Source organism: Muntiacus reevesi, chromosome 20 (genome assembly GCF_963930625.1).
Source record: "Muntiacus reevesi chromosome 20, mMunRee1.1, whole genome shotgun sequence".
NCBI classification, from domain to species: Eukaryota; Metazoa; Chordata; class Mammalia; order Artiodactyla; family Cervidae; genus Muntiacus; species Muntiacus reevesi.
Genome location: NC_089268.1, coordinates 29,056,288 through 29,196,599, shown reverse-complemented (window position 1 = coordinate 29,196,599; position 140,312 = coordinate 29,056,288). Strand labels below are relative to the sequence as shown.

General features: G+C 48.6%; 5 protein-coding genes, 1 non-coding gene and 1 pseudogene across 15 annotated transcripts; 5 read left to right on the top strand and 2 right to left on the bottom strand.

Annotated features, from left to right (window-relative positions):
- Positions 1-45,487: 45,487 nt before the first annotated feature.
- DDR1 (discoidin domain receptor tyrosine kinase 1) lies at positions 45,488-63,020 on the top strand. 10 transcript variants are annotated; one of them, XM_065912643.1, is made up of 20 exons: positions 45,499-45,625; positions 48,024-48,125; positions 48,870-49,053; positions 51,792-51,918; positions 52,009-52,111; positions 52,332-52,560; positions 53,799-53,946; positions 54,207-54,315; positions 54,820-55,006; positions 55,217-55,463; positions 56,362-56,457; positions 56,574-56,725; positions 57,533-57,698; positions 58,468-58,578; positions 59,626-59,870; positions 60,019-60,146; positions 60,318-60,533; positions 60,966-61,200; positions 61,756-61,905; positions 62,025-63,020. In XM_065912643.1, exons 4-20 carry the CDS (start codon positions 51,834-51,836, stop codon positions 62,163-62,165), a joined length of 2,748 nt encoding a protein of 915 aa, XP_065768715.1. In that variant the 5' UTR covers positions 45,499-45,625; positions 48,024-48,125; positions 48,870-49,053; positions 51,792-51,833; the 3' UTR covers positions 62,166-63,020. The 10 variants fall into 10 exon arrangements, with proteins under 10 accessions (XP_065768718.1, XP_065768715.1, XP_065768719.1 ...); XM_065912642.1 differs by lacking the exon at positions 45,499-45,625 and adding an exon at positions 47,405-47,439; XM_065912641.1 differs by lacking the exon at positions 45,499-45,625 and adding an exon at positions 47,465-47,695.
- Positions 63,021-69,230: 6,210 nt separating this feature from the next.
- Positions 69,231-77,499, top strand: GTF2H4 (general transcription factor IIH subunit 4). The gene is made up of 14 exons (XM_065912406.1): positions 69,231-70,229; positions 70,865-71,007; positions 71,272-71,376; positions 71,716-71,847; positions 72,108-72,204; positions 72,297-72,385; positions 72,819-72,930; positions 73,076-73,144; positions 73,345-73,428; positions 73,677-73,809; positions 74,001-74,131; positions 75,045-75,092; positions 75,269-75,347; positions 77,187-77,499. Exons 2-14 carry the CDS (start codon positions 70,868-70,870, stop codon positions 77,357-77,359), a joined length of 1,392 nt encoding a protein of 463 aa, XP_065768478.1. The 5' UTR covers positions 69,231-70,229; positions 70,865-70,867; the 3' UTR covers positions 77,360-77,499.
- Positions 77,500-77,648: 149 nt separating this feature from the next.
- Positions 77,649-91,905, top strand: VARS2 (valyl-tRNA synthetase 2, mitochondrial). The gene is made up of 30 exons (XM_065912405.1): positions 77,649-77,763; positions 78,214-78,450; positions 78,585-78,666; positions 78,783-78,883; positions 79,153-79,274; positions 79,389-79,455; positions 79,545-79,642; positions 80,763-80,844; positions 81,013-81,132; positions 81,888-81,999; positions 82,696-82,784; positions 83,282-83,372; positions 83,581-83,708; positions 83,822-83,925; positions 84,110-84,191; positions 84,419-84,495; positions 84,603-84,678; positions 84,927-85,032; positions 85,218-85,288; positions 85,419-85,544; positions 85,760-85,864; positions 86,007-86,075; positions 86,191-86,269; positions 86,386-86,513; positions 86,645-86,797; positions 87,818-88,024; positions 88,715-88,826; positions 88,971-89,146; positions 89,316-89,444; positions 89,562-91,905. Exons 2-30 carry the CDS (start codon positions 78,250-78,252, stop codon positions 89,664-89,666), a joined length of 3,198 nt encoding a protein of 1,065 aa, XP_065768477.1. The 5' UTR covers positions 77,649-77,763; positions 78,214-78,249; the 3' UTR covers positions 89,667-91,905.
- A 454-nt stretch (positions 91,906-92,359) lies between these two features.
- LOC136151970 (U6 spliceosomal RNA) lies at positions 92,360-92,466 on the bottom strand. The gene has a single exon (XR_010660132.1). It is a non-coding gene; the product is annotated as a U6 spliceosomal RNA (small nuclear RNA).
- An 847-nt stretch (positions 92,467-93,313) lies between these two features.
- SFTA2 (surfactant associated 2) lies at positions 93,314-94,379 on the bottom strand. The gene is made up of 3 exons (XM_065912407.1): positions 93,991-94,379; positions 93,652-93,740; positions 93,314-93,518 (listed from the first exon to the last, which is right to left on the bottom strand). The coding sequence occupies exons 1-3, from the start codon at positions 94,049-94,051 to the stop codon at positions 93,432-93,434; spliced, it is 237 nt and encodes a 78-aa protein (XP_065768479.1). The 5' UTR covers positions 94,052-94,379; the 3' UTR covers positions 93,314-93,431.
- A 1,940-nt stretch (positions 94,380-96,319) lies between these two features.
- On the top strand, positions 96,320-137,664 carry MUC21 (mucin 21, cell surface associated). Its single transcript, XM_065912149.1, has 11 exons — positions 96,320-96,371; positions 98,249-98,326; positions 99,276-99,379; positions 100,607-100,611; positions 101,411-101,469; positions 103,185-103,313; positions 110,997-111,010; positions 114,180-114,496; positions 129,247-130,678; positions 131,040-131,217; positions 137,282-137,664. The coding sequence occupies exons 1-11, from the start codon at positions 96,320-96,322 to the stop codon at positions 137,662-137,664; spliced, it is 2,751 nt and encodes a 916-aa protein (XP_065768221.1).
- A 37-nt stretch (positions 137,665-137,701) lies between these two features.
- On the top strand, positions 137,702-138,216 carry LOC136151035 (histone deacetylase complex subunit SAP30L-like; annotated as a pseudogene).
- Positions 138,217-140,312: the final 2,096 nt, after the last annotated feature.

The window sequence follows — 140,312 nt, the reverse complement described above, 5'->3', positions numbered from 1 at the left end:
AATTTTGTTTGTACTTAAGTCAAATATTTACACAGTTCTAAATTCAGATCTACAAAGCAAGGTATATTAGAGAAACCTAGTTTCTATCCCAATCTCCTCTATTCTATTTCCTCCTTCCCCCATAGGTAGCCATTTAAAAATTTTTTTTGGCTTATCTTTCCATTGTCTATATATATATACATATATTCTTAGATATGTAGTAGCATAGTAAGTGGTTCCTCCCACTTTTCATTTTAAAAGTATTATTTTTTTGTATTCATTTATTTGGCAGCATCAGGTCTTAGTTGTGGCATGTGAGATATTTGATCTTTGCTGTGGCATGTGAGATCTCGTTACCTGACCAGGGATTTAAGGCAAAGTCTTAATTAACCACTGGAGCACCAGGGAAGTCCCCCAAAGTATTATTTTTTTAAGGTGAGCTGTTTACAGAGTTTCACTTTGCTTCTTTCTACTTCAAAATGTGTGCTGGCCACCACTCCATGGCAGTATATATATATTTTCATTCCTTTTTTATGCTCCTCAGTACTTCATACTTAATTTAACCAGCCTCTTACTGTGGGACAGTTGGGTTATTTCTAGTCTTTTGCCATTACAAACAGGGCTGCAATAAATAACTTTGTGCAAACACTTTTCTGTATATTTGTCAGTGATTTTCTGGGATAGTTTCCAAGAAGTGGTATAGATGGGCCAAAAAGGAAGTGTGTATGTAACTTTGCTACTTACTGCCAACCAAATTCCCTTCGAGAGAGGTGGTCTCATTTTGCACTCCCACCAACAGTGTACTTGCTCCCTAGAGGTTAGCCAACAAAGTGTGTTGACAAGCTTTTGGATTCTTGCCAATCTGAGAGGTAAAAAATTATGAACTTAGTACAGTTTCGATTTGTATTTTTCTTACTGGAAGCAAAGTTGAACATGTTTTTATACAATATGGAGTCCTTTACATTTCCTTCTGTAACTGTTCATGCCTCTTGCAATTTTTAAGTTGAGTTTGTGGGAGTGGAGAAAAAAATTCCTTTCTAGGTTCTTTAGCTGGTCTAATAGTTAACTTGACATAGACAGGTTAATAAGAGAAAAAGATGGACATATAAGAGCCCCATAAAAATAAGAAACACAAAGGCAGTCATGCAATTGAGGCTTATATGCCATCCTGAGCTAAGAAATGAGATGGGGCCTGGGACTTGAAGGATAGATGGTCAATTCACAGGAGGATGAGAAGAGTAGATGTTTGATAATTAGATGTTTGCCCTGCCAAGCAAGTAAGTCTTTCAGATGAAAACTATCTCTGGTTTTAGCTCTCTCTCTTGGGGCCAGGTCCCCTACCTCAATTATTTAGGCAGTTAAGGGAAAGGTAAAAACCTTTTCCTGAGTCTGCTGGGTCTTGATCACCTTCAGGTCCATATGTCAAAGTTGCCCATTTGGGGGTGGCCTATTTTTCTCCCCTTCAACTGGTTGGTTCTTTTCCCTCTATTTTTGGAAGCTCTTTATATATTAAGGATGTTAGCCATTCGTCTGTGAAATGTTTGTCATTTTACTTTGCTTATGATAATGCTTTCTCTTGTAAATTTTTTTGCTGTTACATTTTTATGTAGCCAAGCATATCAATCTTTTCCCTCAATAGCAGTTGGATTTTTAGTCCTAGTTATGAAAGTATTCTTCACTCCCAAATAATAGAGAAATTCACCCATTTCCCCCCACTGCCCTGTACTTAAATGGTTTCACTTAAAAAATTCCATTTAGAATTTATCCTCTTGTATGCTATGATAAGGAGAAGGCAATGGCACCCCACTCCAGTACTCTTGCCTAGAAAATCCCACGGATGGAGGAGCCTGGTAGGCTGCAGTCCATGGAGTCACTAAGAGTCGGACACGACTGAGCGACTTCACTTTCACTTCTCACTTTCACACATTGGAGAAGGAAATGGCAGCCCACTCCAGTGTTCTTGCCTGGAGAATCCCAGGGACGGGGGAGCCTGGTAGGCTACCGTCTGTAGGATCACACAGAGTCGGACACGACTGAAGTGACTTAGCAGCAGCAGCAGCATGCTATGATAAATGAACCTTGACTTTTTTTTATATATATAATTTCAAATTTAATCTTATTAGCTCCCTCCCCCAATCACCCTAAAGCTTGCCTTTTCCTGGACGTATTATTCTTTTTGAGATTTGCCAAAACTGGACATAGATCAAAATAAACATCTTTTCAGCTCCCTGCATTTGTTTTCATTTTGCTGTCTGTTTTTCTTTCCTGGACTCTGTGATTTCTGCCCAGTGTTTTTCCAGCAATTCAAGAGATTTATGATCTTTTGGGCTTCAGGAAGAAAGAGCAGACTAAAGACCTGTTCAGAGAGTGGTTCAAACTGGAGAGGTTGTGCAGATGCCCAGAAGGGCAGGCTCTGCTTGGAGGTGGGGTAGAAAATGACTTCCGGGGTGGGGTGGGGTGGGGTGGGGATGGAAAGGTGTGAAGCATTCAGTAACTCAGTTTTTGTTGATGATCCGTGTTCCTTGTTTCTACCGTCTTTGGTCTTTTCTTTTCCATCCCTCTGCTTCCTTACCTACTTTCAGACAGCTCCTTGCTTTCCCCCCTACTTCTTTTTGCAAACAGCTTCTTATCCCAACCATTCAGCAAGCTCGAGGGTGCCAACTGATGGCCTGCTGCCTGAATGTCTGTAGAAACATGCAATTTGCTAGCAGCGTGTTTACAAAAAATATTGAATGCATTCCCAACATTTAACAGTGGGAGACTGCACATAAAAATCGAGATTTCTGGATTTTAAAAATTCAGGCTATCTGGCATGAAGGGGCCCATATTCATTGCTGGTAACAATGGAGCTGCCCGTCTCAGGTCACCAGAGTCTACTCGGTGTCCCCTGGCCTCCCTAACACTGAGGGAAAATGTCAGCTGGCATTTACCATTTAGCTTGAGCAGCTGTTTTCCCTCTAGCAGAAAAATTTCAGTCCCTACCCACTTGTTTACTCCAGAGTGGGAAAACAAAGAAACAGCAGGAGTCTTGTTTTTCTCAGCCGGGGAATGCTTTGTCATCGTTTGCATTTCCTGCTTTGACCCTGAGGAGGCTGAGCTTGCAACCTTTGCTATAACAAAGACTCAGGTCTCCTGCTCGCTTTCTCTCACTCTCTCCTTTTTTCTTTCTCCATTGTACACCCTCCTCCTACCTTTTGTTCATATGAAGATTAGTATTTAATGCATTGCTATGACATTGAATAACTTCAGGACCACTACTGAAACTGTTCTGATCTTCGATCTTTAGAAACGGTCTTCAGAAATGGTTTTCAAAACCATTGTGTTTCTGCAATAGTTTCATTCATGTGTGAAAGAAAATGAGAGCAGTCACTTTATCAAGAATCTAGCTAGCACAACATTGTAAATCAATTACACTTCAGTTTTAGAAAACATAAGAATTCATTTGTATCATCAGCTAGTAACCTATTCATATGGGTGAAATCTGAGAAACTCACTGAGCCAGGCCAAAGAGCCTTCTTTTAGGGTTATCATCAGATGGGGGATGGCAATCAGAGGGTAGTAGCAGAAACCCGAAAAACAATGACAAATTAAGGGTTCTATTTTTCTGCATTTAAAATAACTCTTGGGATTCTCCTGGTGGTCCAGTGCTTAAGAATCTGGCTTGCAACCCAGGGGATTTGGGTTGGAGGTCTAAGAACTAAGATACCACATGCTGCGAAGCAACTAAGCCCACACACTATAACTAGAGAGCCCGTGCACCTCACTGAAAGATCCCACATGAAGCAACGAAGATCCCGCAACTAAGACTTGATGCCACTAAATAAATAAAATAAATATAATAAAAGTTTTAAATAACTCTCAAGGAGAGAACAGGTCTCCTACTTAGAACTTGGCTTCCTCTAGCTTCCTGAGCCACCATCTACAAGGCTGAGTCTGTCCTATATTTAGTACCTCATTTCTTAACTTATTTTCCTTTATGACATTTACACATCCTGACTATTTGTTTACGATCTGTCTTCCCCACCAGACTGTAAGTTCACTGGGGGTCTGGACCGATGTCAGTTTTCTTCATTCTGAATCCCCAGCCTGGAAAACAGTGAGTGTTTGTTGAGTAAATGAATAAATGCTCTCAGCATGGCTGTTGGAACTCAGAGCACCCCCTGAGTTTGTGGTTTTTGGAAGGAAGAAGCGGGAGAGTAAAGGACAAAAGGGGACCGAAGCCTAGAGTGTCAACTCCAGAAGAACTCTTCTGCAGGTCCATTTAGTGACTTAGACTAACACTCCCTTAGCCAGAAGTGTCACACTCCTGCTGAATGGCAGGTTGATAAAAAAAAATTGTTTATAGCACAGGAATATTAATAAGCGAAATAAAACTAGGGTCTCTTAGAAGGAGGAATGGGAGAATGGATCCCCTCTCTGAATGCTAGGAGCTCCAGAGACATGGGACTCTTCACCATGACCCTTGGCCCTAGACTTTCTACTTTATTTACTCTTATGAGTAACATCAGCTTCCTTGAACTTCACCACGTGGTAATTCCTTAATTTTGTACTTACTGATTATTTGTTGAGTTTCTAAGATGTAATTACACTTAATTCCAGGAGGTATGAGTAGTAAGAACCCCCTCCCCCAAATCTGTCAGTTGTTCTATTTTTAGGCACCATTGGCTCAGCTGGTAAAGAATCCGCCTGTAATTCGGGAGACCTGGGTTCCATCCCTGGGTTGGGAAGATCCCCTGGAGAAGGAAAAGGCTACCCCCTCCAGTATTCTGGCCTGGAGAGTTATAAAGACTATATAGTCCATGGGGTCACAAAGAGTCAGACCGGACTCAGCAACTTCCACTTTCACTTATTCTTTTTGAAACACTCAGTGGCTTAAGCTCTACCCTACAGATCCCTGACCGGGTATGTGTGCACAAGTGTGCACGTGTGAGTGCACGAACCTGTGTCCACACATCACAAAAAAGAGGAGGGTGTTAGCCTCTCCATTCTCCTTTCCTAGGGTGATGTTGTCCGGAACTGAAAACTCCTTACCGTGCAGAATGCAGGCTTGTGGACCCCAACCGGTACACCTGGAGGTGTGGACAGAGTTGCGGGTCCCAGCCTGTGAGCTCACAAAGATGATGAGGAGGGCTGAATTCCAGCCTGTGCTCAGCTCTCTTTGTCTCTCACCCTGGCACAGGGCTTGGGCTGCTTGCCCAGAAGGGTCCCTTTTACTGGTTTACGCAAAATGTGCCCTTCCTTGCCATGGGTGTATGCTTATCAGCTGCCTGTGCCCAGAAGAAGGGCCCTTTCCTATTTAAATTACCAGAAGAGGAGTTTTTAAAATGCACCCAAAGTCTCCCTGTGGGCTGGCTACAGCCCCTCTCCTGTACCAAGGTCAGCAGATTTTGCCCCTGCTTGTTCTGAAAGCCAGAGAGATGGGTGAGTTGTCACTGTCCACCGCTCACCCCTTCTCTCCCTTCTTCCCTCCACCGAGTCAGTGTTGGACTCCTGGATGTCGCCCCGTGTGCTGCCCTCAGCAAAACGCAGCTGAGCTCACATGGGGTGCCGCCTGTGCTGCGCTCCCCTGGAGGTCAAGGAATATCCCAGCCTAGCTCACAGCTCTTTCCAAATCGCCTTGCGGGTGTCTGACCTCAGCCTCCCTCATCTTGACTCTATTTTAGAAAGTGACACCTGCTGATGTTAGCACCAAACTGGGATGAGCTGTTTCTGGAGCCCCGTGTGCATGAGACACACCTTCCACCTTGGAGAACCTGTGAGTGTATGAAATAATCGGCTCTCAAAATGCTCAGTGAATAAGGAGAGTACAGAATATTAATAGTTACGGAGCAGGCTGTTTTATTTTTTAAAATGACAGATTAGCCTGTGTGCCAAATTACATCTCAGAGAGAATTTTTTTGTATAACAAAAATGTGAAGGGGGAGCGTCTCTGGGTGAGGAGAGTGGAGGAGAGGAGCCCTGCCCATGGTGTACCTGCCTAGATACTCATCAGAGTCCCTTCAGGCATCTCCCTGTCTCTCTAAGGGTCTGTGGAGCATGGTTTGCGTGTGTGCAGGGCAGTGGAGAGAACCCAGGCTTGGAGCCAGGAAATGGCATGAGTTCTTGCTTTTCTACTAATTCTTTGAGAGGCCTGGGGCAAATGAAACAACTCAGTCTCTCGTGTCAGCCTCATGTCACCCACGGCAACAGCAGAACAAGTCATGCAGGTGCCTGGAGCTTAAATGTGGAATTACTCCAAAAGATCTCCTCCTCACCTACTCAGAATATCCTTTTTCAGCAGCCTCCTCCATCTCTTCATTTGCCCATGGATCTTGATATACTCTGGAGCGGGCGGGGGGCGGGGATTGGACCTGATTGCCGCTTCAAACTCCATTATCCTCCTCTCCTTCTGCAATGGGGCCTCAATTTTACCTGGGTGTCAGTATGCTTAAAAACATTTCCTTACACTCCCTTGCTTCTAGGGGTAACCACATGGCTACTTGACTAATGAATCATTAGAAGTGTGCTATTAGGAATTCAATTGCTTCTCTGATTGAGTTTTTAAAAAGGTAGAGAAAAAAATTTAAAAAGTAGATTCAGGTGTGACATGCCTTTCAATTGCTTCTCTGATTGAGTTTTTAAAAAGGTAGAGAAAAAAATTAAAAAAGTAGATTGATGTGTGACATGCCTTTTGTCCTTTTCTCTTCCCTTCTGCCTGAAACGTGGAGGTGATGCCTGAGGGTGGAGCAGCCATCTTGCACCTATGAGGCAGAAGGATAGACAGAGGGACATCTAGCAGGAGAATGGATTCTCGGTGACTTTTAAAAAAAATTTATTTACTTTAATTAAAGGCTAATTACTTTACAATACTGTGGTCGTATTTGCCATACATTGACATGAATCAGCCACGAGTACTGCTGTTTTTCTTTCTGACTTACTTCACTCTGTATAATAGGCTCCAGTTTAATACACCTCATTAGAACTGACTCAAATGCGTTCTTTTTTTATAACTGAGTAATATCCCACTGTGTATATGTGCCATTACTTCCTTATCATTTGTCTGCCGATGGACATCTAGGTTGTTTCCATGTCCTGGCTATTGTAAACAGTGCTGCAATGAACATTGGGGTGCATGTGTCTCTTTCAATTCTGGTTTCCTTGGTGTGTATGCCCAGCAGTGGGATTGCTGGGTCGTATGGCAGTTCTATTTCCAGTTTTTTAAGGAATCTCCACAGTGTTCTTCATAGTGGCTGTACTAGTTTGCATTCCCACCAACAGTGTAAGAGGGTTCCCTTTTCTCCATACCCTCTCCAGCATTTCTTGTTTGTAGACTTGATGGCAGCCATTCTGACTGGTGTGACATGATACCTCACTGTGGTTTTGATTTGTATTTCTCTCATAATGAGTGATTATCCGATAATGAGTTTTCATTCCAATCCCAAAGAAAGGCAATGCCAAAGAATGCTCAAACTACCGCACAATTGCACTCATCTCTCATGCTAGCAAAGTAATGCTCAAAATTCTACAAGCCAGGCTTCAACAGTAGGTGAACTGTGAACTTCCAGATATTCAAGCTGGTTTTAGAAAAAGCAGAGGAACCAGAGATAAAATTGCCAACATCCACTGGATCATTGAAAAAGCTAGAGAATTCCAGAAAAATATATACTTCTGCTTTATTGACTATGTCAAAGCCTTTGACTGTGTGGATCACAGCAAACTGTGGAAAATTCTTAAAAAGATGGGTATACCAGACCACCTGACCTGCCTCCTGAGAAATCTGTATGCAGATCAAGAAGCAACAGCTAGAACTGGACATAGAACAACAGACTGGTTCCAAATCAGGAAAGGAGTACATCAAGGCTGTATATTGTCACCCTGCTTATTTAACTTTTATGCAGAGTACATCATGAGAAATGCTGGGCTGGATGAAGCACAAGCTGGAATAAAGATTGCCAGGAGACATATCAATAACCTCAGATATGCAGATGACACCACCCTTAGGGCAGAAAGCAAAGAACTAAAGAACCTCTTGATGAAAGTGAAAGAAAAGAGTGAAAAAGTTGGTTTGAAACTCAACATTCAGAAAGCTAAGATCATGTCATGCGGTCCCATCACTTCATGGCAAATAGGTGGGGGAACAATGGAAACAGTGACAGATTTTACTTTTTTGGGCTCCAAAATTGCTGCAGATGGTGTCTGCAGCCATGAAGTTAAAAGATGCTTGCTTCTTGGAAGAAAAGTTATGACCATCGTATTAAAAGGCACTGTCATATTTAATATGACAGCATATTAAAAGGCAGAGATATTACTTTGCCAACAAAGGTCCATATAGTCAAAGATTTGGTTTTCCCATTGTAATGTATGGATGTGAGAGTTGGGCTATAAGGAAAGCTGAGTGCTAAAGCATCGATGCTTTTGTACTGTGGTGTTGGAGAAGACTCTTGAGAGTCCCTTGGACTGCAAGGAGATCAAACCAGTCCATCCTAAAGGAAATCAATCCTGAATATTCATTGGAAGGACTGATGCTGAAGCTGAAACTCCAGTAATTTGGCCACCTGACGTGAAGAACTGACTCATTTGAAAAGACCCTGATGCTAGGAAAGACTGAAGGCAGGAGGAGAAGGGGACAACAGAGGATGAGATGCTTGGATGGCATCACTGACTCAATGGACATGAGTTTTAGTAAGCTCTGGAAGTTGATGATGGATAGAGAAGCCTGGCGTACTGCAGTCCATGGGGTCGCAAAGAGACACGATTGAGTGACTGAACTGAACTCAACTGATGATGAGTGATGTTGAATATCTTTTCATGTATTTGTTAGCCATCTGTGTGTCTTCTTTAGAGAAATGTCTGTTTAGTTCTTTGGTCCATTTTTTGATTGGGTCATTTATGTTTCTCTCCATAACTTCTTTGAGCAGCTGCATCAGCTTTGGACTGTCTGTTCCAGTCTTCTTGAATATTATATAAGAAAAATAAACTCCTGTTTGATTAAGCCAAATATAAGTTTAACCAGGATACCCTCTCCCTGGGTAGTTTTGTTTGGAGCTAGAGTAAACAGTGTCTGATATGTTCCTGCCTTTCAGTGATGCTTACCAGATGCAAAATCCATAAATCCATAAATGTATTCAAGAGATGCCCAAGTTACCAACTCCCTCAGGAGCTGCCAAGGCCCCTGGGAAACCAGACTCCGGCTCTGCTTCTCTGTAGGGGGATAGGACATAGCATTAAGAAAAAAAATTGGCTTCCTTGGGTCTTCTTTGCCACACTTTCCCTAGTTGTGGCATAAGGCCTTAGTCACCCCATGGCATATGTAATCTTTTCAAACCAGAGATTGAATCCATGTTCCCTGCATTGGCAAGTGAATTTTTAATCACTGGACCACCAGGGAAGTCCTGGACATAGCATTTTTAATTTCCAGTTTCCTCCTCTATAAACTTGGAGAAGGAAATGGCAACCCATTCTAGTACTCTTGCCTGGAAAATCCCGTGAACAGAGGAGCCTGGTAGGTTACAGTCCATGGGGTCTTGAAGAGTCTGACAGGATTGAGCGACTTCACTTTCACTTTTTACTTTCATGCATTGGAGCAGGAAGTGGCAACTCACTCCAGTGCTCTTGCCTGGAGAATCCCAGGGACGGGGGAGCCTGGTGGGCTGCCAACTGTGGGGTCGCACAGAGTCAGACACGACTGAAGCGACTTAGCAGCAGCAGCAGCCTCTATAAACTGAGGAATTGGTAACTGCTTAACCAGCATAGTGTGTTAAAAGCCCCAACCTTATTAGCAATTATAACCACTATTAGTATTTCTCCCTCCTCTGCAGTTTTTTCAGGGTTTTTCCAAAGGGAGTTGGGAACATTTGCTGCCAAGTTCACCTTGGGAGGTCCCTAGGCCCAGATCATTCTTGCCTTCATGAAGTTTCATGTCCTTCATTTAAGATTGAGAACTAGGGACTTCCCTGGTGGTCCAGGGGTTAAGAATCCACCTTGCAATTCAGGGGACATGGGTTTGACCCCTGACTGGGGAACTTAGATCCCATATGCGTAGGAGCAACTAAGTCCCTGTGCTGCAACTACTGAGCCCACATGCTCTGGAGCTCACTTGCTGCAACTAAGACCCAACACAGCCAAATAGATTTAAAAAAAAAAAGATCAAGAACTAGAGTATTCTCACTGAGTTACACATGAAATAGGTGGACCTGGGGCGGTACTACAGACAATGTTCTACCAAACCAGGAGAGATGGGGCGATACAACAGTGATCTCTTGCTTAGTGAGCGCTGTCCTCCTTGGGGAGCCCCATGGAGGTGGAGCCACTTAAACCCATGACGGTGAGAAAGGGAAGTTCCAAAGAGGTTGGGGCTGAGTGGGGATCTGTGAAGGGTAATGGCCAGTGGTTTTGCCTCTCCTGTTCACCTCTTTTAATAACAATATTTTCATAATTGTCCTCCCATGACCTTGCCTCTCTCTATCTCCCAGGGTAGGTCTATAGTCTCCGTTTTTGGTCTTAGGTATGAGACAACTTGCTTCCCTGGTGGCTCAGTGGTAAAGAATCCGCTTGCCAATGCAGGAGACGCAGGTTCGATCCCTGAGTCAGGAAGATCCCCTGGAGAAGGAAATGGCAGCCCACTCCAGTATTCTTGCTGGGAAAATCCCATGGACAGAGGAGTCTAGTTGGCTACAGTACATGAGGTCACAAAAGAGTCAGATACAACTTAGCGACTAAACTACAACATGAGACAAGTTGAGACAACTTCCTTGCTATTGTTTATCTTGCAATTCTCTGAAGGTATTCTTCTAATAGACTTTTGCCATCTGTCACTGTTTTCTACCTATTCCCAGATGTCCTCATTTTTTCTTGCTTATTTCTGTTATGTGCTCACTCACAAAATCTGATCTGTACTTCAAGGTCTGTCTTGGATGCCTTTATGAGGCCACTTGGATAGAGATGATTCCCTTCTCCGGAACCCCATCGCCCTTAGTTTCCATGGCTTCTGAGATCATCACCAAACTGGCAAGTGCTTGCATTAGACTTATTGCCTGCACCACCCTTCAGATTCCTTAAGGCAGGAATTGTCTTGTACAGAGGCCTGCCCTTGGCACAGTGTACTTGGTTGAGAAGTTTCAGTGAATTCAACCGGAAGTTCCAATTTGGGAAGAAAGGACAGACAGACAGACAGCAAGCATGATACATTTAAAGAAAGAATAGATCATTTCCCACTTTTTCTTGAGAAAGGCCTCCTATGTATGCCTCTGCCACACAAGTGTGTACATGCTCAGTGGCTCAGTCGTGTCCAAATCTTTGCCACCCCATGGACTATAGTCTGCCAGGCTCCTTAGTCCATGTGATTCTCCAGGCAAGAATACTGGAGGGGGTTACCATTTCCTACTCCAGGGGATCTTCCTGACCCAGGGATGGAACCCATGTCTTTTGCACCTCTTGCATTGGCAAGCGGATTCCTTACCACTGTTCCACCAAGGAAACCCCTGCCACTCAGATATAGGACAGGAAATAAAAGGCTTGGCTAGAAACCACCTGCTCGCAGAACTCTCTTCTTCAGGAGAAACACAAGGTATAAAAGAAATCACTACCACCTCTCATTTCCTGTAATAAGGAAATTCTGAATAACTCTTTTCTGGGGACCTGCTGAGTCAGAGGTTCACACCTGATTAGGTAAGTCCTGGGTGTGGTCAGGGAAGAAGTGATGAATTTTTTTTTAGTTTCTGCACCCAGCATCAGCTATTTATATATCAGTGATGCAAGTTTCCATATGTAGAATTCTTGATATTGTTCAAAGTAGTTTCATACACATGCCCAAACAGGACTGACCAAGGTTAGCTGTCTAGAAAAGGAATGTGATGGAGCAGGTTCAAAGGATCCTCCAGTCCTTGCACTGGGAAAAGGAGCTTTCTCCAGGGTGGGAACACAGTGGGAAAGGAGAAGCAGGACTTCCTTGTTCTGACAGTGTTAGCACCGAGATGGGACCAGTGGGAGAGAGACAACAGGCTGGAGAGTAGATTTCAGAGTCACCGGCAAGTAAATGGGAATTAAAGAGCTGACAGTGGGCCAGGTCACCCTGGGAGCGTGAGAGGAGGAGGGTGGACTGAGGATGTAGTCCTAGCACTCAGAGGGTGAGAGGAGGACAAGACCCCTGAGGAGGCCAGGAAGGGACGGCAGAGATGCTAGGAAGAAGTGAGGGAGGGGTTATGGAAGCGAAGGGAGTCGAGACAGAGGAGGGAGGGAAAGAGAGAGAGAGAGAATCAGCCTTAGTGGATGCAGCACAGACTTCCTGCTGTAAGAATCAAAATGTGTCCATTGGATTTGGAGTGGGGCAAAGGATGAGATGAGTGGAACAAAAGTGGAGACAGAAGGTGAATTTTCCAGGTGCCAAGAGGACTAAGAAATAAGGACAGCATAGGAGAGACATAGAGGTCACTAACTGTCTGCTCCTACAGTCTCCTCCTTCCTCCAGCAGTCCCACCAGGTATAAAGGCCTGGCTGTTTCAGCTTATTTTGGTTTGCTCCGATGGGGAATACCTGCTCCAAGCACTCCACAGAGCTATCTGAGGAAGCATTGCGGGACCGAAGCTGGGTTTCTCTCCTGCCTCTGCCCTGTTCTGCTTTCACTTGTATTGGTCCTTAAAAGACATCTTATATCCCAAACTCCACCTTGGCTTCTGTATCCGGAGAGCCCAACTGCCCACAGAGAGTGATGGAAACAAGGGAAGGTAAAAGAAGAGAGCAAAAGCAAAAATGAAGGTTTCTTTTTCCCACTTTCTGTTCACTTAAGAGTAGGAAGGATCCAAGGGAGAAGAACTGCCTGAAGACACTGGCGAGAGACAGGAGAGTTGACCGAGCAAGGTCCTGGGGAGAAGAGGGAGGGTGGACTTTAAAGCTAAAGAGAGTGATTGGCCTGGAATAAGAGGGACATGTTGCCCAGTCCCTGAGACTGAGGCTGAGGACATGTTGATGGGTTGATGTTGAGCTTTTGGGAGTCGGTCACGGAACACACGGCCAATGACTTTAGTTTCAGCACTGGGTGATGACTCTGTACTGGAGAGATGAAAGGAGGAATCCTTGAGGTTAAAGTGGATGAGATACCTTCCCCCACAGTGAGAGAGGCTCTGGGGGAGGCAAATTTTAGCACAATTGTAAACAGGAAAAACCATGGGCAAAACTCATTAAACAAGAGAATGGGATCTGGGACAGAGAGGAAGGATCCACTTCATTCCATCAGAATCTGTTTGGCCTGTCCAGATGGATTTTGGGTACTGATTCTGAAGTCCAATGAGTTTTCTATGTCTTAAAACTCTGCTCCATCCACATAGTTGCTAAACGCACACTTGTGTGTTTCTATAACACACAAGACATGATACAAATATTGAACAGGGCAGGATTGTGGTGAGAACCTTCCAGCACCTTAGGGAGTGCTGTGTGTGCTCAGGCATATCTGACTCTTTGCGACCCCATGGACTGTAGCCCTCCAGGTCCCTTTATCCAAGGAAATTTCCAGGCAAGAATACTGGAGTGGGTTGCCATTTCCTTCTCCAGGGGATCTTTCCGACACAGGGATTGAACCGGCATCTCTTTTGTCTCCTGCATTGGCAGGAAGGTTCTTTACCTTGGGTTATTATCACTTAAACAGCTCCAATGTCTCCTAACTGTACAATCGCCTATTCCAGGAGGATGTGATTTGAGATGTCATGAGATACCTTAATCAAATGTAGACTCTGGTCAATTATACTGCCTCATTCTATTGGTCTATAATCCTGACAAGAGAACATGGCCTGAGGAGAATCTAGCATCACCTGTCCTTGCTGAGCCCCCGTGAGACACTAGCAGCCACATTTGCTTCTCCCAAATGCTCACAAAACACCTTTTTGTATCTCATTTGAGGATTTTTCCTCAAAGGACTCAAAGGTCATTTTCAAGGTCACTGATGAGTAGTTTTTAACATTCACCTTCTTTTCCACCTTAGGAAATCAGAGTTATATTCTCTGTAACCTTTCTCTGCCTGTCTGTGATTCCTCAAAGACTGCTGGCAGTGAGTTGGTGACACTCTGAGTTAATTCCTTTTTTTTTTCTTGAGAGCTCTGGAGTGGAATCCATCCAGACTAGCAAGCTTGAACACATTTAGAACAGCTATATTTTCTCTTATGTTCTTTCTTAGGTGTTTGTTTCTGAATCCTGCTTACCACGTTTTTCTACCCTCTTCTCTTCTAACGCCATGCTTCTAACTGAGAAGCTGGATGCAGTAAAAAGATTCTGCTCTTCCTCTATCATCTGGAAACAGGATACATTTGGCCAGCAAAGGGACTAACTTCTAGCATGTCCTTTTTCCTTTTGTTGGAACCAGCTTCCCCTCCTACCAAGAGCAAAATTCCTTATCATTTTCTGCAGTGATCTGGACACCATCAAGTTCAACACCCTGCCATTTAACAGAGTGAATCATAATTCTAATGGGAAAATGGGAGGAAAGTAAAAGACAAAAGGGAATTACTATAAAACGATGCATGCATACTTTTCCCCCAGCAACTGCAAAGGCGGCGCCCCAGCTCACCAACCGTGTAATTTCGTGTTTCTAATTTATTTGGCCACCAGAGGGCAAACTGAGTGCATTTTTTTTAAAGGAAGGGGGAAGGCTGCCACCCTAAACAACCCCAACAAAACACTATTAGATAATCATTGCTGAAAATGCCCACAAGAAAGTACATTCCAAGTGTCTGTTCTAAGTTGATATTTTGATATGGTTGCCTCTCCATGAAGACATCTTAACCTTAAAATTCCTAAGATGGGCCTCCTGAATTTTCTTCCCCTCCTATGTTTGTGTGTGTGTGTGTGCGCGCGTGCACGCGTGTTCATGTGTGTGTGCGTGCATGTGCATGCATGTGTGTGCATGTGTGTGTGTGTGCGTGCGCGTGTGTGTGTAGAAAGCCCCCTGAGAGCAAGAATGGGTTGCCTATACCGCATCTGACATGTACTTCCCTTTGCTATAAACACCTCGTTATTGAGCCATTGAATCTCCAAGTGGGTGAAGAGATCAATGAGGAATTAGTGTTAATCTTAACATTATTGGACTGAAACATGAATCCCACCTGTGAAGAGAAGTGCTGAGTCCTATGGGAGTCTGAGGATGAGTGAAGTTGATCCCTGACTGTTAGGCTGTCCCTTCTGGTTGCATCTGGGTATGACTTGGTGCTTGTGGGGTTTGGAGTCCGAGGTAAGGGGTGCCCAAGTCCACTGTGGGTCTTTGAGGCTGAGGAGTTGGGAGGAGGAGGGGGCATGAGAGCAGTTATGACAAGAAGGAACTGAAAAAGTGAAAATATGCAGGGTTTGTTTTGTGTTTCTGTACACTTTTGACCCTGGGGAATTTTAAAGGACTTTTTCTAATATTTATCTTAGATGGATGGAGTCATTCATTTGGTAAATATCCCAGGCACTATGTAGGGGTTGGGAATAAACAGTAAATGCTGCAGAGTTCCAGGCTTCAGGGAGCTTTCCTTTTTTTTTCAGTTTGGCTGTGCTGAGCAACATGTGGAACCTTAGTTTCCCAACCAGGGATTGAACCCTGGGCCCCAGCAGTGAAAGCACCTAGTCCTAACCACTGGACTGCCAGGGAGTTTCCCTTCAAGGAGCTTCCTAAGTTTGTTTTTAGCCCCATAAGGACAACATGGAAATCCTAGGAGAGGTGCTTTGACACCCAGGAAACATCCAGGGTCCAGATGTGTGGATGGAGACACAGCTCCCAGCAAAAGCAGGTTTTCTTGAAAACTGCTGATTGTGAAGAATAAGTCAAAATGACGAACCTTCAGGAAAATACCCTAAATCATTTCTTATATAGAGGAATACATTGAGTGTTTGCTGAAGAAAGGAAGAGAAAGCAGCATGGCAAAAATGTAAATTGATCCCTGGTGATAGCTAAGATCTTGATGATTTGATAAAATGGCACATAAGGCAGAGCAAACACACCCTTGTGTTAAAGCCAGAATTTTCATCCACAGTGAAAGATGTTACCAAAGACAGTTGGAGGAAATCAAGTCTGTTACCGAGTATAAACAAGGTCCTACTGTACAGCACAGGGAGCTATAGTCAATATCCTGTGATAAACCATAATGGAAAAGAATATAAAAAAGAAAGTCTTAATAAACAAGGTCATACTGTATAGCATAAGGAACTCTATTCAATATCCTGTGATAAACCATAATGGAAACGAATATAAAAAAACGTCTATATGTGTATAACTGAGTCACTTTGGTGTACAGCAGATTGACATAACATTGTAAATCAATTATACTTCAATTTAAAAAAAAAAAAAGATCGTTACTGAGTCCAGGCTTCTTCTGTTCACTGCTCAACAAGCTAATAAATTGCACTTTGCTGTGGGACCATCACCACCATCCTCTCCAGAACGCTTCTCATCTTGTATGACAAGCTCTGTCCCCATGAAACAACTTCTCGTTCCCCACTTCCTCTAGCCCCTGGCAACCACCATCTTACTTTCTGTCTCTACAAATTTGACCGTTTCTTATAAGTGGAATCTTACAGTGTTTATCTTTTTGTGGCTGGTTTATTTCACTGAAAGTAACACCTCAAGGTTCATCCATGTTGTAGCATGTGTTAGAATTCCCATCTCTTTCTTCCTTTATTATTTTTAATTATTTATTTTGGCTGTGGTGGGTCTCCTCGCTACACCCAGGGGCTTTGTCTAGTTGTGTCGAGTGGGGCCTACTCTCTAGTTGCAATGAATAGGCTTCTCATTGTGGTAGCTTCTTTTGTTGCCGATCATGGGCTCTAGAGCACAGGTTTAGGAGTTGTTTTTTTTAAGTAGAGTAATATTCCATCATATGTGTAACTTATGTTTTGTTTACTCATTTATTCACTGATGGACACTTGGATTGCTTTCACTTTTCACCTTTTGGCTGTTGTGAATACTGCTGCTATGAACGTGGGTATATAAATATCTCTTTGAAATTCTGCTTTTGGTTATTTTGGGTATGTCCCCAGAAGTGGAATTGCTGGATCACATGGTAATTCTGTTTTTAATTTCTTAAGGAACCACTACTCTGTTTTCCACAGTGGCTCCATGATTTTACATTTCTACCAACAGTGCATAGGCGTTTTAACTGCTTCATATCCTCACAAACACTTGTTATTTTCTATTTTGATAGTAGCCATCCTAATGGTGAGGTGGCATAAAACCTTTTTAAACACAGGTTTTCTGATAACTTTAATCTCCCAAACTCCTAACTTTGCATAAAGTCCTAAATTCCCTAATCACAATGTTTTTATCCAAGAATATTTTTAGGAAACGATACCCCCCGCGCTTAGAGAAAGGATATTCTATGTCATTTTAAGAGTCTTTACCAAATATAAAGGTAAAATTTTGAATTCTATTTTAATTTTCTTTCATTATGAATGAAGTTGAACTTTTCACTGTAATTGTTAATTAGTTATGATTTCACTGCTGTGAATTGAGTCTGAATTTCTTACATGGTACAATATAAAGAAGAAATAACTACTTAATGTTTTCTGTGTGCCAGCTACTGTTCTAAGAATTTCACATGTAGTAGCGCAGTTAATCCCGACCCACCACGAGGCCGGTGCAACCATTAACCTCATTTTTATGGAGGAAACATAAGAATGGAGGGGTCAGGGAACTTGTCCAAGGCCCTGCCCAGGAAGCCTGGATTCAGAGTCTGTGCCCTTAGCTACAGAATGGCCAATATTTTCCTAACCTGCTTGATTTTTTTTCTATTAACTATAAAATTAAAAAATAATTATCAGCTTATGCCTTTCTTTTGTTACCACTTTTTTTTTTTGGCCATGCCCTTGGCAGTGAAAGCAGAGTCCTAACCACTGGACCGCCAGGGAATTCCTAGTACATTTCTTTTTCTTTCAGCCAGTCTAGAACATTCTGTCCTTTTCAGATAATAGAAAAAATTTTATATTAGATGTTTATATATGTATTAATATATATTTTCTTTCCTTTCTTTTTCATTTTTATGCAGACTACTATGCAAACCATTTTTATTTTTATTTATTTTTTGCAAACCATTTTTAAAGTCTTTAATTTGTTACAATATTGTTTCTGTTTTAAGTTTTGGTTCTTTTTTTGGCCTTGAAGCATGTGAGATCTCAGCTCCCCATCCAAGGTTCAAACTCCTACCCCCTGCATTGGAAGGTAAAGTCTTAACCGCTGGACTGCCGAGGAAGCCCCTGTATGTATTTTCCAAAAAATCTTCTCTCTGAAACCATTTATTGAATTATACTTTTTGTTCCGTCGTTTCGTGATGGTTCCTTTCTGCTGGTCTTATCTCCTAATCGCTGTTTGTTTACTAAACGGTATATGTTCAGTCATCTCTTTGAGGATCCTGAAGTCTCTTTCTGGTCATTCTGGTTTTTTTCACTTCATCAGGCGTGATTCTGCCTCTGGAGTATTGATGCTGCTGGTTGCTTTTCTTAGTTTTAGTTTCTGTGTATTGTGGAATTTTAGTTTCCAGGTCACTTCCAGGTCTTCCATCTTTCTTCTCCGGGTCCTCACTCCTTCTTGTCCAATGACTGAGCAGTTGCCCTCCCCAGGGCCCTGACTGGTGTGAAGTCTTCTATGGCAGCCAGGGCTCCTGCCCTGGCCTGACCTGCCGATGAATCAGGTCCAGCCCCACAGCTGAAGGAGGCTAGGTTACAGCCATGTGTAGCACTGGATGCTCTGTAGGCCACAGTCCCAGGCAAAGTCAGTAGTAACTTATTTCAATCTATTTTTTTTTTTTTTGAGATAATGGGAAGAGACCAATCACAGCTCCTGAATTTTTGATATGAATTGACTACTCTGGTCCCCCAGCTCAAGTGGGGAATTCAATTCTTTGTCATCAATCAACAGGACTTGAATTACCAGCTGCCCTTGACTGTATCCAGACTCCAAAAAGCTACAGCATCAGTCTTGTTCATCTTTTGCGCTTTTATATTCAATTTCAGGGAATACCCATGGGGATCGTCTCCCCTTGTTAAAAATGGATTTTTTATTTTGTCTTACAGTTTATCCCCCATTGCTTTGTACTGGAAGCTTTGGGTTCTCTTTTCGATTTCACTCGTGTGTCTATGTCTTTACGTACAATCATTCATTTTTGCTTTCTCTCTTATTTTTTCATTGTAGCTCTCTGCTATGAGTTAAGGAGCCTGTCTCACAAGTTCCTCCAATCATGTCCTGGTCACTTTCTCCAGTCTGGATCAGGTAGGAAGCTTTACAGCAGTGATCTAACATGAGAGAGGAGGAAATGGTGCTGTCTAACCATTCAATGTGAGGACACATCAGTGGAGCCCTGGGGTTGCTGCTCTGAAACAGCAGGAAGGTTTCTCCTTGGGAATTCCATGCCAACAAGTCTCCAGGGGGTCTCCAGCCAGGCTAGATCCAGCACCAGGAGTATAGCAGAGCGAACGTTGGTGGCTTGATAGGATTCCTAGATGGACAACCAGAAGTTGAGAATCTGAGGGATTCCTGCAGAAAATAATGGTATATACAGCAGCCGGAATGTACCTGAGGATGTATCTACCTGCACCATGTTCTTAGGACCCCACGAGTGAATTGTCCAACATTCCACTCTAGAGGAGGGCACATCCGTGGCCCCGGGTCCCTCCCCCTCTCCTGCTGCACCAGAATATTTCTCATGCCACAGGCAAGGTGATCTAAACACAGAGCTGCATACAAGAGTGGTGCCTCTTTTGCAGCATAAACAGAACCAGATCTTTGGCTTGAGGGCCCTCATGGCTAAGAATTCAGGGGCAGGGAGCAGCAGCCTCTGCCCCACCCCGAGGCCCTGGCTCCCTTTCTGCTACTCGGCCTGCGATCAGGCCCAGTGGGGCTGACAGAGGTGCGGACACGGGGCAGGCTCTCCCAGTACCAGATACACAGGGCTCTCTGCCTGGCCAGACTGTCTCTTGAGATGCCTGTGCAAGTCTGCCCCAGAAACACGTTCTTCCTGGAACTGGGTGTCATCTCAGGACAGAGAATATCAGGAGTCATAACTTGGCCTTGCGGCAAGTGAAGCTGCTAATCCGGCCGGAGACTGCAGGTTGTTGGGCTTGAGCTTTGGGCCTGAGCCGGGATTTGCAGCGGGGAACCTCTGGGAGTGCCACCAGGGGGAGCCCTTTCCACATCATAGATGTGCCGGTGTGCGCACACCTGAGTTTCTACATGATGACCGTACTGAAATCGTGCCTCCATTTTTCTAATTTATGTATAGTCAAGCTTGTCTCCTGCCATGGTTCAGGTTCTAACTTACTTCGATGTAGTTATGTAATGTTGAAATCACACATCACAGTGTGGGCTCGGAGAGAAATTAGAGAGGTTGCATGTGTCTTCGCTCCCCAAATGCCCCCCCATCCACCTCACCTGGCAACCAAGGTCTTGAGATCGTCCTGAAGCTATAGTGGCCCCAGCAGCAGGTGGAGAGGGGCATCGATGTAGGGAGGGGGCCTAGGTTTGCTGCACGGCCCTCCAGCAGGCATCTTTGCTAGGATGGAGAGCCCTGCCTGCTGGCAAATCCCTCTTGCTCTTTTTAGATGCTCTGGAGGCTGCAGACGGGGCCACGAGTGGTTCAAGGAGGCTCAGGGGAGAATCTGCCTGGCTGAGAAGAGAGTGTGGCTGCATCTGAGGAGGGCAGTGGCTGACCCAGCTTCCGGTGTGCAGGAGGGCCGCTGGGGAAGGCGCTGAAAAGAGGGGCTGAGCAGGGCCAGATGGAGCCAAGGGGATCATTCCAACATGAACGTCACAACTGGATTCGGGCTCCGTGTAAAGCACCTCATGTTCCCTGGCTGGGTCACAACACAGGGTGGTGTTGTTAGAGGGCATTGGTAAGTCTGAAGGAATTTCAGGGTCTTGGGGGCCTTATTATCCTCTGGTGCAGGCTGAGAAAAGGTCAGGCTCTTCTAGAAAAAGAACATTGTCCAACATAGTCCTGCCCACATTGTAGGTAAGAGATGGTAGGAAGGAGGGAGGGATCGAAGTGGAGAGAGGAGGCAGAAGGTAGGGCCTGCTGATCCTCTCTGGCTCCTGTGTTTCAAACACTAGTCCCCCTGAGGGAAATGAATGGACTCAGGACAGAAGCCCGGCACTTAGAGACTAAGAACCACCCCCCGACTCCTGAAGGGAAGGGATTCCCTTGGAGTGAGAGTGAGAGGACTCGATTAGGCTGTGGACATTGTGGGTCCTAAAGGATGGGGGTCTTTGGGTTGAGCCCTGGGAAAAGGGCAGAGATGGCAGAAAGGTCTGTGACAGTAGAGGAGACCTCCGTCTGGCTTCTTGGAGCCTGCAGTCGCTGAGGAGGAAGCAGCATGTGGAGCTGCCTCACAGCAGAGCCCTTGGCCCCAGCTAGAGGCAGGAGAGCGGCTCCCCACACAAAAGCGCCGTGTCCCCCAGGGAGCATGGGAAGGAAAGTTGTAGCAGATTCGTGTGGTGGATACTTCTCAGTGAAGACAACATATCATCCTATAGCCCCATGTGACATAGAGTGACTCTGCAGACAAAAAGTCCAACGGAAGAAGCCACATCTGAAAGGGCACATAGTGTATGATTCCATTTATAAAAAGCTCAAGTCCAGACAAAATTGTAGAGGCCAGAAGAATGGCTACCCTCAGGGGAGGGGAGTGACTAAAAGGAGTAATTAGGGAGGCCCCTGGCATTTGGGGAATGTTCTACTCCTTAGTCTAGGTACTGGTTGCACAGATGTGCTTGCTCGGTGTGTGAAAGTTCACTGGGATTTGTATGCCTTTTTATACAGATGTTATATTTGTGTAAAACTTTTTTTTTTAATTTAAGTGCAAAAAAATGAGCCTCCAGAACAGAGTGAGGGGGTGGGAACGCTTTTCTATTATTTCAGTGCCCACTGTGCTCCAAGTCCTCCTCATAGGATCTTTGCTCCCGTCTCATTAAGAGGAGGGGAGGCAGGGCAGAATTTAAATTGTGAAGGACTTTTACTCTTTCATTTTTGATATCTTCTGTGAATCAATATATATATATATATATATATATATTTGACCAACTGTTTAATGGCATCCTGAATTGATCTCATGCATTTTTCAGCTCCTGTGAAAACTAAAATGGATAAAATGGGGTTTGTGTTATTGTAAGCCTGCAATTTGCTTCCTCCTTCATAAAATACTAGCTGGACCTCCCGTATATGAGCATCAGCATCTGTAAATCCAGCAGCAGTGACCGGTGGGCCACTCACATCAAGAAGGCAGACACTGTTGATCAAGCTGGAGGTCTCCTTGATATCGTCTCCTGGTCTCCTGGTATCGTCTCCAACATCCCCAGTTTCATTGCTGCAGGCAAGTCTCAACTCACCTAGATTCACTTGGAGGAAGGGGACTAATTCTATCTACTGTTGGCGATTAAAATGGCCATAAATGCTTTTAGCCACTTCTCCCATTGAGAAATGGGGTCTTCTTGAATCTGAGTGGGCGCAACAGAAGTTGATGGAGGTAATACTGAGCTACTTCCCAGACCTAGGCAACCTCCAGTTCCAGTCTCTTGGAACACTCTCTGGGAGCCCAAGCCACCATGCAGGAAGTCCAGATTCCCTGAGGCAGCATGCTGGAGCAGCCATGCTCAGCACTGTGGTCACACCCAAAGAGCCCAGTTGTCCTCCCAGGGAGACAGAAATGTGAGGGAAGCTGTCTTGAACACTTTGGACTGGCCCATCTGCCAACTGAGGGTGATCCCAGTCCACATTGATAGTAGAATTGCTGAAATGACAGGTAAAATCATGAGCGAAGCTGTTTTTAGTCATTAGGTTTGCAGCAGTTAGTCAACAATAGGTAACTGAAACATCTGAATTGCTATCTGGACCAGAGCCTCCACGTCCTTGGTTCTGTAAGAATCCATCTCCTTGACTCACTTTGCCAATGTGGTTACTACAGAACTTGCCAACTCTTCAGTCCGTTAGAATTCTTTTTGTTGCCAGGTTTTTGGCAGACTAATTTTTGTGGAATTATTTTTTGTTCTGTTCTTATTGTGCTATGTATGTTTCCCCCACTAAGAAAGTTATGAAGCTTTTGCTCTCAATTCTGAGCTTCTGTTTTGGGTATAGAGAGAGTGGGTGGGTGTTGGCATTTGGATTATGTGCAAACACCTAGGCTGAGAGACAAAGAAGTGGGCTGTGGGTATGTGCTGAGTAGCAGAGGCTGAGAATCTCTGGGTTTGGAAGAGTGTGCCCTCCCCGAAATGAGTAGAGGAGTCCTAGATCCCTAATTGTGTCCAGAGAATACCCAGACTGGATGATAGCTGGGGAATGCTCAGAAAGGACAGAAATGATTTCTCCCAGGAGGAAGCACATAGGCCAGGGTGCCCAGCGGAAACCCTGAAGTCAGTGATATGGACATCTGTAAGGGGCAATGCTGGGCCTGACGCAGGGGCTCCAGGGTTGACAGCAACCTTTGAAATCAGAGAGAATAACAGAAACAATGGCTACTGCTGTGGACTGAATGTTTGTGTCTTCCCCAGAGTCATGTGTTGAAGCCCTATCCCCAGTGTGATGGTATTGTAATGGGTGGGAGGTAATCAGGTCTAGATGAGGTCATGAGGGTGGATCCGGTATAAGAGGAAGAGACCAGAGCACGCCTCCCTTCAACACCGTGTCATGTGAGGACACAGTGAGAAGGTGGCCATCTGCAAAGCAGGAAGAAAACTCTTACCAGACGCTGAAGCTACCAGCACCTGGACTCCCCAGCCTCTAGAACTGTGAGAAAGAGACGTGTGTTGTTTAAGCCACCCTGTCTGTGGTATTTTGTTGCAGCAGCCTGAGCTGCCAGCTACCCTAGTTAGCAAGTCCAGGGACTTGCTCTCAGCTCTTCTGGCACTGCTTAAACCCCTGAGGTTTTATAGTCTCCTGAAGGGAGGAGGGAGCCCCACTAATGACTAGGGTTGAATTTCCTTCCAGTCTGGCAGTTTAGGACACAGAGCAGATTCCATTTAATTGAGAAAAAAAATGAGGAATGTGATATTTCATGCACACTTTGTAACCAAAAATGATAAATGTAACATGCTTCTCAAGCCATCCGGAACATTTCATGGCTTTTTCTTTATTGCACTGAGGGCTCCTCTGGTCATTGAATTCTTGGTATTTTCCTTGGCAGGATTTTCGTGAAACGTCTCCAAGGTTTGGATTTATTTAATTATTTAGATAAAAAGGGCATGGAAACAGAGGAGGGGCTTGCGCAGAAAAGTAAAACCCAAATATTTCTGATGCATGCCTTTTGTTTTTCACTTACTGAACATCTGGTCTCCGTATTCTTTGATTTTAACAAATCATGTATGGATTTTTAAAATTTCCAATCTTAAAGAGATTACATTTATGTAGTTTAAAATGAAAAACATATCAAAAGGTCCATGAGAAATATCACTCTCACTTAGGTCCCTCTCTCTGTTTTCCCTCACTTTGCCCTGTAAGTAACCATTTTTAATATAATAATGACTTTTTTTTATCCTTCCAAAGTTTCTTTGTGCAAACATACTTTTTTTTCTTTCTTTTTTAAATACCCTTTTGGCTGTGCTGGGGCTTTGTTGCTGCACAGGCTTTTCTCTAGTTGCAGCGAGCAGGCGCTACCCTAGCTGTGGTGTGTGGGCTCCTCATAGTGGTGGCTTCTCTTGCTGTGGAGCACGGACTCTACAATGTGTGTGGCCTTTAATACTTGTGGCCTATGGGCTCAGTCGTTGTGGCTCACGAGCTCTAGAGCACAGGCTCAATAGTTGTGGAGCACAGGCTCTGAAGCATGTGGGATCCTCCGGGGCCAGGGATCAAACCTGTGTCTCCTACACTGGTAGAAAGATTTTTTTACCACTGAGCCACCAAGGAAGCCCTGTTATCATCTTTCTTACACAAAAAGACATACTATATATATCCTGCTCCTTCTTTTTTAAAAATTGAACTACTTCCTCTGGGTATCTTTCCATGTCAGAGCACATAAAACTCTTCCTCTGGTTTTTGGACACTATTCCATTGCTGTTCCCAACCTTGGCTCAAGTGGTAAAGAATCTGCCTGCAATGCAGGAGACCCAGGTTTGATCCCTGGGTTGGGAAGATCCCCTGGAGAAGGGAGTGGCAACCCACTCCAGTACTCTTGCCTGGAGAATCCCATGAACAGAGTAGCCTGGCAGGCTACAGTAGTCCATGAGGTCGAAAAGAGTCGGATACGACTGAAATGACTTAGCACACGCATAGGCTGTCTAGTAATATAGTTGGCCCTCCATATCTTCAGTTTCTGCATCCACAGATTCAACCAACTGTGGATCACATGATATGTTTACCCCCAGAGGTTGGTTGAATTTGTGGATGTGGAACTGGCAAATACAGAGAGTTGGCTACGGGAATTAAGCATCATCAGATTTTGGTAAGGGGTACTAGAACCAACACCCTGCAGCTACTGTGGTACAAGTCCATTATAAAATAGAGATGAGAGATGCTGACATATTTTGAGAAGTCTATCATAAAAACTTCACTGTTTAGCAAAAGTATTATGAAAAGAAATAAACCAAGTGCAAGTGTCTTATCACAGAAGCATAGGATTCAAGCTTCCAGTTATTGTAGGAATTGAAATTGAGTGTAATAAAGGTTCAGTCATTGTAAGGGAACTAGTATTCCAAAAGATGAGGGAAGCTGAGGACTATGTCAAGATACAAACATGAGAGAGTGTCACAATTTACTTATTCTTTGCCTTCTCTTAGGGATGGAACAAGATTAAAGATTAACCCAGGAAGCATATAGTACAGTTGGCTTCCTCCCTTATACAATTCCACGTCTTCATTTTCCATGTTAACATTCATATGGAATTGATTTTGAGTATAGAGAGAAAATCCTAATCGTTAATGTATTTCATATGGTCAGAAACAAAATACCATTTATGTTATGTAATATAATAAAACTGTCTTTTCCCACTAGTTTGAAATGTATATTTTACCATATACCTGTTGACCTAAAACTGCCAATTACTTCCCTAGCAAAGGTAAGTTTACTCTGGATCAGCAAAAAGTTGCAATTCAGAGCCTGTAACCACAGCAAGCCGAATGTAAGTCCTTGCGCAGGAAGGAGAGGAAAACTCTTTTTAAAAGGGGAAAAGGAAGTTGGGAGGGCTCTAGTAAATAGAGAGTCCACTGGAGAAATTGAGAATTCAGAGTATAGTGGCTTGACATTGGCTGAGTTGTGACAGCCTCTCATTGGCTGATCTCTTGCCAGGAAGAAGAGGAAGTCTTTCTTCTTCCTGTTGGGCTTTGCTATTGTCATGGGGTGTGAGAGCTCCCCCTTCTGGCCTATTGACTATTTTAATTGAGGTTTCCATTGATCAGTTTTTATATATCAAATTATATTTTTAAACATTTTAATTAATTAATTGGCTGCACTGGGTCTCCATTGCTGCACAGATTTACTCTAGTTGCCGTGAGTGGGGCCTACTCTCTAGTTGCAGTGTGTGGGCTTTTCACTGTGATGACTTCTCTTGCTGGGAAGCACGGGCTCTTGGGTGTGTAGATTCAGTAGTTGTATCTTGCAGGCTCTAGAGCACAGGCTCAGTAATTGTGGCACATGGACTTAGTTGCCCTGCAGCATATAGGGTCTTCCCAGACCAGGGATTGAACCCGTGTCCACTGCATTGCAGGGTGGATTCTTAACCACTGGGCAACCAGGGAAGTCTCAATATACCAAATTTTTACATACAAGTTAGAGCTCTTTGTGGGCTTTAGTCAGCTTCATTGGTTAAGTGGTTTTAGTACTTGATTTTTACTATCAGGTCTTTCCAGTGTATTTTAACATCTAGTAGGTCTGACACCCTTTCATTCCTTTTTTTTTTCCCCAAAAAATCTCTTGAAAATTTATTACATTAAAAGTCCTCTTATTATTGTAGTTATCTTATATTCAAAGATAACTTGGGGGAAATTGATGTATTTACAATTTTGAGGATTCACATTCAAGAACTTGGGGTATTCATATTAATGTTTATGGTCCTTCAAAAATGTTTAATCTTCTTTCCAGGGATGTGAATGGATTTGTTTCTCTTGAGTATGTTTCTTATGTATTTTATTTATCAATATTGTGAATAAGAATTTTCTGAATTATATTTTCCAACAGGTTGTTGCTGATAAATAGAAAATATATTGCTTGTATATATTATTTTGCAATTGTCCACATATCTGCATTTAGTTTTACAGTTGATACTCTTTGGTTTTCTAGGAATATAATCAAGGCTGCAAGTAAGAATACTTTGATTTTTTCATCCTTTCCTGTATATCCAATATACATTCAAGCTCTTTAATTTTATATTATCTTATTGTTTTGAATATGTTTGTCTAGGAAATGTAAATAATAGCTAATGATAGTGTCTATAGTGGGAAAATTAACTAATCATAGGAATGTTTCAGTATATATTATCTGGGTTGTTGATTCTTTAGCATGAAAAAAAAATGTATTTTTATTGCTAGGTTCTAAGAATTCTTTTTTTGTATACTTATAGTATTAATTGTTCAGTTTTATTAGTTATCAATAATCTAGATGATCCTGTGGTTTATCTCCTTTGGCTTACAGATATGATAAATTTGTATATATTCTAAAATATTAAGCTATCTTTGCATTTTTGGTTAAAATATCTCATACTAAAATTTCATCTTCTGGATCAAGACTCTGGAAACCTTAAAATTTCTTCCATAAATTCTATATATCCAGTCAGCTCCCAGAAAACCTCCTATGACTAACCTCTCAGAAAGAAGCTATTTTTCCCCTTTGTTCCTTGTCCAATATCAAAGGAAATTTCCAAATTTCAAGTAGTTCAGGCTACTAATACAAATCAATTCTGATAAAATCATCATACGATAAACAACTGTGGCTTGTTAAGTGATTACTCTGTGCTAGGCACTGGGTTAAGATAAATATTATTTTATCTAAGCCTTAAAATTGCCCTTAATTTCTCATAAAAAGTATACTGTAGTTGAGACAGGAAGGAAGAGGGCAGGGCACAACCTTTAAAAGAATGACATAGCCACTGAGGCGATGACAAAATTAGTAGGTTAGAACCTACTAGGACCAAGATGGCGGCAAGATTCACCTTCCAGTAGACCTTGAGCTTCATTACACGCTCATCGTAAAACATGGTTCTTCCCTACCCAGCCCCCACCCCACGTCCTCAGTCTGCCTTTTGTCAATCTTTAGCCAAAGAATAAGTTTAATCAGAGAAGTAAGAAAGCAAAGCAAAGTAGTCAAACAGGACAAACCCATAATAGTTTAGTCATTAAGCAGTCAAGGACCTTTAGTTTAGCCTCAAGGACAGGCATCTGCCTGTCGCCTTCCCCTCCCCCTCCCCCCTCCCCCCATCGCTGGCATCTGAAATAAAGCAAACTTCCCACCAACCTTGCCCTTCTAGTGTTGTCTTTAGAGAGGGGAGCAGCCTGGCTGAAGCCTATTTTCGGTAACACAATGACACCCACAGTTGCCATGACAACTTGGGCTTGAGACTTCCTGCCTCTTCCTTTAAAATAATTGAAATAATCCTTTCACTTATTAGCCAATGAAATTATCCAGCCCATAAAACTAACCACCCCATATTTAGAGGCCACGTGTACCTTCTGAGACAGACCACCCTCTATGGACTGTGCATCTCTACTTTCACTTTTCTACGGCTCTGATCTTGAAGTCTTTTCTGCTCAAAGCCAAGGACCCTCACTTGGTGGCCCATCCCAGGAACTTGCCGGAGACCTGGGACATGACCATCCTCTTGTGCCCCATTTTCCTGCAACCCCTTTGTAAAAAATATTACTAAATCTACTTACCTATCGTTTTGCCTCTCACTGGATTCCTTCTGTGCTGAGACATAAAGAACCTGAGCTTCATTAAGTCCTGAGATGAGCTGTGTTAAAAAAAAAAAAACCAACTCTGCTTTTGATGATAATTTTTAAACCTACGCAAAAATAGTAAGAGCACAGTGAGTCTTGTATCCTACCCAAAGCTTCAACAACTGTCAAAATTTGGCCATACTCACTTAATCTACCCATACTACTTCCCCCCTGCCCCAACCCAAACCCGGGATCTTTTAAAACAAATCCCAAACATCTATAAATTCTTTAACATTATGGTCAACTTGTATTGCGTCCCTAGAAGCTGACAGCATAATGCCAAACCAAAATTCATTATAAGAGAGTCTGTAAAGGTTTGTAACAATGCAATCCAAATTCATAGCGCAATGAACGTCAGTAATTGCACAGTCCACAGAACTGGAGGGACTGTGTACTCTGAGGAACCCTACATGAATTTGGTTTCCCTTAACTGAGTTTTTGATAAGAATTGGAGGGAAGGAGTGATGGTCAAGGTTATATATTCCAGCAAAAACCTAACAATGCACCACAACTACCGAGCCCTCCTGCCACAGCTACTGAAGCCCGCCTGCTCTAGAGCCCGTGCTCTGCAACAAGAGAAGCCATCACAATGAGAAGCAGGATTTTCTCAGTCGCTGGGAGTTGTTCATGGCATTGTTATACTTTGCCAGGAAAAGGCAAGCCTGACCACAGCAGTAATTAGACGTGGGTACAATGCTCCCCTAGTGGGCCTGGTGCTCCACTAGCGGTGGCGGACTTTAAAGTCACTGCCTGGATGTCACTCTGAGGCATTGGGTCCCCGGCTTTACTGAGCACTACACCCCTGGCTCAAGCTCCTGGCCATCCTTGCAAATGTTCCTCTTTGCATTTTCTCTTCTTTGAAGTCACTAATCATAGGAGTGGGTCTTGCCCACTGTTCCTGATTTGAGGGGGTGAGTCAGAACTGCCATCTTTTCATGGGTGGGTCCCTTTCTTTTTTTCTTTTTGGCTATGCAACTTGTAGAATATCAGTTCTCTTGCCAGGGATTGAGCTTGGGCAAATGGCAGTAAAAGCCCAGAATCCTAGTCACCAGGCCACCAGGGAACTTTCCAAGGGTCCCTTTTTCCCCTCTCTCTGTCAAGAGGTCTCTAACACTTACACATGATATTCTCCTTTCCATTCTAACATTTTTTGTGTGTGAAATTTACTGGCATGCTTCTGGAGCTGTCCACAATTCTAAACCTTGTGTATGTGCCACCCCAAGCATCCTGCCCCTGAGCCCATGGATGCTGTTGGTGTAGCACCCATAAGCTTTGTACCAGTCCCCTTCTGTTTCTCCTATGACTCTACTATTCCTCCACTGTCTTAGAGAAAAGTTCTAGCTAGCATATTAAATGCTTTATTCTCTAGACCTGGCATAGTACAACCAGAAATCATCTTTGGTCCAAAGGCTTTGGATTTTTGGTGACTCGTGATAGCCATTTACATTGCTACAACTATACACTAGGTAAGAAAAATCATGGGGCATAAAGGTGGAGACCATCAGCTACACAACAAACTCCTCTCTTCTTGGGGTACACAGACTACATTTCCCAGCCACCCTTCCAAACAGGTTTGGTACACTACCAAGGTATCTCCAATGGAGACCAAATTATCTCCAATGGAATGTGAGCAGAAGTGTAAATACCAACCTCCAGGCCTGCTCTGTTAAAAAATCTCCCACATTCCTCCTCCTTTCTCTTCCCCCTTATGGCTGACTGGGAGCTTGACACCCAAGGTGACCTTGGAAGCAGTAGGTTGAAATTGGCAGAGCCACTATCAGTCCAAGTGCCTGATAGACCACGAGGAGGGCAGCTGCTCTTGGAATACAAACCTTCTCAAGACTGTTATATAAGAAAAAACTTGTATTATATTAACTTTAAAACTTTAAGTGCTTTTTTTTTTTTTTTTTTTTACTATCACAGCCTAATCTACTGTAACTAATATAAGGGAGGATGACAAAGCAATTTTATTTTCATCTTTCTTTGTCCCTTTAAACCCATTTGGTGGGACTTATTCTACTTCTGCTCCTTGATGGACATTTGAAACAGGTTCCAGGCTTCCCTGGTGGTCTAGTGGTTAAGAATCTGCCTGTCAATACAGGGGACACCGGTTTGATCCCTGGTTTGGGAAGATCCCACAGGCTGTGGAGTAACTAAGCCCATGCGCCATGACTACTGAAGCCTGAGTGCCTAGAGCCTGTGCTTTGCAACAAGAGAAGCCACCACAGTGAGAAGCCTGCGCCTTTTAATGAGAGAGTAGCCCCTACTCGCTGCACCTAGAGAAAGCCTGTGGATAGCAACAAACACCCAGCACAGACAAAAAAAAAGAAAAATCTTAAAAAAGAAACAAACAGATTCCATATATGTAATCAAAGGTCACTTGGTTTAATTTCCTCCAAAATTCAGTAATTAAATGGTCTGGTTTCATGTAATAGTAAAAACTTCAAACTTTAAATTCAAGGTTTCTTCCTCTCTTTGTGCTACAAACAGACCAGCTGCTGTCACCAGGAACTGAAGTGTGTGGTGATCTCTCGTTTCCTGTTTCTTGCTTTGTGGCAGAAACTGCCACAATGTGCATTCACTTCTTCCTTACTACTAACACTCCCAAAGTTTTGGTGTACTTGTAGCCACCCTGAATAAAGACTACATATCCCAGCATCCCTTGAAGCTAGGTATGACCATGTGACTAACTTCTGGGCAAAAGGGTCTAAGTGAGTGAATCCTCCCTCCTGAGTAAAGTGAGTGAGCCTCCCTCCAGGGAAGAATCCCTGGAGGAGGGCATGACAACCCACTCCAGTATTCTTGCCTGGGGAATCCCCATGGACAGAGGAGCCTGGCGGGCTACAGTGCATGGGGTCGCAGAGTCAGACACGACTGAGTGATTAAGCACATAAGCACATAAAGTGCATGAGGAACTTTTTGGTATTGCTTTGGACTGCGGTGGGGGTGGTGCTCCCCTTCCCCTTTCCCTCTTCCCACTGGCTGGGACAAGGACCAAGCAGATGTGGTGATGGGTCATTTCAGCCTTTCAGGTGAGAACAGCATTCTAGCGAATGGCAGAACAGCCAGATAGAAGGATCCACCGTCCCCAACCTGGTGGAATTGCAGCCCGAGTCCTTATGTCAGAAACATTCCATGAAAAATACTTCAACTTTTGTCTTTTTTTAACAGAAGCTTTTGCCCCCAGCAGCTGCACTTTTATACTAACTATTCAGTTCATCCTGTATGCATGCTTCTGTCTTCTCTGCAGTATCTTGCTAGCTTACCTTGGACCCCAACAGGGTTGAGTGGTGAGAGGGAGAGGCTGAAAGGGACCAGGAGAGGACTTATTTGACTAGAACTCCCGTGAGATGGCCTAAGTTTTTAGGCAGAGCTGATCCTTCCTTTCATTAGGCATTTCTGTGGATTCTTTTGGAGACAACGGCTTCCCTTTGCTAGAATTTCTCACTCCCTGATTGTTTGATGTGGGCAAGTGCCCTGCTCAGGCTAGTAAATTATATTTCTTTCTCCAGTCTCTAGGAGTTGGGCAGGACTCCATCAGGCTCACCAAATCCCTCCGAGTAACGCTTTAGGACAGGATCTAACATCATACTGCATCAGGTTTCACATCTGGTCCACAGGAAACGTCATAAATTCAGTGCTGGAATCTGGGAAGGCTGGCAGCCTCTCAGCCCAGCAACCTCTCTTGTTCCACCATCAGGGCAGCTAGCCAGTCTGTGTTTTATGATTTTCAGATTGAGTCAGCCACCAGTTCACCCTGTTCTCCACACTGCAGGGAAGACACAGTAAACTCTCTGAAGGATACTATGAAGCCCCTTTCCCTGGGCTTGAAGGGAAGGAAAGGCCTGTCTCAGATTTCCTCAAGAGACTGAAGGGCTGCCCTCTTTCCTCTACTTATGGTCCCAGCTTTATGGAGACAATCCCGGCTTGGCAGTGTAAAGGGGGTCTGGCCCCTTCCTCAAGATTCCCTTCTTATTGAGGAAGAGATTCAAATTTTTTTGTTTGTTTTGAAGCTCATTTGTCTTGAATAAGAGCTCATTTGTCTTGTTTGTTTGCTTTCCAAACACCAACCCCACCCACTTACCTCTTATCTTCCAGGACATCATGGAGAAATGAGCATGTCCAGAAGCTCTAGTGAAACTGCATTCTATTCTCCTTCTGTTTGAACTTCCAGCCCACCTTACCCAAGGCCACCTGCAGCAGGACTCCGCCTGGGCCTCTGTCACTGCCACTATCCCCGGCAGAACAAGGGACTCTTACCCCAGTGGTAGTCACTAGTCTGTGGCACAAGCAGTAGTTCAAGGTTGAGTTAAAACATGAAGCCTGGGTGTCTCTGGGTCTCACTAGCCTGTGGATGGGGTGTGTGTTCAGTCACTTAGTCGTTCATGTTCGACTCTTTGTGACCCCATGAACTGTAGCCCACCAGGCTCCTCCGTCCATGGGATTGTCCAGGCAAGAATAATGGAGTAGGCTACCATTTCCTCATCCAGAGGATCTTCCTGACCCAGGGACCAAACCTATATCTCCTGCATTGGCAGATGGATTCTTTACCACTGGGCCACCTGGGATATGCAAATAGGGTCATCTTAAGATAATAAGCCAAGTTTTAGCTTCTCTTTTCAACTCTTGCCAAGTCCCCTTCTCTAAGTATTTCTGGGGGTCTGAGTGAGGTCTCATATGTCTCACAAATCTAGTCATCCAGTATATGGTAACTGTCTCCATCTCCCGCTGAGCATCACTCACTGAACTGGAGCCATTAAGATGCCAAATCTGCAGGAGGTGGGGGTGTCTATGCCTAGAGGGGAGATGCTTTTCCTCTCTTTTGTGATCCACTTCATTAGTGCAATGTCTCTGCAATGTCTGTAGGCTCCGGGATCTTGCAGAGCTTCTAGGACTACAGCTTCCAGGTTGCCATTCAGCCTTCTTTCTGCCTGGGATGCAGGCAGGACTGGACCAGGGATGCTTACAAACATCCACTGACTCTCTTAGTCACCAGAAATTTCCTGAATTCCTCGTGCGAGCTAGTCACATGGTGAATAAGATAAATGTGGTCATTGAAACCAAGGAGCTTTCAGCCTGATGCAAAACTGAAAACCAAACACCCCCCACCCCCCCACCCCTCAAAAGAAAGCACTTAAAATGTAACGTTCAAGACTTTGTTATTATTGGGTCAAGTTCATTGTACTTGGCTGTTGCTTCTGCTTGGGTGAGTTCTGTGCATGAAGCCTGTCAACCCTCAGGCAAATAGACGCTGACAGCGCTAACCTAAGGCAGCAGCACCCCTCCTCACCCCTGGGACCCAGCGCTGGAGGTTAACCATTACTGTGCTGTAAGTGTCTGAAACTCTCCACTCCCTGCAGTAAAACTGCTTAAGAGACTGGCCAGGCCACTGTGATAACTTCAAAAATACAAAAGGAGGCCAGAGATTTTCTAGTCCTGGGGTAAAAGGGGTCAGGCCAGCACAGACCAGGCACGGGGAGGTGTAAGACCTTGAGAGAAGGTAAATGAAGGGGAATTTGTACAGAGAGAGGGGTCAGGTTGAAGAAGGAGGTATGGGAGAAACTGAGGGCAGTCTTGGAGGCCTATTTTCTGCTGGTCGAAGGAACCAGAGAAGGGAGAGAGAAAACCTGGAAATGAACTTATAAACTAAAATTCCAGAATACATGAAAACTAACACTGAGGAAGGCAGCAGCAACATCAACACTCCAGAGACAGATTCATGCCAGATGAAAAGAATAGAAATAACCAGAAAGAGACTTCAGGATCCTCAAAGAAATGATTGAACATATAATGTTCATTAGGAAAAAAAAAGACACACAGCAATTAGGAAATAAAGACTAGCAGAAAAGTACCATCACAAAACAGTGGAAGAAAAAAATATAATTCAGTAACTATTTGGGGAGAAATGATTATTTGGGAAAATACATACATATGTGAAACATCTAATATACCAAAAATCCAAATATTTTCTATTATCTGAAAAGGAGAGGATGTTCTAAGCTACCTAAAAGAATTAAATGGTCCAGCTTAAAAAAAAAAAAAAAGGAGTATAGTGATAAATTTAACCACAATTTTGTTTTCATTTTTATAGTTGATGGAAAAAAATTAAAAGCAAAAAAATAACTTAAGAAAATACTGGCCATCACTTCTCAGCCTTTTGGCTAAGATCAAGTGTAGAAAATACTGGCCATATTATAAGTAAGGACATAGTCTCCGATTCCAGACTTTCTGGGTAGGACCTTGGGCAAGTTCATTGACTTCTCCACGCTTCTGTTTCTGCCATAAAGTAATAATTGCACCAACCTCATGGTGGGTCAGATTAACTGACCCAGTAACTACTCAGTTACTACCTGTGAAGCTCTTAGAACAGTAGCTATCACACAGCATCCAATAGCTATTTCTATTTTATTTTGTACCATGTAAGAAATTCAGACACAAACAATCTGCAACAGAGAAACCATAACTAACAATTTAGTGGAAAGTTCAACTTCACTAATAATTAAAGAAAATTAAAATAGAATTCAAATTTTACCTTTCTAGTTGATAAGGACTTTAAGATGACAATATAGTATTCCTTCTCTAACCATGGGGGTTCTGTTCCTAAAAGTCTCCTTGAATGAAAACATTGTGATTAAAGAATTTAGGATTTTATGCAAAGTTGGGAGAGGCGAGATCAAAATCTTTAGTAAACCTATGTTCTGAAAAGGTTTTATGCCACTTCACCATTGGCATGGCTACTATTAAAACAGAAATAACAAGTGTTAACGAGCAGATGAAGCAATCAGAACCTTTGTGCACTGTTGGTGGGAATGTAAAATCGTGGAGCCACTGTGGAAAACAGAGTTGTGCTTCCTTAAGAAATTAATACAGAATTACCAGATGATCCCGCAATTCCACTTCTGGGGACATACCCAAAATAACTGAAAGCAGAGCCTCAGAGAGAGATTTACACACCTATATTCATGGCACAATAGCCAAAAGATGAAAGCAACCTGAGTCCATCAGCGAATGAATAAATAATCAGAATGTGGTCTGTACAGAAAGTAGAATATTATTCAACCTTAAAAGGAAAGGAAATAATTCTAATACACATGCTACAACATGGATGAACCTTGAGGATATTATATTCAGTGAAATAGTGAAGTCGCTCAGTCATGTCCGATTCTTTGCAGTGAAATAAGCTGTCTCTAAAAGACGAATACTTAAGATTCCACTTATAAGAAGTAGTCAGATTTGTAGAGACAGAAAGTAGGATGGTGGGTACTAGGGGAAGTGGGGAATGAGGGGTTGTTTCATGAGTATAGAACCTGTCATGAAAGATGAAAAGAGTTCTGGAGAAGGGTGTGGTGACGGTCTACAGCAATGTGAACAAACCTAACACTACTGAACTGTACATTTAAAAATGGTAAAGGTGGTAAATTTCATGTTATGTGTATTTTACCACAGTTAAAATTTTTTAAGATTTTGTTTTTTTATGTTTAAAAATCATTCTTTTTACTAAAATAAGCTCATAAAAGATTACAAATTTTACCAGAGTAACTGCTGACCAAACAACGATTGTCCATTAACCCTCTCTTATTGGAGGGCGGCCTCCAAAGTCCTCCCTCTCCTGCAGTTTCAATGAGATGTTTGCAAATTAATTCGTTTACTACCACTAATGGCCCTACAAAGAAGGATTTTGTTTGCATACAGTTCTTCATCCAAACACTCAGCACCTTTCTAATCATCAGTAGGAACATGTAATGTATTGCAATCATGTATTGCAGTTATGAAACAGAGTGTGGGCCAAGCAGAATGCAGTATCAAGGTCACAGCAGTAGAAGCTTGTGCACTGCCCTGGGATGGTCCGCGGTCCCAGCCCTGGGATTCCGATTTGCTGGAGGGGTGTGGAAAGAGGGCCCGGCTGGCTCTAAAGGGCACCTGCAGAAGGGGTGGGATCAGGAAAGGAGACCCGGCTACCACTGGGACCCCTCCCTCAACCTGCAGTTCAGCCATCGATGACAGTTTCCATTTCCTGGGTTTTAATGTCCTCCTTTTGTTATAAAGTGGAAAAGTTGGACTGAAGTCGGGTCCGCATTCCATGACGAGACAACATGATATGTGAGGAAATAACATGGGCCTTAGCTGTTCTCTGTAGTCCTCTTCCTCAGTCTCCCCCACATAGGTCCTTCCTGCCTGGAAGTCTGTCTCCCATCTGTCCCCACCTGCCTTTGGCGGCTGTCTTTACTCAAGCGTTTAACACCGTTCACTGAGACAGTTTCAATAGCCTCTCAACTATTTTTCCAGACACCAGTCTTGATTTTCTCCAACCCACCCTGGCACGCCTCTAGCATCTTTCACTGTGGATGAAATTTCCGGCTTTATTGCAAGGGTGTGTTTGCTCTGCCTTATACACCATTTTATCAGATCATCAAGGTATTAGCTATCACTAGGGAGCAATTTACATTTTTGCCACGTGGTTCCCATTGTGTTACTGTCTCCTTTCTTCAGCAAACACTCAATGATTTCCTTTGTATAAGAAATAATCCAGTGGGAGTTTCCTGGTGGTTAGGATTCTGCACTTTTACTGCTGTGGCTGGGTTCAATCCCTGGTTGGGGAATTGAGATCCTGCAAGCCGTGCGTCAAGGCAAAAATGAAATGAAAGAAAGAAGAAATGAATTAGGATGTTATCCTGCAGGTTTCCTATTTTGACTTACTACTCACAATCAGCAGAGTTTTAAAGGAATTCTGCTTTGGCTGGAGCTGTGTCTCCATTCACACATTTGGACATTGGGTGGTCCCTGGGGCCTCAGTGAAACCTCTCCTGGGATTTCACTCTTGTCCTTGAGGGGCTAAAAAACAAACTTAGAAAGCCCCTTGAAGGCTGGAGCTTTGTCTCATTTACTGTTTATTCCCAACCCCTACACAGTGTTTGGGATATTTATTGAATGACTGCCTCCATCCATCTAAGATAAACATTAGAAAAAGTCCTTGAAGATTCCCCAGGGTCAAAAGTGTACAGAAGCACAAAACAAGCACTGCATGTTTTTACTTCTTCAGTTCCCTATTGTCATAACCACTCTCATGCCCCCTCCTCCTCCCACCTCCTCAGCCTCAAAGACCCACAGCAGGCTTTCGGGCACCCCTTACCTCCGACTCCAAACTTCACAAGCACCAGGTCACACCCAGATGCAACCAGAAGGGACAGCTTAACACACAGGGATCAACTGTACTCATCCTCAAGACGCCTGCAGGACTCTCAGGACTTCTCTTCACAGGTTGGGATTCATGTTTTAGTCCAATAATGTTAAGATTAGCACTAATTCCTCATTGATCTCTTCACCCACTCAGAGATTTAATGACTCACTAGTGAGGAGTTCATAGCAAAAGGAAGTAAATGTCAGATGTAGGTATAATCAACCCATTTCCAATTCTTACTCCTGGAGCTTTCTATACACAAACAGGGAAGAAAAATCCAGGACTAAATAGGATTAGGAGGCCCATTTTAGGAATTTTAAGATGAAGAAAGGATTTGGAAAAAAAGAAAGGGATTTGTCTGTATCTTGATGGTGAGAAAACCATATCAAAATATCATCTGTCACTTAGAACAGAGATAGCCCCAAGGCCTGGGCAGCGGGTGCAAACCCCAGAGACTTGGTACTCTTTGGATCTGGTCTTGAAAACCTTCAGAACCATCCTTCCTCGGGGTTTTCTGTGAAGGTGAAGAGTCTCCTCAGCTCCCAAATGACACCTAAAGGAAATGTGTTCTTGCTCCACCTGCCCAGGTGAGGAAAGGACTCAGCAAGCACACAGCAAGACCCAGCCCCTGGCCTGCCTCTCACGCTCTCCTGGGCCTTCCCCACTGCTCAGCCCCCTCCCGCTCTGCATCCCAGAGACACCCAGCTGAGGTTCCTGCTCCATTTGAAGGTCATCCAGGGTCGAATACCAGCCCAGGAATTTAGCTTCCTGTCCAGGAAAACCAGCTACATAAATTGTTTTTTTTTTTTTTTAACAATTAGAATTTCAGATTTTCATTTTCATTTGTTTACTTTCTAATTGTTCTGTTGCTTGGAATACAGAAACGTCCAGTCCCTCCCTCTGTGAAGTGTTTATGGATGTGAAAACACACACTATGGAAACATTAGGAGAAGGTACTGCTTAATGGGATCCTGTGATTCTTTTATCAAGTGTGAGATTCTTTCACATTTTGAACGTTTTCACTGTGTTGGCAAGTAGAATGTTCGGGAACTGATGTTATAATGTCAGTTCAACAAATTAAAAGGCTGATTCCATGATGGGGAAGACAGATCTCTGCAGAAAAGTTTCTTCCTCCATCTCCAATCCCTACTCCTCAGACTGGGGTTTTCAGGAAGCACAAGCATCATTCCAGGTGGGAGGCTTGCTGAGGCTGGAGGAAGCCTCCAGAAGGTGACTAATACACTGCATCTGGCCACCAGTTGTGGGCAGTGGCAAATGGACAGGCGAAGTTTGAATGCTATTTTCCAGAGTTATGTGAACGTCAAGCCTCAGCTGATGGTCACGTGGTTGTGTGGTGGAGGCAGACTATTTATCTGATGAACGGAGGGAGTCAGCTAGCCCAGAGGATGACATAAGCCGCTTTGTCTATACCACTATTTGCCCTTCATTCAGGACACAGTTCATTATGCAGCCCTTGCCAGTGGGTTCTCTGGAATCTAGGTGATAGGGGCATGAGATGCCCCTTGAACACTGCTTCCCCCTACCCATGAATATGTCATAGATGGGAATGTAGTTTATGGCATGATGCTTACAATTAGGCAGTTAGGAGTCTCAGGGTATCACATTTAGCACCCTCAATGGGACACAGTGGTCTGTTTCAGGAGCATAGTGGCACAATTTAGCACTTGTGTGAGCCTCCTTTGGTTAAAACATTACAGGCTCCCTCCCACCCCAACCTCTGATTGATTCCACACACACAGGGTGGTTCTGGGTCCTAGTCAGGCACTAAGGGTTCGCTGTTTGTACTCAGCTTAGCCCCTCCCATGGCTGAAGAGTTGTGAAGTTCACGGTGGAAGGTCTCCAACAGGAGCAGTTTTTGCTGCCCTTGTGATCCAGAGGGCATGATGAGCTATCCATCCATCTGCCAGTTCCTGTTTCCTGGTATGTGTATAATTTAGAATTAGAAGCACATAAAAAAAATAGCCTTAGAGGCAACTCTGCCTCTAATTCCACTTTGCCTTTATCTTATTCTTTATGCATGCATGCTAAGTTGCTTCAGTCATATCTGATTCTTTCTGACTCTATGGATTGTAGCCCGCCCAGCTTTTCTGTCCATAGGATTCCCCAGGCAAGAATACTGGAGTGGGCTGCCATTTCCTTCTCCTGACCCAGGGATCAAAACATCATCTCTTACATCAGCAGGCAAGTTCTTTACCAATTGTACCACCTGGGAAGCCCCTTTATTCTTTATAACATTATGCAGTGGGGGCTTCCCAGCTGGCGCTAGTGGTAAAATACCTGTGTGCCAATGCAGGAGACATAAGAGACACGAGTGCAATCCCTGGGTCAGAAAGATCCCCTGGAGGAGGGCATGGCAAACCACTCCAGTATTCTTGCCTGGAGAATCCCATGGACAGAGGAACTTGGTGGTCTACAGCTCTTAGGGTCACAAAGAGTCAGACACCACTGAAGCAACTTATCATTATGCAAATCTGATCATGTCCAGACTCAACTCTTAAAAACGCTTTCCAGAAACTACTGGATAATATCCATATCTCTAGGTGTGGTGGGCAAGTCCTTTCAAGAAAGCCTGTTCAATCTCATGAACACGTTTTGCAGAGGACAGTTTTGGCACTCACAAAATGGCCTCCCTAATTTCTTGCTGGCAAACCTTTTAGAAATTTTATTTATTTACTGGTTCAGTATTATCCTTTCATATATTCAGAGAAGGTGGTCTCTTCACAGCCAAAAGAGCTACATTACTATGATGGCTGTAAACCAGCCACGTCATTCCTCTTGCCACAATGGATTTAGGTGCAGGGTTCTGGACCCAGTGTGACATGGTGGGTATTCAGTGAGGAGTTGGCTGGGGTACTTCCAGGAAAGATTTTATGCCTCTGGACATTATTTTTTTTTAAATTTTAATTGTTAAATTTTTTTGGCTGTGTTAGGTCTTTGTTGCTGCAAGCAAGCTTTCTCTAGCTGCAGCAAGCAGGAGCTACGCTTCATTGAAGTGCATGGGTTCCCACTGCAGTGGCTTCTCTTGTGGAGCACAGGCTCTAAGGAAGCGAGCTCAGTAGTTGCAACTCGAGGACTTGGTTGTTCCTCAGCATGTGGGATCTTCCCAGACCAGGGATTGAACCTGTGTCCCCTGCATTGGCATGTGGATTCTTAACCATTGGACCATCAGGGAAGCCCTCTGGACACTGTTGAGGATGCAGTATCTACATTTGAGGTGGGCAACCAAAGTCTACGATGCTGAGTCCTGACACACTGCGGATGGGAAAGCAGACAGCGGGGAAAAAAGCTGGTCTTGATGATACTATAAAGCCACTACATTAATTAACTGAGAGCTCTTTTCTCTGGGGAACTTTTTAACTCAGAACCCTTGTTTCTTTTGGTTTTTTGTTTACCCAGCATCATCTTTCATGATTTACCTTTCCTTCTACTTAAAGAAAGTGGAGGTCTGTGGTGGTCTCTCTCACACCTTCATGTTCTCCCCTCAATTCTCAGAAGTCCAGAGGTCCCAGGCTCTAACTTCCATGCTCTGGATCTTCAGGGGAGGGGAGAGTTTGGACTTTAACAGAGATTCCAAAGCTATAGCTTTCCTTTGGAGACTCCTGAAGGGCCAGGTCAAGTTTAGCCCTGCTCTGAGGGACCTTTTGGGAAGAAATATAATTCTCATGAACTTAAGTTTTTTTTGTTTTTTTACAATTATGTGCAAATGCAGCTAACTATGAACTCTTCATGCTTCAGGACTTAAATAGTCATAAACCCAAAACAAAGCTGCAATAAATACAAACACAAGTAGAAAGATAAATTAAAATAAAAGTAATTTGATGTGATGGGGGCTTCCCTGGTAGCTCAGATGGTAAAGAATCCGCCTGCAATGCAAGAGACCCTGGTTCAATTCCTGGGTCGGGAAGATCCCCTGGAGAAGGGATAGGCTACCCACTCCAGTATTCTTGGGCTTCTCTGGTGACTCAGATGGTAAAGAATCCGCCTGCAATGTGGGAGACCTGGGTTCAATCCCTGGATTGGGAAGATCTCCTGGAGAAGGGAACCGCTACCCACTCCAGTATCTTGCCTGGAGAACTCCATGGACAGAGGAGCCTGGTGGACTACAGTCTATGGGGTCACAAAGAGTCAGACGCAACTGAGCGACAAAGCACAGCATAGCAATTTGATGTGATGAACAGTGTTTTTCTGAAATGAAGTTGCTGTTGGCAACATGAACACGTACAGGTACTGCCTAACTGGTTCTTTTGCGGCTGACACGATATTCCACTGTGTGCCCAGCATGACTCAGTTCTCCCCCGACTTGTGTCTATTCAAATAACTAAGACATTTTTGTCAGTACATGCCCCCTGGACTTCATTTGGTACAAACGCAACCCAGACAATTAAAGAAGTGCTAACTGGACCATCAGCAGGTAAACACACAACAGGAATGCAGGTACTAGCACGCAGGGGCCTAAATCAGTTACATATCCAGAACATGCTTAAAACACTTTCCCCAAAATTACCAATGAGACGAAAACATGGGATTTAATAATCTTCACAGACAATCCATGGGACCTCAGTTTGAAAAACACTCTCCTACAGCTGACCTTGACTTCCAGTATGACCTTGCGCAAATCTAGCCATTGTTCAATCTCTGCATGCTGCTTGTGCACAAACGAGAAGAATTTGGGCCCCAAGAACAGAAACATTCTTGGCAGATGAAGAAAGTTATAGAGGAGTTAAGGACAATGTCCCAGGGTCTTCAAGGGCGATAAAGGAAGGGGTGAGGGTTTATGACAGATCTCTAGAGTTGAACCAATAATGATAGCTGAGACACTCCAATCCAACTTTGACTTTGCAATCAAAAGGACTTGGGTTTGAACTCAAGATCTGCCAGTTGCAATGTATGTGTCTGTGGGCAAGTTCCTGACTTCCCTGATCCTGTTTCAGCCCCTGTAAAAGTGGAAGTATCTCAAAATGCCACATCACAGAGCTGCGGTGAGGGCCAAGAGAGACGATTCGGGCAGGTGCCGAGGGCAGAGCCTGGCACCTACCTGGCAAGGCTCAGGAATCAGCTCTAATCAGGAAGAGGCCAGGGGTTGCTGAGAACACCACAGGCTTTGGCAAAGGATGATAGCAAAGAGTAAGTGAAGATTCTAAGATTCTGTCTATAACAATACTTCTGCTATGTGACTGTCAAGATATTTCGCCCTAATGAGCCCCGCAGCTACCCAGAGCTTCCGCCCAGCCTTTGTCTTTTCTCCTGCTTGGCTGTCTCTCCAGAGCTCTGCCCCACCCGGTTCGGCGCCCGGGCTTGAAACTCCTTCCCTCCAGGCTTTCACCAGTATTCTAGTGTTGGTCACCTGTGCGGCGAGCGCCCTCCCGTGGTCTTCCTGTTCATTGCCGGGACCGTGGGGTCCACAGAAGACTGAAGGAAGGTGGGGTTTCCAAGGCCGGGCAGAACTCCAGCGGCTCCGGCCTTTGCCTCGCTGGGCCACTGCGGGAACCATTCTGCACCTCCCTCCTGGCCCCCGCCCCGCCGGCTCTTGGAAGAGAGAGGCGGAGGAATCTAGAAATCCTGGGTGAGAAGCAGCCACTCGCCACAGATCTAAGGCAAGTGACAACCTCTCCGGGCCTGGTTGCCTTTTTATGAAGCACTCTGCCCCATGCACCTCAAAGACCCCAAGGAGACAAGCAAGTGATCGGTGAAGACGCCGGGATGTGCTTTAATGTAGGATCTCACCATTTGCGCATGGCATTCCTGGCTGGGGGCTAGCACGCGCTTTTCTGTAGGAGCTCACCATTTGCGCATGGCATTCCGGCCGGGGGCCTGGTGGGGGTGCGGATCCCAAATGGAGGTGGACAGGAGAAAGGTGTTAACTCCTTCCTCCTCCTCCACAGTCTGTCACTTTGCCCTGTGTATCCGACATGTTGCTGACAGAAACCACATACCTCACATCTAATCATGCCATGCCGTGTTCCAGCTCAAAAGCCCAACGCCCTGCCTCCTCACCTTCAGAGTAAACCAAACTGCTACTGAGGTTACCCACCTCACTCTGCCTCTCTGGATTTACATGGGCAGATTCTGTCTTCCAGTCACAGCTGCATTTTCACATAACCCACTTTGAGGTCTCTCTGCTATTGTTCCCTCAGTCTCTTTGGCTGGGGATGGCTTGGACTGGTTTCTGCAGATCTTTGTCTGATTTAAAAACCACTTCAAGCTCCAGCTCATCCATGACGTTGTCCTTGATCTTGCCTCCTCCAGAACTCAGGAGGACCTGGCCTGGCCCTCTCCTGGGTTCCCACAGCCCCTTCCAGCTCTGACTATAGCACGGCTCAGGGTGTCTTCTGTGATTCTGTACATATATAAGCACACATACTTATACATATATAAATACATATTTTACACATGCATATACTTGCCTGGCTCCCCCTCTAGACTGTAAATGCCCAGAGGTTGCGGAGTGGGTTGTATTCCTCAATATATCCTTTGCAGCTCTGTTAGAACCCTGCCCCACACAAACCTTTCATAACTGTGGGATGAATTGGGAGGTGGAACTCAGGGACCCAAGTGACCCATGAGAAAAGCCACAGATGGAGATCCTGTTAGTGGGGTTTCGATAGTTGTCTCCATCACTGGGGCCTGTATGCCATCCCACATTATCATCCCAGCAGACCCTGGGAGCGGGAACTTACTGCCCTCCTTCTGATGAGGAGACTGGGAGGCTGTAGGACTCAGCCAGAGGAGCTAGATGCTTGCTTCTCAGCTGCAAAGCCTGGCTCTCTCTCCTTGCCTTTTGGTACTTTGCTTCATCTCAAGCGAGACCTCGTCACTGCTCCCTCCTGGCTCAACTCCCTCCAGGCATAATCAGGCTCCTTCGGCTTTGGGAAGCATATTTTACAAATCAAGAATTGGAGTACATGTTGTCTGATGTTGATGTTTGTACTTCAGAGATGACCGGTCAGAATATGTCTGAAAGTCAGATTGTTCTTGAAAACTGAGTGTGACTCTAGGGCCTGAGTGCTTCTTATGCTTTGGTGTAACCGGTCAGGGGCACTCACCTTATAATACTTTGGGGGTAGCCAACTAGGATGCTGGTATTCTGTTCTCTCCAGAAGGGAAGAGAGAGTTCCTGAGGGAAGGAAATGAATTGCTAGGGACCCAGGAGGCGGCCTTGGAGGGAGCACTGTTAATCTCTTCTCCCACCTCCTGTCTGTCTGTCCCTCTTGCCTGGATTCTCCGCCTCAGCAGGACCTAATGCCTGTTGCCTAAGCTCTCAGCCTCAGGCTGCCGCCGCTTTCTCCCTCGCTGCCTCGCGGCCTCCCTTCACCTCCCTTTGTCTGGGGTCTTTGTCTGTGGTCCCTGCGGTCCACAGTCCTCGGCCTCCCCTCCCTTTCTCCCCGGCCTGGCTGCTCCCTCCCTCTCTGCGGGGGCCGGGAGGCTCGGCGAGGGGAGCGGGCTGGGTTGCCATGGTCACATCGAAGCCGGCCGCAGCTGGCCCGGGCAGCTGCTCCTGGGGCTCCGGATGGGCGGACAAAGCCAGGCGGCCTTGGCAGCCCCAGAGCCGGAACCCCAAAGCTCTGAGACAGGGGGGCACTGCGACCCAGGAGAACCCTGAGCTGGAGGTGAGAGGGAGGAAGCCAGAGCCCAACTGGGAGGGCAGGAGTGGGGACAGGCGCTGGGCCCTCCCCTCTCAGGGAGGGACCAGGAGGTCCAGGCTGGAGGTGTGGTGGGAGGAGGGGAGTATGGTGGAGCCCGCGGGGTGGGGAGGAGGGAAAAGATGGGGAAGAGAGTTGGGGCCAAGGTGTGGCAGATGGGCTAGGGCTAGGCTGTTTCTAAGGGGAGTTCTGGGACCCTCCTGCCCTGATACCCAGAGGCAGATTCGCTTCAACCTTTGGAATTGGGGCCCCTGTGCCCCTAGCCTGTCCCTTAGTTTTCCCTTCCCATTTCAGCCCCTACTCTTCTCTTCTCCCAGGTCCCTTCCTTTCAATCCCTATGCTTCCACCTTCTTCTTCTCCCATCTCTGGGTTCCAACTGCCTCTTTTCCCCTTGATGTATCTGCTCCCCTTTTGAGGCCCCTCTCTCCTCTGTCCTCCTCTTTGAGCATCCCTCCCACCCTTTCCTGCCTCCACTCCAGTTCTCTCGCTTGCCCAGCCCTTCTCCCCAAACTCCGGTCTTCCCATCTTCTGCTGTGCGCCCTCTGTCTTCATCCTCCCTTTCCTCTCTCTGATCCCCAGTTCCCCTCTAAGGCAGTCTAGTTTATACCCTGCTGAGTTCTCTCGCCGGGCCTCATCTCTCTCCATCCCCCAGGCTCCCCACAGCTGAGCTGTCTCATCTTTGTCCCTGTGCTACATCATCTCTTCCTCCTCCTCTCAGACCTCAGTTTCCCAAGTGGACTTGCTGGCATCAAGGCCTGTCTCACACCCGGGCCTTCTCCACCCCCTCACCCTGCCCCCCCACCCCCCAGAGGATTCTCACTCTCCCCAGCTGCTGACCCAGCCTGCTTGTCCCAAAGGCAGCTGCCTCTCCCAGGAAGGGGACAGCGACCTGTGTAGGGCCCATCCTCTCTCTCACTGGTCCTGCTGGACTTCCCTGTAGTGGCCCGGCGGTCTGCGGGCCAGATCGAGCTGCTCTCTCCTACGTGCCTCTCCTCACATTTTCCCCAGCTGTTCCTCCTTTTTCCTGGGCAGCAGGAGGCCATTGGCTTGGAGGGGAGGGAAGCTGGGAATGGGAGGACATGGAGGGAGGAGGGGTAGAGGGTCCTCTGGGGGCTCAGGAGGACATGGGGGCCTACTGGAGTTGGGAGTGATTCGGGAGATGTGGGCGGGCTCTGGGGACCACCGACGGGTGTGTGGATACACTGGGTCTGTGGGTACACTGGGTCTTGGGTACTACTCTGGTGGCCTGGATGGCTGGGACTTCCCTCTCTGGCCCCTGACAGTCTCAGCTCAGAGCCTCGCATTCCAGCCGGCTCCAGCCCCCTCTCTGCTGTCACTTGACTCCACTGGGCCCCAGTCCCGCATCCCTCCCACTCCTCTAGCTCTGGGCTGGGATGAGGTGGGCATCACCGACTAGGAATGTCTCCTGGGGGACAAGAGGGAGCAAGGGTTTCAGGAGTCTATGGTTTCTTTGACTCTCTGCAGTGGACTCCTCGGGCTGGCACCGCCATGCCACCTGGCCAGGGTCAGCGTGCGCCTGGGGTGTGGAATGTCCCACTGGGGTGTGAGGGGCTGTGGCTCCTTCCCTGAGGGATCTGGCGGCAGCTCAGCCCGGCTGCCCGCCCGGGGCTTCCCGGGAGCCACAGCCCCGGGAAGGAGGGGCTGAGAGTCCACCCAGGTGAGGTTACTCGGGAAACCTTGGCCCCACCCCCGGCGGGCCCCACCCCCGGCCCGGCCTCTCCGGGCCCAGATTCCCCTGCGGCCGACTCTGGAGGGGGAAGGTGCGCTGGGGCGCCCTGGGGCTTTGGTGGGAGGGGACGGAAAGGCAATTCTCCGGGTGGCCACGGGGCTGTCCGTTCGTGAGTCCCTGAGCAGTTGGGGTTCCCGAAGGTTTGTGGGTTGCCCCGGGGTTGCAGTACGTGCCCATATGTGCCTTCGCCTCTCCCGAGGGCCCGTCTCTTCCTGGTAGTGCCCTTGCATTCTTATTCGGGACGTCGTGTTTCTTTCTTGGGACTGTTGTCTGGGTCTGCACGTAGGGTGAGTTTCTATCTACCTGCTGTGAGGTGCAATGGGGCAGAGATCTGCAGCGGCGTGAGGCCCTACCCTACCCTGCAGGTGATTGGCAGGTGTGGGTGTGGAGAGAGGTGGTGGGGCCCTCCGGTAGCCCCTGAGCGGGTGGAACGCCTCCCCGCACAGCTCTTCTGTCCTGCCCACCTCACCCAGCAGCTCTCCGCTCTTTCTCTCACACTGGATCTGTTTACGCAGTCTCTTGGCACCCAACTTGTCTGTACCCCTCCTTTTTGACTGTGTGATTTTCTCTTTGCCTCTCTGTCCTCCTCCTCACCCCCGCCGCTCACCTGTCCAGGCCTGTCCTTGCCAGCCATCAGACCCTCCGACCCCACCAGGGTCAGAGCTGCCTGGGCCTGAGGGGGCCCTGCCCTGAGGAGGACGCCGAGGCTTTGAGCAGGTAGCCAGGGGAACCAGGGCCTCGGAGTCTGGACGCTAGGGTCCTTGAGAGAGACTCGGAAAGGCCTTGCCGGCTTATGGGGAGGAAGTGGAGGGTGGAAGTCGAGGAAGGGGCTGGGAGAGGGGGCGCTGGCCCCCAGGCTGGGCTGGGGTGTAGAGGACCGGAGACTCAGAGCGGTCAGAGAGAAGCCGAGGCTGGTGATGTGAAAAGAGTAGGTCTGGGAGGCCAGGTTGGACAGGTGAGCCCCGCTCCCTTCCCCCATTCAAACTCCGGCGCAGCGCCGGGCCTGTGGGAACGCGCTCCTTCCCTGTGCCCTGGGGCTGCTCCCCTTCACCTCCCTCTCTAGGAACCGAGCCCAGAAAAGGGGGGTGGGGTGGGAAGGGGGGCCATCCCGTCGTGGGGGCAGGGAGTGTGGGAGGCCCTGAGCGGTCCACAGCTGGCCCTCGCTGCGGCGATCCTCCTTTGTGGGGCTCCGGGGGGTGGGCCGTGGGCGGGTGGAGGGGGGTGGGCGCGCCGAGTCGGTTACCTGGGGGAGGCCGCGGCGCGCGGGGGAATGCGGGTGGGCGTGGCGGGGCGGAGGGGAGCGCGGGGCCCGGAGGGCGGCGCCGGGCGTGGGAGCGCCGGGCGGGGGAAGGGAGGGCCGCGGCCCGGGCGCGCGGAGAGCCGGCGGAGCGGGGGAGCGGGGAGGGGGAGGCGGCGCCTGGGCTCGAGCCGCCCCAGCCCTGGCTCCTCTCCCCGGAACAGGCCCCCGACAGCTGCTCGCGGGAGCCGCCTCCCGACACCCGAGCCCCGCCGGCGCCTCGCGCTCCCGGCTCTTGGCTCCCTCTGCCTCCCCCTCCCCGCGCCCCGCCGCCGCCGCCGCCGCCGCCGCCGAGGAGGCCCCGCTTCGGGGTCGGACGCCCGGGTCTGCGGCGAAGAGCGATGAGAGGTAGGGAGAGCGGCGGGAGGACCCCGGCGGGGTGGAGGGGCGAGGGCGGCGGCCCGGGGCTCCGGGGGCGCGCGGTGGCCCAAGGATGAGGGCCTGGCCGGGAGGCAGGTCGTTCCCGGGCTGGACTTGGTTGTCCAGCGTTGCTAAGTCAGTCCCTGCCCGCCTCCCCAGCCCTCTGGCTTACTGACTGAAAATGCGGGCGGGGGGCCCCCGACCTCCGAGAAAGTGTGTTCCAGCCTTGAGGGAGGACCCCCTAACCCAGTCTGGAAGGAACTGCACCCCAGGAAAACAGGTGTTCAAATGTGTCCCCCCGCCCCAATCATCTCCCAGCTTCCTGGAGAAGGGGGCCTGTCCTCCCACTGGCCCAGTCTCAGCGGGCATCTACTCACTGTTAAGCCTGTTCACCCCGCCAGCTCCCAGTTGGGCAGCCTGGCCTCAGCCCAGCAGAGAGAGGGCCTGACACCCTAACCTGAGCCACCGGCGCTCATTCACGCTGGATGGTCAGTTGGTTCTGCCAGGAGATACTGTCATTGCCCAGTGAGCACCATCCTCAGTGTCCCTCCCTACTCCCTCCTCTCCAGCCTTCCCCTACAGGTCCCCTGCTGGGTGGACAGTCCTTTCCAGCACCTCCACCCCCTGGCAGACTCATTGTTGCTGATGGCACATAGGTATGCCCAGAATTGAGTGGTACGGTGGAGACAGGTGAAGGCTGAGTCTATGGCAAAGCAGAGAAATGGCTTTTTTCTTATTGGGTGTCACTCCAGCCACCCAAGTTTCCTTCGGTTCCCCACTCTCTTGACTTCCTTCTGACCTGGTCACCTTGAGTATTAGGGGGTGGGCTCCAGTTCTCTTGGGATCCTGTGCCCGAGGACCTGAGTATGTGTGTCTGTCACACTGTCCTCTGATCATAGGAACGTGTCTATCATGTCAGGTTCACAGGTGTCGGAGGATGGCTATTCACTAAGTGGACTTGAAAGAATGCAGAGGTGTGGATGGAGCTGATGTGTGCACAAGTGTCTGTGTTTGCCCCGGGGTTGGGGGGTGTCTATGTGTGTAATGGATTTATGAGACTGTCTCTGAAAGTCTGTGAGACAGTTTTGTGTATGTGTGTGCGCACACCCTACATCTAACCCCAGTGTTTACATCTGGCTCTGTAAGTTTGAGTGACCACGTGTGTAGTGTGTGTGTGTGTACAGAGCTCTGTGGGTGTTGTCTGGAGCAGGGGTTGGGGGTTGGGAGAAGAGGGTGATGGGCTTGCAACAGAGTGTAATTGGTTGTGATGGGGATAGGAAAGGTCTTCTGGGCCTGTCCTTGGTGCTTCTGACCCAGTGGAGAGAAGTGGGGTGACAGGGTGTCAGAGAACAGATTGCCCCAGACGTCTCTCTGAGCATTTCTCTGCTTGGCTCTGTGCCCTGTGCTTCGAAGCCTGCTCTGTTTACCTCTTGCTTTGTGTTTCTCGCCCTGTCTCCCCCTGCCTTCTTTCCTCTGCCTGTCTTTGTATCTCTGCCCCAGGCTCCTCTTGCTTGCTCCGTCTGGCTCCGATGACTCATCTGGGGTAGGCATGAAGGTTACTCAGGGGAACAAGGGCCCCGCTGTTCCCTGGGGAGGTGGGGGGGTGGGGTGGAGAGCAGCACCCAGGAACGCCAGGCTGCCTGCCTGGGGCTCTGGCAGTCTGCTCCGGGTGTCGGCTCCCCGACCCCCAATGGACCAGGTGTGATGCTTCTGGCTCCTGCTGTCCTTTGATAGCCGGGTCCCCCCACAACTCAGTAGCCCCTCAGCTGCTGCTGCAGCGGAGCTGTGGGGTCTCAGCTGCCTCTTACATTCCTGCCCTAGAGCATTGTGGGAGCAGCTGGAGGAGGACAAAGGGATGGGGGAGTGTCCCCCCACTCCTCCTACCTCCTAGGGTGACCTGGCTTCCCTGTCTTTAGAACCGCCCTCATCTCCAAGGCAACTCAGCTTTTCCCTCTGCCCTGGGCTCTTCTTCTGAGGCAGCCCTCTTCAGAAACTGGGAACTGGGGGAATAGGATGTCAAGATCTTAGGAAGGGAAGGCAGAGCAGGCAGAGGGGATAGGAGGCTTGGGACCTGATGGCAGTGAGGGTAAAGGTCGGAGGTGTGGCGCTAGGGGTCCCAAAGAATCCCACGGCCCGGAGAACTGAGTGCTGACCTCTGCTGGGAAGAAGACAGGTCAAGATAGTTTGGTCTGGCTCTGGGCCTGGGACTGAGGCTGGGGAGGGTAGGTACCTGGGTTCATAAGGAGTTGTAGTTGAAATGGTTTTCAGGGGTGGAGTGGGGCAAGCTGCCTGGGGCCCAGTGGGGAAGAGCCAGGGTTCTTGAGCTGTAACAGGCACAGGTCACCTGGGGATTGTGTTAAAATGCAGATTCTGATTGTGTGGGTCTGAGATTCTGCGTTTCGCCCAAGCGCCCAGGTGTTGCTGAAGCTGCTGGGTCAGGGACAGGCAGGGCTGTGGAGGGCACTGAGATTGGAAGGTGCTGGGGTCCCTCACTTGTTTGAGAATTCTGGTCTCCTAAGTGGGGAGGGAAACCAGGGTTTAGCTCTGTGTCTGGCACATGGGGAGCATTCTAAAAATACCGCTGATGCTGTTAAACGCGACTGTTGTGGTCATTTTACTGCTGTTATCCCCAGAGCAGTCCATTCTGTCTCTCTCATGTTGCTGGCCCTGGGCCAGTCTCCCTGATTGCCCTTACACTAACCTCCCCCCCATTATGTCCCTTGCAGAGATGCTTCCCCCACCCCCATAGGCCCAAGGGATCTGGAGCAATGGGACCAGGGGCCCTTTCATTTCTACTGCTGCTGCTCTTGGTGGCAACTGGAGATGCTGACATGAAGGGACATTTTGACCCTGGTGAGGAGACTGGCTGTTGGGTCCCTGATAGATGGGGCTTGGGAGACTGAGTCAGTGGCCTTGACCCTCCATACGCCTGTGTTCACCCAGCCAAGTGCCGCTATGCTCTGGGCATGCAGGACCGGACCATCCCAGATGGTGACATCTCTGCCTCCAGCTCCTGGTCAGACTCCACTGCTGCTCGCCATAGCAGGTAGCTGGCACACCTGGGGCTGTCCCGGAGGGAAACCCCTGGGGCTGCTGCTTGCGCTTCCAGCCCTCTGACCAAGTTAAGAGGCTTCTGAGAGGGCCAATGCCAATGGGAACCACCCTCCCCGCCAGTTTCAAGTGTCGGGGTGGGGATTAAATACTGGAGACAGAACAGAGGCAGACCTCGGGCCAGGTATCCCTTGTGATCTCCTGCCCCTGCTCAGGCTTGAAAGCAGCGATGGAGATGGCGCCTGGTGTCCGGCAGGGCCGGTGTTCCCCAAGGAGGAGGAGTACCTCCAGGTGGACCTGCGGCGGCTGCACCTGGTGGCCCTGGTGGGCACCCAGGGACGGCACGCGGGGGGCCTGGGCAAGGAGTTCTCTCCCAGCTACCGACTGCGTTACTCCCGGGACGGCCACCGCTGGATGGACTGGAGGGACCGCTGGGGCCAGGAGGTGAGGCTGGCGGGGATAGCCCCGGAAGGCTGGGTCCCCTCTGCCCCCGCTGTGGGCTGTACACTGATGAGTCTGCAGTGTGTGCCCTATCTAGCCCAGACATCTCCCCTGAGCTCCATCAAGTGTTGCAAACCTGACCACTTCCCACCTAGATGTGTAATAGGCTTCTCAAACTTAACCATAAACTTCTCAGGCTGAACTTGATCCCCATTCCCACCCCAAACCTGCTCCACCCCCAGCATTCTCCAACTCAGGAAATGGTACCACTGTAAGCTAAGATGCTATCCCCCATTCCTCTTTTCTTCCCACCTCCTACTTTAAAGCATCAGCAAGGCAAGTCTGTTCTGCCTCCATGATATTTCCTAAAATCTGCTCACTTCTTAGCACCTCCATCTCTACTGCCCCAGGCCAGGCCCCACCATCTCCTGCTTAGACGAATGCAGTAGTCTCCAAACGGCTCTCCTTGCTTCTTTCTCTCCTGAAGTCAATTTCACCTGGAGGCTATATCCAGGGTCCATGAGAAGATGCCTCATGCCTGGCTCTTGTCCGCACCCCTTAGTCCTCTCCCTGTTCATGTAGGCCATGCTGGTTTTCTTGCTGTTCCTGAAACACCCTAGGGCTCACCCCACAGTCTCAGGACACCTTCACTTGCCGGTCTTTGTGCCTGGAAAGCTCTCCCTCCCCGGCTGTGCCCAGGCTCTCCTCCCTCCATTCAGTTCTCCCCCAAGATATCAGCTCCTCAGAGCCTTTTTGGACTCCCCACCTCCTGCTGCCTCTTGCTTGTACAACTCTCCTCCTGGACTCTCAGTCCTAAAGGGGAGGGATGGATGCTCACCCCCTGGAGGCTATGCCTGGCTGGTGCAGAGTGGGTGCTGAGCCAGTGGCTGCTGAGTGAACAGAGGGATTGGGGTGAAGGAAGAGGGAAGCCGGAGCAGGGGTGCAGAGCTGCGAGGGACTGGGTAGAATCCGGGCACAACAGGATGAGCGGAGCCAGGCAAGGAGAGCTGACACTGGAGGTCAGGACAGACCTTCAGGCTGGGAGGGTGTCAGAGGGCTCTGCTGCAGCCCCTTGTCTTGCTAAAGGCCCGGCTGTACTCCATGGCCCCGGGTGCTCAGTGCCATCCTTTGTGGGTCTCTCTGTGGGCACTGTGGACTGGGCCAGGAAGCTGCTGGTGGCTGAGAAGTTAGATCTGATCTGGAACCTTCTTCTCCCATGCATCCCGTGTCCTGGCCCACAGGTGATCTTAGGTAATGAAGATCCTGGGGGAGTGGTGCTGAAGGACCTTGGGCCCCCCATGGTGGCCCGACTGGTTCGCTTCTATCCCCGGGCGGACCGGGTCATGAGCGTGTGTCTGCGGGTGGAACTCTATGGCTGCCTCTGGAAGGGTGAGTGTTTAGACCCCCGAGGATTCATTCCTGTCCTGGGGAGGGGGGAGCAGGGAGGGGGGAAAGGGGTGTCCAGGATCCTCTCTCCTGTTGGGAAGCTGTCCCTATGGGTGAGGAGGGGACAGGCAAGCATTGCCTCCGCCATGCCAATGGCCTATGGCAACACTTGAGAGAGGGGCCTGAAACCCACCCTCTGAGAGGGGTGGGGGAGGGAGGCTGGAAGCTCTATGCCCCTAACGCCCCTCCTACCCCCACCCCAGATGGACTCCTGTCTTACACGGCCCCTGTGGGGCAGACGATGTACTTATCTGAGGCCGTGCACCTCAATGACTCCACCTACGATGGATATACCACGCACGCTGTTGGCGGGTGAAAGAAGCGGGCCCCGCAGGACACGGAGCCTGGGGTGGGAGGGTGGACGGGGTGGGTGGGGGAGGGGGTTGGTTAGCTGTCTGGGCAGGGAGAGAGCGGAACTGCAGAGAGGGATGGCTTGGGTGGGGCCTCCAGGGACAGGACCAGGATTGAGGGGTAGCAGGGTGCCCACTAGCTCATGTGATACTTGGTGTGAATTAGGAAAAGGCCTGCCTCTGGAAGACACTTAGTTCCATTGTAAGTTGTCACAGTAAATGCACATTGTGGGTTGAGCGGTGTCCCTTAGAGGCGGTGCCTCTGTGTAGCATGTGACTGCAAGGTGCTTCATCCCATTCCCCTCCTTGGGGGTGGAGAAGAGAGAGCTGTGTGAGGTTGGGACAGGGGTGGGGGGGTTGCTGGGCCAGGCTGGCCAGACCACTGGGAGGCAGGGTTGTAGAGCACCCAGACAGGTGACACTTTCTTCTCTTCCAACCTCTTCTTCCTCGGCCCCCTGCTTGCCAGGCTGCAGTACGGAGGGCTGGGCCAACTGGCAGATGGTGTGGTGGGGCTGGATGACTTTAGGAAGAGCCAGGAGCTACGGGTTTGGCCGGGCTATGACTATGTGGGCTGGAGCAACCACAGCTTCCCCAGTGGCTACGTGGAGATGGAGTTTGAGTTTGACCGGCTGAGGGCCTTCCAGGCCATGCAGGTGGGTGCGGCCAGCTCCCAACACAGGCTCTGAGATCAGGCTGGGTTCCCCGGGGTGCCTGCTTGGGCTCTCCTGGCCTGAGGGCCTTCCAGGCCATGCAGGTGGGTGCGGCCAGCTCCCAGGAAGGGCTCTGAGACCAGGCTGGGTGCCCAGGGTGCTTGCTCGGGCTCTCCTGGCCTTGACCTTGTGTCCCTCCTCCCTTTCCCCCAGGTCCACTGTAACAACATGCACACGCTGGGAGCCCGCCTGCCCGGTGGGGTGGAGTGTCGCTTCAAGAGGGGCCCGGCCATGGCCTGGGAAGGGGAGCCCGTGCGCCATGCTCTGGGGGGCAGCCTGGGGGACCCCAGAGCCCGGACTGTGTCAGTGCCCCTGGGCGGCCGCATGGGCCGCTTCCTGCAATGCCGCTTCCTCTTTGCGGGGCCCTGGCTACTCTTCAGCGAAATCTCCTTCGTCTCCGGTAAGCCCCTGCTCTCTGCCCAGTTCCAGGCCACTGGGATTGCTAACCCATAGTGACCCCAAATAGCAACTCTTGGCACTGACAAGCCTTTCCAAGGAGGGCTGTGCTTAGTCACCCAGTCGGGTCTGACTCCTTGCAATCCCTTGGACTGTAGCCCACCAGGCTCCTCTGTCCATGGGATTCTCCAGGCAAGAACACTGGAGTGGGCTGCCATTTCCTTCTCTAGGGGATCGTCCCAACCCAGGGATTGAACCCAGCAGGGGGTCCTAACTAATTTGAACCCCTCTTCCCCATTTCTCCCTGCCTATCTCGGTCTTTCCTTTATGAGCTCCTCACTCTTGACTGATGGTGAGCAGTATGACAGTGTGGTTGTTAAAATATTGAAATATTCTGTGCTGGTTGAGAAGCAGCCTCTTCTCTGAGCCTCCTGAGCCCCACCCTGGGCTCCCCCTGAGTCCAGCTTCTCCCCACAATCCAGCAACTACAAGGTTAACACCGACCACAGCCACAACCCTCCAGGATCCTATTCTACCACCCGTCCCAGTGGGTTGCTGCATACACTGAGTGTCAGCCCTGCTGCCTGTTGTTTAGTTGTCCAGTCGTGTCTGACTCTTTTGAGACCTCGTGAACTGTAGCCCACCACGCTCCTCTGTCCATGGGATTTCCCAGGCAAGAATACTGGAGTGGGTTGCCATTCCCTTCTCCAGTGGATCTTCCTGACCCAGGGATCAAACCCTGGTCTCCTGCATTGCAGGCGGATTCTTTACTGCTGAGCCACCAGGGAAGCCCTGCTCCTGCTTCTAACCAAGTAACAGATGATTCCTGGGCTCTCATGCATGTGTGCCTCCCTTTGGTTGCCCCCTTATCTGACTCCCTCTTTTTTCTCCCTTCTCCCCAGATGTTGTGAATGACTCCTCCCTGGCTTTGGGGGGCACCTTCCCACCAGCCCCCTGGTGGCCACCCGGCCCTCCTCCCACCAACTTCAGCAGCTTGGGTGAGCTCAGGCCCCTCAAAGCTGTGTGGGTCCTATGCCACCAGTCCTCCCTGGGGCCCCCACAGCATGGGTGGGGGTTCTCCCATGGTCCTGACCCTTGTGCTCCCCCCTGCCAGAGCTGGAGCCCAGGGGCCAGCAGCCTGTGGCCAAGGCCGAGGGGAGCCCGACCGCCATCCTCATCGGCTGCCTGGTGGCCATCATCCTGCTACTGCTGCTCATCATTGCCCTCATGTTATGGCGGCTACACTGGCGCCGGCTCCTCAGCAAGGTGGGCGATGGGGGGACGGGTGGGATTCGGGGGCGGAGAGCGGGGCTTCGGTGTTAGTTCAGGTTCAGCAGGGACCAGAGAGCGCAGTCAGATGAGAATAATTAGAGGGAGGGTTAGTAAGGAGCCCACATTGAGAGACGTGGACAGGGGTATGCAAATCAGAAGTAGTGCAATTCCTCGGGCCTGCTCACTGCAGCGCTGTCCCCATCCCTGGGCCTGTGGGTGAGAGGAAGAGGCAGTGACCGGAACCCAGGAGGAATCTAGGAGGAGTGAGGAGAGGGTGCCTGAGACCGCCAACGGATGTGGGTTCCAGGAGGCGGCTCACCTGGGTCCATCCCTCGGGGCGAGGTTGGGAGGCTAAACACCCTGACCTCACTTCCTGCCTGTTCTCCAGACTCCTGCTGGGTGCCCTCTCTGGCCAACCCAGACCCAGCCCGTTGATGTGGCCCACACATCAACCTCTTGGGGCAGAAGCCCAGTGGGAAAAAGTGGCAAGTGGAGCTAAAGGGGCAACTGGAAGAAGTGGGGCACCGCCCCCCCCCCCCCAACCCACTGCCCACGTCTTCTGGGCGAGAGTCCAGTGGTGGTGATAATGCGTTAAAGTTGATAGTTATGAACTTGTAGGATTTGGGTTGGAATCCCATTGTGGGACTTAAATGCACTGGAGCCTGTTTGTTTACCAGTGAGACGGAGTAATAGTAGACACAACTACAGGCCTGTAGTGAGGACTGAAGGAGGGAACACGGGTAGAGCATTTAAACAGCTGAGCAGTAGTTGCACTCAACATTTCCTGTTCCCCACGACAAGGCCGAGCGTAGGGTATTAGAAGAGGAGCTGACGGTTCATCTCTCTGTCCCTGGGGATACCATCCTCATCAACAACCGCCCAGGCCCCCGAGAGCCACCCCCTTATCAGGAGCCACGGCCTCGTGGGAATCCACCCCACTCTGCTCCCAGTGTCCCCAACAGCTCCGGTAAGACCTGCCTTTTTCCAGTCCCACCTCCATCCTCTGCCTGTCTTCCTAGTGTATCCTTTCCTCTCTCCTTTACCGTTCCTTTCTTTTCCTTTACCAAACTGTCTTTCCCAGTTTCAACTCATTTTCTTATTTTTGTGTCCCTGGTCCCAGCCCTCTATGTTACTTATGTCCCTACCATATAATTTCCCTCAGGAATTTCCCACAGTTCCAGTGCTCTCATCCTGTTACTGTGTCCCACACATATCCCACTCTCTTCTCTGTTGTGTCCTCTCATTGTGTCTTTCTGGCTCCTCTCCTCTCCTAGACTCACCATGTTCTTTCTATCCATCTATCTGTATTTATATATCCATTCTATCATTTTTCCATTTGTTTGTCCATCCATCCATATATACTCATGCATCCATTTGGCCATCTATCATCCATTCGTTAACCATTCATCATCTATTTGTCCTTTCATCATCTATCCATGCACTCACTCTCCATCTATCCACATATATTCATCCATCCATCTACCCAGCCATTCATCATCTATTCATCCATCCATCACGTATCCATCCAGTTATCCAGCACTCTCCAGATCCTTGTTTACACCGTCTCTGTCTCTCAGTATATTCATTCTCATCAGCCCTAGTCTTGCCCTGTTCTGTGTCTCCCTGTCTGTCTAGTCTTGAGTCTCATCCCTTCCCCTTGTCTCCCCCCGCCCGCCCTCTGTCTAGCCTTGAGTCTCACCCCTTCCCCGTGTTTCCCCCCCTCCTTCTCCCGACAGCGCTGCTGCTCTCCAATCCGGCCTACCGTCTCCTTCTGGCCACTTACGCCCGCCCCCCTCGAGGCCCGGGCCCCCCCACACCCGCCTGGGCCAAACCCACCAACACCCAGGGTAAGCCCCTCCACCCCTAGGCTCTGCCAGGCTCCCGGTACCTCTACTGGGGCAGGGAAAGTCCTCAGACCTTGCTCTCCCTCCTCTCCCCACTGTGGCCTCTTCCGCTCTCCTGAGCTCCCAAGGAGGAAGCTTTTATGCCCATAGCGCTCTTCTGCTGCTGCTTGCTCCTTTTTAAGGCCACCCTCTTGAGCTGAGGAGTAGAAAGCTCCCTGGTTCTCAGCTCGGTTCCCCTCCTCCTGTCGCGCCCATCTCTTGAGCTCCCAGAGCCAGAGAGGAGGATGCTGGGTGGCTCCAGGCTCTCTGTAACCCCTCCTTCACTCTCCCCTCTCTCTAGAGCCGCAAGGAGGCCCTCTCCCCCATGTGTCCTCTCTCTGCTCATGCCCCCGCCCTTCCTGTCTGCTCCCCCTCTCCCCTGTGTTGCCTTCTTGTCGCCCCTTCCCCAGGGCTAAGCGGGGACAGCTCTGCTTCCTCTCCTGTCTGTAGACCCCATGTTGTGTGGGCTGTGAGGCGCTGTTCTCTCCCTCCATGTGCCCCTGTCTCTCCTTGTCTCTGAGCTTGGTGTGCTGGGTCTGGGGGGGTTTGGGTAACCATGGCAGAGAGGATGAAAGGATGAAAGCAGGGGGTATCCCAGCAATGTGAATGGCAGTGGCTGGCGGTGAGTGGGACAAGGGTTTGGAAATTGGAGAGTCACCAGATGGCTGGGACCAACCTTCTAGTGGTGGGTAGAGGAATTCCACTTTCAGCCAAGACTTTTTCATGGTCTTGGACTGTGCTAGGATCCCTAGGGAACAAGAGTTTATGACCTTCTTTGCTTATCCGTTTCCACTGCCTTGAAAGCTCTGTAGCAGCTCTTATCCCGTGCTGACACCTCTTCTGTTTTGAGGCTGCTGGGTGGAAAACCAGGAGGCGGAGGGTAGACCCCATCTCTTGCCCACCTGGGAGGCAGGGGGTGGGGCCTCTGGGCGGCAGGGGGATGTGGAGAACCTTGGCTCTCAGGGGCTGTTCTTGATGCCTCTTCCTGTCTTCTTTCCCTCACCCCTCCAGCCTGCAGTGGGGACTATATGGAGCCTGAGAAGCCAGGTGCCCCGCTTCTGCCCCCACCTCCCCAGAACAGCGTCCCCCATTATGCCGAGGCTGACATTGTCACCCTGCAGGGTGTCACCGGGGGCAACACCTACGCTGTGCCTGCGCTGCCCCCAGGGGCGGCTGGGGATGGGCCCCCCAGAGTGGATTTCCCTCGGTCGAGGCTCCGCTTCAAGGAGAAGCTTGGCGAGGGTCAGTTTGGGGAGGTAAGTAGAATTCCTTTCCAGCCATCTGTAGTGTCTGCCTCTCTGGAGCTCCATGCATACCCAGGCCTCCCCCTGGGCCAGGAGCATGTCCTCTGTGACTGTATTGTCCCAGTTGACACTGTCACCTTGGTGAACCTTCTTCCTCCAGGTGCACCTGTGTGAGGTAGAAAGCCCTCAAGATCTAGTCAGTCTTGATTTCCCTCTCAATGTGCGCAAGGGACACCCTTTGTTGGTAGCGGTCAAGATCCTACGGCCAGATGCCACCAAGAACGCCAGGTGAGGACCAGGGATGGTGTCTGGAAGGTGAAGAGTGAGAAGTGATCGAGAGAGAAACCTGGTGGTGACCAACAGTGGGGAGAGTGGCTGGGGACTCGTGAGCAAGGGTGCTAGTTTAAAAGCTGCAGGGCAGCCCCTCGGTGTCCTGCCACCTTCTCCCTGCTTCTCCAGGAATGACTTCCTCAAGGAGGTGAAGATCATGTCGAGGCTGAAGGACCCAAACATCATCCGGCTGCTGGGCGTATGTGTGCAGGACGACCCGCTCTGCATGATAACCGATTACATGGAGAACGGCGACCTCAACCAGTTCCTCAGTGCCCACCAGCTAGAGGACAAGGCGACGGAAGGGGCCGGGGATGGGGAGGCGGCCCAGGGGCCCACCATCAGGTACACACACAGGGGGCCTCATCTGCTCCCCTCGCCCCAGCTTAGAGGGGAAGGGGAAGCACGGGGTGGGCAGGCAGGTAGAGGGTCCAGGAGGGGGCCTGGGATGAGACACACGTGGCCGTGTTCATCTAGAGCTCGAGGGGCAGGAAGGCCGGAGATGACGACAGTGAGGGGGTGCAGGTCAGGAACTTCCCTGTGCTCTCTCTCCCCCACTGCCCCCGAGTGCAGACCGGGGAGCATAACAAACACGGTACCTCTTTGGGGTCGGGTGAGCGTAAAGAAAGGTTGAGTGGGCCTCCACCTTCCATCTCTGCACCAGGAGGCAGGAGAACCCAGGCCTGGGAAGTGGGCTCTCCATCTCCCAGCAATCTGTGAGGCGGGCACGAGTCTAGGGCTGCCCCATGACCCTCTGTTGTCGGCTCCTGTACCCAGCTACCCGATGCTGCTGCACGTGGCGGCCCAGATCGCCTCGGGCATGCGCTATCTGGCCACACTCAACTTTGTGCATCGGGACTTGGCCACGAGGAACTGCCTGGTTGGGGAAAATTTCACCATCAAAATCGCCGACTTTGGCATGAGCCGGAACCTCTACGCTGGGGACTATTACCGCGTGCAGGGCCGGGCGGTGCTGCCCATCCGGTGGATGGCCTGGGAGTGCATCCTCATGGTGAGAGGCTCCTGGAGAGGCGGGCAGGGAGGGGAGGCTGGGGCAGCACTGACTGCCACTCGGAGCTCTGGGATCTCGTTCAGTCACCTGCCTTCCCTGGACTGTAGTCTTCCTCATCCCTAAAGTGAAAGTTTGGGCTAATGCTCTATAAGGTCTCAAGGGACTGGAGAACGCAGAGAGTTATGGTGTGATTGGAAACAGTCCAGGAGCCAAAATCAAGTGTGAGAGATGGAGTCAGGGTATCAGAGAGAAAGGAAGATAAAGAAGCTAGAGACAGATTGGGAATCAGGACCAGAAAATGGAAAGAAAGATGGATAGAAACAGGAAGAAGTGAGGTGAGGACTAGAGCAGGAGAAGGAAGGCAGAGCCAGAGGAGAGGAGTGGGCTTAATGGGAAAGAGGGCCAGGTAAGGAGGGTGGAGTGTCGGGGAGGGGAGGGAGTCAGGTGAGTGTGGGGGGTGGTGATGCTGAGTGGACATGGGGTCCCAGTGGGGAGAGGAGGAGGGTCTCTGTTGTCTGATGGCTTTCTCTCCTCTGTTGCCTTACCATGCACCAGGGGAAGTTCACGACCGCCAGTGACGTGTGGGCCTTTGGGGTCACCTTATGGGAGGTGCTGATGCTCTGCAGGGCCCAGCCCTTTGGACAGCTCACCGATGAGCAAGTCATCGAGAACGCGGGGGAGTTCTTCCGGGACCAGGGCCGGCAGGTGAGAGCACAGGGGAGGGAAGATGGGCCCAGGGGCGGGGGGAGCGGGAGGACCAGAGCCTGTCTTCTTAGGGACTAAAGACTATTTGCCTGCCTTTCATCCATGCCGCCACAATGCAGGTGTACCTGTCCCGGCCCCCGGCCTGCCCGCTGAGCCTGTATGAGCTGATGCTCCGGTGCTGGAGCCGGGAGCCTGAGCAGCGACCACCCTTTTCCCAGCTGCATCGGTTCCTGGCAGAAGATGCAGTCAACACAGTGTGACTCATGACACCCAGCCGCCCCCCTCAGGGAGGATTCAGGGGAGGCCAGTGGCACTAAACAAGAGGAGCTTATGGCACACCCACTCCATTCCCCCTCCCAACCTCCCTTCACCTCTGAGAGGCAGTGTGGCCGAAGGTGGGCTGGGCCTGCCAGGGAGCTGATGCCCTCCCTTCCCCGGACACGCTCTCATGCCTCCTTCCTGCTCCTCTCCTAGAAGCCCCTGCCACCCACCCAGCTGGCCCTGTGGATGGGATCCTCTCTGACCTCCTTGAGCCATCCCTTGGGGGAGGCTGGGAGAAGATATAGGGCAGACACTGGACCTGGCCCACTGGCACACCTGGGCCCCACTGGACAACACTGGTACCTGGAGAGAAGACTGCTGCCCCCAGCCTCTCTCTCCCCGTCACACACTGGACCCCACTGGCTGAGAATTTGGGGAGTGAGGAGGACAAGAAAGGGAGAAGGGGGTTCCTTTGTATCTCCTCCCGGAATTGCCCTCAGCTTTGGCCTTTCCCTCCTCCATCCTCTGAAACACTGGACTTGGGGGTGATCCCTACCCCCACCCTTCCGCCTCCCCACCTCCCACCTGCCGTGTTGTAGCTAGAACTTCTCCAAGCCTGTATGTTTCTGTGGAATAAGTATTGGGATTAGGGGGGAAACAGAGAGCAACGGCCTGTGGCCCTGGGGTTGGACATCTCTATCGTAGCTGCCACATTGGTTTTTCTATAATCACTTGGGGTTTGTACATTTTTGGGGGGGAGAGACACAGATTTTTACACTAATATATGGATCTAGCTCAATGCTATTTTAATCCCCTGCACTAGGCAGGTAATAATAAAGGTTGAGTTTTCCACAGCTGCGAGTGGGCTTCTTGGGGTTTCGTCGAAATCTGCCTCCCGCTCCCCATCAACCCATTTCCTTTCTTCCTTCCCCCCTTTTTTCCTTCTTCTCCCCATTCCATTTCCTAATGTGTTTTGCCCAGCAGAGTGTTCTGTTTCTACATAAGCCAGACCCTTGCCTGTGGGACCTAAGGCAAGGTCCCACATGAATATGGAACTCTGCAGGAGGCCTAGAGGGAGGCCTGACCCATGGACCCCTTTGTCTGACCCATGGGCCCCTTTGGCAGTCTGGAGAGGTCTACTGATTCTTCCTCAGAATTATGTTTTAAAACCTGTTTAAAAAACATTACATATATATGTACTCACATACATGTAATATATATACACATATACAATTATGACTACATGTATATAAAACAGGAAAGCAATAGAAAGTTGACCAAAATGTTAATAAAAGATATAGTAATGTGTGCTGCTTTAAAAAATACTTAATAAGAAGACCTAGCAGCAGGTGTAATAATTACTGACATTTTCAAAAAAGTAATGAGCATAAATGATATTCTGAGATTTTTATAGCTGTAGTGGGATATGAAAACAGCCATGGTGTCTATCAGTGACAAGTCATAGGTACTGCTAATATACTGGGGCTTTTGCTCAGTCATACTTGGAGGAAATGCTACGTTTCAGTTAGAGGATAATAAAAATAGAGGTGTAATTTTTTTCTTGCCAAAATTCTAGGAAACCCTCCCACGTCTTGGATCCCTGGGTCTGGAAGCCACAGGTGGAGAAGCCCTGGATTAGACTGATCAAGTGTGCAAATAACCCAACAGGTGTGAATTGTTCGAGAGCCAAACCAAGAGCATAAATGATCTCAGAGGCCTGGAAGGATGAGCCACAGCCACCAGGAAAATGTTTAACAAAGAGTTCAAATTTGGTTGGAATGAAAACAAAAAAATTCACTGCAAATATTGGAAAAGGCAGACCCATCTTGATGGCAGTTCATGTGAAATAAAGACCCTGGGTCTCAGTTGATGACATTCACAAAAGAGCCAACTGGATAAATGAGAGTGACAATAAAGATAATTTAATCTTAGGTTGTATTAATAGGCCCTTGGGGTTCCAGGTCACAGATCTGAGACCTGCTGGAAACTACACAGGTCAGATCACTATGACCCACAATATAAGATAAGCACTGACAGGACAAAGAACTCCCAAGCCTCTGACCGTATAACTCAAGCTCTAGACCTATGCAATCACCTTGGGTTCATTTGAATTTAAGTCTCAGCAGGTTCAAACCTGCTGCTCGTCTGTGGTTCTCTGACAGCTGCACAAGACAGAAACCTGGGGATCATCCTTACACCTCTTTTCCCCTACTCTCATCTCCCAAGTCCAGTCTACCAAGAAGCTCTGTTGCCTTGGCTCCCCAGTTCCCCTTAAATTCATCATTTCTGTCCCCATCCCCATTGGGGCACATGCTACCTCCATCTTGCCAGGACCACTGCAGTAATCTCCCAGGATCTGTTTCTGTTCCTCTCTGGTTTGTTTATAGTCCTATAGCCAGTGTGATCTTTAGGCATGCAAATCTAAACCTATTCCTTTATTCCAAACCCTCTAATGGCTTTCCATGGACCTTAAAATAGAACAAAATCTTCTTGGGCAAGTTTGCTCCCCTACCCCTACCTTGTATACTACTGGCTGCCTTTCAATCCCTCCCATGGACACAGTCCTTCCTGCCACATGGCATTTGCAGCTTGCTGTTCCTCCACCTGGAACATAGTTCCCTACTGTTTTTGCCTTGTTAACTCCTGTTTGTCCTTCAGCAACCTTCCCTGACTTGCCCAACCAGGTCAAATTCCCTCCTGATGCTCTCAGAGCACATGGCTCTTCTTTGTAGCACTTACTACAGGTATGAATTTACATGTTTTTAGTTATTGTTTAGAAAATAATGACAATGCTACTTACTGAGCACCTCTATGTGCCAGGCTGTTCCTCAGTCGCTCAGTCGTGTCCAGCTCTTTACCACCCCATGGATTGAAGCATACCAGGCTTCGCTGTCCTTCACTATCTCCCGGAGTTTGCTCAAACTCATGTCCGTTGAGTAGAGATACCCCCCCCAACCATCTCATCCTCTGTCGTCCCCTTCTCCTGCCTTCAGTCTTTCCCAGAGTCAGGGTCTTTTCCAGTAAGTCGGCTCTTCCCATCAGGCGGCCAAAGTATTGGAGCTTCAGCTTCAGCATCAGTCCTTCCAATGACTATTCAGCCTTGATTTCCTTTAGGATTGACTGGATTGATACCCTTGCAATCCAAGGGATTCTCAAGAGTCTTCTCCAACACCACAGTTCAAAAGCATCAATTCTTGGACACTCAGCCTTCTTATGGTCCAACTCTCACATCCATACATGACTACTGGAAAAACCATAGTTTTGACTAGATGGAACTTTGTTGGCAAAGTAATGTCTCTGTTTTTTAATATGCTGTCTAGGTTGGACATAGCTTTTCTTCCAAGGAACTAGTGTCTTTTTAACTTCATGGCTACAGTCACCATCTGCAGTGATTTTGGAGCCCAAGAAAATAAAGTCTGTCACTGTTTCCATTGTTTCCCCATCTATTTGCCATGAAATAATGGGACCAGATGCCATGATCTTCATTTTTTGTGTGTTGAGTTTTAAGCCAGCTTTTTTACTCTCCTCTTTCACCTTTATCAAGAGGCTCTTTAGTTCTTTGCTTTCCGCCATAAGGGTGGTATCATCTGCCTATCTGAGGTTATTGGTATTTCTCCCAGCAATCTTGATTCCAGCTTGTGCTTCCTCCAGCCCAGCATTTCTCATGATGTACTCTGCATAAAAGTTAAATAAGCAGGGTGACAATATACAGCCTTGATGTACTCCTTTCCCAGTCCATTGTTGGGAACCAGTCCATTGTTCCATGGCCAGCTCTAACTGTTGCTTCTTAAACTGCATACAGGTTTCTCAGGAGGCAATTCAGGTGGTCTGGTATTCCCATGTCTTTAAGAATTTTCCACAGTTTGTTGTGATCCACACAAAAGTATTAGCATAGTCAATAAAGCAGAAGTATATGTTTTTCTGGTGTTTTATATCTTAGTTGATTCAACATAGGAAGTAGTTATTGCCATTTTGCAGAGGAAAAAAAACCTCTGTTAGGTTAGCAACATGCCCAGGGCAGCACAGCTGGGAAATGGAAAAACTGATGGCAAACAGCCTGTCAGCTCATGACTCTTTTCCTTCTTTCCAGGACACCTGAGGGGGAGAAGACATGAGGTCTCCATTATCCATCATAGGATGTTTTCATACACAGGGTGGATAGCCCTAGTCAGGGAGCTCTTTCCATAATCTCAGCTCCTAGGAGCCCAGGCTGATTTTCTTCCTGAAGGCCAGTTCTAGGAACTCAGCCTGTGCTCAGCCAGACATCAGACCCCTTGCATCACTTAAAGCAGGGCTCTCCAAGAGAACTCTGTGATCATGGTCTACAACACGCAACATCTAATAGGTAGTTGCTAGCTACATGCCAGAGAAGGCAATGGCAACCCACTCCAGTACTCTTGCCTGGAAAATCCCGTGGATGGAGGAGCCTGGTAGGCTGCAGTCCACGGGGTCACTAAGAGTCAGACACGACTGAGAGACTTCACTTTCACTTTTCACTTTCATGCATTGGAAAAGGAAATGGCAACCCACTTCAGCGTTCTTGCCTTGAGAATCCCAGGGATGGGGGAGTCTGGTGGGCTGCCGTCTATGGGGTTGCACAGAGTCAGACACGACTGAAGCGACTTAGCAGCAGCAGCAGCAGTAGCTACATACAGCTATTATTTGAAACACAGCTAATGTGACTGAGAAACTGAATTAAAAATTTTATTTTAGTTAATTTAAATAGCCACAGGTGACTAGCAGCTCCTGTTATGGACAGTGCAGACTTAGTTTTCCCTACATTGTAGGGAACTGTGATCCAGTCCACCCAGCTCCCCTTGCTTGCTCTGATCAAAATGAAGCATGTGGCCTATTTCAGTTTTACACAAACATAAATGCTTACTTAAAAGATGGCACTGGACTAGGTGTGCCACTTTGTAATTTCCTTTTCTCCCTATCATGATAAGTGGTCCACAGTTCAGACCAGGAGGCAGTGACCTCCTCTGCAAGTGTTGCCTGGTATTCTGTATTTCAATGACCCACATTTTATCTGACCAGCTCCCGTGATAAACATTTGGGCTGTCTCCAATGTTTTCAGGCTACAACAACAAATACAGTTTAGTAAATATCTTTGCATGTATATATCTCTACCCATGTGGGAGAATTTCAGTATGGTACCTGCCTAATGGGGAGTTGCTAGGTCAAAGGGTAATCATTAAAACCACTGGTACATACCACCAAATTACCCTTAGAAGGGCATGCCTATGTCAACTTTCCACGGAAGTATTATGAATATAGTCAAGTGCTCATGTATACTGAAGCCAACAGTGAGGTTGTCATTATTACTATCATTGCTAACTGGACATTATTTATTTAATTTACTTTTCCTTAATTAAGAGTGAATTCCCTGGTGGCTCAGACAGTAAAGAGTCTGCCTGCAATGAAGGAGACCTGAGTTCAATCCCTGGGTCGGGAAGATCCCCTGGAGAAGGAAATGGCAACCTACTCCAGTATTCTTGCCTGGAGAATTCCATGGACCATATAGTCCATGGGGTTGCAAAGAACCACTTTTGAGAGTTTCTTCATTTGGTTACAAGGCACTTGTGTTTATTCCGTTTACTGCCTGTCATTTCTTAGTATTTCTATTATATTGTTTCTTTTTCTTACTGCTTTTGAGCGATAAGTGCTCCTTGTATTTTGGCTATTTAATCAACCACTTCTTCCCAGATTATCAGTTCAATTCAGTTCAGTCGCTCAGTCTGTCCCACTCTGCAACCCCATGAACTGCAGCATGCCAGGCCTCCCTGTCCATCACCAACTCCCAGAGTTTACCCAAACTCATGTCCATTGAATCAGTGATGCCATCCAACCATCTCATCCTCTGTCATCCCCTTCTCCTCCTGCCCTCAATCTTTCCCAGCATCAGGGTCTTTTCAAATGAGTCAGTTCTTTGCATCAGGTGGCCAAAGTATTGGAGTTTCAGCCTCAACATCAGTCCATCCAATGAACACCCAGGACTGATCTCCTTTAGGATGGACTGGTTAGATCTCCTTGCAGTCCAAAGGGCTCTCAAGAGTCTTCTCCAACACCACAGTTCAATAGCATCAATTCTTCAGTGCTTAGCTTTCTTTATAGTCCAACTCTCACATCCATACATGACTACTGGAAAAACCATAGCCTTGACTAGACGGACCTTTGTTGGCAAAGTAATGTCTCTGCTTTTTTTTTTTTTATGTCTCTGCTTTTTAATATGCTGTCTAGGTTGGTCATAAATTTCCTTCCAAGGAGCAAACGTCTTTTAATTACATGGCTGCAGTCACCATCTGCAGTGATCATGGAGCCCCCCCCAAAAAAGATTATAATTTGTCCTTTAACCTTACTTAACATCTTTTATAAAGAAGCTTTGCCAGTTTTGTGTCACTCTTTGAGGATTTCAAACATTGCTAAGGAAATGGAACAACAAAACATGCATGAACTGGCTACAAAGTGTAACAAAGGCTTAGTCTTACCATTTTGATTCCTTGTCACTGGCAAATATACTTCAGATACCAGTTCCAGCACTTTTTAGCTGTCTGATTGCAATCACAGATTTGTTAATCTCAATGAGTTTCCATTCTCTAGTCTGCAAAGTGGGAATAACAAAACTTGGACGTGAAAGTGAAAGTCACTCAATGGTGTCTGACTCTTTGCGACCCCATGAACTATACAGTCCATGGAATTCTCCAGGCCACAATACTGAACTTGATAGCCGTTCCCTTCTCCAGGGGAACTTCCCAATAAAACTTGCCTTACAGGAATTTGGGGGAACGTGTAGCTCTAGCTTTTACTGAAGGAGTTCCCTCACCCTGTAATAGTTTAATAAATCAAATCAGGCCAAATAATTTTTCTTTTTAAAAATTGCATTTATTTTTAGGATCTTCTAATTAAACAGAAAGTGCTCAAACTCCAATACTTTGGCCACCTGATGCAAAGAACTGACTCACTGGAAAAGACTCTGATGCTGGGAAAGATTTAAGGGGAGAGGAGAAGGGGACGACAGAGGATAAGATGGCTGGATGGCATTATCGACTCAATGGACATGAGTTTGAGTAAGCTCCAGGAGTTGGTAACGGACAGGGAAGCCTGGCTGCAGTCCATGGGATCGCAAAGAGTCGATACGACTGAGCGACAGAACTGAACTGGGTAGGTGGGTGGAATCATGCAGACCATGACAACATTTGTGGAGGACTTGGGCTTCCCTGGTGGCTCAGGCGGTAAAGAGTTTACTTGCAGTGCGGGAGACCCAGGTTCGATCCTTGGGTCGGAAAGATCCCCTGGAGAAGGAAACAGCAACCCACTCCAGTATTCTTGACTGGAAAAATCCCATGGATGGTGGAGCCTGGCAGGCCCCAGTCCATGGGGTTGCAAAGAGTCAGACACGACTGAGCGACTTCACTTTAGGTACCGAGAAAGGCGCAATGCATTGAATTAAGTCCTAATTCGAGAAAATGTTCTGCAAAGTGCATTATTCCAATTTTAAGGGAAGGAACTGGGCTCAAGGAACGCAGTTTCCTGCGTCTCCGCAAGTAAGCGCCTCACCACCAAGCAGTTTCTGCACCTCCGCCAGGAAGCCCTCGGGGTATTTCTACTCCCAGAGTCCCCACTCCAGTTCAGTCAGTTAGACTCGCCGTTAGCCGAGTGGGTGTAAACGGAGGTGGAACGAAGCAGCCAGACCTCTGGAGCTCCCGCTCTCTTAAGTACAAGCCAGCCTCTCTCCCCTAGGCTTCCTCGCGGTGCCTTTTGGGAGTTGTAGTCAGACGTAGCTCGGCTTGCTCCCGGATGAGGAAGGACAAAACTCCAGTTCCCAGCATGCCCTGCCGTGGGCGAGTGCAGCGCCGATTCTTATCCTCCCCACTTCTCCACTCCTTCCCTTCTCTTACGAATCCCCCACTCTGGACTCCAGTCGGTGAAATTCTTCGTCTCTCTCCCATTTTTTCCCTGTCAATTTCCGCCATCCTTTTTCCTCTTCCCGGGAGCCACTGGCTCCGTTTAAGCGACGGCTTGTGACTCGGAGTGCACGAGGAGGGGATCGACACAGAGTTACGGTAAGGGTGCGAGGAGAGAAGGGGTGGCTGAGATACGAGGGAGAGAGTTGAGTGAGAGGGAGGACTCTGGGAGGAAAGTAGGGGACAAGTTGGGAGATCGTGCGGTGTAGATTAGGGTGAATGAAGTGAGTTGGTCTTCGGGGAGGGAAGAGGAAGGAAGTGGAATTGGATTTGGGAGACATGGAGGGGAAAAATAGTTACTGCCGTGCTCAGCAGGAGGTGGGGCCAAGAAGTAGATGGCAAGAACAAACAAATTTGGAACTTATAGGCTGATCAGACCAAGAGAGGCAGAACAGAAAGAGGGTTGGGCTCAAACAAGTATCTGTCACTGCTTAGGTAAAGATGAGACAAGTCATTGAAATATCAAATGTTTTTGCAAATATAGGACAATTGACAATTCTGTCATCTAGAAATTGAGAGAAGACTGGCGTTTAGGCCAGAAGTGAGGTGACAGGGCAGGAAAAGAGGGGAGATTGGTCAGGATTGGGAGAAGAAACAAGAGGAGGTGAGTGACATGAAAAAGGAAACCATAGATGAGTTTTCGTGGGGGCCAGTGGATCGAGAATCAGAATTAGAAGGGTGAGGGGTGACACTGGCATGGCTTGTGGGGGTACACTAACACTTGCATCTCTCAGGTGATGGAGAGCACCCCTTCCAGGGGTGGACTGAATCGAGTACACCTACAATGCAGGAATTTGCAGGAATTCCTAGGAGGCCTGAGCCCTGGAGTATTAGATCGATTGTATGGGCACCCTGCCACCTGCCTGGCTGTCTTCAGGTGAGGACCCCCTTCATGGTAGGGTCCATGGTGGGGAAATGTAATGGGGCCTGCAGACTGAAATAAGTTATTGTGGGTAGAAGCTTAGCCCTGGTGGGCTTGGAGAGTAAAGGGTATCAGGCCAAACCAGATGGAGGATGTGGGGGCAGCAAGACAGGTAAACGGGTGGAGGGTGAATGTGAGATGTTTGAGAGGCCATGGAGGGCAGGGATGCAGTTCTAAGACAGTTTCTGATGTTAACATTGTCCCTCTCCCCGCTTACAGGGAGCTCCCATCTTTGGCTAAGAACTGGGTGATGCGGATGCTGTTTCTGGAGCAGCCTTTGCCACAAGCTGCTGTAGCCCTGTGGGTGAAGAAGGAATTCAGCAAGTGAGTCTCTCCTGCATTTTTAGCCAGAAACAAATTACTCAACAGCCAGGCTTCCCAAACTGCTGTTCTTGGAACACTTCTAGGAAATATTAATGAGGACACCAACAACTTGTAATTAGACACATTTGGGAAATTCTTATTATTGTATTTTGCCTCTCGGAGAGTTGTGATGTCTGTAACAAGGCTCTGGTAGATGTTAAAGAAATTTGCCTTAAAACACTGATCTCTGTGAAACAGTGTTCCGAGGACCACCAGTTTAGAAAAGGCAGAAACTGATGCCTTTGTGAGTCTCCTTTCTGTTCTCAAGTCATCTCCCTTACCTCTCTGCTTCTGTTCCAGAGCTCAGGAGGAAAGCACGGGGTTGCTGAGCGGCCTCCGTATCTGGCACACCCAGCTGCTCCCTGGTGGTCTCCAGGGCCTCATCCTCAACCCCATCTTCCGCCAAAACCTCCGCATTGCCCTTCTGGGTGGGTATGTCACTTCGTCTTTTCCTAAATTAGGTAGGGGACATAGTGATTGAATTGCTGGCCAGGGAGCTCCTGAGGGGCCTCTCTGCAACCTTGCGAGCTCTACTTTGGGAAGCTCCTTTATGAGTAAGTTGGACCAGATGGAGCTACATGGTGTAGGAAATGTCTCCCACTCACGGTCCCTGGGGATGAGGGTGGAATAAGGGCAGAAGCATGGGTGGGGAACACAGGTAGGGTTCCTTACTGTTGGCCATCCTGGCATAGGGGCAAGGCCTGGTCTGATGACACAAGTCAGCTGGGACCAGACAAGCATGCCCGGGACGTCCCCTCACTTGACAAGTACGCCGAGGAGCGATGGGAGGTGAGGACTTGGGACCCTGTGGGTGTCTCTGCTTGTGTTCCTGCTTCCCACAGCCTTTAAGGCATCCGAATCTGTTCTCTTCCATTCTTTAGGTGGTCCTTCACTTCATGGTGGGATCCCCTAGCGCAGCCGTCAGCCAGGACTTGGCTCAGCTCCTCAGCCAGGCTGGGCTCATGAAGAGGTGAGGAAGCTGGAGGTACAATGGCTCTGTTTTGCCACATTCTTGAGTCCCTGCTAAATTGAGTCCACCTTGGGTCAGGATAGGAGGGGGTTGACTGAAAAAGGAGGGCTGAGGGACTTCCCCGGTGGTCCAGTGGCTAAGACTTCATGCTCCCAATGCAGGGGGCCTGGGTTCGATCCCTGGTCGGGAACTAGATCCCACATGCTACAACCAAGAGTTTGCATGTCACAACTAAAGATACTGCTTGCCTCAACAAAGATGGAAGATCCACATGCTACAACTAGGACCTGGCATGGCCAAATAAATAAATATTTTCAAAAGGAGAGTAGAGCAGAGTATGGCAAGAGATAAACCAAAAAAACAAACGTGGGCACACAGGTGGGACGGTGGCCTTTCTCTGCACACCTCTGCCATGAGCCCTCTCTGTCTCCAGTGCTGAACCTGGAGAGCCGCCCTGCATTACCTCTGCTGGCTTCCAGTTCCTGTTGCTGGACACCCCAGCCCAGCTGTGGTACTTTATGTTGCAGTATCTGCAGACAGCCCAGGTGAGCAGATCAGGGGTGCCTGCCAGCACACTCTACTCTTCCCCAGACCCACCAAGGGACAGCCGCCCGCAGACTCTGTTCTCTGATTTTCTGTCATTTCCTCCCTCTCACCCCTCCCCCTTTGTCTCTGCCCATTCCTCCCTAGAGTCGGGGCATGGACCTAGTGGAGATTCTCTCCTTCCTTTTCCAGCTCAGCTTCTCCACTCTAGGCAAGGTAAGCAGAGGGCTTGAGTGGGCGAGATGGGAAGAGAGTAAAGAGGTGGGAAGGGGAAATGAGGTAATGGGGCAATATAGTGGAGGATAAGAATAAGCAAAGAACAAGCAGAGATGGGAAAAGAGGGAGTGAGTGTATGGGATTGGGAAAGGGAGAATGGGATGTGTTTTGGACCCCAGCTGGCCACTCCTTTTCCCCAGGATTACTCTGTGGAAGGTATGAGTGATTCTCTGTTGAACTTCCTGCAACATCTGCGTGAGTTTGGGCTTGTTTTCCAGAGAAAGGTATGAGCACCCAGACACATGGCCTCTACCAAAGAGGTGGGGTGGGATGGTGCCTTGGCCTTTAAAGAAGAGTGGGGTCTCAGGAGGCAGTCACAGGAAGCAGTTGCCAGGACTGAATACTTCTCTCCCTTGGAGAGAAGTTGGGAGCTGAGGTCCTGGGCACTGGGAGGAATCTGCTGTTTCAGGAGGAAGATGTAGGGCAGTGATGCCTGAGAGAGGGCCTGTGGCCTTTCCCTTCTCCTTTTCAGAGGAAATCTCGGCGTTACTACCCCACACGCCTGGCCATCAATCTCTCGTCAGGTGTTTCTGGGGCTGGGGGCACCGCACATCAGCCAGGCTTCATTGTTGTGGAAACCAATTACCGACTGTATGCCTACACGGGTGAGGCTGGACAGAGGGCCCCTGGGAGAGCAGGCTGGTGGGGAGGGGAGGAAGAAGGGGAAAGCAGCAGGAGGGACTGCCAATTTCTGGTCACATACACTTGTGACTTGGTGGTTTACAGAGCTCTCTGAGGCTCGGGGGAGCCTAGATGTGGGAAGCCTCCTAATCCTCTCCTCCTATCTTCTGGTCAGAGTCGGAGCTGCAGATCGCCCTCATTGCCCTTTTCTCTGAGATGCTCTATCGCTTCCCCAACATGGTGGTGGCACAGGTGACCCGGGAGAGTGTGCAGCAGGCCATTGCCAGTGGCATCACAGCCCAGCAGGTATCCCTTGCTTTGGGAAGGTGTGGGTGGAAAGAAAGGCTGTACTTGGGTTGTGGGGTCAGGGGTGGTCACCTTCTGGAAATCTAGCATGGGGTCTGTTACAGAAGGTGGTGGTGAGTTGTCTGTGTGTGAGTGTCAGGTCATGAGAAGTCAAGGCTCTCAGTGTGGGGAGAGGTAGACCCTCCTGCAGAAAAGACACATGTAAGGAGGAGCTATAACTCTGGATTTGTGTCTCAGCACCACCACTTCCTAGCTGCACAGATGGCCTAGTTGTTTCTCTTCTTTGAGCCTCAGTTTCCTCATCTGGAAAACAGAAATAATGACAGTTCTCACTTCAGCTATCAGCGCTTCTCCGATAGCTCAGTTGGTAAAGAATTTGCCTACAATGCAGGAGACCACGGTGTGATTCCTGGGTCGGGAAGAGCCACTGGAGAAGGGAAAGGCTACCCACTCCATTATTCTGGTTTAGAGAATTCCATGGACTGCACAGTCCATGGGGTCACAAAGACTTGGACATGACTGAGCGACCTTCACTTCATAGGGTTGTTGAAAGAAGTCAATGAAATAGAGGTAAAGCATTTAGTTCAGAGCCTGCCATGCAGTTAGTGCTCAAAAATAATAGTTGCTGTTACTTTAAAGAAAAAAAAAACAACTATGGAAAGGGCAAATATGCCAAAGAAGGAGCAGCAGACATCACCAATGGGAGCAACACCTGAGGACAATAGCTAATCTGGGATGTGTTGAATTGATAGGCATATGCCTATGAATTTTTAAACAATCAGTTGATGTTCAGTGACATTAGGAGACAGGTAGCTTTCCTGCTTTCTTATTTGAGAATTCTGTGCAATGAGAATTGCACTCACTTGAGAATTTATTTACTGTCATTGATCCCAATTCTTGTCTGTTTTCCTAGATCATCCATTTCCTAAGGACAAGGGCCCACCCAGTGATGCTTAAACAGGTACAAACAGGAGGCTAGAGGGACAAACAGCTGCAGGAGGCTGAGAGCCCTTGGTACCTGGTGATGAAGTGATGGAAAAGAGAAATGGACATCCAAATCTGGGGAATGAGTGGAGGGCTGGGGCTGCCTAGAGCAGTGCTTCTGAATCTTACAAGGGCCATCCCTTGCCCCTGCAGACACCGGTGCTGCCTCCCACCATCACAGACCAGATTCGGCTCTGGGAGCTGGAAAGGGACAGGCTCCGGTTCACCGAAGGTGAGTGGCTTCTGGTGGGTTTTTTTGGTCATTGGCCAGAAGAAGGACAATTCAGTCTTGGTGAGCTGAAGCTGTTTATACATTTTATTTTTTGTTTTCTGCATGGGCAAGTAAACCCATGCATGTTTTATTTCGGGGTGAGTTGATGGCAGTAAATAAATTCTCAAATGAGTGTGATTTGGATTCAGCTAGAAGAGGGAAATTGGAAGGGATTCAGTTCAGTTTAGTTGCTCAGTCGTGTCTGACTCTTTTTGTCACGCCATGAACTGCAGCACACCAGGCTTCCCTGTCCATCACCAACTCCTGGAGCTTACTCAAACTTATGCCATCGAGTTGGTGATGCCATCCACTCATCTCATCCTCTGTCATCCCCTTCTCCTCCTGCCTTCAGTCTTTCCCAGCATCAGGGTCTTTTCCAATGAGTCAGTTCTTCCCATCAGGTGGCCAAAGTATTGAAGTTTCAGCTTCAACATCAGTCCTTCCATTGAATATTCAGGACTGATTTCCTTTAAGATTGACTGGTTTGTTCTCCTTGCTGTCCAAGGGACTCTCAAGAGTCTTCTCCAACACCACAGTTCAAAAGCATCAATTCTTCGGCACTCAGCCTTCTTTATAGTCCAACTCTCACATCCATACATGACTACTGGAAAAACCATAGCCTTGACTAGATGGACCTTTGTTGGCAAAGTAATGTCTTTGCTTTTTAATATGCTGTCTAGGTTGGTCATAGCTTTTCTTGCAAGGAGCAAGCATCTTTTAATTTCATGGCTACAGTCACCATCTGCAGTGATTTTAGAGCCCCCAAAAATAAAGTCTGGCACTGTTTCCATTGTTTCCCCATCTATTTGCCATGAAGTGATGGGACCAGATGCCATGATTTTAATTTTCTGAATGTTGAGTTTCCAACCAACTTTTTCACTCTCTTCTTTCACTTTCATCAAGAGGCTCTTTAGTTCTTCGATTCTGCCATAAGGGTGGTGTCATCTGTGTATCTAAGGTTATTATTTATCCCAGCAATCTTGATTCCAGCTTGTGCTTCATCCAGCCCAGCATTTCTCATGATGTACTCTGATATGTTAAATAAGCTGGGTGACTATATACAGCCTTCACATACTCCTTTCCCGATCTGGAACCAGTCTGTTGTTCCATGTCCAGTTCTAACTGTTGCTTCTTGACCTGCATACAGATATCTCAAGAGGCAGGTCAGGTGGTCTGGTATTCCCATCTCTTTCAGAATTTTCCACGGTTTGTTGTGATTCACACAGTCAAAGGCTTTGGCATAGTCAGTTAAGCAGAAGTAGATGTTTTTCTGGAACTCTCTTACTTTTGCGATGATCCAACAGATGTTGGCAATTTGATCTCTGATTCCTCTGCCTTTTCTAAATCCAGCTTGAACATCTGGAAGTTCACAGTTCAGGTATTGTTGAAGCTTGGCTTGGAAGACTTTGAGCATTACTTTGCTAGCATGAAAGATGAGTGCTATTGTGCTGTAGTTTGAACATTCTTTGGCATTGGAATGAAAACTGACCTTTTCCAGTCCTGTGGCCACTGCTGAGTTTTCCAGATTTGCTGGCATATTGAGTGCAGCGCTTTCACAGCACCATCTTTTAGGATTTGAGGGATAATTCATAGGGATAATTTCTTTGGTTTTGGTAAGCAATGGGTTTTCTTTTGTATTATACTGCCTCCCTGAATATGGCTGGGTCATACTAGTGTTAGGATTTAAATGTGGGTGGCAAGCCGAGACCGCTGGTTCCCCGAGGCTACCTTCAAGGGGCTCCCGCCTCCCATTCTCACCTTCTCTCTTTCTCCCCGCTGCTCCTGACCTGCGGACCCCAGGCGTCCTGTATAACCAGTTCCTGTCACAAGTGGACTTTGAGCTGCTGCTGGCCCACGCGCGGGAGCTGGGCGTCCTGGTGTTCGAGAACTCGGCCAAGCGGCTCATGGTGGTGACCCCGGCCGGGCACAGCGACGTCAAGCGCTTCTGGAAGCGGCAGAAGCACAACTCCTGAAGAGTGCGGGACTGGACCTGGGCGGGGCGCACCCGGGAAGGCGGGCTGCGTGGAGGCTGGCGCGGCCTCAGAACTCAGGTGTTTTTTTTTTTAATTCACACGTCGGGACTCTTCTAGTTTAATAAAATTGTGAAAGTGAACCACACGACCCCCGCCACCTCCATGGGAAGCCTCCTCTCCTCGCCCGGAGCGCTCATCTCCGCGTCGACAGCCATTGGCCCGCTAGAGGGAGGAGGCGTGGCCGAGGCCAGCTAGTGCGCATGCGCCCGGGCGGGGCTCCACCTCCCAGCGCCGCGCGGCTCACGGGTCACGTTCAGGCCTGGTTCGCTGGTTCCCCAGCACCTGCCGCCGCCCCCTTACGCTCCCCGGCGCGGGGCGCCCTGGGATAGCGGCGGGCTCACCGGGTGAGCGCCCAGCGGGCCGGCGATCGGGGAGTGGGAAGTGCTGGAGGGTTAGGACCCACGCGGTGGGTCGGGCGGGAAGGCGGATCAGCGCGCGGGCTGGGGGCAGTGCAGATGGCCTTTGACAAGTAGTGGTCCAGGTGGGACTTCTTGCTGGCTCTGATGTCCATCATCTGCCAGAATTCCTGAGTCCTTTCCCCTCCTCTGTGTCCACGGTCGCCCCCCACGTCGCAGCTGAATGGGTTGAGGGCCTGAGACTTACCCTGTCCCAGAAGAGCGCTGATGTTACAAGACCCTGTCTACTCTAGTCCTCACAGAGGGAGGGTTGTGAGGGTTGGGCTAGATACTTTATCGACCAGTGCTGGAGGGAGTCGGGGAGGGGCGGGGGGAAGAGGGTGTGACTTTGGGAGGTGTGACCCTTCCTCACCACCATACCCTCCCAATGTGCTGTAGCTGGAACAGACTTTGGCCCCTTGCCTAGCACTCCAGATGCCTCATTTGCCTCTGACCTCTTTTCGACCACCGCTTTGGGGTTTGAGGCCCTCACGGGGCCTCCGCAGGTCCCGTCCCCTTTCCACCCAGTCAGAGCCAGATGGATCAGCCATCTCCCGGAGGAACCGTGAAGCCAAACAGAAGCGCCTGCGAGAGAAGCAGGCATCGCTGGAGGCTGGGAGAGCCCCCGAGACCAAGGTTAGGAGTTCCGACAGCTGGTCCTTGGTTCTCTGAGACATCTTGGGAGAGCGCTGGAAGAGAGACTGGCTGGATTCCAGATGCCTGGGGTATCCTGAAATTGCAGCCCACCTTCTGGTTCCTCCTCTCTGCAGTCACCTGCAGAATCCAGTAAGGCCTGGACCCCTAAGGAGAGAGTGTTGTATGAAATCCCCACGGAACATGGAGAAAAGAAAGGTAACTAGGAAACTTGAAGGCCTTTTCCCTCACATTTTGGTTGCCCATTCGGTCTGCTGAAATGCAACCTGGGAACAGAAGTCAAGAGTTAGTGGGGCTCTCCTCTGCCTCCGTAGATGTCTCCTGGCCCCTGCCTCCTGCATACAGCCCCCAGTACGTTGAGGCTGCCTGGTACCCTTGGTGGGTGCGAGAGGGCTTCTTCAAACCAGAATATCAGGTTAGTACCTGGCAGGGAGGAGTGCTAAATGGTCCCCAGGACAGAATGGCCTGTAAGATTGGCGGGCATGAGTCTGGAGCTCACAGTCAACCACATTGCAGAGCCTGCCAAAAAACAGGGAGAGCTTGTCTTCTCCCGCTGGTGTCTCAGGTGTTTCTCTAGGGCGGGACTTTTTCCTATAGTTCTTTCTGCTTTGGAGACACCAGAGGGTGCTATTCCCCAGGGAACATCCAGTCCTCTCTTGCCCTTTGACTTTTCTTTCCTTCTAGGCCAGGCTGCCGCAGGCCACAGGGGAGACCTTTTCCATGTGTATCCCACCCCCTAATGTCACAGGCTCCCTGCACATTGGGCATGCACTGACCGTGGCCATACAGGATGCTCTCGTGCGCTGGTGAGAGGGGAGTGGGGCTGCTTGAGTTCTTGGAGGAGAAAGAGAAATTGGGAAGGGATGAGGCTAAATGAACATGTAAGGCCATGGATTCCCATGAGGGTTTTTCTTTTGCAGGCACCGGATGCGTGGGGATCGGGTGCTGTGGGTCCCTGGCTCAGATCATGCAGGGATTGCGACCCAAGTATGTCTTTTGCCACTTGTCCCTTTTCTTGAGTGAGAGATTTCTTCCCCCAAAGTGACCTGATTCTCTGCCCCCTCATCTTACTGTAGGCTGTGGTGGAGAAACAGCTGTGGAAGGAGCGAGGAGTGAGGAGACATGAGCTGAGCAGGGAAGACTTCCTTAGGGAGGTGTGGAAGTGGAAGGAGGAGTGAGTATGGAGGGCAAGGCAGGAGGGGCTGAGACAGCAGGTTTGGATCCTGGCTTCCCAGCTTCTCTCTCCTGACATGTAGCCAGGGCTTTTCCCATTCAGCTCTAACTTCCCGTGGGAGTGTAAGCTCTGAAGTCCCTTAGCATTTGATGGGGTCTCCAAGCTTCTTGTGTGTGCATGTGTTGTATATTGTATATGTTAAAATACACACACACACACACACACACACACACGTGTAAGCTCTGAAGTCCCTTAGCATTTGATGGGGTCTCCAAGCTTCTTGTGTGTGCATGTGTTGTATATTGTATATGTTAAAATACACACACACACACACACACACACACACACACACTCCCCAGGTGACTCAGTGGTAAAGAATCTGCCTGCTAATGCAGGAGCCACAGGAGACACGGGTTCAGTCCCTGGTTAGGGAATATCCCCTGGAGTAGGAAATGGCAACCGACTCCAGTATTCTTGCCTGGAAATTTGCATGGGCAGAGGAGCCCTGTAGGTTGCAGTCCATGGGGTGTCAAAGAGTTGGACATGATTGAGTAACTAAGCATGCATGTGCTCCCCCATATATTTATATGCCATTTCCTTATGGAGAAGGAAATGGCAGCCCACTCCAGTATTCTTGCCTGGAGAATCCCAGCGACGGCAGAGCCTGGTGGGCTGCCGTCTATGGGGTTGTACAGAGTCGGACACGACTGAAGTGACTTAGCAGCAGCAGCATATATATATATATATATATATATGTTTTTTCTTCCATTTACCCCATTTTCCTTTGCTTAGATTTCATCATCTCTCCTCACCTGTTCCCACTTTGCATCCTCTTGAAATTACCTTTTTTCTTCCAGGTCTGTTATCACATGCTGTCTTCTCTGTAATGCTTCTTTGTGTTTCCCACAAATCGGCTGCCCCTTCCCCTTTTACTAGAAATGTTATGTTTCTTTCAATATCATGGAAAGCCCCATACTGGGTCTGGGTGTCTCCTTTAGCTTCTTGAGGCTAGATCAGTGTTGAACTCACTCCAGCATCCAGCACTGCTGGGGCTTCACTGGGCCCGGGACATAGTTGATGTCTGGGACATGTTTGCTGACCCAAATCTCTCTGGGCACAGGAAAGGTGACGAGATCTGTGAGCAGCTCAGAGCGCTGGGGGCCTCCCTGGACTGGGACCGAGAGTGCTTTACTATGGATACTGTGAGTGTTCCATGCTGTGGTCCCTGTAGGTGTCAGGGAGGTGTTCAGAGTTCTGTGTGGGGAGGTGGGTTGCCGTGTATGTTAGGGTGGCCAGGGGGATGCCAGGGTCCCTGGCGGAGGGGTGGGCTGAGAAGAGGCTGTTGGATGTGGACACTCAGGTCATTCTAGGGCTCCTCAGTGGCCGTGACAGAAGCTTTCGTGCGGCTCTACAAGGCTGGGTTGTTGTACCGGAGCCGGCAGCTGGTCAACTGGTCGTGTGCCTTACGCTCCGCCATCTCGGATATTGAGGTGAGGCAGAGAAGGAGAGGCGGGTTTGCGAGAGCTCTGAGCCCGGGGGAGAGCTTGGACTCTGGAGCCAGACTGCCTGGATTCACATCTGAATCTGGCCGCCTCCCAGCGATGTGACTCCAGACAGGCTGTTAGCCTCTGTCAGCCTCAGTTTCCTCAGTCTGTAAAATTCAGGGGTGATGGAAATGCCTGCATCACGGGGGTGTTGTGAAAATTCAGCGAGAACTCCTAGGAGGTTGGCATAATACCTGTGTGTGGTTTAAGTACTCAGTGAATATTTTCTTATTTATTTTTTGCTGTGCTGGGTCTTCATTGCTGTGTGTGGGCTTTCTCTAGTTGTGTCGAGTGGGGACTACTCTCTAGTTTCGGTGCACAGGCTTCTCTTGTTGCAGAGCACAGATTCGAGAGTGAGGGCTTCGTAGTTGTGGTGCATGGGCTTAGCTGCCCTGCAACGTGTGGAATCTTCCCACACCAGGGATCAAACACATGTCCCCTGCACTGGCAGGCGGGTTCTTAACCCTTAACCCAGGGAAGGATGGTCCCTTCCCTGGACCACTGGGGAAGTCCAGTAAATATGTTCTTTAACTGTGACTGCACAAGGATTAGGTGAGGGGAAGGAAGTGGCTCCCAGGTCCTCTGAATGGCTTTTTGATGGATGGCAGGGAGGCCGGGGCTGTGGATGAGTGGAGGTGGGAAACCAGTTATGAGCCTTGCAGAGAGGCTGCTCTCTGACCCTGCCTTTTCCACGCCCCCAGGTGGAGAGCCGGCCCCTCCCTGGCCGCACGGAGCTTCAGTTGCCTGGCTGCCCCACCCCCGTGTCTTTCGGCCTCCTCTTTTCCGTGGCCTTCCCCGTGGATGGAGAGCCTGGTGAGGGTAGTCCTTGGAAGGGCCACCCACTTAACCTCTGCTTCCCCTGTTTTCTTGAGCCCACCTTGGGCTGATGAAGGCAACCCACCTTGTGGGTTGGAGGGGTGACTTGGTTGGAGGGGCATAGGGAACCTTGGAGGTATTGCGTCCTGATGGTACTCACCCTGGGTATCCTGGGCCATGTAAGAAAAGTGCATGCAGTCACTGCCCTGAGGGAGCTTAGTGTAATTCCACAACAGGCTGCTACCCCCAAAAGAGACAAAGGATCAGTTCTGAAGTATGGTTTGAACAGTAGGTATTCCCAGGAGTTTGGAGAAGGGAAGATGGATGAGCTGGAATAGTCAGAAGTTTCTTATAGGAGGGACTGGTGCTGCCTCCAAGAAGGCACAGCATTTATGATCGGGGCACCAAGCAAAGATTCCAGTTGTATTTATTAACATTCTACTCTTATCTCCCAAGCAGACTGTTCAGGAATTCTATAGCACCAGACATCCCCTTAGGCCTCTGGTCATTAGCTTAGCAGAAACCCCAGGGTCCTATAGACATTGGTCCCAGTTTTCTCTAGTTACTCCTGGGGGCCTTCTCTACCTTGACCATCCTTGCCTCCCACCTTTTCCAGTTCTCCTGACTTTAGCTGTGTCAAGAGTACAAGGTGAGGGCAAGGACCACCTTAAAGTGCTTGAATTTTGTCTTCAGACGCAGAGGTTGTGGTGGGAACCACGAGGCCAGAGACGCTGCCTGGAGACGTGGCTGTGGCGGTCCATCCTGATGACTCCCGGTACACGGTAATAAGTGCTCCCTGCGGCCTGGCCTTCCACCCCTATACTTTCTCTTCCCTTCCTTTTAGGACAGCTCCTCCTCTCTGCTCCCTCTTCCTTTTCCTGAAATTTCCCTCATCTCGGCTCTCCAGTGGCTCTGAGTCAGCTCCCTTCTCTTTCTGATGTTCCGCTTCAGCTCAGGGGCTGGCAGACAGTGGCCCGTGGGCCAGATCTCCTGTTCCTGTGTGAGCCACCCTCATTCTCTATGTATCGTCTGCAGCTCCATCATGTGCTGTCTAACTCTGCCATGGCGGTGGAGTGGAGTTTTAGAGGCTGCATTTACCTCCTGTCCTGTAAAGGTTAAAATTCTTACACTCTGGCCTCTTAAGAAAATGTTTACTGAGCCCTGCTCTAGGTCTTTACCTTCTGGTTTTCACCCTCGTATTCCCAGGGTTCTCATGCCCGGTCTAGACCCTTCCACCTGACACTTGTATCTGTCCTTGATCCCTGTCCCTTCCCTTCAGCATCTACATGGGCGACAACTCTGTCATCCCTTGACGGGGCAGCTTCTCCCCCTTATCACAGACTGCACTGTTCAGCCACACCTGGGCACAGGTAAGTGGGGGCAGGGGAGAGACAGGAAGTCAGGGCTTCTGGGGGTGAGGGGAGGGGAGAGAACCAGGAAGAGGCAGAAAGTAGGGGAAGGGTAGTCTCAGTGGATCGTGGGGGATGAGAGGGAGGGATGGGGTAGTGTGGGCGATGGTGACACATCTGGAAAAGCACTGGTCAGGGTCCAGTGCTAATGGCAGTCCTGCACCCCTAGGGGCGGTGAAGGTGACTCCAGCGCACAGCCCTGCCGATGCTGAGCTGGGGGCCCGACACGGCTTGAGCCCCAGGAGTGTCATTGCAGAGGATGGGACCATGACCACCCTTTGTGAGGACTGGCTGCAGGTGATACCCAGTGATAACCCATCCTTTGGGGGCACCCTCTGCCCCATCTCCCCTCCCCCACACTCTTATTTTTCTAGCAGCCTTTAAGCTTTACTACTGCTACTTTTCTGCAGGGTCTTCACCGATTTGTGGCCCGGGAAAAGATTCTGTCCGCACTGAGGGAGCGGGGTCTGTTCCGGGGCCTCCAGAACCACCCCATGGTGCTGCCCATTTGCAGGTAAGCCCGTTTTCACTCCTTTCCTTTGACCGCCCCCGGAAGGGGATGGGCGAAGCTTAAGAGTGACTGCAAGGTGGAATGTGCACCCCTCATGCTGGAATACGAGCTCTGTGTCTGTGCTGTTGGCTGCCGTATCCTCGGCACTGAGGGCCTGCCACAGAGTCGGGTCCTGTGTCCCTTTCAGCCGTTCCGGGGACGTGGTAGAATACCTACTGAAGAGCCAGTGGTTTGTCCGCTGCCGGGAAATGGGGGAGCGAGCCGCCAAGGTGAGGCTGCAGTGTGGGGAGGCCGGGGCCTGGGCAGGAATGAAGAAACAGGGAGGCAGGGTACCCAGAAAGGGCTGGCTTGCATCTTCACTCAAGTCCAGACTCTTCTCAGGAGGCTTGGGAGGTTCTTTCTGAGTTTCAGAACCAACTCAGAGACCACTGGTCCCATTCATGGGGATCGGGTGTGCAGGTAGGGAACCACCCTCTAAAGGTCCTTCCTCCTCCAGGCGGTGGAGTCCGGGGCCCTGGAGCTCAGTCCCTCCTTCCACCAGAAGAACTGGCAGCACTGGTTTTCCCACATTGGGTAAGCAGGGGAGCTCTCAGAAGAGGCGGACGGGGGGCCCACTGGTCAAGCTAAGAAATCACTCATAGGAAAAAGGAAGAAAAAAATCACTCGCATCCTCTCGGCAGGGACTGGTGTGTCTCCCGGCAGCTGTGGTGGGGCCATCGGATTCCAGCCTACCTGGTTGTAGAGGAGCACGCAAAGGTCGGTAGGAGAAAGCGGAAGGGAGGGCTGGATTTGGCCAGAAGAGCCTCAGCGCAGGAGTCAGAGGGCCTCCAGCGCTGGTCCCAGCTCCCTGCCCCTGCTGTGCTTCTGATCTATGAACCTGTGTTGTGTGAGCTGAGCTTCTGAGCTGGCGTTTCTTCATCTCACCACCAGAGGGCGCCAGGCTTTCTCAGCCCAGCGGAGGCCATGAACACCCCACACATGTCCCCTACTCCTTACTTCCGCAGGGTGATACAGAGGACTGCTGGGTGGTCGGGCGGACAGAGGCCGAGGCCCGAGAAGTAGCTGCAGAATTAACAGGGAGACCAGGGGTGGAGCTGACCCTGGAGAGGGGTGGGTACTCCACCAGAGGTGGGCAGGGGAGGGAGCAGGTACTGAGGTGGACAAGGTGGGGTCGGGGAAGCTGGGAATGGGGCAGAGCCCTGGTCTCTGTGAGTGAGGGTCGGGCTGGAGAGGTTGGCAGCAGTGGGCTGAGGTCCTGACACTGAGGTTCCAATTATTCCCATTCTGTCTCTCAGACCCTGATGTCCTGGACACGTGGTTCTCCTCGGCTCTTTTCCCCTTTTCTGCCCTGGGCTGGCCCCGAGAGGTGAGGTGGGTTGAGAGGAAGAGAGTGAAGGTGGGAATGGGGAAATGACCCCCAGGGCCCCTCAGAGGGTCTTATGAAGAGCTGGAGGCCCCAGACTTGAGCCTCTCACTGTTTATCTCTTTCCTCCTAGACCCCAGACCTGGCTCATTTCTACCCCCTGTCACTTTTGGAAACGGGCAGTGACCTCCTGCTGTTCTGGGTGGGCCGCATGGTCATGCTGGGGACCCAACTCACAGGGCAGCTCCCTTTCAGCAAGGTAACGACCCTTTGGTGCCCTGCCCTTTTCTGAGACTCCCTAGTCTCCTCCAAGCCTTGTCTTCCATTCTAACCCCTCGTATGGGGTTTTGTGGGTTCCCAGTTCCTTGATCCTGATTCACTTTCCAACCTAACCCCTAATCCCTGAAGGACAGCCAGGGGCCCTCCAGAAGAAAGTTCTGCAGGCCCCACTTCTGACCCCCTCCGTGCCCCCAGGTCCTGCTTCACGCTATGGTCCGGGACAGGCAGGGCCGGAAGATGAGCAAGTCCCTGGGGAATGTGCTGGACCCACGGGACATCATCAGTGGGGTGGAGCTGCAGGTCAGGATGGCGTTTTCCAGATAAAGGAAGGGGAGCTGAAGGGAGGGGCTGGTGGAGGGCTGGAGCTGGGAGGGCCAGTGGGAGGGGCCCTGGTAGGGGAAGGGGCTTCCACTGAAGCCAGTGAATTACTCACCCACCCCAGGTACTGCAGGAAAAGCTGAGGGATGGAAACTTGGACCCTGCAGAGCTGGCGATTGCGGCCGCGGCACAGGTGAGTCTGACCTGTTCCAGGCTGTAACTCGCGGCCACCAGTTCCCTCTGCAACCTGCCTTCTGGCCCTGCAGCCTCACAGGCAGCTGCCACCCCTCTTCTCTCTCTTGTTGCAGAGAAAGGACTTCCCTCATGGGATCCCCGAGTGTGGGACAGACGCTCTGAGATTCACCCTGTGCTCCCACGGGGCCCTGGGTAAGCCTGGGCGAGGGCAGCGGGCCCCAGCCTCTGTGTGGTGGGGTGGGGCCAAGGGCTCCCCTGTAGCCGCCACCGGGGAACGGTGCACACTCCTTTCCTCCGCTCCCTTCCAGGGGGCGACTTGCACCTGTCCGTCTCTGAGGTCCTGAGCTTCCGACACTTCTGCAATAAGATCTGGAATGCCCTGCGCTTTATCCTGAATGCTCTTGGGGAGGAATTCATACCCCAACCTGCGGAGGAGGTAAGAGATAAAGAGGAGATGCTTGGGAACTGGGTAGTCCGACATCTGAGTCTTGGAGGAGGCGTCTGGAAGGAAAGGAGGCAGAGGGGTGGGAATTGAGCCGTCCCACCCTGAAGCCCCTTCTGCTGCAGCTGTCCCCTGCCTCCTGCATGGACGCCTGGATCCTCAGCTGCCTGGCCCGCACGGCCCAGGACTGTGAGCGGGGCTTCCTCACCCGCGAGCTCTCCCTCGTCACCCACGCCCTGCACCACTTCTGGCTGCACAACCTCTGTGATGTCTACTTGGTGAGTGAGACGGGGGCAGTCCCCCTGCAGCCCTGCTTCCTGTCCCCTGGCAGAGAGCTCTGAACTGGATTTTTAACTCCTCCTTCAGGATAGGAAGAGAGGTGAGATTGAGAAATCCCAGTTCCCCTCTTCCCTGGGACTGGCCTGGGCACTGTTCCCTGCCTGTCAGCTGAGGAGTGGGGAGGAGGAGGGGACATTTCTAGAAGACTGAGTCTGACAACACAGGGTTGGGAGGCTTGTTGTTCACTTGCTAAGTTGTATCCATCTCTGTGATCCCACGGACTGCAGCAGTCAGGCTACCCTGTCCTTCACTATCTCCCAGAGTGTGCTCAAGTTCATGTCCTTTGAGTTGGTGATGCTATCTAACCGTCTCATCCTTTGCCACCCCCTTTGACTGACTTTCACTTGACTTCTCCTTTTGTCTTCGATCTTTCCCAGCATAAGGGTCTTTTCTAGTGAGTCAGCTCTTCACATTGTAGATGGAGATTGTTTTCAGTTCCTGTAATTGCTGCGTTTGGACCCTAGACAGGCTGGGAGCAGACAGGGAGCAAGAGTACCGGCCTTTAGACCCAGGGGTTCTCTCAAAAGGAGGGCTTGTTTACCATGGAGTGTCAGGTCCCACCCCTAGAGCGGCTCAGTCAGGCAGGTCGGGGGGTAGGTGGCAAAAGTGTTCATTTCTTGTCCCATGTGATCCTGACACTGTTGGCTGAGGACCCCTTCCTAGATTTCTGTTTCTCAACTTAAAAAAAAAAAATTCTGTCTCTGTGGTTAAAAAAAACACAAAATTCAATGCTTTTCATCCGAACTACAAACATCCCTGACAGTTATATTCCTCACCCACCTGAATCTCTGCCCTAGATTTCCCCTTGTCACATGCTCCCTACTGTGTCTGGGGACAGCTCATGGTCTCAGAGATGCTGGGTGCTCCCGTTTACCCACAGCATCCCCACTGGCAGGCGGCGAGTGTGTGGAGGAGGGAGGTGGCCGTGGCTGCCCCCTGACCATTGGCTTCCTCCCTAGGAGGCCGTGAAGCCGGTACTGTTGCACTCTCCCCGCCCCCCGGAGCCGCCTCAGGTCCTGTTCTTCTGCGCTGACGTCGGTCTCCGCCTCCTTGCCCCGTTGATGCCCTTCCTGGCTGAAGAGCTCTGGCAGAGGCTGCCCCCCAGGCCTGGTGGTCCCCCTGCCCCCAGCATCTGTGTTGCCCCCTACCCGAGTGCCCGCAGCTTGGTGAGTCACGCCCATGGAGTCTTGGGGTGGGATTACTGGTCAAGACTCGGGGGCAAGTCTTCTAGAAGGGCTTGCTGCTGTGGGGTCATTGACAGTGCTGGTCTGTACTTTGCCGTGGAGTCTTGAGGAAGATGGATTTTTCCTGCAGGGCTGGAATAACTCTAGGGTGTCGGGGGCAGTGTTAGCAAGTGGTTAAGAGCAGAATGCTGTCACCAGGCTGACACAAGCTGTGTGACCATGTGTCAATTTCCTCCATCTTTAAACTGAGGACAGTAATAGTACGTGTCACGGTTGTGATGAGGATTAGATCTTAATAATAGGATATCCCAAAAATCTTAGTGTAGTTTTAAACTCACCCAAAAATCATTTTCAAATTTAACCAAGTTTCTTTTTTGCTTTCTTGGTTTTGTGAGCTTTGAATAATACCTTTTAAATTACTATGTATTTTTGGTTGTTTGTCATTGTCCATGGATCTAAACATTGTCTATGGATCATCTAAGATCTTCTTAGATGATGCCCTAGTTTTCGCCACGTTCCGTTCCTTGAGGTGGTGAATTGTGTGTGTGGTGGAGAGAGCAGGTCATTGCTCTAAGCAGATGGGGGTGGGCGGGCGGATGGAGGTCAGAGCCGGGAGAGTTGAGACTGAGTCTCGGGGGGGCCCGCTTACCCACCCTGGTTCCACACCTCCAGGAGCACTGGCACCAGCCTGAGCTGGAGCGGCGCTTCTCCCGGGTTCAGGAGTCCGTGCAGGCGCTCAGGGCTCTGCGTGCCACCTACCAGCTCACCAAGGCCCGGCCCCGAGGTGAGGCGGGCCCCAGGCTCCTGAGTCCCTGCAGACAGGAGGGTCTGATGGGGAAGAGGGGGAGCTTGGAGGGCAGGGCCCCTAGTTAGGAGGTGTGGGAGGAGGACCTGGGCCCTCCACCTGACAACTCCCGTTCCTCCCCAGTGCTGCTGCAGAGCTCAGAGCCGGGCGAGCAGGGCCTCTTTGAGGCCTTCCTGGAGCCGCTGGGCACCCTGGGCCATTGTGGGGCGGTGGGCCTTCTACCCCCTGGTGCAGCAGCCCCCTCGGGCTGGGTCCAGGCCCCCCTCAGTGACACCAGTCAGGTGTATATGGAGCTGCAGGTGAGCAAAGGAGACTGGAGGGGGCAGGGAAGGGCTGAAAGGCTGTCGGGAGGTGGGCAAGGGGTGGGTTCTCTAAAAGTGAGGAGGGGTCTTGGAATGGTGGTGGGTGAGTGGGAGGGGGTGTTGGGTGGATGGTAGAGGGCTGAGCCTTCTTCCTGTTCTTGCACAGGGCCTGGTGGACCCCCAGACCCACCTACCTCGGCTGGCTGCCCGAAGACACAAGTTGCAGAAGCAGCTTGATGGCCTCCTAGCCCGGCCCCCGTCAGAGGGAGAGGCGGAGACTCAGAGGCAGCAGAGGGTGAGGCTGGGGGAGGCCACTCAGGACGCTGGACTCCCTGAGGGAATGAGGGCTAGGGGCACGCAGGGTGGGGTGACTCCCCGACCTCCATTTTTACCCACTTCTCTCCTCTCTCAGCTTTCTTCCCTCCAGTTAGAATTGTCAAAACTGGACAAGGCGGCCTCTCACCTCCGGCAGCTGATGGATACGTCTCCAAGCCCTGGGGACTCACCATCCCCGTGACTTTCCTCCCTCCCAGACCCACCTTTGAGGCCTCTGAGGACAGAACAGGCAGCATCGGGGTGTTATGTGGTCCAGCCCCTTCGTTTTGTCAGTGAGGAAACAGGACTGGCTTGGTCAGATGACTGGGTGACCTTGAGACACTCATGTTTTTGCCCTAGCCTCTCTCCTCCGAAGTCCTACCTGGAAGTTTGGGAAGGAGGACACTCAGATAAACTTAAAGTCCCAAACATGTCTGCTGTGGTTCTTTTATCCTTTCCCTTAGCCGTGATTTTCCTGCCTCTTGGTTGTTCCTGACACTCTGGTCTGGGAGAAGGGGGGCAGCCTCCTAGTGCTCTGGGCCATGGTGGGAGTGTGGGTGCTGGGCAGGGCCTCTCTCACTGGACGGGAGAGATGCTCTCGAGTAGGGCCTGAGTACAGTGACCCAGGTTCCACTTGCTTCTTGCACTTACTGACAGTGGCCCAACTTCTGTAGGCTCTTTCTCCTTGGCTTTTCACCAAAACGGAGCTTCCCTGCTTCTTGGCCTTATCTCCAGAGGTGCTGAGGGGATGGGGGACTTCCCACAGGCCTGGGGAGCTGCAGGCTGTGCTAGGGATTGAGTTCCTCCCACTTCTGTGTATCTTGAGATACATAGATACACAGTGCTAGGGACACGCTGCCCAGCCTCAGACAGGGGTACACAGAAACACACAGACACCCTCCTAGCCACCTTACACACCTTGTCCCATTGGTGGAATTCAGGGGCCTGCCACCCAAGTGACATTCTGTCCAGCAACTCTGAGAACCTACTGTGTGTGCTGGGCCTGGCTGGATCCTCTGTGGTGCCATTTAATCCTCCTGAGCACCTCATGAGGCGGGTGTTTGCTCCATTTTAGAGTTGAAGAGACTTGCTCAAGGAATAAAAGGAATTAGTCCACAGTATCAGCTGGAATTACTGGAGTTCAGCCCAGTAAGTTAGGTGCCAGTTATCTGCCTTCTGTAACCAAGCTTCAGAGATAGTGGTGGCTAATCTATAAAAATATTGAATCACTATGTTGTACATCTGAAACTAATATTATGAATCAGCTATACTTCAATTAAAAAATAAAAAATAAGGGTTATTTTTAAAAAGCAACAAAGATAATGGCTTAGATGAGATAGGTGTTTCTTTTGCTGAGCGGAAGCAGTGCAGGACTCTGCAATGGAGAAGTCCGTATCCCTTTTGATCTTACTTTCCTGCCATCTTAATACACTCTTCCCAACTCTGGGTCTAAGGAATGCTCCCACCAGTATACCACATTCCACCAGAGGGGAAGGAAAAGGAGGGAGTGAGCACCTTCCTTTTTCTTGAGCACCTATTACAGGCTGGGCTCTATTCTGAACCCTTGGATTTATCAATGAGAGAAACAAAAATCTTTGCTCTTTTGTACTTTGATTTAGGCTTCCCTTGTGGCTCAGATGGTAAAGAATCTGCCTGCAATGCAGGAGACCCAGGTTCGATCCCAAGCCAGGAAGATTCCCTGGAGAAGAGAATAGCAACCTACTCCAGTATTCTTGCCTAGAGAATTCCATGCACAGAGGAGCCCTGGTGGGCTACAGCCCATGGGTCGCAAAGAGTCTGACATGACTGAGTGACTACACTTACACTTGTTTTTTACTTTGATTCTAGCAGAGACAGTCAGAAAAATACACATGTAAAATAAATAAAAATTAAGCAACAAAAACAGTGCACTGTCTGCTCCTCCATCCTTTTGGAGATCCAGACATTTAATCCCTCAACTTGTTTGGGGTCTATTCACCTGACCCATCTGCCCACTGGTGCAGCCTAGAGGTCAGTCATGAAATACTGGGGTCCTACAGAGCCCCCAGCTACCTCTCCTCCTCCAGTGGTAATAGTCCCAGGACAGTTGTCAAGGAAATGAAAGAAATTTTGTTTTGTTACGCTTTCTTATCTTCAGGGATACTCCATTTGGAACTGTTACCTTTCCCTTGCTCCAAAGGAGCCAGTCTCTAGTTTCATGTGGTGGTGGTGCTGTGCGGGGTTGGAGCAGGTTGGTAGGACAGGTACTGTGGAGAGCAGGAAGCAATCATACCAATAGCCCTTCATGGTCAAGTCTGGATTGCATGCTTGCATTTAGAGTCAGCCAGTAAGAAGTCAAGAGCATCTTGAGTGTGGAGTAAGATGAGTACCTGCCTTAAGAACAGCAGGAGGTGGGACTTCCCTGGTGGTCCAGTGGTTGGGACTCTGTGTTTCCACTGCAAGGGGCCCAGGTTCCACCCCTGATCTGGGAACTGGGCTCCTGCATGCCATGCAGCCAAAACAAAACAAAACAAAACAAAAAAATGGAAAAGGAAAAGCAGGAGAAGGAAGAGCTCTAGGGGACTAAGACTTTTATACCGGGGCCAGGTTTCCACCCTAATAAAAGCTCCTACCATCCAGACCCACTTATCTGACAGGCACCATGGCAAGTGTCCTTGGCAGCCTATCCATGGAATCCTCAGGACAATTCAAGGAAGCAGGTACTACCATTATCCTCATTTTGCTGGTAAAGCAATGGAGACTGGGACTTTGCTGGTGGTCCAGTCTTAACAGACTTTGAGATGCTTCTTTTTTTTTTTTTTTTTTTGAGCTTTTTTTTAATGGCTCTTAAAATCTTTTTTTAATTGAAGGATAATTAGAGAATTTTGTTGTTTTCTGTCAAACCTCAACATGAATAAAAATAAGGAACGCTTCACGAATTTGCGTGTCATCCTTGCACAGGGGCTGTGCTAATGTTCTCTGTATTGTTCCAATTTTAGTATATGTGCTGCCAAAGCAAGCACCAGACTTCAAGCTTCTGATCTGGGGGCCTGGCTTTGATCCCTGACCAGGGAACTAGATCCCACATGCCTCACCTAATACCCAGAGCAGGAAAAAAAAAAAAAAAAAAAAAGGAAGTTCTAGGGGAATAAGGAACTCATCTAGGACATAAGCGTGGGCCTGTGGGATTACATGTTCCCATAGGCACCCATGCTGTCTCCCCTCCTATTCTGCCAGGCTGGCCATCCTCTCACAAGCTGAACCCCTCGTCTCTCACGTCAAAAGTCCCCCAACCCCACCTGCTACCCTGACTGGGCGTGTTCTGCCCACATCCCTGCCTGAGGTTCCTGAGCTCCCAGCCCCAAAGCGTAAGCAAAGGGAGAGGAAATTAAAATCTTGCTTAAGCCAAGGCATTTGCCTGGTGTCAGACATCTCTATTGCTAATGGACCTCAAGTAAGTGACTTACCTTCTTTTAAGCCTCGATTTCCTCATCGGTAAAATGGGATAATGAGATCTGTTATGCTATATGGGAACCTGCTGCAGGTGTTGACATGGGAAAGCCTCTTGCCTGGAACAAAGCAGGAATTCAGTAAAGGTTCCTTTCCTTTATTCCCAGGAGCTCTGAGGAACTCAACTTGAAGTGCACGTGCACGTGCGCGTGTGCGTGTGTGTGTGTGTGTGTGTGTGTGTGTGTGTGTGTGTCCCCAAGTAGGCCTTTGGCATGGTGTTAGGAGAATGCCAAAGTTTCCCGGTGCATCCACCGGGGAAACCCTCTGCTTAACAAGGGAGAGTCAGAGACTTGAGTATCCAGTTCCCTTTTCCTGCCAGCCCCGCCGCTCATGAACCCACAAAGTCAGGTCAAAGAATTCAGCATATTTACTGCCACTTAACAGGGTGAGGGCCTGCTGGAAGACAGGGTCGGGGCATGGCGCCTGCTCCCCGGGGACCGGATGCCCCAGCCTAGAAGGGCACAAGCTTCGACTGCTCTCAGACTCTGCAGGTGACGAGCTGTGAGGACCCTGCTTGATGCAGGGTGACGTTGGTCCCCACGGGGAGGTGGAGGAGGAGGCAGAACTGAGGGAGACAGAGGGCCAGAGGGCGAGGAGTAAGATGGCTCTCACACCTGCAGGCGGCCAGCCACCCAAACCGACTCAGAAACGCACTCCAAGTTCACACATCCCCCCCTGTTTCCCTCCCAAAGGACTACCTTCTGGAGAAAGTCCAGGAAGCTGGAATTGTAGGAGGAATTTGCCAGAAGGGAGTTCTTCAACTTCAGTTGCAAAGTCATTCCCGGTCCTAGGGATCCAGATGCACAGCTGAGGACCCAGCTGCCAGGAACAGGCTCCCTCAGGGGTGTGGGCGCCCCTCCTGCCCCACCCCAACCCGAGGTCTTTTGGCCCTTCCGGACGATGCCCTTCCAGACCCTCTTGCTGCAGTTCAGCCCTGATCCCTCAGGACCTCAGGACTAGGGTACCTCCATCTCTCTCTCACCCCTTCTCGGCCTCTTCTTGTCTTGGGGACCAGATGTGTAGTGCTCCAGACTCACCTGCCCCCTGTGAGCTGCCGACGAGGGTCAGGAGGAGGACGAGGGGCAGCCCAGCCCCCATCGCGGCTCTATCCCCTCGCTTCTCAGATGGTGGAAGAGATGTCTGAAGGCCCGCTGGCCTCTCCTCACCGGGCCTGCCTTCCTGCTCCCTACTCAGTCCCAGCAATGGTGCGTGGGGCGATGGGAGCGGGGCTGGGAACTGGATTTTCCAGTTCTCTCAATAAGGCTCTGAGGACCCAGGAGAGGGCCATTCACTGGGCTGTTGGGGAAAGGGAGGGCGGTCCCCTTTCCTCAATCCCGTGTCCCACTTCTCCCCCACGTCTCAAAGTTTGAGAGGGAGTGGGTGCCCCAGGGAGGGAAGTTGGGGAGGCGTCCCTTCGTGCTGGTGTCTGGGCCTCACCCACGCCTGGGCTTCTCATTGCTCTTTAGGGATTAATTATTAACTGTGATTAATTTCTATCGGCCATGCCACCCAAGGGCTCAGGAATGTGGGCCCGAAAGGGAGGGGCAGATTACACGGAGTTCTCCCCAAACCCAAGTAGCCTGCTCCCTCAGCCGCAGTGACTCTCTGGGTGAGGGGGAACTTTCACCTTTGAATATTTTTGTTTTAGTCTAACATATCCTAGCTACTTGGGCGGAGACACAGTTTCATCAAATATCCCCACCACGTCCTGCCTCAAGTGCTCACGCAAAGGAAATCCCTTCATCCTCCCAGCCAAAGCCCTTTCCCACGTCACTCAGAATGGCAAACACAAGGACAGGATGTAGAGGGAATTTGTGACCTGTCTAGTTTACCTTCTTTCTTTCTTCTTTATTTATTTTATTTGACTGCACCAAGTCTTAGTTGCAGCATATGGGATCTAGTTCCCTGACTAGGGATCAAACTCCAGGCCCCCTGCATTGGGGGTGTGGTCTTAGCCTCTGGACCACGAGGGAAGTCCCTACCCTCTTTCTTTAAAAAAATAGGAAACTAAGGCTCAGAGAGGAAAAATGACTTATTAAGGTCACACAGTAAGTCAGTAGCAGTAGACACAGACCAGGCTGTCATTAGCCAGACACAGGGATAAGCTCAACAGGCTGACAAACTAGTCGTGTAAACCCTCTAGAATACACACGGGCACATGCCCTTTTATCATCTTAGTTGCCTCCCTGTATCTTCTCTCCCTTCCCCCCAAAACCAGTGGGCCCCTGAGCAGAGGGATGGAGACAGAGAGGGTACAGGGCAGAGTCAGGGAGAAAAGCCAAAAGCAGGACCAGTAAGATGGAGAGATGGAGGGAGACACTGTCTATACCATAAATGTAAATAACAGGCAACCCAGGGGCTCTCAGACGTGCACTGGACAGCAGGGAGTCCAGATTGGGAGGAATTCATGGACAAAAGGATCATCAGACATAGGAGGCAGGAGCGGCAGGGAGGAACGGGGAACACAGAGAGGTGCTTCGGGGTATCTGAGTCCTCCTAAGAGGAGAGTGGGAGCGTGCCTCTGCCTTTCCCAGTGGGCGCTCCTCTTTCCATGTCATCATAGCTGACGCTGCTGTGTGTTGGGCACCTTAGAAACATTATTTCCTTTAATCCTTATTATGGCCCTCTGAAGTAGATCCTGCCTTACCCCAGTTTTAGGGGCGAAGACTTTGATAGGTCACATGACTCGCCTGAGAGTGCACAGCTTGGAAGTGGTGGATTCCAGCGCATTGGATTCAGAGCTGGGTTCTGAACTTGCTCATCCCACTGCCCCTGAACAGATGGTTGTCTTGCCTGGTGCCCCTCTCCTCTCCTCACCCCTTCTCTGCCAAAGGAATGGAAAGTTCTATGGGCTGCAGCCACTGTGAAGGAGGGATGGTTCAGGTGTTCACCCTCCTGCCCTGCCCTGGACTCTCCGAAGAGTCAGATGAGGTCCCCAGCAGCATCAGTCATTCTCCACCCACTGCCTCCCCTAGGGACCCATATACCTCACCCCACCCCCCGCCATGGTCATATTTCTAGGAGCACGAGGACCTTGGGATAGGAGACCTGGGTCTCTCCCCTTCAAAGGTCTGGACTGGGGACTGACTCTGACGTGGGGGTTAGATCCCAAACCGGAAAGAGCCTGAGAGCCTGGAAGGAGAATCCTCAGGCTCTTACTCACTCTCCCCCTCACCCAGTGCTTCCTGGGATCAAGTTGGGACAGGTTAATCCCCTGGGGACAGTCGGGTGGCCTCTCCCTGGGAATGAAGATCCTGGTGTTGATGGAGGCGCTGGCACACCTGGCTCTCCTGAGTCTTCTAATAGGGCCTTAAAGCCTTTAAAGAGCCAGGGAGATGGTCCTGGAAGCGCATCTCAGCGGGCACCATGGCTGCCGCACTGGTGCTGCTCCTGGGCCTGAAGGTCTTCACTGGCTACGGTGAGCACGGGGGGTGTAGGGGGCAAGATGTGGACTCAGGATCCAGGGAGAGGGCCAGCTCTTCTAACTACATCTTCTCATCTTTCTTCTGCCAACAGCTCTGCTGATCCCATCGGGGACAGCTAACTCTGGAGGTCTCCCCACCGTATCTACTGGTCTCCCCACCATCGATGCAGGTCTCCCCACCGTCTCTGGGGATGTCTCTGCTGGTCTCCCCACTGTCTCTGCTGGTCTCCCTACTGTCTCTGCTGGTCTCCCCACTGTCTCTGGGGATGTCTCTGCTGGTCTCCCTACCATCTCTCCTGGTATCCCTACTGTCTCTGCTGGTCTCCCCACTGTCTCTGCAGGTCTCCCCACTGTCTCTGCTGGTCTCCCCACTGTCTCTGGGGATATCTCTGCTGGTCTCCCCACTGTCTCTGGGGATGTCTCTGCTGGTCTCCCCACTGTCTCTGCTGGTATCCCTACTGTCTCTGCTGGTCTCCCCACTGTCTCTGCTGGTCTCCCCACTGTCTCTGCTGGTCTCCCTACTGTCTCTGCTGGTCTCCCCACTGTCTCTGCTGGTCTCCCCACTGTCTCTGCTGGTGTCTCCACTGTCTCTGCTGGCCTCCCCACTGTCTCTGATGGTCTCCCTACTGTCTCTGCTGGTCTCCCCACTGTCTCTGCTGGTCTCCCCACTGTCTCTGGGGATGTCTCTGCTGGTCTCCCTACTGTCTCTGCTGGTCTCCCCACTGTCTCTGCTGGTCTCCCCACTGTCTCTGCTGGTCTCCCCACTGTCTCTGCTGGTCTCCCCACTGTCTCTGGGGATGTCTCTGCTGGTCTCCCTACTGTCTCTGCTGGTCTCCCCACTGTCTCTGCTGGTCTCCCTACTGTCTCTGCTGGTCTCCCCAGTGTCTCTGCTGGTCTCCCCACTGTCTCTGGGGATATCTCTGCTGGTCTTCCCACTGTCTCTGTGAGTTTCTCTACAGTTTCTTCAACACCTGGGGCTTTGCCCAGTAATCCTCAGACTTTAACTCCGACCATTTCTGGGAGCCCATCAGGAGCAGCATCAGCGTTGCCAGGTGACACTTCTGTTGCTCAGTCCGTCTCTGAAGAGCTCTTTGGCTTTGCCTGCAGCTCTGGGTGGGGGCTTCCTGTGCTCAGCCAAGAATAAATCGTTAGCTCCCAGAGCCTCACTGAAGCAGTCCTGGCTTTGGTGGCTATACAAAGGACCCCCTTCTGCTTTTCAACTTATCAACTTTTTCTCTTGTAGTTAGTGTTTTTATATCCTGCCCAAGACATTTTTTTTGCCTACTTCAAGGTCATGAAAATATTCTCCGATGCATTCTTCCAGAAACTTTAATTTCAAATTTAGAATCTTTGAATCTAAGAATCTTACCTTTCAAATTTAAGCCTATGACATATCTCAGATTAATTTCTGTGTATGGAGTGAGGTAGGGGTCAAGATCCCTTTTTTCCTCTTACAGATAACCAGTTGCCCTGGAACCATTCATTTCAAAGACTCTTCCTCTCTCCCCACCATTGAAATGTGTGAGTCCCTTTATTGAAAGTAAAGCGACCAAGTCTATTTCTGGGCTCTCTTCTGTCTGTTCTTACTCCAGGGCCACAGTCCTTAAAGTCTGCAGCTTTGCAGCCAGTCTTAAGGTCTGGTAGTATAAGCCTTCCACTTCTGTTTTTAAGACTGTCTTACCTTTTCTCAGTCCTTTTATTTTCATTTACCAAACACTTGCCAGGATTTCAACTGAGAGGGCACTGGATGGAATTTCTGCTTCTGTTCTTGCTCAGATCTCCACCTGTTTTCCCCTCTGCGCTTCTAGGATCTGTCTCCCCAACAACAACCCTGGGAACTGCTTTACCCGTGCCTGGGGCTTCCACACCAGGTGTGGCTGTCTCAAGCGGTTCCGCAGCCACCGCAGCTGGAGCAGCCACCGCCTCCTTTGGGCTCAGCGTCCCAACCAGTAAGGCGCTCTTGTTTGCACTGGGTCACTAAGCGGCAGGCACCCCAGCTCCTGGAGAGGAGTGTGAAAGTGTGAAAGTGTTCATCATTCAGTCGTGTCCAACTCTTTGCAACCCCATGGACTGTAGCCCACTAGGCTTGTCTATCCATGGAATTCTCCAGGCAAGAATACTGGAGTGGGTTGCCATTGTAGGGACAGGCTTAAGGCCTGCTTTCTACTGTGTTTTGAGTACACCTAAGAACATCTCCAGTTCTTCAAAGGGTTTCAGTGCCCCTCAAGCCTCTGGTCAGACCAGAAGCTGGATGGCTGTTACCTGATCGCTTCCTCAAAAGGTTTTCGACTTTATTCCTCGTGGCCCAACTTGCCTTTGCCGGGCAACAAGTATCCCCTCCCGAGATCCTGTCCTCCTCCTCCGTCTCCCTCCTCCCTCCTATGCAATCCAAGTCTCCCCACCAGGCAGTCTGAGGGCAGGAAATGAGCGAAGGGAAAACAAGAGAACTGGTTCTGGCTCCCCTTAAAGATCAGAGTCAGGGTGGGGTGGTGAGGAAGGCGGAGGGGGCAGCCTCTGAATAAGCTGAGAGACCTTTCGGGGGACTGTCAGAGTGCAGAGGCATTGCAGACGAGAGAGGTATAACAACAGCCTGGAATATGGAGGAAGGTTCAGAAGGACGGAGAGGTATGGATGTCAGTGAGGATTTTAGAGACTGACAGACACGTCCACAGGTGTTAGGAAAGAAGTGAGTGAGGTTTGGTGTGATACCCTTTGAAACTCCCTCCACTGAAATTCTGTTCCCAAGATGACAAGACAGAACTCCCCCAAGCAACGTGGTCTCAGAGTCACGTAGACATCAGAGTCACAGAAGGAAAGATGCAAAGTTACAGAGGGCAGTGGGGAGTCGGGGGACTGAGGTCCCACCTGCCTTGATCACTGTCCCGCTCTGGTCCCCAGGCCCGAAGCCACAGGAGAAGGGCTCTGTCCCCGACTGGGCCATCGTGTTGATCACTCTTTCTTTGGTGGCAGCAATTGTCAGCCTACTGTATGGTATCAAAAAGGTGAGTGAAGTTGTGGTTCAAATGTGTGAGTCCCTGAGGCCAGTGGGGCTGGGCCCTGGTGCCCCAGAAGGACAGGGGCTTCAGGGGAAAATGACAGCTTACCACACTTAGGGAGGGATGAGGGGAAAAAGGACCACAGTCTGGGTGGCTGAGAGGAGACATTGATTGGGCAGGGATGGGGGGGTTGGGCCACTGAAAGAGAGGCAGTGGAACGCTGCAGGCTAACTAGCCCAAGGAGGCACTACATTCAGCTCTAGGCAGTGAAGAGTCAACTTCATGGAATTACGTTATAACTTGGGTTTTGAATCCTGGCTCTGTCATTACAGCTGTGTGACCTTGTGCAAGTTTCTCAGCCTCTCTGTGTTCTGTATTAGTCAATAAGTAATAACTGACACAAATAGCACTTATTCTGTGCCAGGTATTGCACATATTTTAGCTCACAGCAGCCCTGTGATATAAGCAATATAAGTGTCTCTTATTCTACTGATGAGGTAATTGAATCCTGGATAAAATGAGAATGATATTGATAGAATTCCATCTCAAGGGGCTGTTGGGGGGTAAACTGAGCTTACACATGTAAACTGCTTGGGTGCTTGGCACATAGTAAGTGCTCAGCAAATTAGTCTTGTTCATTATCCTTACTGTTTTTGCAGAAAGAGGAGCTCTGAGAACCTGAGTTGTTGAGGGAGGCCGCAGTCCATGGGGAGAGCTGATAGCTGGGCAGCTTAGTTAACCCTTCCTATCCATCCTTCATCTCACAGGCCTGCGAGTTCCGGAAGGAGATGAATATGGGGTGTGGTTGTGGCTCTGTGACCCCTTATGGCTGCCATCACGAGGCCACTAGCCAGCGCTACTCCAGCAAGTGAAGGGGCGCGGCCGGGATCGCCTATGCCCCTCTCCCGATGGCCTTCCTCCTTCCTTCCCTGAGCAGACTCACTCAAGTCACTCAAGACTCTGATGCAGTTTTCTCATCTGTTGAAGAAAGGACCAGGGCACCATGGTCTCCAGGGGTCTTCCAACCTACATGGAATCCCTATTTGGGTGGTTGGAACCTCCTCTCCTCACCCTTTCTTCCTATTCCCATCCTCTTCCCCAACTATCAGAGAACTTAGCTGAGGACATTTTGCTTGGGACCCCTGGGGAACAGGATGGGGGTCCCCCTTTCTATAAGGAGCCCCCTTGGACTGGCTTCTGACCCTCTTGAGACCTTCAATTCTCTCACCTCAGTACAGGTGAGGAACCCTGTTCTGTGACGCCCCTTGCCTAGACCGCTCCAGGTGGGTGGTGGACACGACTCTTGCTAAATAAAACAGTAGCGCTCCCCTGGTCTCCCAGCCATTGTGTATTTGTCCAAGTGCACGGGCTTCGCCTTTGGATAGGTACCGGCCAGGTCTGCTCTCTGCCTCTTATCAGATGTGTGACCTTGGGCATTTAAATCACTTCCCTGAATCGAGCTTGTTCGTTCTCAAGCTGTAAAATGAGGCTGACATTGCTAACCTCATACATAGGTTACAACAAGGTAAGGTGCTCAGCATGTTTTTCTGTACCTAGAACAGCTCAGACATCAGTAGCTGGTAGGGTTGTTTTGTGACCCTCTCAACCCAGGTGGTGCAGTGGTATAGAATCTCCTGCCAATGTAGGAGATGCAAGTGACACAGGTTTGATCCCTGGGCCAGGAATATCCCCTGGAGGAGGAAATGGCAACCTACTCCAGTATTCTTGCCTGGAGAATCCCATGGACAGAGGAGCCTGGTGGGTTGCAGTCCATGGGGTTGCAAAGGAGTCGGACATGACAGCCCTCATGTACACACAACCCATTATAGCTCAGACACAACAACTTCTTTTGACATCAAGAGCCAGCACATACCTCTAGGTTCCTCCACCTCTGGTGCGTGCATCCTCTGGGGGACGTTGTGGCTAAAAGAGAATGGGGAATGTTTATTTACACAGCGAAGGCAGAGAGTCTCAACCTGAGCACTACTGATGTGAGCTGGAGAGTTCTTAGCCGTGGGGCTGTCTTGTGCCTTGCAGGATGGCCAGCAGCCCCTCTGGCCTCTACCCACTGGATGCCAAGAGCAACCCCCTCCAAGGTGGGACAAGGTTGTCTCTAGACATTGCCACATGTCCCCAGGGGGCAAAGTTGCCCCTCCTTGTTGAGAACCACTCTCCTGGAAACCTGGGTCCCTGAAGGAACTCATGGAGGTGGGGCCAGATTAGTGGAAAGGGGGATTTTCAGTCCCTCCCAGATCCAGATGGAGAGGCAGAGGAGGTCTACCTCTGCCTCAGTCTCCCCACCCTGCAGGACGCATTGCCTGGGAGGCAGGCTGCCCAGTTCTGAGCAGTCAGGCTTTGGTCTGACTCCATGGAGCCTAATTACTCTCCCACTAATTGCGTTAATGAGCAGGTGGCCTCTCCTCTTCCCTTCCATTCCAGCCCTGCCTAGGTCCTAGGGACCAATCATACCAATACTGAGATGGATTCACAAGTTCAGCCCTCTAGTCCTCTCATGAGCCCCGTGGCCCCAGGGCCCTGGCACCCTGCCCTCCGGGTCCGGCCCTCTCCACTCCCTCTGCCTGCTCCACTTGCCCCCAGAGGTAGGAGCTAGCCCTGGCTTCCACTCCATTCAGCCGAGTCAACACGACTGATCGCGTCCCATGTGCCAGGCCCTGGCCCTGGTGCTGGGGCTGCAGCAGCGATCATGGCAAAGACCTTGCCGGCAGGCTGCTGACTCCCCAGTAGAGGAGACCCACCGTGAAGAAATTAAGTGAGCAATAGGGGCGGTGACCCAAGAAGAGCCCCGGATCCACAGCTTCCTCTCTCCTTAGAATCCCAGGGAGCCTGCCCTCCCCCTATGCCAGCCCCAGGCACTGTCTCCTTGGAGTGCAGTGTATGAATTTTGACAAGTTCTGAGCTAACGTTTGCTTCAGGCAGGGAATCAGGACATAGGGGAGAGGGAGACTCCAGAGAGCTCCTACACATGAGCGGTCTGCATTTCTGTTTAGGGGTGAAAGAGGGCTTGTGGGCAGAGACAGCAGCGGGCCTGCCATTGGCTGTGCTGAGGTGGGAGAGGAGGGGGCTGGGGAGTGTCTGCTGAGCATCTGTCTGCTGAGCATCTCTGCCAAAGACCCTGGCTTCAGTGCCTCTGGGTGGCCTGGACCGGCCGCCACCCCTGCTGAGGGATACGTCAGTCCCTGTGGTTCCGTGTCTGCCTTGTCTCCGTCCCCACTGTCCCCACTTCTTGATGTGTCATCTCTGGACACCTGGAAGCACCTGTCTTTGCAGGAGCCAGCCACTGGAGGGCTTTCCCCCATCTCTGCTCTTTCACCTCATACTCATGGGCAGCTCCACCCAGGGCAAAAAGAGTGACCATGTGTGAGTAAGGGGTGTGGAGAGCTGGCCTGACGTAGGAGAAGGGAGAAGGGGAGGGTGCAGCTGAAGAAGAATCAGAATTTGAATCTCTCCCCAACCCCAGGCATCCAACTGTCCCCCTCCTCATCCCGCCCCAGCCACATCTGTCTTTCTAGAAGCCACCGTCTGCTCCCCACCAGCCCAGAACCCTGGACGCCACCCACCCAACCCCTTCCACCTCTGCTGGGGCTGGAGCAGGAGTCGGTCCCTCCCAGTTGCCTTTCCCTGCCCCCAGATCCCACCCCTTGGGTAGACACCCATGCTCCCTGCTCCATGACGAAGCCGCTGTGGTCTCCCGTTATCAGGGCACCCCTGCGAGGCGGGGCAGTTCCATTTGTTTAAGATTTCGATCTGAGGAGCCCCAGCCCCCGTGACGTCAAAGCTGGGCCCATATAAGCCGAGGGGACCCCAACCCACGGCCTCAAGCAGCCATCCAGCTCCAACATGGCCCAGCCAGCCTGCTGCATCCGTTTCGTCTTTGGCCTCCAGTGCTTCTTCCTCTTCCTTCTCACCTCTTGGGAGGCAGGTAAGATGCCTTCAGAGGCGAGGGGTCACCATCACACAGGGACATAGAAAACAGAGTGGAGTTGTTTCTTAGCATGCATATGGTTAACCAATCATAGAAATGAACAGCAAGTGAACATGTGGTGGGAAGAGGGGTGGGTTCCGAGCTGCTGTATACGGTTGTCTAGGCTGTACACTGCTCAAATTTGCCAGCTGAGGGGCATGTTGGAGATGAAACACAGCCAATGCTCTGCTTAGCTCTGCTAAAACATGGCCTGCAAGGCTGCAGACACCAAAGGGGGGTTTCTTCCCGTCTGGATGAAGACACTGGCTGCTGGCAATCCTGGGCGGGCAGCAGTGGGGATCTGACACTCCCTGAGCATCTGCTTTGTGCAAGGAATTGACGGGTGTTCAAAGTACTTCATCTCGTTTCATGTCCTCAAATCCCCTGTGGTGATTAATGATATCCATTTTATAGTGAGGAAAGTGAGACTCAGAGAGGTAAAATTCTTGTCTAATATCACAGAGGCAAGCAGGGATACTGCCATGCCACCCCCACCACTGTCCTCAGGGTGGGACAGCATTTCTTTCCCTGTTCTGCACCAATCTGCGTCCCAGCCCTGGCTCTGGCCCAGGTACTTGGTCTGGGCTTCTGTAAAATGGAAGGATGCACCTGGCCAACTGGTTACTACACACCAAGCGTCATTTTAGGCATTCATCTACGTTTATTTACTTAATCCTCATGACAACTCGATAAGCTGTGTGTGGTTTTATCCCCATTTTACAGTTGGGAAACATCCCAAGGCTTTGGGAAGAAAGTGAATATAGAAAAGTTTGACGATGGCCGGTGTGGGAAAAGAATCTAAAAAAAAAATAGAAGAGTGGAGATATATCTGGTTCACTTTGCTGTACGCCTGAAACTAATACATTGTAAATCAACTATATTTCAATAAAAATTAAAAAGAAAAGTTTGACAAGCCAAATAGACCTCACCAGGTAAAGTGAAACTGCAAAATTAGTTCACTTAATTAAGAGAGTTCTGCGATCAAAACTGGGGAGCAGAGATGCCCAAACATAGGGACGGTTTGGAGGGGTCTGGGCAATTCAGAGGAGGGTCTTTACAATGTAGACAGCTGGCAGAAATAGGTTCAGAGGGACTCTCTAGGTACTGCATAGAGTCATTCACGGTAATAGCCTTGATGATCCCAAAGCAGGGCCCAGAAAGGCCTGAGTATGGACACTCTGGGGCAGGGGAGGCAGCAGCTTTTCCTTCCAATAGGTGTTTGACTGAAGGTGACGTTTCTCCTTCCCTAAGCTCAGGGTCACATTGAGGCTGGAGGGGCCGGGGGCAGGTGATGGGGCTGATGGTGGACAGTAGGTGCAGGAGCCGAGGAATCTCTCAGTGTCTCCACCAGGTCTCAGCAGCGCTGTGATTGGAGGCCCTCCCCCCCCACCTCAGAGGCACCAGAGCCGCCCTGAGCCACCACCCCAGTCTCACCCACCTTCTCTTCTCCTTCCCGTTAGGCTGACCTGCTGCTCTCCTTCCCTCTGTCATGCTTCTGCCCAGGGAGAGGATCCTGTAGAGGCAGGATGGAATGAGTCTCGAATCAGCTCTGCACACATTCACTTATTTTATTTTTCTCACTTTCACTTTTGAGGGAGATTTACTCTAGGGCAGTGGCCCCGAACCTCTTTGGCACCAGGGACTGGTTTCATGGAAGAAAATCTTCCCACAGATCAGATGGTGAGGGGGCATGGTTTCGGGATGATTCAAGCACACTACATTTATTATGCACTTCATTTCTATTATCATTACATCAGCTCCACCTCAGGTCATCAGGCTTTAGATCCCAGAGGTTGGGGACCCCTGCTCTACGGCATAGGACATGCGCAGGGCACCCTTGAAATGTGAATTCTGGAGCAGGACACGGGGCTCTATGGGTGTGGTCTGGGAGACGGCCATGCTAGAGCTTGACTGGCTGGGACCGAGGGGATAGTGGGGAAGGAAGGTCACCTGGGTGCTCGGATCCTGCAGAGTGGAACAAGGGGGTGATGGGTGGGGAGGGCTTGAAGCTGGGGTGAGGTTGGGAGGGAGTCAGGGTGAAAGTGGAGTGTGAGTCAGGGCCAGGACATGACTGTGTCCAGCAGAAAGTGAAGCCAGGGTGGGGAGGGAAGAGTATCAAGAGGAGTGGATGAAGACCTTTAGCCCACAACGCCCTGTCATTTACCCACAAGACCAATCAATACTCAGACGCAGATAACCAGATCCTAGAACCCCAGAGTCTGCATCATGCCACCACAGAACCACAGGTGCAGAATCTAGATTAAATCATCACTGCAGAAAGCACAGATAGGGCTGAGGTCCTAGGGAGAATCTAAAAAAGACATTTTCCTACAGTAAATGTCATTTAATTTAATTTCTATGACAAAAATAATATATTCTCATCCTAGAAACTGGAAAATGGGAAAAAAATAGAAATAGAAAATCTCTTCTAATAAACCCCAGTTGCTCAGTCAAATATTTGAGTGTGTTTCTCTTTCATCTTTTTACTATGTCTGTGTTTTAGGTCACATGTTGCGCTTAAATTATATAGACACTTTAACAAGCAAGCAAATGGAATAAGCCATTTTTGAGGGGTGGGACATCAAGAAACATCAGAAATACTCTTTTGGGTGAGGCTGTTATGACAGAGACCCCATGGCACAAGTTACTTAGTAGGATGTCCATATTCTTTTCAAACTAGTGAAAGAAGCAGATATAACAGACCTTTGGAACTGTACACACAGTTTTGATATTGTAAGATTTGTTTTCATTCTTTTATCCAGGCTGAGTATCTACCTCCAGTGTCTTGTGCTAAAGCCAGGTTTTCATCTTTGTCTATACCTCAGTGACCAAAATAGTTCTCTTCAGATCATTTTTATAGTCAGTGAAATGAATATCTCATGGTGAAAACTTCCTAGGAAAAGCAAGTTGCTACCAGTGGTAGACCTACTGTGCAGAAGAAACGGTTATCTCAACCCGGAGGTTTAAGTCACTGATTTGCCTCAAGACTCAGGACCATGGGTTACCTCGAGCTTCAGCTCCAGGTTTTAAAATCAATGGTTCCTCAGCTATGTGATGTAAATCTGGAATTCTAAAATCTAGTTATCTAGGTCTAGTTATTGACTATGTGGCTACTGTGGATAAATAAGCGATATCCCAAAACTGGTGAGTGAGAGGTCTTCTTTCAACATCTTTTCATCTCAGGGCTCCATTACTTAACACAGCAGAAGTTAACCCTTAGTCTCCTAACTTTTGGAGGTCACAATTACGTGTTTTTGTTTTTTTTCTTTACTCAATATGCATAATGAAAAGCTATTGGCATGGCTTCTGAAAAGTTTTCATCAGTCTTAAAAAATTCCCTCATTTATCTATTCAACAAATATTTATGAAGTGCTTCCTATGGCCCAGACATTGTTCTAGGCTAGAGACATAGTGATGAATAAAACACATAAAAGTCCCTGCCACGGGGGGAAGTAAACTGCACTTACTATACATTAGAAGGTGATGAGTGCTATGTTGATAAAACGGGAAGCAGCTCAGGAATGTGGAGGGCTGCCATTTTGAAGGTGTGGTCAAGGTAGGCACAGAGGTGTAGAAACCAGGGCAGGTAGGAGAGACACCTGGGGCTGCAGAAGGCTGGAGGGCAAGGCCACAGGCTCAGGCTTCCCTTACTACCAAGAGAAAAGCAGGAAAGTCTGAGATTGCTTCAAAGACTACAATTTCAAAGACTACTACTTTAAAGAGTCTTCTACACTTCAGAATCTTCAGTGCTCCATACTTCCTATAGTCTTCACACTAAACTGGTAGGTTGACATTGTTATTTACTGTTCAGGACATGAGCCTTCAGAGCATTTAAGTGGCCTGAGTGAAGATGCAAAGCTGGGAGGGATAGTGCCTGGACTCCATCCTGTCCTCTGACTCCTTAAGGCCAGTGGAATTGGCTGTTCTGAACTGCCTGTCTGCCTATTTCTTCACTCCATGGATATTTAGTCATGCCTTATCACACTTAAAAGCATCTGCGGTGTAGTGAAAAGCCTGTCTTTGCCAATTACTCACCCTCTTTGAACTCCCTTTTCTCACCTGTAAAATAATAAGATCATATACTTGCCTCACAAGTTCATGGTGAAGATTAAATGAACAAGTAGGTGAACAGCATCCTTCAGGGGTCCCACCAATGTCAGTGTTCTTTCTTCCCCAAGAGACTGGGCTGACTTATGGGCTATATCACTGACTCAATGGACATGAGTTTGAGTAAACTGCAGGAGTTGGTGATGGACAGGGAGGCATGGCATGCAGCAGTCCATGGGATTGCAAAGAGTTGGACATGACTGAGCAACTGAACTGAACTGAACTGAGTGTGGTCTTCACCAGTAAAAGCCTTGGTCTGGGAGCCCAGAATATGTGTTCCAGTTCTGGCTCAACCTCTTATCTGCTGAGTGTCCTTGGGGAGATTGCTTAACCTCTCTTAACCTTGTTTCCCCATCTATAAAAAGGAGAGGATAATAAATTCTCAATCTCAAAAAGTTGCTGTGAAAAGTAAATGGGTTAATACATGTCCTCCTTCATAAGACCTGCCTGTCTCTCAGTAAGTGTTCCAGAAAGGCTGGCCATTGCCGTGGCCAAGTCACCATTGTGTGCAAGTTATCACTTCTCCAAGAAACTCGAGTTTCTTTGCTGTAAAACAGGGACATCGACAGTTTCTGAGATGCCTGTGGGGAGCTGGGAGATCAATTACCTTAGAAGACAACCCGGAAAGAATGGCTATGAGGCAACTGGCAGAGTGCCTGGCCCCAAGAAGGGCCCCGATAAATGATAGCCATGGATTTCCCTTGTGCTTCAGTGGTAAAGAACCCTCCTGCCAATGTAGGAAACACAGGAGACATGGGTTCGATACCTGGGTCAGGACGATCCCCTGGAAGAGGGCATGGTAACCTACTCCAGCATTCTTGCCTGGAGAATCCCAAGGACAGAGGAACCTGGCCAGCTACAGTCCATGGGGTCGCAAAGAATTGGACACAATTGAGTGACTGAGTACATACATATACACACATGATCAGTATTGCTTCCAAGAAAGTCGGAGAATGACTCCAGCCAGTGAAGAGAGGGCCTGATGGTTCAGCCCTCCTCTCTCCCCCCAACCTTGAATCCCATCAAGGGACTTGGGCTTCCCTCCCACTCTTGACCCTTTCTTGTCCACCTGTCTTTCTTTCAAGGACTGAGCTCCTCAACCGTCAGCCCTCCTAAGCAGTCAGCAGGTGGGTGGGTGGATTGTGGTTTCCTGTGATTGGGAGTGCGTCCAGGTTCTGGTCGCCACCTTGAGCTAACAGAGCCTGGAAATCTCAGTTATGTAATGACGCTATCTCTCCTCTTCAGTGCTCTCCTGGCCCTTACTCTCCTGGTTAGATATCAGAGACATCTCCTCTGTCTCCATTGGTTGTTCTTCCATGGAGTTAAGGCCCATATCTCTTCACTGATGGGGTTAACACCCTGTCCTTAAACGTACTCGGTCCCTGCCAATCCAGCTGCCTCATTCACACCTCCTAGGACTCCCAAGTAAACCTCTTTTTCTTTCAAAAGGGCCACCTTTATCTGTCTCAGAGGGCTTCAGGTGTGTGAGAACGGGGAGCCAGTGGGGAACCATAAGGGTTGAGTCCTCTCTTCTGCTTCCTGGGATCCAGATCCACCTTCATCACCATAATGAAAGTTTCCCAGCCCCCTCTTCTACCCACCCTCTGTCCCTCTCTTTATATTCTCGTGAGTCACCGGTGTCTACTTACTGTGGGAGGTTTTGCTAGAAGTCTTTCTTAGTCTCACACACAGTTACATCTGGAATAGAGCTGGACTACTATGGGAAAATGGAGATTAGGACACTTATTCCCTTTCCGCTCAGCTCTGCCGTGGAAAGACAACTCTATTCCATAAGTATATAAACTCTAGCGCAACACTGGCGAAGCAAAATACCAGTCAATAATTCCTCTCAAAATCTTACAATGTGATAAACTGGACAGGGGTAGAGGTTGTAAGCTCAGTCACCCAGTTGTGTCCAACTCTACTCAACTCCTGGACTGTAGCCCACCAGGCTTCTCTGTCCATGGAATTTTCCAGGCAAGAATACTGGAGTGGGTTGCCATTTCCCCCTCCAGGGGATCTTCCCGACCCAGGGATTGAACCCGTGTCTCTTGCATTTCCTGCATTGGCAGCTGGGTTCTTTACCACTGTGCCACCTGGGAAGCCCGGGTAGAAGTTGACAGTCACACAAACAACTGGCATGTCACATTGAAGGTAGCAGGAAAGAGGAACTAACAAAGAATTTTTTGAGCACTGAGATGAAGTTGGAGCTTGTTTGCTGAGAAAGATTAGGAAAAAGGCCATAAAGCTAGGAAGATCGAAATTGAGGAGTGAGGAGCAGAGGTGGAGAGGAGAGAGGCGGCATTCCTGCTGAAAGCACAGCCACACACAGAGGTCCAGAGACTGGAGGTGAGAATGGGAATTAGATAGCAGGGTATTCCAAAGAGGCTGGCTGGGGAGACACATCTGGGATAATAAAGGGAGCCCTACAGATGACATAAGAAGGGAAGCAGGGAAGAGCATGGAGGAAGTTTCTTATTTGCCTCTCTCCCTTCACAGGTGCTGCCACACTTCAAGAACCCCGGAAAACTGGCGAACCCTCCACATCTGATCATTTGTTCTCTCTGACTTCAGCCCCTGTTTCCATTACGCCCTCTAACCACATGGCCCTTCATTCAGAACACAGCTCTCCAGACCCCCTGAAATCTACAGAAACCCGTAAGCCAAAGCACCGATGCACTACCACGCACCGCTGCAAGCTGGCACACCACGCTGTAAACAACTCCCAAAGCTCCACAACTCAAGTTGCTCCCCCTGCTTCTGAACAGAACTCCAGCAAACAAGGAATCGAGAATAAATATGCTTCTGAATCTAATGCCACCGCTAAAACAGACAAAGGGTCAGATAGCGAAAGACTTACAACTGCAGTACCCAACAAAAACAATGTCACTTGTCTTAAGAGCACAACAAGCAGATCAACAGTGACAAGCAAACCAGCCAAAGTTGTCACATCAAGTACCACCTCAAACAAGACTACTGAAAAGGCAACACAGAAACCAGGAAAAGGGTTTGACGGCAAGCAGTCAACCACAGGGGGCCATGAGAGGACCACAGGAACCCCAGAAAAGTCCACGGAACATGAAGGAAAGACCACAGGGGACAATGAGAGGGCCACTGGAGCCTCAGAAAAGTCCACAGAACACGAAGGAAAGACCACATCAAACCATGAGAGCACCACTGAAACCTTTGGAGGCCCCACAGGACACGGAGAAAAGATCACATCGGGCCATGAGAACACAGCAGCCACAAAGAACCTAAGACCTCCAGTGAAGGTCACAGGAGACGCATCTGTCAGCACTACATCTCCTTGTACCAGTAACACTGAGGCTTCTCGGCGTGTACCCACTGGTTCTGTTACACCCACCAGGTCGATTGTGTCAGAAGTCCCCAACAACAAGAGTCATCCACAGCAGAACAAAGATGAGTTACAAGGAGGTGTCCATGAGGGAGAAACAGAAGGGAGTGATTCCTTCCCCGCATGGGCCATAGTGGTCGTGATCCTGTTGAGCGTGATTCTCCTTCTGGTGTTCATAGGCCTGATTGTCCTGGTAAGAGAGAGTAATGCCCAGGGGGTGAATCCATGGAACAGGGAGCTGAGATGATGTTATGGATCAGAACTGGAGGGAATGATATTCAAGGAAAAGTGGCATGGTGTGGGAAAAGATAATAGAGGGAGTGTGGTGGTGGAAACAATGGAGAAAAAAAAATAGATGCATGGGACATGAAAAATGGAATTAGGAAGCAAGCAGTGACTGAGAAAAAAAAGCTGTGAAGCAGGGAAAATGTAGGGGCTGGAGACAGAGTCTGGGGGTGAGAATAGGCGACATTCGGATAAAGAAAATAGGACAGAAGAGAAAACTGGAAATGAAGTCTGGAATTCTATACTGAATCTGGGACTGGAATAAGGATTAGGGTTTGAATGGAATCTTGGGAAAGGAGCAAGTCAAAGGTCCAAAGTCAGGGAGAACAGAATTGAGGACCTGAGTTATGGGTGTTGATAAAAGCAAATGGCATGGCAGATGGTACTCACTTCTCTTTTCTCCTCCCAATCACAGGCCTGCTACTTGGCTCGAACACGCCGTGCACTGATCCAGAACACTGAGAATAATGACTCGGAGAATGTTGGGGGCTCCAATTCCTACCCAGTTTACCTGATGGAGCAACAGACTCTTGGCCCATCCCAGACCCCTGGCCTACGATGATCATTCAGAAGTTGCTCACCCCCAGCTTTTCCATGACCTATCCCTTTCCTGGATGAGACCCATATAGCAGGGACCCACAACTGTGAGTCCCACAAGTGAGACCCACAGTTCCTATTTCCTGGACTCCAAGAAGGGCAAAGAACTGAGAGTTAACATGCTAACACTTCAACTGCTGTGCTTATTTAAACCAGTCAAGGCGCAAGGTGATAAGCAAAAAGGATGTGAGGTTGGGGTATAGAAAAGAAAGAATGAACAATACAAGCGAGTGTTCTCTGAAGAAGATGATGATCTGAAAATGAAAAGGTGTTTGATGGATGTATGGGGTGGAGATCAATATAGGACTCTGGGTCCTGGGAGGGGCAGCACAGTTGGGGAGCCTTAGAAAGCAATGCTCCAGACCTGACCGAGTCAGGATTATAGGCAGGGGGAGTCAAAAGACAGAGCCTCTGGGTTTCAGGACCAACCTATGTTATTTCCACCTCTCACTCAGAGTTTGTGTGTGGACAGATTTGTCTCTCAGTTCCCAGGGCCCTTGATTTTTTTTTAATAAAAAAAAAAAAAAGATCTGAGAAGAAAAGAGAATTTCCTTCTCCACCCTCTACATTCTCAGAAAAATTCCAGGAAAGATCACCCCACAGAATGATACCTCCCACCCAGAAGGCTCGTCCCTCTTCCTTCTGAATCCCTTAGTTTTTCTAAATTCTACGGTGGGCATCCTGTTGTTGGTTTGTGGGTGGGCACCCAGGGAGGGATTTTTGTTTGGCCTGCAGTCTCTTCCATAGATCTCCACCCCAGGCCTTCCTTGACAGTGTTCCCCACTCATCATTTATTTTCCTGTCTCTTCCCCTAAAGCCCCAAAGTCTTGGCTTTTTCCTGTAGGAGTCACCCATCTTCTCTACTGCCCCTATCCTCTCTCCTCACACCTTCACCCCAGATTCTGATTTTTCTCCTTACAGACATTTCATCTGTGTTTTTCTCTCCAATTTATTAAAGCTCTTTCATCTATTACTGATTGGGCAGAAGGAGAGTCAGCTGATGACAGATAGCTTCTTTCTATCCATTGGTCTTTCTATAATAAAGTGTAAAATAGTTATAAAGTAAAGCATAATAATTACTGGACTATCAGTTGGTAGAAAATCCTGACATGTTCCTGGCTTTAGTTGTGACCTTGCAGAGAACCTTGAGCAGGAGTGGCTAGAAGTCAGGGATTCTCTGGAGTGTGAGGAAGAGAAGGCTAAATTTCCATTGCTCCTAAAATGGCTCATTCCTGGATTTCGAGAAGAGCCAGTTTGAATTCATGCTTGGCTCATTTGCATGGTGACAAAATGAGGAGAAAATGGGTTAGTAAACAAGTATTTCTAAGTACCTATTATACATTCTGTTGAGGATTTCAAAGAAGTATAAGACACTGCTCTCATCTGAGACACCAAAACAGGAAAGTAGGAATTAAGTAATTCAATAAGAGTTATCACAAGGCAGTACTACACAAAATAAAATAAGACTCCAATGAATTAAGCCCAAATTTATGCACATCTGCCACGTCCGGTACTCATTAAGACAGCAGCCCCGCTTTAAAACCATTCTGTGTCCAGACGTAGGTCCCAACAGAACACCTGCCCATCATTCATGCAGCCTTGAGTCTCACCCTTGCTAGAAGAAGATAAGGGAAGAGTGAAAGAGAAAGGCAAGAGAAAGGCTCTCTAGTTTGCCAAAGGCCTTCCAACCTTGACTCCGTCCAGAATCAAGCAGCAGGGTCGTGGGCAGCTTTTTGGCAACCCCCTTTGTGGGAGGCTGGAAGGCCATCACGGACACCAGTTCTGGTCTGGATTCTCCTGTCACTGGATCATCTGCCCAGGACCCACCTCTGGGCTGGGAGGGCCCTCAGGCCTGAGGAGCTCTCTGCATCTCCTGCTGCAGATGCCTAATGTGGGTTCTGAAAAGCAGGCAAGCCAGGTGCAGAGGGAACCCCAACATACGTGCCTAGAGAGAGCTTGGAGGCAGAGAGGGATGCCTGGTTCCCAGAGAAGGCTGGGGTGCTGTAGGAAAAAAGGAGGAGGCAGCCAGGTTTCCAGCCTCTTGGCTGATGGTGACTGATCACGTGACAGCTGCCAGGACAGGTCACCCGCCCTGGGAGGAAAGCAGATACCTCTAACTCCAGACTCTTAAACCCTGAATTTTCCCAGCCCTGACCCTAATCAAAGAACTCAAACAAAATAAAGCAAAACAGCCAACCCGACCAATGCCTCCCCCTCAAGGCACCAAAATGGAGCACTCGGGGTCAAAGGGCGCCCATTTGGGGGAGTGGAGGAGGTTCTTCATCTCCCCAAAGCAAACAGGGACTCTGGGCCCCAGGGCGTGGCCTTGAATGTTTCCCTTCCCACTTGTCACTCCCAGGATAATGATCACTTGGAAATCTAAGGACAAATCCTTTAACAAGCTCTGGAGCTGGGCTCGGGTTAGGAAAAATTACTTATGGAGTGAGTGGCAAGCCAAGGAATCGGCTCCCGCCTCACAGGCTTATCGCTGCCCGCCCCCCGCCCGGCTCCTGGGGCCCCAGTCCCGGGGGAGAGGAGACCATTGCCCTGGCCGGGGGCGCCCAAGACCCCAAGGGCTGGAGGGGGCTCCGGGTGCGAGAGCAGAGCGGGAGCCTGAGCTGCCGGGGCGCCGGGTGCCCCAGGCGGTGACCGGCCCACAGTCCCTGGAGGCCCCACTTGACCTGCGCCTGCGGAACCGGAAGCCGGCTCACCTTCTGGCGGAGGGCAGCGCCAGAGGGCGACAGTCCCCGGCTGCAGACTCACCACCCTGGCTTCCCCCAGCTGAACGCCCAGTCTGGTGGGCTCCGGCCGATGCCCTCCAACCGCCCCCGGAAGCCCCTCTGACGAGGGAGAAGGCGGGCAGGGGGCTGTTTCAGGCGAGTCCCCTCTCCTGGCCTCAGCCACAGTCTCTTAGAGCCTCACAACCTCCACGTAACATCTGTGCCCACGACACGCTCTACTTGGTTTTTGGCTGTGTGGGAATGCTGTGGGATTTAGTTCCCTGACCAGGCATCGAATCGCAGCCTCTTGTGCTGAAAGGGCTCGAGTCTTAACCACTGGACCACCGGGAAAGTTCTGGCACCCTCTGTTGTCATCTCTGAATCCACCCAGGCCTCCTCCAAAGTCTCTGAGACTACCGGGCCTCAGCAACAACGTCCGTGTCCACCATAGCCTCCACTATCAGGACCACAACATCTGAGGGCACCATGGCCTCCGTCCTCAACCCTGAGACGAGGACAGCTGCTTACACAGCCTCTAACACCACAGCAGTCTCCACTAAAACCTCTCTGCCCTCCACAGCTACCACAGTGCCCATTGAGACCACCACAGCCTCCATGGTGGCATCTGTGCCCATCACGGTCTCCACCAATGAACCCACCACAGGCCTTGAGACCACCCACCATTGCTTCTACCATAGCCTCAGGAACCCCTGTGGAGTCTGTGCCCACCCAGGCCTCTGAAACTACTGTGGCCATCTCAAAATACTGAGTATTGGTATTGGTCCAGGGGATGCGAAGGATACTTCACAAGTCAAATCTTGCTTGTTATTTGTCTTTCCAAATAAAGTGCTGGAACACAGTCACACCTATTTGTTTACATCTAAAACAGTTACTTTGCATAATTGTGACAGAGACTGTGACCAAATAGCCTAAAAATCTACCATCTAGCTCTTTACAGGAAGAGTCTGCTAACCTTGTTCTAGTCCAAGACCAAAACTAGTTTTTTTCATACTCTGGCACTTGCTGTAAAAAAAAACCCATCTCTGCACTTGCCATCAGCACTCATAATGGAACTGATTCTACCCACTTTGTCCGACTCCTTCTCCTATTCCAGTGACTGAGACTATTCTATCAGCGTACCACTTCTCATCTAAAAACAACATTGGTGCGGACACCACCATCTCTAATGCCTCTTCTGTATCAGGTCCTCCCTCCTTGTCTGAGTCCCCCCTCCTCCCGCCCCGGTCCCTGGGGTCACCATCTTCTTCATGTGGGTCAGGTTCTTCCACATCTATTTGAGCACACTCAGCTCGACTTTGTTGATCACCATGACTGTATACAATTATATCACCCCTGCTCCAAGTCACGACCATTGCCTCATCCCTGGGTAAATCTTATTCTGTCATCTCTTCCTCCAGCACTATCCTTATACCCAGTGACTAGATCACAAGAGTATCAGACCCTGTTCCTTTTATCCTAGCACACCCTCTTCTCTGTGGGTGGCCACTTCCGTAATTGAATAGATCTCCCACTTCTCCATCAGCCATGGTCACATTTCCTCAATCTTCTGCCTCCACCATCCTCAGTACCATCCATGCACGTATTCTACCTCCTCTTCTGTAAGACATTCGTCTCTATTCTGGGGACTGTGGCCTCGGGAGAATCACTTTCTACTATCTCTCTTCCCACCACAACACCTCCCCTCAAATCAGCACCACAGTTATGTTAGAGTCAACCCCTCTGCTCTAAGTACACCTGCTTCTCCATTAATTTTCTCCACTACAAGTGCATCATGTAATCTATTTCCCAGGCATTAGGATCCCTGCAACAAAACCCAGATACCCCCATCTCTGTCACCCCAGCTCCTGGAGAGAACTCCACATCTCCTGCTACCAGCAATACCATCCCTGGGATAGCCCTGATGCCCCATATACCTCTGGGCTGGGCACATCCATTATTGGAGCATCGTCCACCATCACAGTGGCAGGGACTAGGACCACCAGGACAGGATGTCCCCATGAGCCAACCACCAGTCCTGGAACCAGCACCATCTCCCTTGAAACAAGCCCTGTCAGCACGGGCACAAACACAGTTAGTGTGATCCACATGCCAAGACATGTGCTTCAACCAAGTGGATATTTGCAGCCCTGAGGCATCACCCTCATTCTCTGGCTGCAGCTGTGGCTGAGTTGGACTAACTCAGGACTGAGTTTTGTCTGGTGAATTACTGTGCATGGAGATGAGAGGGCCCACCCAGAAGATGGATCATGAATGGGAATGGAATAATAGAACTGGGACCAGTAAGACATTAAGAACAAGAGAGCAGTGTGTGGCAAGGCACACAAATGCAAGCCTCATCAACACGGGAGAGCAGCAGGAGCAAACTTGTATTCTCAGTAAGTCAGATTTATTGGCTTGTTGCACCAAAGGAGACTGTACACTAGAGGGACTAAGGAGCTTCTTACCAACTAAGGAAGAGGCACTATAGTGTTGAGGAAAGCATGGAGTTTGGGTGCAAGTTAAATCAAGCAGTTTTAATAAGCTTAGAACAAAGCAGGACTGTGTGGACGAGGATCCACAGCAACTGGAGACTGTGAAGTAGACCCGGTTTCCTTGGAAACTACAAAGTTACAAGAGACCTGGAATGTTATTCAGAAAGTCTCATCTCCCCTGGGGGTAGAAATTCCAGGCTGCTTCTCTCTGGCAGAGTAACTTAGATTCTTCAGATAAGAATGGGCTATTTTCTTCTTACTGATAAAATTTCAGATGGCAAATTTGAGATAGTCTATGATTTCACAGAACTAAATTTTTCATTGACAAAATCATCGAAAGTGAGTAAGTCACTCAAAGAAGGGGGCTGTTTTGATGCTTCACAGGTGCAGTGTGTCCTTGGGAAAAATACTTTCAGTGATATTTGCATCTCATTTGATCTACATTGTTATCCCAGCCTGGTGAACTGTAAGATAGACTTGTTACCTTCTCCATCAGATTTTTACTTTCTCACATGACTTAATACAAAGGCCACAAGAGGGAGCAAAGCAGAAAATAGAAATGATAGATTATATAGCAAGAAGTAGAAAAAAAGAAAACAAAGATGAAGTGGGGGCCCAAGAAAGAGGTAAGTACGTCAGTCTGTGTGGTGTGGATAGAGGCAAGGACAAAGGAAAGCATATCTTTTAAAAAAAAAATAGCTGGAACTAAAACTGAGTATTAATTTTAATTCTGTAATTCCTAAAAGACAAAGCAAGAAGACTACACTGTAATGTATTGCGTCTGCCAAACTAAAGACACAAGAGATTTCCTGAGAAGCAAATTGCATTTCCAGAAAAAAGGCAGTCTCAAAGAAATCAAGAAATTTATCACATGAATCCTGTAATGAGACAGTAGACTCATAATAGAGTCTGTCTTCCACTATGATTTTGTAAAGGATCCAAAGCACATATAAAAAGGGGGCATTTCTTAAATTGATCTTATCTAAAGTCCAGCCCACTCAAGTTCTCCATTTCTCATTTCAGGAGCAATATTTAAAATATTTACCAGCAGAATGGCACAGGCCTTGGTTTTGGTGCAGAGCCTGAGAAGAATCCTACTGTGTCAGGGTTATTTCTTTCATCTGATTGTGGCAAGTCCTGGGGGAAGGTCTTTGATTGGAGGGACTTTGCTCAGGGGGCTGTGTACAGTGGTTATTTATCAACTGATAGAGAAGAATTTTAATATTTTAATAACTGATGTGACCTGACCTTTATGCACAGATCTGGGTGCAAGTCTAGAATGGAGTATGAAGCACTATAAATTCAAAACATCTTCCCTACGACCTGAATCCCAGTAATTTTAAGGTGATGTTTGGCTGTGATTTTCATTTTGGTACTCCCAGGTAGATCCTCAAGTGTGTCTGCCATTCATGTTGAACACACCTATCCAAGAGTGTGACTGTAAATAAAATAACATTTAGCAGTTAAAAAAAAAAAAAAAAAAAGCTGGAACTATGCACTAAAAAAAGGGATCTTTAGAAAGGGATGAACATTTGGCCCCCAACAGATTTTTCAGTCATAGATATCCCCACATGCTAATTCCCAGGATGAGAGTAAGGGGCTCTTTTCTCCTGTTTTATGGTTTACCCAAGTGAAAAGAAATTCACTTTTGTAGGTGCCTCTTGTGTGTGTATATGTTAGTCACTCAGTCATGTCTGACTCTTTGTGACCCCAAGGACTGTAGCCCACCAGGCTCCTCTGTCCAGGGGATTTCCCAGACAAGAATAATGGAGTGGGTTGCCATGCCCTCCTCCAGGGGATCTTCCCGACACAAGCTTCGAACGTGGGTCTACTGCACTGCAAGGCAGATTCTTTACTGTCTGAGCCACCAGAGGGTACCTCTTAGCACACCTCAAATAAGTTGGACACAGTAAGGGAGGATAACAAGAAAATGCCCTTAGCAAGGACAGAGCCCCAGAAATACCCATTCTTGTATAGAGGAGGCTTCTGAGCTTTGAGAGCTGACCTATTTGGAGGCCTAAAGCCCCCTACAGTTCTCTGGGGATTGGACAAGAGTGACAGCTACATGCCAGTGGCAGAAGGCATTTCTGCATTCTATTCTCCATCTTAGTTTTAACCCTCTAATATATCTCTCTTGTTTTATTTTTTAAAAACATATTTATACTTTCTGGGGACTTCTCTGGTGGTCCAGTGATTAAGAATCTACCTTCCAAAAAAAAAAAAAAAAAAAGGATCTACCTTCCAATGCAGGAGATGTGGGTTCGATCCCTGTTCAAGGAACTATGATCCCACATGCCACAGGGCAACTATTATAAGCCCATGAACCACAACTATACAGAAGCCCATACACCTCAACAATACCCAGTGCAGATGAAAATTTAAAGAAATATATATATATATATATATACATATATACACTTTCCTTTTTTGGCAGTATGTACTCCTGAAGTATACTTCAATGTATGTAGGATAAGCCAGAATAAATACACAATAAATAAATGAAAAATCCACACACCAGCCACAAATGACTGGCATAATTTATAATCAACATACTTGCATTTCTTATTTCAGATTCTCTGATCCCGCCCATCGGGGAGAACAAATTGTGACTTACTAGCCATGGACAATCCTCTAATTGTTTAAGGTAAAGATGTAATAATAATAACTAGTACTTTATTAACTGTATACTAGGTGCGAGGTCCTGGTCTAAAGTACAAGAAAGCGCTGTTTCTCCTTAATTCTGCTTACCCACCTTTGGGGCGTGTACTCTTATTATTCCATTTTACAGGCTGGACACTGGAGTCAGAGACTGAAGGTGCTTGTTGAAGATCACAGGGCGAGGTGGTGACAGAACTGGGGCTCTAACCCAAGTCTGCTTCACAGGAGAGTCTGTGCTCTTAGCCTCAGTGTTTAAAGCTGGTTGTTCAACTTTTAGTTCTTAATGGCCTTCCTTTATCTTAAAAAATAATTGAAGTGTAACTTACAAGAAGTGCACAGATCTCAAGTGTACACCTTGATTACTTTAAAAATGTGTACGTACCCGAATAACCACCAACCCATTCAAAATAGTGAACATTCCTAGCATCTGAGTAGTTTCTGGTGTCTACTCCCTGTCAATACCTGCCCGACCAACTAAGTATTATTCTGACTTCTAATTTATGAACTCTCATAAGTTTCTTGTTTTTACCTGCCCTCATCAACATGTGACTTTCTTGGTTGCTAAACACAATGAAAGCCTCCCTATTTCTGGGAGACTCTACTCTTGGCTCTGGATTTGCCAAGGTAGAGAGCAATGATTGTAGCATTCACATAGAGAATATATAAGTGCAGTAATCAGGAAGGCTGCTTTCTCAGAGATGCTGAAAAAAATAAATAATAAGAAGAGAGACACACACAAATAATGGATAAAAAGAGAAAATGTGTGGTTTTTGGCAATCCAAGTTTTAAAGCTCTGAAAGAAAAGGATTTAACTTTAATTATATATATTTTCTGTTTTATAAAAATTTTTAAAATAATTTTATTTATTTATTTTTGGCTGTGCTGAGTCTTTGTTGCTGTGTGGGCTTTGCTCTAGTTGTGGAGATCAGGGGCTACTCTCCAGTTGTGGTGCTCGGGCTTCTCGTTTCGGTGACTTCTCTTGTGAAGCACAGAATCTAGTAGGATGCACGGACTTCAGGAGTTGTGGCGCCTGGGCTTTAGAGCACAGGCTCAATAGTTGTAGGCAGGGGCTTAGACGCTCCGCAGAATATGTGATCTTCTCAGATCAGTGATCGAACCTGTGTCTCTTGCTTTGGCAGGTGGATTCCTTACCACTGAGCCTCCAGGGAAGCCCCTAGAAGGACATTTCTATTTCCCTGATAAAAAACCTCCATGACCACAGAAGTGGCATTGGTCTGGACCTTGACTCAGGATTGGGCTCTGGAGTGTTCCATGGCCTAGAAAATGAACTGGTTCATGGAGGAGCATAGCTTTAGACACAGGGTAGGCCATGGAGAGTGCCATGAATTGGTGAAGGACAGGGAAGCCTGGCATACTGCAGTCCACGAGGTTGCAAAGAGTTGGACACGACTGAGCAACTGAAGAACAATCACAAAGGAGGTGGTTATGGCATGAATCCTGGAGAGAGTCAAAGATATGGAGGGAGCCATGATGAGGGACATAAAGTGGATCACAGACAAGGCCACCAAGGAAAACTAAGAGGAAGGGGGAGTGTGGACATAGACTGGATATGAGGGAGGCTTTGGAAAAGGAAATATCGCAGAAGAAGGGGGTTATAGAAGAGAGGGGAGTGATTATAAAATGGGTTGAGATGGGCTTCCAATGGTCTTCAGAGAACTGGTCATGCAGATGGTCATGAGCAAGGTAAAAAAACAAAAAACAAGAGCCAGAGAAAAGACAGAGGTCACAGAGGCAGAACAGCCAGAAATACAGAGAGTGTTCTGGAGGAGACCTGCAGCCTCATCATATTTGGACATGAACTCAAATTAAGATACTTCCAAAGCTTCACCATAGTTCAGAACCTCTTAAGAAGTCACAGTGACCAACCGTGCAACAATTTCTCTGCTTTCGTAATGCACAAGTAACCACCTGTGCCCTTTTCAATTTGGAATTGTTTTTTATTTCCTTAGGACACAATGTGACTGGCAGGAAGAAGGATAAGATTATTACAGCTTAAAAAAACGTACCAACTCGTATTTCTGGTGGCAAGATGACTTATTTTTCGTTTACCTGTTTGAACATTCTTTCCCCTCCTTTCCCCCTTTGTTACTGAGTGCTTACTATGTGCTTAGCACTGTACTAGGTAACTTTAAAGGCACTATCATTTAACAAGTTTGAAATTGTAATCTCAAAACAATCTTTTGAGAACTTCTATTTTTCTAGTGGACAGGATGCATTAACCACCCCTCTTAATGAAAGCAACAAACATTGCTGGATAAAATATTGAAAAAAATCTTTATAAATGTGTCAGTCACCTGGGTAGAAACTATCAATCAGCTGAGTAGATAGTAAGTAATATTTAGAGCAACAACCAAGAGAATGCGGAGACTCAGAGAGGCTGAGGAAAGCTTTGAACCAATCTTCATATTGAAGGCATTTATCATATTTGTGTTTAAACTTACCTTTTCACAGTTTCTTTGCACATAAGGTACAGAAAACAAAATCCAGGACCTACATAAGGTGTGGAGTCTAATAGGAGACTCTAAAGAAAGCTGAGACCTAAAAGGGTTAAAACCTCAGTGTTGTGGTTAAATAGAATGAAATTGTATTGCCCACTTTGCGTATTGGCGACTGACACAAATGTTTGTCTCTAAACTTGCCACTGAGTAGAAGGAGTTAAAAACCTCCCCTGAAAATGTGTAATTGCATGACATTCTTCATTTGGGTTTGTAGCTTCAAATCATACAAACTGGGTAGACAGAAAGCCACCTTTGACCTTCTCATATCCTCCAGGTCTCCTTTATTTGGGGGGAGATTCTCAGTCCCCACTTTGTCTTTTCCAAATGCTGTATGACAAGTAAGGAGAAAATCACTGCCACGTGCTACAATTAAAATCTCAAAATACACTTAGCATCTATATATCTATGCTTTTCCTTTGTCCTTTATTATTGCTTGCTTATTATGTACAAAACATTGTTGTTGTTTAGTCGCTAAGTCATGTGCAACTCTTTTGCCACCCCATGGACGGTAACCTGCCCAGCTTCTCCGGCTATGGAATTTCCCTGCAAGAATACTGGAGTGGGTTGCCATTTCTCTCTCCAGGGGATCTTCTTGACCCAGGGATCAAACCCACGTCTCCTGCATTGGCAGGCGGATTCTTTACCGCCCGAGCAGTAAAGAGTCACCAGGGAAGCCTCCACCAAACACTGTGCTTTGCCTTTAAATACATCATCATTTATTTCTCAGAACAATCTAGTGAAAACTTAAATGTCTGGCTCTAAAATGGGCTCCCAGCCTTGACTTAAAATACACTGAAAAACTAAAGCTGGTGGACTAAAACTTCTTCTTAGATGTATCAGTGACTCAGCAGAACAATAAGGAATGCTAAAAGGAAAGACTAAAGTTAAAGTAGGAACCCAAGGAGTAAGGGGAATACTCAAGCCAACGTTTGTCCAACCAGTGAACTTAAGCTTCCGGTAGCACAGCCTCAGTCAGACTGACCCAAGTAAGGACTCTCTAGATAGACCTCCACATAAAACTGAAACCTTCAGGGAGAGGTCTCTTCCTCTAAAGAAATGTGAGCAAAATTGTCTGCCTCTAAAATCAATGCAGAGGAAGGAAGGATGGGGAAGTACCTTTTGAGAAATAATTTGTACACAATACTTTACATGGTTTGCAGCCCCAAATCATGCAAACTTGGTAATTCAAAAGAGCTCAAGCCTATGATTTAATTTAAAGGAATCTTCAAGTGGTATTGCCTCCCTATGCTTGGCAAAAGCATGCAAATTTACTGTGGATAGTCAGAACTCATTTCGGGTTTCAAAGGACTTACACACATAATAACGCAAGAAAAATAAATTTATAGTCATAAATCTCAAAGCACTAATGAGGTACCACAAGTGAAAGCCAGCAAGAAAACAAAACAAAACAAATAGCAGGATCAGATCCACAAAAAATCCTAAGTATTGTCATAGCTTTATGGTTGTCTACTAATATCCACTCTCCATCTTTGACAATAGAATTCTTAAGTTTTAGCTGAGCACATGTCCACCCAGCAAAGGACTATATTTCCCAGACTCTCTTGCAGCTTACTATAGCTGTGTGACTATATACCATTATATTAGATAATGGTGTATATATATATATATATATATATATATATATATATATATTATGCCTTATTTAACTTATATGCAGAATACATCATGTGAAATGCCAGGCTGGATGAAGTACAAGCTGGGATCAAGATTGCTGGGAGAAATATCAATAACCTCAGATATGCAGATGACACCACCCTTATGGCAGAAAGCGAAGAGGAACTAAAGAGCTCTTGACGAAAGTGAAAGAGGAGAGTGAAGAAGCTGGCTTAAAACTCAACATTCAGAAAACTAAGATCATGGCATCTGGTCCCACCACTTCATGGCAAATAGATGGGGAAACAATGGAAACAGTGACAGACTTTATTTTTGGGGGCTCCAAAATCACTGCAGATGGTGACTGCAGCCATGAAATTAAAAGACACTTGCTCCTTGGAAGAAAAGCTATGACCAACCTAGACAGCATATTAAAAAGCAGAGACCTTACTTTGCCAAAAAAGGTCCATCTAGTCCAAGCTATGGTTTTTCCCATTGTCATGTATGGATGTGAGAGTTGGACTATAAAGAAAGTTGAGCGCCAAAGAACTGATGCTTTTGAACTGTGGTGTTGGAGAAGACTCTTGAGAGTCCCTTGGACAGCAAGGAGATCCCACCAGTCCAACTCCAATACTTTGACCACCTGATATGAAGAACTGGCTCATTTGAAAAAACCCTGATGCTGGGAAAGATTGAAGGCAGGAGGAGAAGGGGACAACAGAGGACGAGATGGTTGGATGGCATCACCAACTTGATGGATATGAGTTTGAGCAAACTCTTGGGTTGGTGATGGACAGGAAGCCTGGTATGCTGCAGTCCATGGGGTCACAAAGCACTGGAGACGACTGAGCGACTGAACTGACGTGCTCCTTGGAAGAAAAGCTATGACAAACGTAGACAGTGTATTAAAAAGCAGAGACATTACTTTGTCAACAAAGGTCAACTGTGTGACTATATTCTTATGGTGTGTAAGCAATAATCTCTTGTGAAGTTAAAAAAAACAAATAAGATAGACTTAACATACTTGATAATATAAGAGTTGGGAGACATAATAAGATGTAATAAGAATGAAAGTGTTCCAAGATCCTTATATTGTTTGAAGGAGCATAAAGATATTAATTACATTTAGACTGATAAGTATGCATGTCTTTTAGGAAAACTCTAAAAGGTGAAATCTGGAATTGAATTCATGACCTCCTCCTCCAAATAATTCTAGAGGGAAGAAGTTTTCTTTCTTAAAGTGCTATTGGCTTTCTGGCCACAGGACAGGATTACTGGGGGTCCAGAAGCCCACCCATCCCTGACTGGCACCTCACACCTCAGCCTCAAAAACCATCCAGGCGTGCATGCAAGCCTTTCCCAGCACACTCTGTCCCTTCTGACTCTCAGACTCAATTATTCCAAGCACCTTCATGTTTCCAGCCACCTCTTGCTTGCCAGCTTCTTTGTAGCAGATCTGACATGTTAAGGATGCCCGTTCACCTATAAATAAATTACCCGAGATGTCGCCTCTTCCATGAAGCTTCTCCTCACTGACAGGGAATGGAGACAGCTGACTTTGATCATGCAGACAGCACTGGAACTCCTATCAACCCCACCCCCTCGCCCTGGCCCCAAGAAGTCTTCCTCATGAACTCCTCAAACCCTTCACTCATTTGCATCTCTTCAGTCATGCTCATTTAGCCAACTGTGTGTCCTTTCTCCCTCTGGATCTGTGTCCACACCCAGCTTGAAGTTCCTAAGGAACCTGGACCATGTATCTCTCTCCCCCAACAGAGTTGAGGTCTCCTGATGGGGTTCCCATGCTATACCCTCCTGGGAGATGCTTCATTAAGGCTGATGAGAAGGAACATTTGAAGGGTCCTGGGGGGGAAAAGCTCCTATGAATTACTCTGAAGACAAACAAGAAGGGAACCCCTATGGTTGAGAATCAAAAGGCGGCCCTTGGGAGTGGGGAGGGAAAGATTGGGAGTTTGGGATTAGCAGATAGAAACTATTCTACATAGGATAGATAAAGAACAAGGTCTTACTGTATACCAAGAAACTATATTAAATCATAGTGAAAAAGAGTATGAAAAAGAATCTATATATCTGTGTAACTGAATCACTTTACAGCAGAAATTAACACAACATTGGAAATCAACTATACTTCAATAAAATTTTTTAAAGGGCGGGCCTACGTCACCCCTTCACCTGCTATGAATATGACAAGTAATTTGTTCCTGCATATTCAACACTCTCTCCCACCCTCATCCCCTATGCCTTAGAGACCCCAAAGATAACTACATTGCCCATGGGTCTCTCTTTCCCTGTTCAGTCATTGTGCATTGTTGAGTGCCTACTGCATACTCAGCAATGTACCATCTGTCTTCTGCCTGTATCCCAGGAACCCAGATCCGTAGTTACTACTCTCTTTGAAGTCTCATATTTTTTTGATTCCGAGATGTGGGGTCCTGCCCCCTCAGCTCAGTCTGTTAGGGTTTCTTTCATGCTAAAAGCAAACACACAGCACCTCGTGACTAGGATACAAAGTCGTGAACTGGAACAGGTTTCTGACCCCATTTTTGCCTCAAGGGTGGGTCCCTTCCACTCTGACGATCTTGATTTCCTTATCTAATCCTACTTCCTGCTCAAACCCAGCCCAATGCCCTGCCTACTGTGATCATATCATTCTCCTTTCTCACCTTCCTCTTGACCCCCAGTCTATTCCTTCCCAGACTCAGTATTGTTTTGTTACTTGCTCATAGTTGGTTGAAAAACAGGTCGATTTCCCAACTCCTCCCCAACCTATTTGAAGCTATAAAGGCCCCTGCAGCTTATCCATGATAAAGAAAGAGGCAACAACATCGTGGGAAGAAAGTTTAAGTAGCCCAGGCATCTCATCTCCCACCACTCAAGCTCAAGATTCTTTCTAAGAACATATACTTAGGAGACCTAAGCTCTTGGAAGCTCCAGCCTTTATCTCTTCACCTTGAACTCTCCTTTCTCAAGATACTGTTCTTTGCCTTCTAGGTCTTGGCCACATCTGGGATCCAAGCACCTTGTTTACCAGCCACGAAGAGGAAGATCAAGATGCAGAAAAGAAACATTCGCTTTAAGTATTGCTTACTGTTGCATCTCCTACTATTACAACATGGTGAGTGCTTATCTTTAAAGGTGGGTGGTCTGTGAACTTTTGAGAGATTATGGGAGATGATGATCACCATTAGGAATAGCTCTGGTTTTCCTCCATAGACTGAGGGTCATTTCACTCTAGTCACTTCAGTCTAATAAGGTATCGCCCAGGAGGCAGTCAAGGACAGTGCTTAGAACCGTGGACTTCGGTGTCCAGTTGTCAGTGTTTGAATCATGGCTCCATCTGTTATCTACGCACTTTAGGTTAGTTAGCTGCTCTGTGCCTCAGTTTATGCATCTATAAAATGGCAATAATCCATGAGATATGGCTAGAGGGCTAAATATTAATAACAAGAAGAATTGACTTATTTAAAAATATCCCTCTTTTATATTCTATAGACTTAATTTTTCTCCTATCCTTAATCCTGATTCCCCAATCAGCCTGTCAGCCTCAGACCAAGGAGAAAAGCATTTAAGAGTCAAAACTAACTCCCACTCTGTTCCACACTTCTGACACTCTATTAAACACTCCTTGGGCCATCTTCTATTGTGCAACTAGGAAGCATGACTTCTAAGAGAATCCTTTAATTTTTATTTTGGCTGTGCCACATGGCTTGCAGGATCTCAGTTCCCCAAACAGGGAATGAACCTGAGCCATTTGGCAGTGAAAGTGCCGAATCCTAACCACTAGACACCAGGGGACTCCCTGAGAATTCATCATTTTGAATCAAAATTAGCCTTCGTAGAATTTTGACGCACCTATTCTGTTCTTCAAAACTTCTCAGATCAAATCCATTTCCTCTTTTACATGTCACCCCTACTCTTGTTTATCTCAGTTTCTTTTTTAAAATTATACCTTATGTATGTATATGTTTTTGGCTGTGCTGGGTCTTCCTTGCTGTGAGCGGGCTTTCTCTAGTTAGCAAATGAGGGCTACTCTCTAGTTGCTGTGCTCAGGATTCTCATTGTGGTAGCTTCTCTTGCTGTGGCTTGAAGGCTCTGGAGTATGCAGGCTTCAGTAGTTGCGGTACATGGGCTTAGTTGTGGTAAGTGGGCTTAGTTGCCCTGTGGCACCTGGAATCTTTCCAGACCTGGGATCGAACCTGTGTGCCTGCATTGGCAGGCACACTCTCAACCACTGGACCACAAGGAAGTCCTCATCTCAGTTTCTTATTTAGTTTTACTCATGATTCTGATCTTAACTCCAATTTGTAGTCCATTGCAGACTTCAGGGGGGAGCGGGGCTTTCCCCAAATAGAGCTAAGTTCTAATCGTATATTATATAGCTCAGTAGGTAAAGCATCTATCTGCAATGCAGGAGACCTGGGTTCAATTCCTGGCTTGGGAAGTTCCCCTGGAGAAGGAAATGGCAACCCACTCCAGTATGCTTGCTGGAGAATCCCATGGACAGAGGAGCCTGGCAGGCTACAGTTCATGGGATCCCAAGAGTCAGACACAACTTAGGCTTTCTTTCTTTCTTTCTAATCTTATGTTAGTTCAAATAAGCCTGAGGAAAAAACACACCTGTGTGGGGTGAGGTGATAGGCACTCAGGTCCAAGTTAGTAGTAAAATTAACCAGAAATGAGATAAATTTTATGTGGGGAGCCTGAGTGTCTTTTTCCTTCAAGGTAGTGAGAGGCAAAAAACATGCACAAACTTAACTCCACCTGAGCCTTCAGGAAGGTGGAAATGCTTCCCTGTACCTGTAGATTTTGATTTGCAGACCTTATTCCTGGGAGATCTTTTATATCTCAGCTACATATAACTTGTTCTTTTCCAATCTTTGCCTTGTGATCAGGAGCTCCTGGAACTTGAATACATATATAATCACCCAGATATCTAGTCCCATCTCAGATTCTGATTCATTTAGTCTGGTGTGGTTTGCCTAGAAATCTTCATTTTTAACAAGCTTCCCAGATAATTCTGATATAGATGGTTTCTGAATAACACTCAGAAATATTTTTCAAGAAAGAAGTTATACCAATTTAAAAATGAATTAGCCAATATATATATTGCACCTGGGTTCTACAATTCCTTTTTAATACTTTGTATCTGTGCTAAATATTGTACAGTAGTTGATGGAATAAGCTCATTCTCAGTGAAATTAGGTCATGTAACCCTGGTTTTAGAGGTGGATGTGGAGGATGACTAGCTTGGTGGTTAAAAATGCAGATTCAATAGCCTGGGTTCAAATTCCTGTTCTACTACTTACCAGCTGTATAAACTTGGGCAAGTGTTGACATTTCTAAGCCTCTGTTTTTTCATCTTAGCTGTTGATAATAATAATATCTATTTCATTGGGCTGTAGTGAAACATTAAATAGAATTATCCAGGTAATGAATTTAACCAGGCATTGAGCAGAAAGTATAAATGCTCAATATATGTCATCATTTATAATTATCATTAGGCATAACCTCCAGTAATACTAGTACAACTGTCAACAATGAATCCAGCCCAACTTCCAGTGAACCCACTACAGCCACCACTGGATCCAGTGCAACCTCCAGTGAGACGAGTATAGCCTCGAACACTGCATCCAGCACCACCCATGGTAGTCCTAGCACAGCCACTAATGCTGGATCCCAAGGGACCTTCAGTGGATCCAGCTCAACCTCCAGTACTGAATCTAGCATGACCTCTGGAGGGTCCAGCACAACTTCTGACACTGGATCCAGTGTGACCTCTGGAGGGGCCAGCACAATCTCTGACACTGGGTACATCGTGACCTCTGGAAGGGCCAGTACAACCTCCAGTACTGGATCCAGTGTGACCTCTGGAGGGTCCAGCACAGCCTCTGACACTGGATCCAGGATGACCTCTGGAGGGGCCAGCACAACTTCCAGTACTGGATCCAGCGTGACCTCTGGAGGGGCCAGCACAACCTCCAGTACTGGATCCAGTGTGACCTCTGGAGGGGCCAGCACAACCTCTGACACTGGGTACAGCGTGACCTCTGGAAGGGCCAGCACAACCTCCAGTACTGGATCCAGCGTGACCTCTGGAGGGTCCAGCACAATCTCCAGTACTGGATCCAGTGTGACCTCTGGAGGGGCCAGCACAACCTCTAGTACTGGATCTAGCATGACCTCTGGAGGGTCCAGCACAACCTCTGACACTGGATCCAGCATGACCTCTGTAGGGGCCAGCACAACCTCCAGTACTGGATCCAGCATGACCTCTGGAAGGGCCAGCACAACCTCCAGTACTGGATCCAGCATGACCTCTGGAGGGGCCAGCACAACCTCCAGTACTGGATCCAGTGTGACCTCTGGAGGGGCCAGCACAGCCTCTGACACTGGATCCAGTGTGACTTCTGGAGGGTCCACCACAACCTCCAGTACTGGATCCAGTGTGACCTCTGGAGGGGCCAGCACAGCCTCTAGTATTGGATCCAGTGTGACTTCTGGAAGGACCAGCACAGCCTCTGACACTGGATCCAGCGTGACCTCTGGAGGGGCCAGCACAACCTCCAGTGCTGGATCCAGTGTGACCTCTGGAGGGGCCAGCACAACCTCTAGTACTGGATCCAGTGTGACCTCTGGAGGGGCCAGCACAACCTCTGACACTGGGTACAGTGTGACCTCTGGAAGGACCAGCACAACCTCCAGTACTGGATCCAGTGTGACCTCTGGAGGGGCCAGCACATCCTCCAAAACTGGATCCAGTGCAATCACAGGAGGCTCTGATACACATTTTCCAACTGGAACACACACAACGTCTAACAAAAGTAACACAAGTGCTGCAACTCCAGTGGAGGAAGTGAAGCCCACTGGGTCCCTGAAGCCATGGGAAATCTTCCTCATCACTCTGGTCTCAGTTGTAGTGGTCGTGGGATTCTTTGTTGGGCTCTTCTTCTGCGTGGTGAGTGCCTAATATGTAGGAAAGTGCCTGGGGGGAAGGAGTAGCAGGAACATAAGGAAATGAAGTGTGAATAGTAGGACCATCAAGTTAGGGGTGAGTAGGGAGGAAAGAAAGATCAGGAGAAAGGTTTTAAAGAGAAACAGAAAGTTAGAAACAGAGGAACCAATCAATGTGCAGAGGAAACGATTGACTTTTGGGGCAGGAGGGCAAAAGAAGAAATAAAGACTATAAAGACTGGTGAAAGAACTACCATGTGAGGGAGATGGCTTAAAGGGGGAGAAGATTCCAGCAAGTATCCCTGGTGAAGGCTTGCTGGGGGTGGGGGACCCAATTCTGAAAGGACTCTGCCTTCTTTTTCTAGAGAAACTCCCTGTCCATGAGAAGTGTCCTTGACACAGCTGTCTACCGCCCCCATGGCCCCAACCTTGGCCGGGGCCCTGGAGGGAATCACGGAACCCATCACAGGCCTAGGTGGAGCCCTGCCAGGCCCTGGAACAGACCCATAACCTCAGGAACCATGGAGATGAGAGAAAGTCACAGTGGATTCTGAGTGGCTGCTGAAGCCATGGAGCCACGTTCCTCAGAGAGAAAGCCAGCCTGGGGGACCAGAGATCTGAGTGTCCTTTCATTCGTCCCCAGGAGCCCCCTCCCAGCTTCATTTGGGTCTCTACCAGGCTTGGGGAAGACACTTCCTCTTTCTCTCTTGCTTTTGCTAGATGTTGGAAAGAGGAGACTCTGTTGGTCTTTAAGCTAAGAAATAAACACATGAAATTAAATCACAGAGAGAACTTGTGTGTGCACATGAGTGGGTATCTGCTGTGCTGAGTTGAATCTCTCGGTTGTATGAGAGAACCCCATGCCGGAATCCACTTGGCATTCAGAATCTCCACGGTAAAATTTGGACACCTCATTCGTATCTGTCCCCTTTTTCTAATCCTTTTTGCCCAAAGCAGGAACCCTATGTCTGCAAGACTCTCCCAGACTGATAGAACTGAATTGGGAGAGATGAGAAAGGAGGGCAGCTGCCAGGATCCTACAGGCTCATGGGATTAGGCCTGCGGTTTGCAGAGATTACATTATAGCACATGCAGAACCCAGAGCATGACAGGCAGTGGTTTCCTGTAGGCAGGGCGGCGTAACTCAAAGTCGCAGTATCCATGCCATTTACACTTGCTCCTGACTTGGATTACTTGTCAGAGTAAAGGTGCTAGTTGATACTTTCACTCTGAGAGTGCTGCCTTTGGAAGCAGAGAGAAAGTGCTTCTTGTTTTTATTGAGGGAAAGAATTCCTGACTTTACCAAGAGGCTCATGACAGGAACACCTGGGGTAAAGCCAAGATTCTCATGAATTCCCCTTCCACAGGGGCTGTACATGCCCCTTTCAAGGTCTAGGATAGAAGGCTACCTGATCCTACAGGTCCTGGAAGACAGAGAAGAGCTGTGTTGAAAAAGGCTAGTGGCTCTGAATCCATGAGGCAGTGACAGGGCTTCCACCTGGGACAGAGCCCTCAGGAAAGAACTAGAAGGTTTTTGGTGGGTTCACCCCAACTCACAGCAGTGGGAACTGCTCTGCCTTCCACCACTCACTGGGTTTCTCAAGTGTCAGTAAACCAGACAGTTGATCTTAATCAATGAGGCCATGATGAGCCATATGCAGGCCCACCACCACCACCACCACCATCCTCTTACCTAAAGGGACCCAGCAACCAGAAGGATAAGCTGAGTTGAACCTCCTAGAAAGTTGCCTCCCACTGGTGTGAACTATGGAAAGTATAATGTGAAAAATGTAAAAACAAATGAGATTGGAGAATTATTTTAAAGTAGTCCATTTAAATAATTTAAAATTACAAAACATGCATTTTCACATTTAGATTGTAATAGACAAATTTAAGGAAGTTGGCTGAGAATAAAATTAATTATCTGGAAGATCAAGTGGGAAAAGTAGCTCAATTAGACATAAGAAATCAGAGATGAAAATCACCCAGAAAATAGAAGATACTTCGAGGATTGATTCAGGAGGACTAACACATGAGTAGTAAAGTTCAAAACAGAGAAAAAAGGAAGAGATAGACCAGAGGGAGTAAAAGAACAAGAGGGAAGAAAGAATTTAGTCTGCAATTAGAAAGGGCTTATTAATGACTGTAAATATACTAAACCCCTCAGTTCAGTTCAGTTCATTCACTCAGTCATTTCCGACTCTTTGCTAACCCATGGACTGCAGCCCACCAGGCTTCCCTGTCCATCACCAACTTCCGGAGTTTACTCAAACTCATGTCCATTGAGTTGGTGATGCCAGCCAACCATCTCATCCTCTGTTGTCCCCTTCTCCTCCCACCTTCAATCTTTCCCATCATCAGGGTCTTTTCAAATAAGTCAGTTCTTTGCATCAGGTGGGCAAAGCATTTCTCATGATGTACTCTGCATATAAGTTAAATAAGCAGGGTGACAATATACAGCCTTGATGTACTCCTTTCCCAATTTGGAACCAGTCATTTGTTCCATGTGTGGTTCTAACTGTTGCTTGTTGACTTGCATACAGATTTCTCGGGAGGCAGGTCATGTGGTCTAGTAGTCCCATCTCTTTAAGAATTTTCCACAGTTTGTGGTGATCCACATAGTCAAAGGCTTTGGCATAGTCAGTAAAGCAGAAGCAGATATTTTTGTGGAACTCTCTTGCTTTTTTGATGATCCAACAGATGTTGGCAATTTGATCTCTGGTTCCTCTGCCTTTTCTAAACCCAGCTTGAACATCTGGAAGTTCACCGTTCACACACTGTTGAAGCCTGGCTTGGAGAATTTTGAGCATTATTTTGCTAGTGTGTGAGATGAGTACAATTGTACAGTAGTTTGAACATTCTTTGTCATTGTCTTTCTTTGGGATTGGAATGAAAACTGACCTTTTCCAGTCCTGTGGCCACCACTGAGTTTTCCAAATTTGTTGTCATATTGAGTGCAGCACTTTAACAGCATCATTTTTAGGATTTGCAATAGCTCAACTGGAATTCCATCACCTCCACTAGCTTTGTTCACAGTGATGCTTCCTTTGCAAACCTCTTTAATATATCTATTTTAAACAGATGAACTATACATGATATAAATTATATCTCAATAAAGCTGTAAAAATGTCACCCAGCAGGCATAACTTGTGACTAAAAATTTTGATTTCCAAAGATAAACAGCAATAGGCACTTCAAGATAGAGGGAAATGAAAAGTGAGAGCACCATAGTGAGTAACTCAGCTTGTGGTTAAATCACATAGTTACGCTATGAACATCTCATTATTCCCAGCAACTGGAGTGTGTATGTAGGGTTAAGAAGCATCATGACTCAGCTTTCATCGTGGGATCCACTTACATGAATGAAACACACTTGAACCTGACAAAACCCCAGCTCACCCAGCAGGTTTGACCCATGCAGAGGTCTAGGCAGTGGATGGGATTAAGCACTTTTGCACTGCTGGCCTAGCACAATGATCTTTAAATGGAGTTTGTGCATACTCTTGGAGGTATATGAAGGCTTCTAAAGAGTGTTATGCAGGAGTGGGGTGCCTTAACAGGTGGGAATCATCTTCCCAATTTTCAGCTTCCATATAGGTTTTTTTTGCCTGTGGTCAAAACATTAGCTAGTTATACTTTTCTAGTTCCCCTTCTACAGCCACCCACCCTTTACCTTCCAGCCCATATATTATTATGGTGCATTTCCCTGGGATGCAGAAAATTCCAGGGTGCAGACTTCCCTGGTGGTCCAGTGGTTAAGAATCTGCCTGCCAATGCAAGGGATGCAGGTTGAATTCCTGGCTGGTGAACTAAGATGCCACATGTCGCAGAGCAACTAAGCCCAGGTGCCACAAGAAAAGATTCTACACGATGAGATGAAGATTCCATGTGTTGCAAGTAAGACCCGACACAGCTAAATAAATAAACATATTTTTGAAAAGTCTATAAATGATAAATGAGGGAGAAAAGAGAACACTCCTACACTGTTGGTGGGAATGTAAATTGGTACAGCCATAATGGAAAACAGTATGGAGGTTCCTTAAAAAACTGAAAAGAGAGTTACCATATGACCCTGCAATCCCACTCCTGGGCATATATCCAGAGAAAATTCTGATTCAAAATGATACATGAACCCCAATGTTTGTAGCAACACTATTTACAATAGCCAAGACATGGAAGAAAACTTCCATAAAAGACATGGAAGATATCCACTGACAGATAAATGGATAAAGAAGTTGTGGTATATATATACAATGGACTATTGCTCAGTCATAAAAAAAAATAATGAAATATGCCATTTGTAGCAACATGGATGGATCTAGAGATTATCATATTCAGTGAAGTCAGTCAGACAGAAAAACACAAATATCATATGATAGCACTTATATGGCTTCCCAGGTGGCTCAGTGGTAAAGAATTTGCCTGCCAATGCTGGAGACCCAGGTTTGATCTCTGGATTGGGAAGATTCCCTGGTTTGGGGCTTCCCTGGTAGCACAGTCAGTAAAATATCTACCTGCAATGCAGGAGACCCAGGCTTTATCCCTGGATTGAAAAGATCCCCTGGAGAAGGAAATAACAAGCCACTTCAGTATTCTTGCCTGGGATATTCCACGGGGAGAGGAGACTGGTGGGCTGCAGTCCATGGGGTTGCAAGAGCTGGACACAACAGAGAGACTAAACCACCATCACCAAGAGTCAGGTACCAGACAACTAAAGACCACCCCTACTGCCCAAGCCTGATGAAATTATTCATACTAGCCAATCCTAAATATATAGAACCTAAAAAAATGACACAAATGAACTTATTTACCAAACAGAAATAGACTCACAGACTACGGTTACCAAAAAGACAGTCAGGGGGAGGGAGACATATTAGAAGTTTGAGATTAACATATGCACAGTACTATAAATAAAAAAAGTAAACAACAAAGGACCTCCTGTATAACACAGGGAACTATATTCAATATCTGTAATAATAATAATATAGTATAATCTATAATGGAAAAGAATCTGAAAAAGAATATGTATAATATATAATATATATATTACTGAATCAACTTGCTGTACACTTGAAACTAACACATTGTAAATTAGCTATAGTTCAATTTAAAAAAATCCTCAAGGTAGGAAAAACTTGGAAAAGGATAAACCATTCATTTTTATACCTCTGACTTTTTAATCTAGATCTTCTACAATACATTTGCTGCGCTTTGCTTTGCTTACTTTTGTTAATTTCAAGTTCGGTTTCAGTAAAATGAATACCTGAAAAAAAAAGTGAGAGTTTGTGATTTTAGTCAACCAACCAGGTGGATTGTGAAATGTGAGAGGATCATTGTCTTAAAATATTCACATCTTTCTCTTTTAGAGGGATACTCTTCTGCCTCTGAGAAACACTTATTATAGCCATGATTTTGGCCTGGGTCCACTGTTCTGCAGCCTCGACAATAAACTGAGTCATGGAAGGGCCTGTGGCCTTGGCCATGAAGAAAGCTACAATGTGGCCCATGAATTGAGTCACAGTCATGAAGGTGATTATGAAAATGAGTCATCAAGGTTTCTACTGAAGAGGCCATGATGAAAACCACAGGCTTGGGGTCATGAACGTAACCATGGAAAAGACACACCAGTGACAGCCACAGAGCAGATCTTAGTGGAGTCATTGAAGAGGGCATGGCCATAGATGCTGGGGAGTGGGAGACATTTTAAGGGAAGAAATCTTGATGGAGAAGAGGATCATGGAGGTGAAGACAAAGATTTACCATAATGAGGGAGTGAGTCATGATGGAAGACCAGAATGCTTCCAGGAAATAGCCATAGGTTATAGCCTGTGTCAATGACAAGAATAAGCAAAGCCTTCCCATGTCTGACAACCAAAGTTACAGTGTTGGAGCAGAGTGTTGTTTGAGAAGAGACTCATAGCTTCATCAGGCTTAGCAATGATGTCAAGTATGTTCCCAGGGCTCTCCTCATAACTTAGAATTCTAGGATCAACGAAGTTGCTTGACTGGGTATTGGGATGGGCACAGTAACAACTCTTATGGTCACTGTTTCCCCATCTTTCCTCCATTCAGTTCATTTCAGTGCCCTCCAGAGCTTGACTTTGTCTTTAAGAAGAGTCTTCCTCCCTTCTTGTGTCTCCTCCAGACGTTGTGTGATGAAGAAGAAAATTACTAGCCACTCTAAGAAATATACATACTCTAAGAAATAAAAGTTTATTAATGCATGTTATATCCAGATGAAATGGTCACCTTTTAACGTTGTTTTGCTATCATTTTGCTTCTGAGTGACGTCTATGATTTTTTTTTTAAATATACCATCATTGGGTCCTCACAGCAATCCCATGAAGTTCAAATTATAATCCCTATTAAGTAGATGAGAAAAATGTCACTCAGAAAAACAGCTAAGGTGCGGAGCCTTGGGCGGGCAGAGGCCGGGCGGCCCAGGCACTGCCTCGGGACTCGGGACTCAGGGCGCAACCGAGCGGCTGCAGGGGTGGGGCGGGCTAGACGAATAACAGGGGACCGGGCGCCGCGGGTTCGAGGCCGGGCCGAGGCAGGGAGGCCGCGCCACCCCGGGCAGCTGCCCGGAGGCGAGTTTGCTCCGCAGCTGAAATAAGGCTGGAGCCGGCGGGGGCCCTCAGAACCCTCTGGCAACCGGGGCCCGGAGTCTTCGGGGAGCAGCTGCTTCCTGGGACGCCCTCCTGGACGTCCCCCCCGAAGGGTCAGGGCCCCCGGCAGAAGGTGCCTCAGGGAGACTCCCGGCGGGGCCCTGCAAGCCGCGGGAGACCACCCCCGGGCCGCGAGCAGGGAGAAAGGGGCTCAGTGGAGACGCGGGCCGGGAACCGAAGGAGCCGGAGCGCGGCGGCGCGGGGCCGGGCCTCCCGCGAGCCGGACTGGGCAGCGCCTTGGCTGGAGACGGGCTCTGGGACCCTCTTGTGCGGGGGCCTCGGTGACCTGCCCCGCGGGGAGCACGGCTACGGAGTGGTCTAGGGGACCTTCCCCCAGAGAGGCCGGCCGGGACGAGGAGATGAACGGCTTTAGCACCGAGAAGAACTGCCGCGAAAGGTCCCCAGCCGCCCCCGCCGCCGCCCCGGGCTACGGCCTGAGCTGCCTCCTCATCGAGGAGGGCAACGCCTCCTTCAGGGAGAGTCCAGAAGAGCATCTCACAGAAGAAACAAGCTGGACATCGACCAGAGCGTAAGGCACCTGTATATTTGCGATTTCCACAAGAATTTCATCCAGGGTGTATGAATAAAAGGCAGAGGAAGACAAGTGACGATGGCAGAGATTCTCCTGAGCACGACACAGACATTCCTGAGGCTGATCTGTTCCAGCTGCAGGTGAACACTCTCTGACGTTATAAACGACACTTTGCAGACCCGATCAGGCTTCAGAAAGGCCCAGTTAGTAGAAACTGTCAGCCAACACTTCAGGAACATACCTGTGAATGAAAAGGAGACCCTCACTTTCTTCATCTACATGGTGAAGAGTAACAAGAGTAGACTGGACCAGAAGTCAGAGGGTGGCAAGCAGCTTGAGTGATGATGGGCACACCTTCAAGGAATGAAGTATAATGCTTAATACACAGCTGACATCTGCTCCATTTGAGTCCATAATGACTACTAAATTTTATTGTAAATAAAAAAGTTTAAAAGATGAAAAAAAGAAAAACAACTAATATATAAGTAAACCTGTGTTGTAAGACAAGTCCTATTACTCCACTATGTTGTAGAGAAAAACATCTTTCTACTTAGAAATGTTCCTGGGATTTTTACCTGAGATCCCAATATCAACTTGTTACTGACCACACTCCTCATCCATCCCCACATGGGACTTCCCATCACAGACAGTGGGCAGATCAACAACCAAGGACTTGCCTCGGACATCCTAGAATCTACTTCCTCCCACCCAACACCTCATTTTCTACCACAACCCATTCTCTTCCTGCTTTTAAAACTCATTGATTCACAGTTCTTTTCTGTCTTAGATATAAGCTCCAAAATAACACAAACTTGTTTTGTTTACTGGAGTACGATGTCTGACACACAGTAGGAAATCACTCAATATTTGTGGGATGAATATACATCTCCTGCTTGTCAGCTCACTTCCTTCCGACTTCACAGGCAATGAATATTCTTTCACCCAAACATCTAAAGAATCTGAAATGGGAGGATTCCCTAGCGATCCAGTGGTTAGAACTCCATACTTTCACTCCAAGGACACAGGTTTGATCCCTGGTTGGGAACTAAATCCCATAAGATGACCCGCTCCCCTAAAAAAAAGAATCTGAAATGGTTCCTCTACCAGAAAACCTCCGTGGTTGGAGAAGGTGGAGACAGCTTGCTTTGATTACACATAATATCAAATTAAAACTCCCATAGAATCCTTCCCTGACTTTTGTGCCATGAACTGTGAATGAAGGCACTGTCAATCCCCTGTCAGGGGATTGTCAAAACCCCATTACTGTCTTTGTTTTATCCTCTTCTTCCATCTATCTTTGTTTCATTTCTGCTGGTCTCATCTGCTGTCTAAACAAGGTGGTAATGTGCCCTCAGCTCCCGGGCAAACTGGCACGGTCCTAAGTGTAGGAATTTCTTTGATCATTCCACTTGTCTGGCATGCAGCACTGATGAGAAGAACCAACTGAAGTTCCTTGGGTGGATAAGTTAACATATCATCCGGATGTGTTAGTCCAGATGATACAGGACAATGAGATTCACAGTGAGAGTGAATCGCATTTTATGTGTCCTCCCAACTAAGTTCTGTTCATCCAGTCTTTCTTCTCACACTCCCTGCCCTGCCCAGTCATCCCGGTTGCTCAGGACTTCTCTCCAGGAAGCAAGGTCTTGAGCTGAACAGATTTTTAGCCCCATCTGTGCCTCAGAGGAGGAGTTCCCTCCACTGTGACAATTTGATCCCCTTGAACTGTACAACTTCCTGCTCCTCCCCAGGCCCTGCCTAAGGGGACCACGTCATCTTCCATTCTTATGCATCTCCTGGCCTCTACAGCCCTCTTCTCTGAGTTCAGATATTCTGTTACCTGCCCATAGCTGGAAGAACAACAGGTCACATACCCAGCCCTTGCCCAGCCCCGATACTATAAAGACCTTCTTCGAAAGAGAAAGTAAGAGGTGACATTCTGTAGAGGGATCCTAAGGGACCAGGCATCCAGTCTGCAGCCCCAGGTGCCCCCTACTGGTATTTTTCCTTAGGTTGAGGACCCATTCTTTGGAGACCCAAACTCCCAGCACTCCAGCCTCAGATCTCCACCTTTTTTCTTTCCATTCTAGGACTTATCACATCTGGGACTCAGGAAACCTCCTTTCCAGGAGTGGCAGTCAGAGTATCTCAAGATGAAGGAAAAAGCATTTTCCCTTGAATGCTGGCTGTTGTTTCATCTTCTACTACTTTTAGGAAATGGTGAGTGATATAATTTTGAAGTCTGAATAGGGTTTGGGGAAAATGTTGTCCAGTCCTGGCATGCACACTCTGCCTGTTAGCTCTCATTCTCATCAAAGAAGTAAGGACAGATATTTTGCTTTATTCTCTTCCATCCAACCTAGTCTTTGCTCTCTATTCTGTTCCCAGTAACAACTCTTCTGCCCAGAAGTCTGGCCTATTTCCTCTGTAATAAATCA

Coding starts and splice junctions, on each gene's coding strand:
- VARS2 (XM_065912405.1), top strand. CDS start 78,250: ATGCCTCATTTGCCTCTGACCTCTTTTCGACCACCGCTTTGGGGTTTG. Junction 79,275..79,388: donor CAGGATGCTCTCGTGCGCTG/GTGAGAGGGGAG, acceptor TTTCTTTTGCAG/GCACCGGATGCGTGGGGATC. Junction 88,025..88,714: donor ACCCGAGTGCCCGCAGCTTG/GTGAGTCACGCC, acceptor CCACACCTCCAG/GAGCACTGGCACCAGCCTGA.
- MUC21 (XM_065912149.1), top strand. CDS start 96,320: ATGGCTGCCGCACTGGTGCTGCTCCTGGGCCTGAAGGTCTTCACTGGC. Junction 98,327..99,275: donor TGGGCTCAGCGTCCCAACCA/GTAAGGCGCTCT, acceptor TCTGGTCCCCAG/GCCCGAAGCCACAGGAGAAG. Junction 131,218..137,281: donor GGAGATGAGAGAAAGTCACA/GTGGATTCTGAG, acceptor TTTGCTCCGCAG/CTGAAATAAGGCTGGAGCCG.
- DDR1 (XM_065912646.1), top strand. CDS start 51,834: ATGGGACCAGGGGCCCTTTCATTTCTACTGCTGCTGCTCTTGGTGGCA. Junction 52,112..52,331: donor ACTGCTGCTCGCCATAGCAG/GTAGCTGGCACA, acceptor GCCCCTGCTCAG/GCTTGAAAGCAGCGATGGAG. Junction 58,579..59,625: donor CAAACCCACCAACACCCAGG/GTAAGCCCCTCC, acceptor TCACCCCTCCAG/CCTGCAGTGGGGACTATATG.
- GTF2H4 (XM_065912406.1), top strand. CDS start 70,868: ATGGAGAGCACCCCTTCCAGGGGTGGACTGAATCGAGTACACCTACAA. Junction 71,848..72,107: donor CGCATTGCCCTTCTGGGTGG/GTATGTCACTTC, acceptor ATCCTGGCATAG/GGGCAAGGCCTGGTCTGATG. Junction 72,386..72,818: donor CAGGCTGGGCTCATGAAGAG/GTGAGGAAGCTG, acceptor CTCTGTCTCCAG/TGCTGAACCTGGAGAGCCGC.
- SFTA2 (XM_065912407.1), bottom strand. CDS start 94,051: ATGGGGGCTGGGCTGCCCCTCGTCCTCCTCCTGACCCTCGTCGGCAGC. Junction 93,741..93,990: donor CGGCAGCTCACAGGGGGCAG/GTGAGTCTGGAG, acceptor CTGGATCCCTAG/GACCGGGAATGACTTTGCAA. Junction 93,519..93,651: donor TCCTGGACTTTCTCCAGAAG/GTAGTCCTTTGG, acceptor TGTCTCCCTCAG/TTCTGCCTCCTCCTCCACCT.